Genomic DNA, 144,179 nt, shown 5'->3' on the forward strand with positions numbered 1-144,179 from the left:
TTTCTGCCGCCATTGGTGTATGAATGTGTGTGTGAATGGGTGAATTGATGCACAATCTATGTAAAGCGCCTTGGATAAAGGTTCTATATAAATGCACCGATTTGTGTGATATTGTATTATATGGGTAGTTTGTCTTATACTAAAGACAAACTAGCCATTGTAAATGTGAAATAAATCAATACTGATTAACTGTATTCAGAAACTATTTTCTGATAACACAGACAAGAAGGCTCGGGTCAACTATCACTCTGTCTTTGACTTTCATGGGCGACGCTATCCAATGAAATCACTGTCTTAGCTGGGCGTGGCGATTGCAGAAGGTGGCCTTTAATGCCTTTTGACACCTCGACTCAGAATCTTTTACCCTCAGTTCCAAGTCTCTCTCTCTCTCCTCTCTACAGAAGCTCATTCCTCCCTCCCTCCCTCTCTCTCTCTCCTCTCTACAGAAGCTCATTCCTCTCTCTCTCTCTCTCTCTCTCTCTCTCTCTCAACCTCTCTACAGAAGCCCATTCCTCTCTTCACTCCCAGTGTTCAACTCACAAAGCTCCTGTCCTTTCTCCCTCTTTATTCCATTCATACTTCTTTATGCACCCCCTCTCCCTCTCTGCCCCCTCCCTCCCAGCTCTCTCTATGCCCCCCTCCCTCCCAGCACTCTCTCTGCCCTCTCCCTCCCAGCTCCCTCTCTGCCCCCTCCCTCCCAGCACTCTCTATGCCCCCCTCCCTCCCAGCTCCCTCTCTGCCCCCTCCCTCCCAGCACTCTCTCTGCCCTCCCTCCCAGCTCCCTCTCTGCCCCCTCCCTCCCAGCTCTCTCTATGCCCCCTCCCAGCTCTCTCTATGCCCCCTCCCTCCCAGCTCTCTCTATGCCCCCCTCCCTCCCAGCACTCTCTCTGCCCCCTCCCTCCCAGCTCTCTCTATGCCCCCCTCCCTCCCAGCACTCTCTGCCCCCTCCCTCCCAGCACTCTCTGCCCACTCCCTCCCAGCTCTCTCTATGCCCCCTCCCAGCTCTCTCTATGCCCCCTCCCTCCCAGCTCTCTCTATGCCCCCCTCCCTCCCAGCACTCTCTCTGCCCCCTCCCTCCCAGCTCTCTCTCTGCCCCCTCCCTCCCAGCTCTCTCTATGCCCCCCCTCCCTCCCAGCACTCTCTCTGCCCCCTCCCTCCCAGCACTCTCTCTGCCCCCTCCCTCCCAGCACTCTCTGCCCCCTCCCTCCCAGCTCTCTCTATGCCCCCTCCCTCCCAGCTCTCTCTATGCCCCCTCCCTCCCAGCTCTCTCTATGCCCCCCTCCCTCCCAGCTCCCTCTCTGCCCCCTCCCTCCCAGCTCTCTCTATGCCCCTCCCTCCCAGCACTCTCTCTGCCCCCTCCCTCCCAGCACTCTCTGCCCCCTCCCTCCCAGCACTCTCTGCCCCCTCCCTCCCAGCACTCTCTGCCCCCTCCCTCCCAGCTCTCTCTATGCCCCCCTCCCTCCCAGCTCCCTCTCTGCCCCCTCCCTCCCAGCACTCTCTCTGCCCTCTCCCTCCCAGCACTCTCTGCCCCCTCCCTCCCAGCTCTCTCTATGCCCCCCTCCCTCCCAGCACTCTCTGCCCCCTCCCTCCCAGCACTCTCTGCTCCCTCCCAGCTCTCTCTATGCCCCCCTCCCTCCCAGCACTCTCTGCCCCCTCCCTCCCAGCTCTCTCTATGCCCCCCTCCCTCCCAGCACTCTCTGCCCCCTCCCTCCCAGCTCTCTCTATGCCCCCCTCCCTCCCAGCACTCTCTGCCCCCTCCCTCCCAGCTCTCTCTATGCCCCCCTCCCTCCCAGCACTCTCTGCCCCCTCCCTCCCAGCACTCTCTGCCCCCTCCCTCCCAGCTCTCTCTATGCCCCCTCCCTCCCAGCTCTCTCTATGCCCCCCCTCCCTCCCAGCTCTCTCTATGCCCCCTCCCTCCCAGCTCTCTCTATGCCCCCCCTCCCTCCCAGCACTCTCTGCCCTCTCCCTCCCAGCACTCTCTGCCCCCTCCCTCTATGCCCCCCTCCCTCCCAGCACTCTCTGCCCCCTCCCTCTATGCCCCCCTCCCTCCCAGCACTCTCTGCCCCCTCCCTCCCAGCACTCTCTGCCCCCTCCCTCCCAGCTCTCTCTATGCCCCTCCCTCCCAGCTCTCTCTATGCCCCCTGCATGCTACATGTGCTCTCAGGGTCTCTTGGTATTCTTTCCTATCTTTTCTCCTAGTTGCTAGATGAGGAGGTAATCTTTTCTCCTAGTTGCTGGATGAGGAGGTAATCTTGTCTCCTAGTTGCTGGATGAGGAGGTAATCTTGTCTCCTAGTTGCTGGATGAGGAGGGCCAGCTCTCCAGTGGCCTGGGACTTCTCCTCCAGGAGCTCATAGCGGAGGCTTGAAATGTCCTGCTTGATCTCCTTTAGCTCACCTGTGATGTGCACGCACACACGCACACGCACACACGCACACACACACACACACACACACACACACACACACACACACACACACACACACACACACACACACACACACACACACACACACACACACACACACACACACACACACACACACACACACACACACACACACACACACACACACGTTTGTGCATATATATATACAGATATATACACCATCTAAAAAAACCTTGTAAGTGTCCACACACACACACACACACACACACACACACACGGCTAACATAAACATCGACGGAAAGGATATTTGTACCTTCATTAACTTCGTCGTTGTCTCTGTCCATCTGGGCCTTTAGCACATATCGCTTAATGAGACGCTTCATGATCTTCTGCAAGAGAGGAGAGCAGAGGAGGAGAGGAGGAGAGCAGAGGAGAGGAGGAGAGCAGAGGGGAGAAGAGGAGGGGAGTAGAGGAGAGGAGAGCAGAGGGGAGCAGAGGAGAGGAGGAGAGCAGAGGGGAGAAGAGGAGGAGAGCAGAGGAAAGGAGGAGGAGAGCAGAGGAGAGGAGGAGGAGAGCAGAGGAGAGGAGGAGAGCAGAGGAGAGGAGGAGAGCAGAGGAGAGGAGGAGAGCAGAGGAGAGGAGGAGAGCAGAGGAAAGGAGGAGAGCAGAGCAGAGGAGGAGAGCAGAGGAGAGGAGGAGGAGAGCAGAGGAGAGGAGGAGAGCAGAGGAAAGGAGGAGGAGAGCAGAGGAGAAGAGCAGAGGAGAGGAGGAGGAGAGCAGAGGAAAGGAGGAGGAGAGCAGAGGAGAAGAGCAGAGGAGAGGAGGAGGAGAGCAGAGGAAAGGAGGAGGAGAGCAGAGGAGAAGAGCAGAGGAGAGGAGGAGGAGAGCAGAGGAAAGGAGGAGGAGAGCAGAGGAGAAGAGCAGAGGAGAGGAGGAGGAGAGCAGAGGAGAGGAGGAGAGCAGAGGAGAGGAGGAGAGCAGAGGAAAGGAGGAGGAGAGCAGAGGAGAAGAGCAGAGGAGAGGAAAGGAGGAGGAGAGCAGAGGAGAGGAGGAGAGCAGAGGAGAGGAGGAGAGCAGAGGAGAGGAAAGGAGGAGGAGAGCAGAGGAGAGGAGGAGAGCAGAGGAGAGGAAAGGAGGAGGAGAGCAGAGGAGAGGAAAGGAGGAGGAGAGCAGAGGAGGGGAGGAGAGCAGAGGAGGGGAGGAGAGCAGAGGAGGGGAGGAGAGCAGAGGAGAGGAAAGGAGGAGGAGAGCAGAGGAGAGGAGGAGAAGATTCAAGGTTCAAGTTTATTTAGTGTCCCCGAAGGGCAAATTGGGTTGCAGCATAGACAGTACATTAAACAATGAATGAAACAGTACAAACAAACAAACAGTTCACATAGCGGTACAAGTACAAAGTTGCACACAACCATTAAAGTGCTATGCGATAGGTCATAAAAGTGCATGTGCATAGACATAGGCACGAGATAATACAGTAAAAAGTTAAAGTGCTCATCATAAGGTTATATCCTAGATCTACCCACAGCAGCATTCAGTGTGCGAATAGAGACCGGGACAAAGGAATGTTTGTGCCTGTTTTTTGTGGCACAGGGGGCTCGCAAGCGAAGGCCGGATGGGAGAAGGATGTACTCTCCGTATAGTGGGTGAGCAGCATCAGATCGGATACACAGGGCTTTGTTAAGTACCTGTTTCTTAAAGATCTGGTCAAGGCCGTTCATTTGTGAGACAAAGATTTTAGAGGCCACTTTTACAATTTTCCCTAGGGAATGTTTGTCTCTGATGCAGAGATTACCATACCAACAGATAATGGAGAAAGAAATGACGGACTCGATGTAGGCACTGTAAAACAGTTTCATCAGAGTCTTGTCGACATTGAACTTAGCCAATTTCCTTAGGCAGTACAGGCGTTGTTGACCTTTTTTATGCATCACATCAGTATTTACGTCGAATTTCAGTTTGTCATCAATAGTTGTGCCTAGATACTTGTAGCTGGGTACAATATCTACAGTCTGTCCGTTGACAACACTCTTCTGGGGGGATTGTGGGGAACGTCTAAAATCTATGCTCTTTTGTTTTTGAAACATTAAGCTGCAAGAAGGCGTTGTCACACCAGGATAGAAAGTCGTCTACCACTTGCCCGTGACAGTTCTCATCATTGTCAAGCAGGCTGACGATGACCGAGTCGTCAGCGTATTTAATGATGAATCTATTTTGGAAATGGCTAACACAATCGTTGGTATAAAGAATGTAAAGAAAGGCAGATAAAACACAATCCTGGGGCGAGCCAGTAGAAGATGTCAGGAAGCTAGACAATATTTCATTAACCCTTACACGTTGAGATCTGTTGGTTAAGAAGTCAAGAATCCAGCCCACCAGACAAGGATCTACACCAAAGGAGTTAACCAGTTTATCAACCAAGACATGGGGCTGTATGGTATTAAATGCTGAGGAAAAATCAATAAAGAGCAGCCTAGCATGGGTTTTACTACCTTCAAGGTGTTTGTGCAGGAGATTAAGTAAGGTGGCAAGTGCATCTTGAACACCCCTTCCAGCCCTATACGCAGACTGGAGGGGCCCAGTAAGCGCTCAGTTTTTGCCACGAGCTCGGACTTGATTAGTTTTTCAAAATGTTTCATGATCAGGGAAGTTAGAGCAACAGGCCTGAAATCATTGAGCGTTTGGGGCTTATTGCTCTTGGCCACCGGAACTATAGTGGACTGTTTCCAGAGGGATGGCACCTTCTGCTGGAAAAGAGATAGATTAAATATATAATAAAAGATAGGGCCTAGTTGTTCAGCGCAAATCTTTATCAGGTGACACCCAATATTGTCTGGGCCGGGACTTTTTCCAGGCTTACAGCCTTTAAAGGACTTGATGACACTCTGTTCATCAAAAAAGGGTTTTAAAGGGGGGGCTGACTGCAGACTGTTCCTTAACACGCAGTGGTTATTGCTGAAGTCATGGACATCGAGCATAGGAGAGGAAAGGAGGAGGAGAGCAGGAGAGGAGGAGGAGAGCAGAGGAGATGAGAGGAGGAGAGCAGAGGAGAGGAGAGGAGGCGAGCAGAGGAGAGGAGAGGAGGCGAGCAGAGGAGAGGAGGAGAGCAGAGGAGAGGAGGAGAGCAGAGGAGAGGAGGAGAGCAGAGGAGAGGAGGAGAGCAGAGGAGAGGAAAGGAGGAGGAGAGCAGGAGAGGAGGAGGAGAGCAGAGGAGAGGAGGAGAGCAGATGAGAGGAGGAGAGCAGAGGAGAGGAGGAGAGCAGAGGAGAGGAGGAGAGCAGAGGAGAGGAGGAGAGCAGAGGAGAGCAGAGGAGAGGAGGAGAGCAGAGGAGAGGAAAGGAGGAGGAGAGCAGGAGAGGAGGAGGAGGAGAGCAGAGGAGAGGAGAGGAGAGGAGAGGAGGAGGCGAGCAGAGGAGAGGAGAGCAGAGGAGAGGAGGAGGCGAGCAGAGGAGGAGAGGAGAGCAGAGGAAATGAGGAAAAGAGCAGAGGAGAGGAGAGGAGGAGGAGAGCAGAGGAGGAGAGCAGAGGAGAGTGATGGGAAAACATGAGAAAAGGAGCAATGGTGAGGAGAATAGGAGAGGCTACTGTCTGTTTGACAAATGAGACGGGTCATTATATGACCATCTTCAGATTTGCTTTCATACCATTCTCTCTCCAGTCGCGCGCGCACACACACACACACACACACACACACACACACACATACACCCCCGACCGTTTGGTCTAACACCATGAACCGCGAGTCATGCCGGTGGTGTGTGTGTGATTGCGGAGTATCGATTGGCGGCCAATGGGGATGGTCCCGTCGCTCTCTTTAAGGGTCTCTCAGTCATTCCCGCCCTGTATACAGTATAGGCGCACACACACTGCGCTCGTTCGATACTTCTGACAGCACACGTGTCCAATCAACAGGTCAGATGAGAGAGAGAGATTGAGAGAGAGAGAGAGAGAGAGAGAGAGGGAGAGACAGTGCGTGTGTGCGTGTGTGTGTAGATTCAGATACAACACGTGTGCCATAATAAGCTCCCGGGCAGATGCCTCATAGTGAGAGAGGCACAGTACTTCTCCCACCGGGGCAAAGGTGAAGACGTGGGCGAGCGAGCCCCCCCCTCCCTCCATCCGCCTCCTTCCATTAGTGAGCTCGTCTGTCTTTTAGAATTCACTCATGGAGCTCATTAGAAACACTTTCTGTACAGGCTGTCTGTAACCTGCCTCCCCCCCGCTCTCTCTTTCTCTCTCTCACCTTCTGCCCTCTCCTGCTTCTTACTTCCCCCCTGTCCGTTATTGCGATCCCCCACCTCTCCACGTTCTCGTCTTATCTCCCTCCCTGTCTTCCATTTCTTCACCCCAATGTTCCGCCACTCATCAATCTCTCTCTGTCTCTCGCTCAGCCCAGTATCATTTGCCTCTCTCTCCTGCACATCCACCCATTTGATTCTGGTCTTTGTGTGCCTATTCTGTGCTTTGACCACCAGTCAGTCACCCCATCTTTCTTCGTCTCTCTTTGTCAGCCTTGGTCTCTCCCTCACTCTCTGCAGACGGGGTGACAGGGCAGCCTAGCTCTTTCCAGCTCACCCTTCTCTTTTACCTGATAGCGTGTGGGGTGTTTGATGGGTTTTCTGGGTGAAAACTCCTCCCCCGGTCGAGGGTGTGACTTGAAGTGTTCACCCTGTAACAATAGGAAGCAAAATGCAGTTATTAATATTAACCACTTAAACCCTATGTACTTCATTGACTGGGGTCCCGCAGGGTCTGTAATTGACCCCTCTCTTTCAATGAAATGTTCAGCCAGTGTCGCTGAATGTTTGCTATGACATGCCCAGAAAAAGTAGGACTGATGTGGCTAATGCAAAGTGTTTAGTTCCGTAATTATCGTTATTGGGGCTCACACGAAACGATGGAAAAAAACAAAAAAAAAACATCTTTAATATCGCTGTGAAATGTGAAATAGCCTTTTTATTTATTCATTTTTATTTAGTCATTTAATTTGGATATATTTCAGTTCTTCATGGTACATAATACATATCCTAAAGCATGTTATACATGAAGTTGTCAAAGGTCTCTAAATTGTATAAGACGATGTTACTCTTGGGTTCTGGATCAGTGACCTGCTTTTCCTCTGCTGTCTCTGTCTATTTACAGTGAGATGCTGGAAAATCCCATTTGTCGGCATTTTGGCAAAGGCAGAGTCGCCTACGCACATATGGTATACATATCCATATTTATATGTTGCCTACACTCCACACAGACATGCTCAACACACTGTATAAGAATTAACTATACTCCACCAACGCTAATATGTATGAATAACGTTGCTGTCCGGAGGAAACCACGTAACGTTTCTTTTTTTTTCATAAATAAATGCTATTGAACACCCTTTATACACCTCTGTATATTGAACCAATGAAAAGTAGTAAAAATTAATTGGAATATATTCACACGTGTGCGCACACACACACACACACACACACACACACACACACACACACACACACACACACACACACACACACACACACACACACACACACACACACACACACACACACACACACACACACACACACACACACACACACACACACACACACAAAATGTGGCACCAAACTGTGATGATTCGTCAAACCCCTGAAAGGCAGTGACTATCCTCTGCTGACAGAAATAAATGGGAGAAAGGGCCTTTCTGTGTGGAGTTTGCATGTTCTCCCCGTGTCCCCTAGGGTAGGTACCCTCACAAAAACATGCAGTAATCCTGGTCTCTAAACTGCCTCCCCCTGGCCAGCCGGGGCGCCTGATGGAGGGGAAAGGAACTGGTTGGAATAACGTGTTCCTTCCACGCGCTACGTCCAACCAGGGAAACTCCCCCCTGTCAGGTGTAAAGGAGCAACTTGGACACTCAAGCATGAAGGAAGCATGAGTTAAGTCCGTTGCTCTCCCCAGGTTGGCGGAGGGTGTGTAGAGCCCAGGATCACATTAGATGATTGACACAGGGGTGAAAAATGGGTTACAAAATCGTGGGATAAAAAATATATTAAAAAAAAAAGAAATAAATGGGAGAGCGAGAGGGGTGAATGAGAGAAAGATTTACGCTCTTCTACGGTCAGCCTCCACACCTGCTTGGCTCTACGGTCAGCCTCCACACCTGCCTGGCTCTACAGTCAGCCTCCACACCTGCCTGGCTCTATGGTCAGCCCTCACACCTGCCTGGCTCTACGGTCAGCCTCCACACATGCCTGGCTCTATGGTCAGCTCTCACACCTGCCTGGCTGTACGGTCAGCCGGTCAGTGCCAGACATGACTTGTGCACACTGGTGTGAAGCAACTACAGTAAGTACATTTACTGAAGTACTGTACTTAAGTACAGTTTTGAGGTATTTGTACTTGTACTTGAGTATTTCCAACTTCCAATATTTCTCTGCTACATCTCAGAGGCAAATGTTGCACTTTTACTCCACTATATTTATTTGAAAACGTTAGTTACTAGTTACTTTGTAGATTTTGATCATTATTACAAAACCAACCAGTAACCACCTCAGCTCTACAGTATATTAATTTCAGCCATTTGTAAATAGCCGTTCTATAAGCTGAGCCTGTACTGTAGATCTGCCATTTTCAAAGATTTTTATACATTTTAAAACTTGTGAAATGGGACATTCTGCATAATGAGTACTTTCTACTTTTGGTACTTTTTTCCCACCACTGGGTATTTGCCCAGAAACAGTCATGTCCAATGGCCTGGCTAATAGCTTACCCAAAGCACTGAAGCAAACCATTAGAGCGGAGGTCTCAAAGTGACAGGGCACTCTGTGATTGGTTCCGTGTTAAATGGCCTGTGCTATTTTACAAAACAAGAAACCTTGAGACGATGGAGACAAAGTCGTCTGGAGATGGGAGTGGATTGGATGGAGTGTGGTGGATTTTTGCAAAACAAAACAACAAAACACATTTTTGGAACAAAATGCCTCAAATCATGAACGCAGCGTGCAATTTATGTGAAATGTTTCACAGACTTTCCTTTTTTTTATCCAACGATTTTGTAACCCATTTTTTCACCCAGTGACAATTATCTAATCCTGGGCGCTGGCCTGGGCCGTGGCCAGGCACCTTGACCAAGGTGCCGCAGGTTCGACTCCCGATCCCGACAGCCTTTACTGCATGTCACTCCCCCATCACTCTCCCCTATTTCCTGTCAGCCTATTGTCTGTCCCTCCATAAAATAAATATATAAAATAAAGGCGAAAGCCACAAAAAAACATTAAAAAAATCCTGGGTGCTACATTTCCTCTGCCAACCTGGGGGGGGGGCAGCGGACTGACCTCATGCTTCCTTCTATGCATGAGGAGTCCAAGCTGCTTCTTTTCAACTGACAGGGGAGAGTTTCCCCTGCCGGACGTAGCACGTGGAAGGAACACGTTATTCCGACCAGTTCCTTTCCCCTCCATCAGGACTGTTTTTAAATGACATTGAAGAATTTGGCCTCATCGCTAGCCATTACTTGTGGCCTGCTGAAATGCTTCTACCTAATCTACGCTGGTTGTTAGTATACACTGACCATGTGCCTTGAGTTGAGCATCCCCATCTCTACCTCGTTGTCATGGCGACGGCCATTCGCCTTGCAGAGGCGTACCAGGCAGGACTTGATGCGCAGGACCAGGTAGAAGAAGGACTTGGGGCTGGGCACCAAGTTAAAGGGGGCTGGTAGGGTACGGCCCTCATCAAAGTAGGACAGCCACAACTTGGCCCGGGCAAACTTCCATTCCACATCAGCATCTTCCTGCATACACGGGGGGAAAGGAGAGGAGGTCTCTCTGTATTACTAGCACAGGCAAATCTGCTTCGTGGAATATTTCGTTGTGTTCGTTTTAAGAATACTTATTCATGCGTGATGTGGATCTGCTCCCTCTTCCATGCCTGGACTAGCAGTGAGTGTAAGTGTTATTTAGCACCAACATTAGGACAAATCAAAGTTACCTAACGTAGCCGATCTGCATGAAGGAACACGACGCTCGCGTCGGGGCGGGAAAACACAAACATATCATGTGTGAGGCAACCAAATAGTCAGCGGCGCCTCTGCTGTTGATCATAAATGTACAGCAGTGGTTCCCAAAGTGGGGTCCAGGGACCCCCAGGGGTACCTGAGGGAGTTCCAGGGGGTCCCCAGCTAAAAGATAGTTTGGAACCAAATGGACCATTATGGATCTGTAACTCAGAGAGTGTACAAATTTGTACACTCTCAGAGTTAAAATAACATTGATTTTACAATATAAATTGGGGGTCCCAGAGATAGAAATGCCATTAAATGGGGGTCCGTAGACTAATGCATGTCAAACTGGGGGTCCTTGAAATTTGTAGGAGCTGTTGATCATACAGACATACAGTACAGTACCTCTATCTCCTGGTAGGAGCTGTTGATCATGGCGATCAGCATGTTCAGCAGCACCACCACCATGGTGACATTGTAGACCCCGTACAGCACGTAGCCGATGTTCTCGATGAACTTGTGGTCATACTTCAGCACCACCGAGATCACCTCAGACAACCCGAAGATGGACCAGAAAAGGGTCTTGAAACTCTCCTCCACCCTGCGCAGGATCAAGAGAAAGAGAGAGAGAGATGTACAGTAGGTGAATATGCGGAGAGAGAGAGGCCAATACTCAGTGTACCTTACAGTGCCTATATACATAAACACACAGTTTTAAACAAACACCATGCACTGTTTGCAGGCGCACGCACGCGAACGCACACGCACACACACACACACACACACACACACACACACACTCACACGTCCACTAAAGTCCACTGAAACATTCCGATAGCAGGGTTTATGAGGTGGCACTGATTAAATACTTGATGAGTCAATTTAAACACATTATCCTCCCATCATCCATTTCCCTTAGACTATCTCTCTCTCTTTTGAAATGTGCTCCCCCCATATTTAACTCGAATTACTTGCGCAAGCAGAGCGCGCAAGTAATAGTTTGTTTCGCCCGGTCCGTATGCACCGTCCCAGCCAACCCGCCACTTTTGATGCGTATGAAAATAAAACAGAAAATGGTGCCTGATTTGCTGGGACCAGATTACATACATGACCATATTTCTTATGTCATCATTGAGAGCTAGTCATACATATACTATATATATGTAATTTGTAAAATAAAATAGCAAATTGTGCCTGATTTGCTGGGACCAGAGTACATGGTGTGTATATGTATAACTAGCTCTCAATGATGACGTAAGAAATATGTGGATTAAAGGACCCAATGTCAGAGTGTAATTGGTCTTCGATTGTGACGTAATGACGATTAAAGGTAATGTTCCCGTGTATACATGTATGTAACCTGGTCCCAGCAAATCAGGCACAATTTGCTGTTTTATTTGCATACGCATCAAAAGTGGCGGGTTGGCTGGGACTGTTTTTTAACCAAAGTAACCACAGTATACCGCTAATCAACTTACAAATTACATATATATAGTATATGTATGACTAGCTCTCAATGATGACGTAAGAAATATGGTCATGTATGTAATCTGGTCCCAGCAAATCAGGCACAATTTGCTGTTTTATTTGCATACGCATCAAAAGTGGCGAGTTGGCTGGGACGGTTTTTGGCGCAAAGTAACCACAGTATACCGCTAATCAACTTACAAATTATTATACAAGACAGCACCCGGCAGGCCAGCTGGGCACTATATGAACAGATAGCTAGGGTTAGCAGTTAGCACCATAGGACACAATATGAACATAGCTAGGGTTAGCAGTTAGCACCCGGCCATATAATTAGGGCACTATGAACAAACTGTAGCTAGGCTGCTAAAAAGGCGCTGAGCCCCGTCTCACATTCACAGTATTATATATATTAGTCCTTACCCGTTGTGAGATATTTGCCCCCCCCCCCCTTGTGGCCATGAAGGGTACTGCGCCCGGGTGCATTTGTAATTGACTAATAAATTAATTAATAATCATTAATGTGTAAAATCAAAAAAAGGGCTTCGTTACGCCCTCCATATTCATATGGTCAATGCCTGTGTGGGAGTGATTGGTGCAGGCAGTAAGGAGTTACGGCACTGTTTCTGACAGACACACACACACACACACACACACACACACACGGACACACACACACTCAGACATTCGGTTAATTATAGTATGATGATATAGTATATGTATGACTAGCTCTCAATGATGACGTAAGAAATATGGTCATGTATGTAATCTGGTCCCAGCAAATCAGGCACAATTTGCTGTTTTATTTGCATACGCATCAAAAGTGTATGACTAGCTCTCAATGACGTAAGAAAGATGGTCATGTATGTAATCTGGTCCCAGAAAATCAGGCACAATTTGCTGTTTTATTTGCATACGCATCAAAAGTGGCGGGTTGGCTGGGGCGGTTTTGGGCACAAAGTAACCACAGTATACCACTAATCAACTAACAAATTACATATATATAGTATATATACTGGCCGGTTGGCTGGGACGGGTTTTGGCTTTAAACAATTAAATACAAATCCAACTACAGATTACGGAAGTATTTTAGATCATGTATATTATAACAAATGTGAAAGTATTATTACAGAAATTGAAGTTAGAGACACATATTACTCTGATCATGATTTAGTATTAATATCACTATAGTCCAAGATGAAATAAATTTAAAACAATTGGCAATTTACAATAAATAATAAAATAATTATACTGTATACGTGATAACATATTTTAATTCAGTTTATATACCTTTTTTTCATCACATATCAATGATTTATTTTTCTTTGAAAGACTAAAAAGGGATCCAGAATATTTCTAAATTGATAAAACTGTATTTCTTATATAGATAGAAACTTGAACCATACTTAATACTAGGTGTTACATGCATAAAGTAGGTAGGTAGCAAATAGTTACACATAATATTTAGACATTTCAAACGTTCCTTCACAGAGATACTGAGATTTCACAGTTTACAGCGGTCGAAAGTACTTGCACACTCTGCTTGCGCACTAGTTGGCAATTTATGGCCTACTAGTGTGCAACAAGCAAGTATGCACTCGACAGAGTGCAGTTCTAATTACAAATATATTTGGCTTAAAAATTACTTTTGATTACTTAATATGTCAATTTAGTTCTCAAGGTATTCTACTGCAGTCAGAACACAGACTGTGTGGACAGGATATGTGTTGCATCAATCGATAACACAGTTCTTCAACTTAAACCCTGTATTTGCTTGACCAGAGTCGACCAGGGCTCTACTAGGATCCCAGAACAGCAATGCTAGGGTCCATGTGGTTATAAAAGTCTGTGTGGAACTGAGAGAAAACAGTAGGCTCTGTACTTATGGACTTAAGTCAGAATACTGCCCTCAAAACAGGTTAGTTGATTCAAATACATACTAGGCCTTAATATATCAAAACCTATGGTGATCCCACGATTGCATCCAATATGTACATTTTCAACATGAAACTATGTCATTAATACACCTTAGAGCTGAAAAAGCCAACCCCCTTCTGTGTTGCTCTTCGGGGTCATGTGATAAGTGACGTACAACCCTCTAGCCTCATGGACTAGAATGGATAATTTAATCTCCAAGTGAAACAGCACAACTTTGATATGCAATTAAGACTTAATAGAGCATTTTCAGTCATTTGAGTTATATAATCTACAAACCTCTTGAGTGTATCTGCCTGCAGGCTATCGTTTCAATCAGATAACTCGAAATAGATTTTTTATGAAATGCAAAAGCGTGAATATTATATTTGTTGGTGTTAAGGCTCTGCTCAGCACATTAGAAGGAAAGAATTTAAAAGCAGGGAAAAACATGCAACTTTAACCCATTTTGACCTGAGATCAGATTCAAAAAATGTCTTATACATCCTGACAGTTTTCTGAAAAAGCTGTTTCTATGTCAGTCGTTCAAAAATAGCAGACCTACGAGCTCGTAGATCTGCTATTTTTCAATAGCTAAAGCATAACATAATGCCAACACCAAAATGGGTCTCTGCTCAGCACATTAGAAGGAAATAATTTAAAAACAGGGAACTTTAAAACCCTGAACAAGAACGACCTATGGCAAACCCTCACAGATAGATACAAGCTCACATCCCACTCGTCTGCCCCCAAAAGACGCATGGTCACGAATGATGCAAGGACGTTCTATTCTATACAGTAAATATACACAGACATTGGCTGGCACCAGTCAGAGTCACGCAGTGAATTACTGAAAAGGCCTTTTCAGCCGTACTGAACAGGACACACAATCAAAACAACAGAGGAAAGGTTTTATTTTTCTCTTTTGGGCTGACTTGCCATTACAGCCCATCATTCTGATCCTTCCAGGGGTGCCGAATTGTACCATGTAGTTATGGGACATGAAGGGAAAATCAAGTTTACTCTAATACAAGTTACAAAGTAACATACAAAGTTTTGCAAAGTATTATCGTCGTCTGTGGTTTGTGCTGACTCTTTTTTGTTCTGTATCAGGCATGATGATAGGATGTATATACAATTATACATCTGTATACCTTTATACTATACGCCATATAGTCTGAAAACTCACCTCTTCAGACTCCATCTTGGCCCGTAGCACTTGCAGCCTCAACAACATTTTTATTTGTAATTTTAAGCATCTTTACTTATAATTTAGCATTTTATGTAGATGTAGCACATAGCGCTCTATAATGTATACTCATAGCTTCACAGTACAGATAATAATCAACTGTTAGACAGATATTAGGTTCTTAGCTTGCTTATGATTCTTGATGACTCACTCTGTATTAAATTGTCGTAGCAAAGCGTCAAACATCCATGTTTTGCCACCAAACAGGAAGTGCTTTATAACTTGATCTGTGAAGCCCCACGTTACCGTTTCATCTAGATGTACCAAATATGATATGTACATTTATCATGTCCAGACTTTTTATTTTATTTATTGGAGTCATTGATGTGATCTCTAAATTAACCCTTGGTCTGGCTCTGACAGGCAGGTAGTGTGTGTAGGCTGCGTAGTGTGTGACGATCCAGTTGAAGTACCTCTGTTGGTACGGAGGTGGGCCCGGGAGAACCAATGATGAGACACAGACAGTATCACACCATAGATTCACAACGTTTATTAGACAGACAGGGAATATTTATAGTGCCGGATCATAGAAACGAAACAGTAAGATATGAAGATGCGCGACATACAGTAGGAACATGGCATCATGATGCGCAAAGTTGACCTCACGAATCACGATGTACAGGGCTAGCCTTACTGTCAGTATACCAGGTTGACCTCACGATGTACAGGGCTAGCCTTACTGTCAGTATACCAGGTTAACCTCACGATGTACAGGGCTAGCCTTACTGTCAGTATACCAGGTTGACCCCACGATGTACAGGGCTAGCCTTACTGTCAGTATACCAGGTTGACCCCACGATGTACAGGGCTAGCCTTACTGTCAGTATACCAGGTTGACCTCACGATGTACAGGGCTAGCCTTACTGTCAGTATACCAGGTTAACCTCACGATGTACAGGGCTAGCCTTACTGTCAGTATACCAGGTTGACCCCACGATGTACAGGGCTAGCCTTACTGTCGGCATACCAGGCGGACCTTACGGGTGCCACCTAACAGGATGCCTCTCATATAAAGTTCAGTACACAGACTTACTTGGCTGTATATGGCATGAATCATAACAGTCATGACTCATGACCTGTTTTGGATCCAGTTACACGGGTCATACTTTAACTCCTCCTCCTAGAAGAATAATCAGATCCGGCTCCAACTGGCTCAGAATAATATGAAAATATGGGATGAACTCCAATAAAGGAGTGATATAAGACTTCTTCCCTTCCATCCAGAATATAAACAAAGTCAAAGGAAGAGATGGGAAGAGGTAATGCAGCGAGAAGTCAGGCGTCAGCGAGTAACGGAAACGTTACGGAAAAGGGGGGGGGGGGGGGGGGTGGCACTGCGAAAATCCTGCCCTAGGGCACCAAATTGCTCAGTTATATGTTGTTATTTTCTGCAAAGCATGTCATACATTTCACGGCAAATAGTACGAGTAAGTGAACCTCTTTGAATCTCATTCCCTCGCCTCCCTCAAGCTTGTCCATCTTGTCCATTTCAAGATACAACTTTCTCCAGAGACAAACTGAATGAGAACATTATTGCCTCCCTCTGAGTACATTATCACCCCAATTATCGGTTTTACTCGGATCATTGCCTCCGTTCTAGCTCTTAATCCATAATAGGCCTATGCAGTCTATTTTTGAACCTCACCTTCACACAGAGAGGAAATACAATGAGTTGGCTTTGTTCCAGACAACATTAATGTACCATTGACATTCTCTCAGGGACTACTCCATACACTGAATACTGATGCAGTTGCTCGAATGCATTTCACAACAGCTTCTCTAACCAGCTTCTCTAACCAATAAACCAAATCATAATGGTCTCAGTGATATGCAGTTCATTGTGACTGTGTGTGTGTTCTGTGTTAAGAAAAAGGACTCTGTTCCCTTACTTAAATACCCTATAAAGGAAATTTGATGATTTGCTTCCAAACCCATTATACTCGTTAACCCTTTAAGACCTGACTTTTTAATGTCAAAGACCCCCAAAATTATTTGCATTTGGCCGCCGACCCCCATCTGAAAATATTTAGTTCCAGAGGCAAAGATTTGAGCAAAAATGTTCGCTGTAAAAATATATATACTGTATAGGGCAGGCCAATTCAAAGATTTGCACACATTTTCAAGACTTTGGCTATTGAAAAATAACAGATATACAAGCTTATGCAGCGTGCTGCGCTATGATCTGCTATTTTTTGTGTTTGTGCCTGATGCTCTGACGACACATTGAGGTTTAGATAACACACTCCATATTTGGGCTTTGCTGCATTGGGAACTCCTTATTGCAACAGTAAGTAAGTAGCCTTGCCGAGCCATGAGCCATGAGGCCCATAGGGCAGGAGCCTATCTCCTGTTTCTGTAGCGTGAGGCAGCTTGATGTACAAGTACACCCCCTGGACATGACGCTAGTATGTCGCAGGGACTTACCCCCAATCCAACCCTTGATGCTGAGTGTCAAGCAGGGAGGCACTGGGTCCCATTTTTAGAGTCTTTGGTATGACCCGGCCGGGGATTGAACCCCGACCTCCCAGTCTCAGGGCAGACATTCTAACCACAAGGCCACTGAGCTGGTATTGCTACTATTGCTATTGCAACAGTAGGTCGCATTTACTATAAAAACCTGAATCTCCCATCTGTCAGGTAGTTAGTCACCCACGTCACTCCATATATGGTCACGCCTCGTGACATCACACCTCCATATATGGTCATGTCTCGTGACATCACTCCTCCATATATGGTCACACTTCGTGACACCACAACTTGTGACACATCATGCCACCATATGGCCATCTCCATATATGAAGATCACGACACTGATCTCATCTAACACAACCATACATGGAGAAAACTGGATCATCACCTAGATCTGCATATATGGAGCCGGCCAGCAACTACATCTGACCTGAAACCCTTAGATCTCCATATATGGAATTTACCTGTTCCGACATTTCATATGTTGATCTGACCTCATTCATTCCCCCCCTCATTGACCCCCAATGCCAAAGCGCCAGCGCTCGCCATAGAGCTATAATATAATCTAGAGAACGGATTGAGGAGCGATAGCCCCGTCTCCCGCTATTCACTTCAATGGAAGTAGCTCAGTGGCGTTTTGAAGCTACGACGAAACAACAAAGTCTTCCGGGTAGTACCCCTCGAGCGTTGATTGGTTAGCTCCTATCATATTACCCCTTGCACTGTTCTTGTGGTACCTCTATGTCACGTCCTATTGTCACAATTCATTCATAAATGTAACCTGGGCCTGCAGTACCACGTTTGACCAGTAGGTACAGCAGCTTCAACGTTGCCCAGCCATTCCGCAGGCTTGGCGCTTGCCAAGCAGTGTGCCGTCACCCAGGCGGATGAGTATTTTAATGTATATTTTCAGAAATGTAACCACTGAATACTTGTCTTGAACCCCAGCATCCATATTCTGGGGCGAACATTCAAAGATCACACAACTCACTGTGATGTCAGCTTGTATTTTGGGTGAAGACTGTCTAGTGTCCAAGTATAGAGTCAACTCAGGTCCAGTTTACCAAGTCTCGAGGGTTTAAAGGACAACTGTGAACAAGGGTTCAATTATTAGTTTGTAATGCTGATAATTAAAAGATCAATGTTTCTATCGTTAGTGATTTTTACTTGAGGGGCAGGCTTGGCATTCGGGGAATTGGTAAAAAAATATTTTATTTTTACACAATAAACCATAATTAGTTGTCTCAGTGAGCACAAAGGCATAGAGATCAGAAGATCTGAAGAACCTCTGCCCCAAATGTTTATATAGCATCATATACCCCAAGCTGACTCATGCTACTGTAACAGGAGATAGGCTACGTAGGTACGTATTATTTATTTATTATTACTCTGACTGTTGCCAGGCTATCTGTCACCAAAGCACAATTTACACCTAGACGTGCGTGCGGGTGGGCGGGCAGGCGCACATGTGTGTGTCTGATGATGACAGCATAATGACAGTGAGTCAACAGGGACAGTGGGTATCTGGTGAGAGATGGACAGTGTTATTATTATCTTATTAAGACTGGCAGCTCCCAACAGATCGCTCACGGCATACTGGCCACACAGACAGACGCACTGGTACACAGTCTCAAAGAGAAGGAGAGGAGGAAAGGCATGCAGGATAGAGGGATGCATGGACAGAGAGAGAGGAGCCTCCTTCTATTTCTTCCTCCACCCACCCAGTAAGAAACCCCTGCAGGACAGCACATTAACAAGCAGCAGATGCTTGCATGCTGTGTTGTGTGTGTTGATTTATTCTCAAAAAGAGCATTGAGGTTCACGCTCATTTGCAACGCTGCCGAGATTACACACACAAAATCAACAATTAAGACATACCGGTATGCAGAAAAACACAAAAACAATTCTACAATATGGCATATAGAAATAAGCCAGTGAGTAACCACAAAAACAGTGAAATAAAACAACGGAAAGTGAATACGTTAAAAACAATTACATATTGAGGTAGGGAGGTTTAAGAGCAGGTTATTAAAGGTTCCATGAAATAGGGGTGTGACAAATGCACATTATGTTATAATATTTATCTGCTTGGCCAATGCATGTTATTGTATACGAGTGATATAAGAATCCTTGTGAGATGACTTTGAAGTCAATATGAACATTTCCAGTTCATGTGAGAGGTAATGCGTCTGATTAATTGATGTTGAGTGATTGATGCCACACTCTACTTTACAAATAGAGGGTGTGGTGCAGGGGGGAGGGGCAGAACAAACCTGTGTACTAGTATGAACAGGTGAAGAAAGAGGAGCTCTCCCTGGTGCCAGAGTTGCTTTAGTGACAAAGTTAATACTAAAAAGTAAGCTGCAACCAGAAGCAAGAACTATGGAAGAGGACCGCGTCCTCGAAGCAGAAAGCAGATTTTCCCAGTTCAGACTGTACAGATGGGAGGGACCTCTAGTGTAAGCCAGTCACTTGAGTGGGTTTGACGAGTGTTTTTTATGTGTATGGTAGACCTGAGGCCTACCATACCATACCAGGCCTGAGGCCTACCATTGCGTGGCACATCTATGCACGAAATGTCTATGTTCACAGGCTTCTGTGTGCGGCCTATAGGGCATCTGAGCATGTGCAGCACTACAAGTCTTACACCATGTGCGTTTGGGAAACCCAGCCTATGTCTGTCTGACCGTATCTCTAGAGTTTCCCAAAGAATGGGTCGGGACCAATCTTTGAGTCGGGGAGCATTTTTTCATGTAAATATCTCCCCTTGTTTAAGATAAAAATAATCTTACCAAAAACGTATAGTCAATTTAAAGTATTTGATAAATTAATCAAATACATTTGCAACGCGTTGTGAGCCTGTAGATCTGCTATTTTCACTAGTTTGTGTCCCGCAAGCATTTAATTTCCCTTTTGGGTCTTGAGCTAAAAAGTTTGTGAACCGCTGCCCTAGATTTATTTACGTTCGGACACTGAAGTTATGTGATGTGACTGATGTCTACACGATAAGTTATGTGATGTCTACATGATAAGTTATGTGATGTCTACACAATTATTGCATATACAGTAGATAGATATAACGTAAGCCACAAAAACAGTGACAACGGAAAGTGAATAAGTTAAAAAAACGCAATTACATATTGATGTGGGGAGGTTTAAGAGCAGGTTATTAAATTATCCATGGGATATTGGGGTATTATATTTTACCGTTCATTGTAGTGTTCAATGAAATAGGGGCATCGAAGCAGAAAGCAGATTTTCTGCTTTCTCAGTGTGTGTGTGTGTGTGTGTGTGTGTGTCTCCTACCTCCCTCACAGTGTGTGTGTCTCCTACCTCCCTCACAGTGTGTCTATGTCTCCTACCTCCCTCACAGTGTGTCTATGTCTCCTACCTCCCTCACAGTGTGTACCGGTATGTCTCCTAACTCCCTCACAGTGTCTCTGTCTCCTACATCCCTCACAGTGTGTCTATGTCTCCTACCTCCCTCACAGTGTGTCTATGTCTCCTACCTCCCTAACCATGTCTGTCTACTGTGTATGTTTATGTCTCCTACATCTCTTGTGTCTTCATGCCTGTCAATTCAATTCAGTTCTTTATTAAATGTTATAGACTCCATACATTGTGAAAACGAATGGAATCCTGTCTCTTTCTCCGTTTAAAAAGATCCACAATCTTGCTGGCTCTCCCTTTATTTGCTCTGTTTCCTTGCTGATTGTCTCTCTGCCTGTTTTCTTACAGCATGTTCTCTCCCATAATCTCTCCATATATCCTGCCATCTTCTCCCTGGTGTGTGCTTCTCATGGTTCTGCAGTCTAATCAATTTTTATCTGTCCTTTATTCCTTATTTCCTCATATTTCTCTCCCCCCTATCCTCTCTTTTTATTTACCATCGCCAGAGAAATTCTCCCATCAGATCAGATCAAAAATAAATGTTGCAGACATAATGAAAGTTCTCTCTCTCCCTCCCTCCCTCCCTCAGTCCTGGTACAGGTGACAGGTTGGCTCCTCTCCTCTCTCATCCACTCTCCTCTCTCTAATCTTATCTCCTCCCTTCTCTCAGACGCACTCCTCTGCTCTCCATCCACTCTTGTGTGTGTGTGTGTGTGTGTGTGTACTCGCATGCGTGTGATCCGAATGCGACCCCAATCAGCTGTAGGGGTCAATGGGTTGTACTACAAACATACAGACAGACATATACATACACACACACACTCATAGGAGTGGTTTGGCACCGCTCAAAACAAAATAAGATGTTCATTTGTACCGATTTGTGTGGAATTTGGATAAAATGTGGAGAAATATAAAAAAAAATCACATTATGAATAATTTCTGTAATGGTCTGAACTCATGTCATGTCAGACATTATTTTGTAATGGCTTATTCAAAAATGTTGTCAAATGATCAAATGTTTTCCAAATGGGAGAGGTAACTGCACGTGTCTGTGTGTCTGTGACCGACAGCTAACTGTCATCGCCGCCGCTCACATTGTCACGTTTGTTCAGCCTTGTTGTGGTTTGAGATCAGATCCTATCGTCCCAGGGTGTGGGGTGGGGGTTGGTATCTTAGCAAACACAGGCTCAACTCACACACACACACACTGCACAATCACAGCTCCGCTCTCTCGTTGGAAGGAGGACGGGGACAGAGTTGTCAAATAAATCACGCCGTCATTCATATTTATTCCCCGACCTTAAAATACGGAACAACGTGCGTCCTGTATCAGTTAATTCCAGGGCGCGTCTTTTTGTTGCCAAATATAGAAAAGTGGGCACTTACCACTGACACATGCACAGGTTGACAACACAGTCCTACAATACCGTTCACTATTTTGAAAGCAGATGCTGTGAAGAATGCCATCCTACAGACACGAGCAATGCCAGAGAGACATACTGGAGAAAGTTTGAGTGTTGGGACATAGCCAATAGCGCTGCTCCTTCAGTGTCACATACTGTAAAAGTGTCATCACTGTAGAATCCTTGGTATCAGGTTCAGCATCGCTAAACTGTATTTTTTCCACACGCTTATGTGAAACACTAAACAGGCATTCAAGCACAACTATGATGTTACTATGAACTATGAGCTTAGCCAGGTAAAGTAAGTTGAGTGAGTCACTCTGCAAGTTTAAAGTTTTCCACCTGTCCAACGTTCATTTCTGATACAGCCTTGTGAGTCGCTTGTTTACAAAATAAAGACTATTTTGTATTATTGGGCTTAGATGCGAATTCTAAACATATATGGGTGCAGCTGCAGAAGTTGTGTTGCTTAAAGGAATGCATAGTTGCATTCTCCTCAACTGCCACACAGCAAAGAAAAGGTAAAAAAAGGAATGAGGAAAACAATCGATCGACAATCGGCCTCGATTAATCGATTTGCCAAATACTGAGTCGTTCACATCCCTACTACCGCTGGTCCATATATTTCTCCTCTCGTGGAGAAAATCTTTTGTTCACCACCTGGAATCTGCAATAGACTGGTTGTCTGCCTCCTGGTGGTGCTACAAAGCCCAAACCACACCAATGCAACTCTTTGCAACTCAAGGAGTTTCATTGGTGTGGTTGTGGAGGTAAGTGAATCGTCCCACCCCTAACAGATTTGCTGCGATCAAGCCAACGTTGCCGGAGATTAGCTGTTCACAGAAGAGACACACACGCACGCACACACGAACGCACGCACACACGCACGCACGCACACGCACACACACACACACACACACACACACACGCACTGGATTTTCTGTCAGAGATAGTTATACAATATACATCCATATAGGAGACGTTAGCTTTCGACTTTTGATAAACAGTGTACACACAATGGTTTGTATTCCTTAAGGTGCTTGTATTCCATTTGACATTCCATGTCACAGCAGCTCACAAATCTCGCTGCTGTATTTGCACATTGTTGTACTCTCTCTCTCTCTCTCTCTCTGCACCACCCTCCCTCCTTCCCCGTCTGCCTGACTCACTCTCTTATCCATTTGTGTCAAATTAAATGTTCATGTCCTTGGGTTTAATTGGATGTAAGCAGACAGTGGACCTAGTATAGTCTCGCTTAGCTCAGCTTGCCTTGGTGTGTATCAGATTTGTGTCTAAATTGTATTCACGGCATGAGTGTCATGACTAGTGAAGGCCTGGCATGACGAACAAAGAATCTCTGTGCCATCGAGGACTTTAAATCAATGGATGCAAAAAACACATTAGTGTGTCCTGATAATAAGCAATGTTCTGAGAAACAATAAGGCAATATACCCAAACCCAACTGCTAGACCAATCACAGCGGCAGGGTGTGTTGGGGTTGAGCGGTGACTGGCTTATCACCACAGCTCAGTGATGTCATGTTGTCGTTTTCCAACCACTGCGGTGAGAGTGGAGTATGTGTATGTGTCTTTTTTATGCTACCTCTTATCTACTATGCAGCCTCCCCCCTTCTCAATTCAAACCACTAGGCGGCGGGCACCGTACTCTCTCTCTCTTTCCGATGTGCTTGCCGAGTTTGAAGTAGGTCGGTCCCATACAGTATGCACATGACCATACAGTATATGGCCATAGCGGTTGAATCTGTGGCTCTCTGGACAACCGGATCTCCTTATACAGTATGCTTATGGGCATATCAGGTTTGTTTATGGTTATGTCAGAGTGACACATATACCTATGGGCGTATCAGGTTTGTTGCAACTGCAGGTCGCATTTACTATGAAAACGTGCATTTCCCGTCAGTCAGTCCGTCCGTCCGTGAGTCAGAGTGACGTGAGCCAGACTACATAACAGCTACAGTACCAACATCAACATGAAAAAACACAGGGAAGTTCATAGTTTGTGTTAACAGTAAAATTAGACCTACTGCAGTAACTTCACCAGCAAGGGCAGAATCCATTTCTTCCGGCCTACGCTACGGCCGGTAAGCACCGTCGGCCGGTCCGTAGGTGCGTCGGCCGGTCCGTGATTAGGTCGGCCGGTCCGTGATTAGGTCGGCCGGTCCGTGATTAGGTCGGCCGGTCCGTGATTAGGTCGGCCGGTCCGTGATTAGGTCAGCCGGTCCGTGATTAGGTCGGCCGGTCCGTGATTAGGTCGGCCGGTCCGTGATTAGGTCGGCCGGTCCGTGATTAGGTCAGCCGGTCCGTGATTAGGTCGGCCGGTCCGTGATTAGGTCGGCCGGTCCGTGATTAGGTCGGCCGGTCCGTGATTAGGTCGGCCGGTCCGTGATTGGGAGGCGGTCCACCCCAGGAGGTTAGACGGGACAATAGTCCGATACGGGAGGGGAGGTGCGTGCAGGGGTAAATGTGTCAAGTCACGTGACCACTGGCTGTACTACGAATATGAATTATTATTATTATAGCTAACTTAATAGTTCCTGCTGTAAAACACTCAATCATATCGTTATCTTTCTTCACATTTTTTTTTTCCTGCTCTCGTTGCAAAAGACCGCCTCCCAGTGGAACATTTCTTTAAGGTAAGTCATGGCTTTCTAATAGTCTAGGGGTCTGTGCAAATGCCTCTCGATTTATTGCTCCGTGTGGCACCTGGTTCGGATCCCGCTCATGGCAAACTTAAGAACTTTTATTTTATAATGTTCTTTCGTAGCCTTTATTGTGTATGGACACAATAGCTACATTTTAGACTGTATCATTATTGTATATTATATTTAAAAAAATAGCCGTATTGAATTAATACATATTTAATTATTTGATAGGCAGGCAGGCAGGCAGACAGACAGGAAGGCAGACAGGCAGGCAGGCAGTCTGTCTGTCTGTCTGTCTGTCTGCCTGTCTTCCTGCCTGTCTGTCTGTCTGTCTGTCTGCCTGCCTGTCTGTCTGCGTGTCTGTCTGTCTGTCTGCCTTCCTGCCTGTCTGTCTGTCTGCCTGCGTGTCTGTCTGCCTGCCTGCCTGCCTATCAAATAATTAAATATGTATTAATTCAATACAACTATTTTTTTTAATATAATATACAATAATGATACAGTCTAAAATGTAGCTATTGTGTCCATACACAATAAAGGCTACGAAATAACATTATAAAATAAAAGTTTTTAAGTTTGCCATGAGCGGGATCCGAACCAGGTGCCACACAGAGCAATAAATCGAGAGGCATTTGCACAGACCCCTAGACTATTAGAAAGCCATGACTTACCTTAAAGAAACGTTCCACTGGGAGGCGGTCTTTTGCAACGAGAGCAGAAAAAAAAATATATGAAGAAAGATAACGATATGATTGGGTGTTTTACAGCAGGAACTATTAAGTTAGCTATAATAATAATAATTCATATTCGTAGCACAGCCAGTGGTCACGTGACTTGACACATTTACCCCCGCACGCACGCACGCACCTCCCCTCCCGTATCGGACTATTGTCCCGTCTAACCTCCTGGGGTGGACCGCCTCCCAATCACGGACCGGCCGACCTAATCACGGACCGGCTGACGTAATCACGGACCGGCCGACCTAATCACGGACCGGCCGACGTAATCACGGACCGGCCGACGTAATCACGGACCGGCCGACCTAATCACGGACCGGCCGACCTAATCACGGACCGGCCGACATATCAAACGACCGGCCGACGCACCTACGGACCGGCCGACCCATCGCACCGGCCGGCCGACGTATTTCACGTCGGCCGCTAAAAATGCATTCGGACCGACCGGCAGACCTATAAAAAGACCGGCCGACGGTGCTTACCGGCCGGAAGAAATTGATTCTGCCCTCCCTCAACTTCACTGTGGAATGAATCACTATCTGCAACTGACAAATGCCAGGATATACTGCATTGTCAGCTCCCTTTTGGCTACTTCTGTCTATTTCCTCCAAGTCTAGACTGTGTTCAAAGTTTCCACCTTTCCTTTTTTGTTTCAGTTCAACAGGCAGTCTGACACACGCAGTGTCACATGAACTTAAACTATGGCCAAAGCCCCTCTTTCCGCTATTCTTGCGCTCTCTCTCTCTCTCTCTCTCTCTCTCTCTCTCCCTCTCTCCCCCCTCTCTCTCTCCTCCTCCACCTCTCCCCATCGGGGTCTTGTCATGCATGGCTGAGTATAACAGAGACAGGTCCAATCCCTCACCCACCCAACACATAATCCTGTGTGTGTGTGTGTCGCGCGAGCGTGTGTGTGTGTGCCGCGCGTACATGAATGTGGCACTGAGAACAAACACAGAAAACATGTGCTTTCGAGTGATTGGAAAATGTAAAAATGAGAGAAGGGTGTATGTGTTTGTGTGCAGACTGTGTACACAAACAGTACCGTATCATTTTTTTGTGAGAAAGCAGAAGAACGAGTGGATGATGTTGATGTGTGTGTGTGTGTGTGTGTGTGTGTGTGTGTGTGTGTGTGTGTGTGTGTGTGTGTGTGTGTGTGTGTGTGTGTGTGTGTGTGTGTGAGAGAGTGTGTGTGTGTGCGTGCGTGTTCAAGGTTTCTTTATTTTTGTCTCCCGAAGGAGACAAAATACTTGTGTGAGTGAGGAGGAAATAACTGCGTAGGCACTCAACAATAAAAAAGTGGTGTGGTTATTATTATAGTAGTGCATGAGTCAGAGCGACAGTGTTTTTGTCTTTGAAAGTATCTCTGCCTCTGGGTATTGAGAATGTGGCTATTAGGCTACAGCCTGGTTTTCATTAAGCCGTCTCCATCCATGCGCATGAACACACACGCTTACTGTATGTGTGTGTGTGTGTGTGTGTGTGTGTGTGTGTGTGTGTGTGTGTGTGTGTGTGTGTGTCAGAGAGAGAGAGACACCTGCAGTGCAGTGTACTGTACCTCTCCTCCTGGGATATCATTAGGCCGACTACAGTAGCTCCACCTGGCTCCCACCATGCATGTTCACCACAGCAGCAGAGTTGTCAAGCTGTCAACTTTCTCCTGTCGAGTTTCTCTGTCTAGAGTCTAGACTCTAGTACCAAATTCGGAAAGTCAAAAGTACAGCACACCCCCTGGTGTTTGAATCCACCTTTGTTGAGAGGCTCTCTCCAGCCGGGCGGGGAGGGTGATATTTGTCACTGCACGTACTCCTACTGGCTGGGGCGGAGAGTGCTGGGCGGGAGGAGTAGGCCGGAGGCTCTACGTCCTCTCGGTGGGGGCTCCTCACTGGCAGGTGAGCCAGTAGGATAAAAACAGCAGTGACTGACAACACACAGAAATGTGTGTCCAATCCAAACCTATCCTCTTCATTTATAGAGCACATTTAAAACAACAGTGTTGAATCAAAGTGCTGTACACTCAGTAACCAATGGGAAAAGATTATACAAAAATACCAAGAGCAAAACAAACAATACACAACTAACAGGGCAACATATAGACACATTGCCTAGTGGAAACTCTCAGTCAGAATTTCCGAACGCCTAGAAGTACAAGCGAGTTTTCAAACGTATTTAAACACACGCAAGGAATCAATTGGCATAACGACTAAAGGCCTCTACATAGTCCGTTTTGTTCCTTGTGTGGGGGAGTCAAACGGACACAAAACACGCAAGGTTATTTTAGACATGCAGAGTCCTTGCATTTCTCTTGCGTCGGATTTAATCACTGTAATGTGCAAGCATCTACTCGTCCACAAGATGGCAGCTGTGACACTATGAAGCTGTCCCAGATTGATTGATTGATTGATTATTTATTGCAGACTCAGGAGAATCCATATCACAGTAGCCTACAAAACATTAAACAACAACACAATAGATAAAAAAATAGAAAGAAAAATACAATAAAAAGAGTTCCATCATATTCAGTTTCGAACATACAGACAAGTTCGCCAATGGTTCCATAGTCTGGAGGAGAACCTGACAGAACTACGTATCGTGTTAGTGATGACATTAATGATGTCATTTACTGACTCATATACCCTACACATGAATTTATACATAAGATTGCGTAGCACAGCAGAGCAGGTGGGAACCCCAACAATGACAAACATTTGGCTTGCACTGGAGCTTCTTGGAGCTCTCAGAAGCAGCTTCATACAGTCATTGTATGCCACTGTCAATCGTCTGATACTGGCCTGCTTGTAGCGGCACCACAGGTGGGCGGTGTACAGGGGTGTACAAAAGGATTTAAAAAGTGAGGTCTTCACCAGTACTGAGCACATGCTAAATTTTCTACACAGCATGTTTCCTTGTGCATACAGCATCCGACGCTGTCTAAATATATCCTTGTCATCAGAGAGGTCATCCGAGATGATGTGGCCCAAATATTTTATCTCACTGCAGACACTAAGGATAGAGCCAGAGAGATAGAAGTCAGGAAAGGTTAATGTCTGTCTTCCCTGCTACGGACAATCATAATCTTGCTCTTTTTTGCATTATATTTAATGTCAAAGTCAGCACTGTACTGTGAGCATGCACTCAGCAGCTGTTGAAGGCCAGCACTATATGGACTAAAGATAACCAAATCATCAGCGTACATAAGGTGATTAATTAGCAGGTTTCCACCCCTACACCCTGTACCACAAGCATTTAATTCCGTAGATAAATCATCCATATAAGCTAGATAATTACGTATAGTATCCGCATCCAGAAGAGGGGAGAATCGAGTAGCAAACACACTCACCAGTTTGGTTGTCACCACTGCGATGTTGCTTTCCGTGCCCGTGCCAACTATGCCAGGGTTCTTCTGCTCACGTTTCAAGTTTGCTTGCTTGTTGTGACTGGGTCGCGCTGCTGCTTTCAATGACACCGGCTTCTTGCGCCCATCCTTCACGACAACGCTCCACTGTTGGGACTGTAGTTGCGAACGTGGCGATGCAGTTGTAATGACACCCGTCTCATCCACCACTTCCTCATGTTGATCGCCATCCGCGATCCCTGCATGAATGACCCCCACTCGTGAAGTACTGGGGGTTCCACCAGAGCCCAAACCCGCCGGGACAACGAGCCGTAGCTCCCCGGCGGTAGACGTTAGCTCCTGTTGGCGAGTAGTAGTACCAGAGCCCAAACCCGCCGGGACAACGAGCCGTAGCTCCCCGGCGGTAGACGTTAGCTCCTGTTGGTGAGTAGGGGCTGTTAGCGGGCACACCCCCTCCTGTGCAGTGACAGCCCTGCTGTCAGTGACAGCTGTCACCCAGCGATCTAGGGCCGCAACAATAGCACCGAGGTTCACGCTCACATCTGTCTGTGTTTCGAGTGACCTCCTCAGACCAGAAACATCATGGCTCAGCTTCTCCATTCTGCTTAGCAGCGCCGAGACGTCCATATTGCCGAACCCCACAGGTGGTAGCTCATCCAGGTAGTGTGAGACAAACCGGGGAATATTTTCTCCGAGCTCATTGAAAGCTTTCAAACAGGCCTTGACGTTTTTTACGTCCTTCTGTGGTCCTTTGTGCATAACATTACGTGAGGTGGTATTTGGGCAGAGCTCAAACAGCAACTGCTTGGATTCCTCAATCCACTGGGATGAAAAGTTGTTTGTTGTCAGCATCACAATTTCATCATGACTCAGTGTCTTCATTCTTACCACAATAAAATGTAAAAGTTTGTCTTCCACAATCACCTTTCCATCCTCCGTTTTGTATATATCGGGTTTTGAGCGAGGGCAAGTAGAGCCTCTACCATCAGCACGCACACCCGCCATTGTCTGTCACTCTGGACTGAGTGCCTCTCTATGAGATGGCCATCTTGGTCTACCAGACTGTCTCCAGAAAGCAACAACACTGCATTTTCAGGAAGTGAATAGATCTGGTCCCCCCCACCCCCCTTGTTGTTGTTGCAACTTGCAAGGGATGATGGCATGGTTCGTTGTCAAAACTACACCAGTATTTATGCCATCATAAACTGTGATGAGAACTCCAGAGGAAGAAGATCAAGCAGAAAGACCAACAACAATCATTAAGACAGGTGACAACCTTTAGAGTATATTATTTATAACTATGCTCTTGGTGACAGTAGCCCTGGTCCAGTGCTTACAGCGAGTCTCTCACTGACGCCCACAGCCCGCTAGCATTTTTCTCACTTCCGTGCGAGGGTTTACAATTCCCAGCAAATAAACAAAATGATGTAACTACTCTACCGAAACAAAGCCTGCTAGACCTTGGTAAAAGTATATTCTCGAAGCTGGGAAGCGTCTCAGGTCCCCAGCTTCTCTCTAAAATGCACTATTTTAGTCACTAAATAAAATGAATCCAACCAGATTGGCGCAGGCAAAACCCGGAAATGCCGTAGTAGAAATTACTCTTGATGTTGGCGGTCCGGTACATTGCTGTATTAAAATGGCTCAAAGTGCATGTACTGTATTTGTACTGTTATAATAATAATAATGTAGTGTAAACATTATGTATTTAACAAAAGCCAGTGCTCTTCATCATGTCTTATGACTGGATATGACAATCATGACATCCTCTGACGGCGTCCTGAATTCTGATTCAACAGGTGGTAGGTCATTAATGGTGCAAGATGACATGCTTTTTATTTCCTTGATTAGGATGAAACGTATACATGATATATTGACAGCGCTTGTTTGCAGTGTTGCCAGTTCTGCTTAATATAAGCAACTTTGGGCTAGTTTTCCTGTACATATAGCTTAATATCTATAGTTGCCTGTTGCTTTAGTTTGGGATTATTTCTGAAGTGTAGTTGCTTATTTGGACTTGCTTTCATGATTCTTTTTGAAAATAGCTGATGTAATCGGGCTCAAGTGGTGAAACCATGGTTACTTCTTTTAGGTTTGTTTTCATAGACCTGGTCGCTTGTTTCACTCACAGAATCTGGCAAGCTAGCTTGTCAACAAACCAAACAGCATTTGTAATAGTACATGTTGGTCGTGTCTGTAAACATCACATTGTCACCAAATGGAAGTATGTAGGAGACTATAAATTATACACAACTGTAGAGTTGAGTGTTATATATTTAATCCTGTAGATTTTATATCAGTGTAATTCATAATTATGAATTAATTATTCAAAAATCTGAATTATAAGTTTAAAAATTAAGAGTCAAAATCAATCTGAATTTTAGAAGGGGCACCAGTGAAATGAGCTTAGGAATAAGCACAAGGTTAATTTGTATTTAACCCTTAAGTTAAACCACTAATAAAATAATTAAAAATTATTTTATCTCAATAAATCTATGGAATCTGAAGGTAAGAGGTCTTTTGCATTACATAGCCTTTCTTACTTTGCATGTGTCAAAAACCAGTAAGTTCAACTCTTGAGCAAATAATAGACTGTGGTGCTTGCAACGCATCTGCCTGGGTGACGGCAGACTGCTGGGCGGACAGTTCCCAGTAAGAGTGTGTACATTTGTGCACACAATTCTGCCACCATGGGCAGGATTTGATATACTCTTGATATTCTTGAGGGTCAATAAGTCAGAAGACTCCTCTGCAGGCTATAACTGTCTGGCTCCTCCACTTACATGCACTGGGTGCACGTGACGTCAGTATGGGAGAGAGAGATCACTTCAACATGTTCATTAGATCATCCAATGCTGTATGTGCTATAGCTGGATGCAATAGCTTAATTGTGCCTTTATACCCCTCGTCTACTACACAACTATCATAGCTTGTACAACGTTGTCCTGTTTAACTGTCATGTTGGCGTCCAGTGAAATAATGTGAGATAGCCATGCCATTTTTACAACAGAGTGGCTTCCCTTTTGCTTCGGTGGTAGGAGCAGAGAAGGAAAACAAAATATTGCTCTCTGCTGCCTCCAGGTGGGCAGTGTGTCCTCGACGCAAGGTACGCAACGCAAGCAATTTGGTTGCGTTGGCTTTGGATCAGATCTCAACCTGACGGAGCGAGACAGATCACGTAACCGACGCAACGCAAGGGAGGAATTTCTCTCACCCTCCGTTCCTTTTGTATTCTTGCGTCGATTACGTTCGACTCTGTCAAGCACTTAAATTGTGGAGAAAAATTATCCCAGAATTTCTGGGATCATTAAAAATAATTGAGTCTTCTGCCGTGCTGTGTAGTGTGTACACTGTACACACTGGCAGATACAAAGCTAACCATTCATTTTCAAAGAAATCTGCCACAAAATCTACAAAATCCAAGTTGAGCCGGCTTTAACTGCAGCTACAAAACGGCCACGTGTTTAACCATTTCCATTCACCTTCTCTCTTCACGCTTCTAATGGGGGAAAAACTCATTATTTCAGTCTGTTAGTTCCATGTTCTTTTTAAAGGACAACTTTGGGTTTTTTCAACCAAGGTTCATGTTTTAGGTTGCTATTAGTGAAAGTAAAAGATGAGTACTGTATATATTTTATTTTGCTGCTTTCTTTTGTTTTAGCAATTTTTGCTATTTTTGACAGGGGAGCATTCGAACATGGGGCTAAATAAGTCCTTTTTTACAAACTTTTACGGCGATTTCTTTATTTATATTTACTACTAGTCCTACTAGACCCCAGGAAATTACATCTGGCCACAAAAGATCACAGGATCTACTGAATGTGAAGGTAGAGGTACAGTACTAGGGGGATGCCATACTGTGTGTCGTAGGCTCAATGTGTCAGTTTCTCACCTCCCCCTTCACATTCAATAGAACCTGTGATCATTTGTGGCCAGATGCAATTTATTGGAGTCTAGTAGGACTATACACCTCCTCAGTATGTGACTGTAATCCCACAAAGCTCAAGGACTGTCATTCATCCAACATTCAGTTTACACATACTGTACGCCTGACTGAGTAGCTGCAGATCATTGATAGGCTCTTTGAATGTATTTTTCCCATAGCCTGTATCTGCTCAAGCTTAATAAAAAATAATAATAATAAAAAGAAGAAATCACCATATTATTTTGTAAAAAAAATACATATTTGCCCCTGCCCCCCTGTTGTCCTACAGGCAGAAAGAAGAAGCCAGCGTGAACACAGCATCAGGGGTTATGGTTTTGTATCATGTATGATATTTAGTTATATCCGATACAGTCTAGGTTGGAGAACATTTTAGTCATTCTCTAATTCATATTTCGTTATTTGATACAGTCTGTGATTGGAGATAATTTAATTCATTATGTGGCGGTACCCGGAAGTAGCGCTAGATACCCGGTAGAAAATCATAGTCCCCAATTTAAGCATGTCAAGCTCTGTCAAAACCAAAAATTGGTGCTGTTTTTGTATAGTGTATAGATTTGTTGCAGTTTTTGTATAGTGTAGATTAAGAGTAGTATTTGTATAGTGTATGTAGTTTGTTGAAACAGCTCAGAACTGACAGTGGCTAACGCATGTGTAGTGGGATATGTGCTCGTTCTGTCACTTCTAAGCCTGATAATTGTAGTCAATTTGTAGGCAGGCTTTTATTTTCTGCCTCTTTGGGTAAATTAGAACATTTCCAGCATCTGTTGATGCTTTGTAACTAACTATGGGGGGGGGAGGTCGTCTTCATGATGGTTTTGACATCAGGACTACACATTCACACACTGAGGGCAGAGTGTGCGTGCTGCAAGGTACACATTACACATTCACACACTGAGGGCAGAGTGTGCGTGCTGCAAGATACACTACAGCTCACTGAGGGCAGAGTGTGCGTGCTGAAAGGTACACTACAGCTCATCATTGGTAGAGGTCAGGGGTTAGATGTTTTGCTCAAGGACACTTGGACATGAAGCCAGACGCCAATGAAGAGAAGCCAAGGATCAGCTCACAGATGGCCGCTCTGCCTCCTGAGGCACTGCGCAGACGCAGACACACACACACACACACACACACACACACACACACACACACGCACACACGCACTCGCACACGCACACGCCTCGACGACCTTACAGGCGTATGCAAACTGCAAAGGCTCAACTTATGTAACCTACAGTAGATAGCATTTTATGTAGACATAGCACAATGTATACGCATAGTTTCATTATATAGATATTCCACTATAGATTCTTATTTTTTATGTATTTGATGTATTACCATGTTTTATTCTTGCTCACTGTAAATCGCTCTAGATTAAGAGCGTCTGCTAAAATGCCTAAATTGTAAATTGTACTGCATAAGAGAGAATCACACACATGCAAGGACATACACAGAAAAGGATACACACCACAGAATAACACACATGACCTACAAGTCATTAGTGTAGCCAGGCAGAACCAAAACAAATGCTTGAATAATCGAATTGACTGTTACCACGCTGACCCCTAGTGTCAATAGTGGGAACAGCAGCAGGATTCACATCCAAATGCACCACTGTGCAGTTCCCTCCAGCAGATAATAAGCCTTAACGTTGATCCATCAAGCTGAGAGTAAGAGTTATGATGAAGGGCGTATTGTTGTATGGAGCTGATGATGAAATGATGATGTAAAGTGATGATAGCGTCCTTTCTCCTCCACAGGTCCCCGGGGGGGTCTTTCTCTGTACGTCCCAGTCTGTCACCTGTTGCCCACCAGAAGCAACAACTCCTTTGTCCAAATGTTCTGCTACTGTATGTGTGTCATTTTCTGTCCAGCAGTCTCATTAATCAGTCTCCGTCTATATCGGCATGTACTGTATACCGGTCTTTCTGCTTGTCTTTCTGCATGCCTACCTGCTCATCTCGCCTGCCTGTCTACTTTCAGCTCTGTTTATTTGTCAATCAGTCTGTCTGCACTGACGCTTGTTCCAGTCAGTTCAACGTCTGTCTGTCTGTCTGTCTGCACGCACTGACATTTGTTCCAGTCAGTTCAACGTCTGTCTGTCTCTAAGCCAGCTGTCAAGTACAACCCTTCTAAATCCCATCTATGTAGGTGTATGTTCTACCATGTGAGTCAGGGAGAACAGAGAGTGCTTCTTACAAGACAGGCAGGGGAGACGGCAACACAGCCAGCCAGACAAACAGAGGGAATGACAGACAAACAGACATTGGCAGAATAGATACTGGAGTGGAGGAGGATCACCACCTCAACACTGCTCTGGCAAACATGCACTGAGTTGAGTTCAGAACAACTGAACTGCATCAGACAGACCAGAACAAAGTGGGTAATCAGTTTAAAGCTGAGGAATGCCTCTATAAAGGAGATGGACATTGTTTTGTGTGTGTGTGTGTGTGTGTGTGTGTGTGTGTGTGTGTGTAAGGGAGAGAGAGAAAGAGAGAGAGAGAGAGAGAGAGAGAGAGAGAGAGTGGTCGGGTTTTCATCAGGATTTGAAGGATGACAAATAAAGACATACGGACTACCTATAACTAAAAAATATACATCGCATGGATGCACCTGGGACGTATTCTCAGTGATTTCCTGAGGTCAACGGGGTTTCGGGTCTACAAACCTCACGCCCCCTCAGGCGACCCAGCCGGGGTTGATCAAATCCCGACTTACGTCCCAGTAGCGACCGTTGCTCCGGAACTACTCTGCCGGGACTGGGAGAACCAAATTCTGGCGCGTGGAAGTCTAGTCCTTCCAAGCGCCAGACTCTGTGGGTTGACTCCTGTCCGGGCCCACTACTATGTCACAGGCTAAAAATTCCTTTCCTGAAAACAAGGAGAGTGACAATGAGCAACTCCCCTTATTGTAATGAGTGACATCAAATGACACAGAGACAAAGCGAGATGCAGAGATATAATAAAATAAACAGCAGCAGAGAATAGCATTATAGATAATAGAGGTGAGACTTGGACCCCTGTTACACCTTGTATTAAAATGCTATATCCGAATTGATGATCCTATTTTACGCTTGCATTTCCACCTTGCTTACTCTGACTGTACTGTAGCCAAGGCTGAGCGAAACATCAAGGACACTCAACACAACACCCCAGATACAATCTGTTCACACCACTACTGCGGCTCGAGCTAGGCACGACATGCCATCAGAATTCTGAACAGTTTCCACCTGGCAACAATCAGACTGTTGAACAGGCGCTGAGCCCACCTGGGACCAGGCTCTGATTATGTGACTGTATACTCTAGTCTAGAGTACAGACGCAACAAACCCAACCATATAGGTCATGCCAATTTCAGCCTGACAAGATTTATTTTGAGTTTGCATCAAAACACACTGTTCCTACCGATTTTGTCCAAATCTCACACAAATCAGTTCACATTATCTCTGTAGTGCACGTGATCAAGATGTATTTGCCAGATGTTTCAGATCCCATTAAGAATGGCTATGACTGACATTAAAAATTTGAATTCAAAAGGGACAGTTTTAAGTGAACGTGCACGCACACACGCGCACGCACGCACACACACACACACACACACACACACAGCAAAAATTATTAACTAAGGAATAAATCAACTGGATCGTAGGGTTGTTCTCTGAATTCTTTATGTAGAGATGCTCAAATAAAATTGACAAAATCAAAGGCGAACAGTACACTTGTGAAATCTCTCCCTGTCTCTTTCCCTACTAAAGCAAATAAACAGGCAAACAAACTTAACTTTAGTATCGATCAATTTCATAGTCTACTACTTGATATTCCAAAGCCCCAAACAAAGCAGTTCTCTACTTTTAATTTAAACATCCGTAGTCTCTCTAAAAATCATCAGGCACTTTTTCATCTGTAATCCATCCCCAATTAATATACAGTAGCAAATTATAAGAAATATCGTAACAATTACAATCATCTTGTTAGAACTGCTAAGAAAACGTACTTTTCAGACAAATTCAACAAGGCTTCAAATAACATCAAAACCACCTGGAGTCATCAACCAGCTTCTAAATAGGAAAAAGGCTACATCCACTCTTCCATGTCAATTTGTTCATGAAAATAGAATTTACTCTGACCCATCTGACATTGCATATGCTTTTAACAATTATTTTGTTAATATTGGTACAGTTCGATCAGAGAAGATAAATCCTACAGCCGGGTCTCCATCTGAGTTTCTGACAGGTCACCATCCTTCTATTCAGAGCTTCAAACCTCCTACAGAGAAGGAAATCATGGACATAATTATGTGCATGAAAGACTCAGCTGCTGGTCAGATCTAACTTAATCATAAAAACTAGAAATTCAATTGTTAAGCCCTTGACCCACATTTTCACCAAATCTTTAGAAACTGGAATAATACCCAATGATATTAAAATTGCCAAAGTAGTTCCAATCTACAAATCTGGAGACCATAGTGTATTTAGTAACTACCGCCCTATTTCTGTTCTCCCATGTTTCTCAAAGATTCTGGAGAAATTAGTCTTTAACAGAATGATGGAACATCTGCAGGACCATAACATACTGTGCGAATACCAATATGGATTTAGGAAAAATCATTCTACAGAAATGGCTATACTTCAATTGGTTGATAAAATGCATACTGCATTCAATAATAATGAATATGCTTTGGGAACTTTTCTCGACTTATCTAAAGCATTTGATACTGTTAATTATGATATTCTTCTTCAAAAGTTACTACACTATGGATTTGCTGGAATCACTCATACATGGTTTTTAAATTATATTCATAATCATCAAATCATCAATAGTAAATCATCAGAGAGTGCCACCTTAAAATGCGGGGTCCCCCAGGGGTCTATACTAGGCCCACTCTTATTTCTGATTTATATTAATGATTTGGCCGCAGCTTTGTCCTCCTTGTTTCCTGTACTTTTTACAGATGATACAAATGTATTTATTTCACATACTGATTTAACAGCTCTAATGGCAAAGGCTAATCACGATCTTGAAAATATTTCAAAATCATACTATAATTCAGTCAATGTCTGTCTGTCTGTCTGTGTGTGTGTCTGTCTGTCTGTCTGTGTGTCAGAAACACGGTCATAGCTCCACACTGCCTGCACCAAATCACTCCCACTTTTCACACATAACTTACCTTAATAATATGGAGGTTTTCACAAAGCCCCTTTTTCGATTTGACACATTAATGATTAATATTGAATTTATTAGTGAATAAGAAATGCGAAAACGCACCCAGGGCGCAGTACCCCCGCGGCCACAAGGGGGGCAAATAGCTCACAACGGGTAAGGGCTAGTGGTTTAAATTAAACAAATTATCACTGTAAATTAAAAATATATAATTTTATTATATTTACATAAAAAAATATAAAGTATTGTAACACCTGTCTGTCTATAGGAGATGCTCCAATCACTCAGGTTACATCAACAACCTTCCTTGGTGTAATAATCCATGAAAGACTAAGCTGGACAAACCACATTAGCCATGTCTGTAAGAAAATATCAAAATCTATTGGCATTATTGGCAAATTCCGTAGTCTGGTTAATCAAAATTGTCTTTATTATAGCTTAATTTATCCATATCTTATATATTGCAATATCATTTGGCGAGCTACTTATAATACTAATACTACTTATAATACCCACATACAGTGATTGGTCTGCTCATTCTGCCTCTATTTTCAAACAACTTAATATTTGACCAATCTTTAATTTAAATACATACCAAAGTATTGTTCTAGCCAATTTCATTTCCGTTGCCATGTAAAGACTTTTTCCAGTTCAACAGTGATGTGCACCACTTCAATACGAGACAGGCAAATCATCTCCCAAAGTTCCGTACTGGTCTGTGTCAGTTCTCCATCAGATACAGGGGGGCCCAGCTATGGAACACCTACTGTATACAGCAATCTCATCAAATTCTACTTCATTAAATAATTTCAAACATAAGTTTAGGACCCACTTAATTGACCAGATCACTTAATTATATTTCTTTGTATCATCTCTTCTTTTCTCTAATCATGTACTGTAGATAACCAAGTATTCTAATCATGTTGTTTTTTGTTTTGTTCTTGTTTTAAATACTGCAATCATGTATTCTGGATACACTATATTTCTTGTACAATGTTTCATTGTGCTTTACATAGAGGTACGTAGAGGCCTCGTATAAGCCCCTTGGGCTTTTTTCCCTTCTTATATTCATATGTTCACTGTATTGTTACTTGCGCAAGCAGAGCGCGCAAGTAATAATTTCGCCCGGTCTGTGTGCACCGTGCCAGCCAACCCGCCACTTGATGCGTATGCAAATAAAACAGCAAATTTGTGCCTGGTTTGCTGGGACCAGATTACATAAATGACCATATGTCTTATGTCATCATTTAGAGCTAGTCATACGTATACTATATACATAATCAGTCAAATAAAATAGCAAATTGTGCCTGATTTGCTGGGACCAGAGTACATGGTGTGTATATGTATGACTAGCTCTCAATGATGACATAAGAAATATGGTCATTTATGTAATCTGGTCCCAGCAAACCAGGCACAAATCTGCTGTTTTATTTGCATACGCATCAAGTGGCGGGTTGGCTGGCACGGTTTTTGGCGCAAAGTAACCACAGTATACCGCTAATCAACTTACAACTACATACTCTATATAGTATATGTATAACTGCTCTCAATGATGACGTAAGTAATACAACATTATGTTTCTGGGGTTATGATACTGAGAAAGATAGAAGTATAAAGACCTTCATGTCAAGATTAGGCTTTAAACAATTAAATACAAATCCAACTACAGATTACGGAAGTATTTTAGATCATGTATATTTAAACAAATGTGAAAGTATTATTACAGAAATTGAAGTTAGAGACACATATTACTCTGATCATGATTTAGTATTAATATCACTATAGTCCAAGATGAAATACATTTAAAACAATTGACAATTTACAATAAATAATAAAATAATTATACTGTATAACATATTTTAATTCAGTTTATATACCTTTTTTTTCATCACATATCAATGATTTATTTTTCTTTGAAAAACTAAAAAGGGATCTAGAATATTTCTAAATTGATAAAAGTGTATTTCTTATATAGATAGAATTGAACCATACTTAATAATACTAGGTGTTTACATGCATAAAGTAGATAGGTAGCAAATAGTTACACCTAATAATTAGACATTTCAAACGTTCCTTCACAGAGATACTGAGATTCCACAGTTTACAGCAGTCGAAAGTACTTGCGCGCTCTGCTTGCGCACTAGTTGGCCATTTATGGCCTACTAGTGTGCAACAAGCAAGTATGCACTCGACAGAGTGCAGTTCTAGTTTTATACTGTGCTGAATAAATAAATACAAATACAAATAATACCAACAACCAATCAATATTCTCCAAGCCCCCCCAAAGTCAGCGGAATGAAACCACGCTCAGATTTAAGCAAAGAATACAGTCAACGTCCATCCTCTTCTTCAAACGAGGCGCACGCACACGAGAGTCTATAACTGTTTAATCCGGCGCAATGAAAGGTTTCTCTGCTCAAACAACGGTCCAACGGAAACACGAAAACGTTCGGGGTACCCCTTAGTATTTATAATCCTCCAAGAACCACTTTGGAATAGTCTCACCGGTAGCAGCAGCTCCGTTAGCCGCCAAACACCGGCAGCCGGCAGGTAACCCTCGATTCCAACGCAGATCCCCGACAGCAGCAGCATGCGTGATGCTCTAACCGACGGGCCCGACTGTTCTTTAATTATTATGGCGCGTTTAAACTTTAATAGCAGTTCAAACATAAAACACTCTCTGGCGCCTGGAGCTCCTCTTCTCCTCCGTGCAGGCCTACACTCTGTTTGTTTTGAGATTCCCCCTTCACCGTGTGTCACTTCCTCTACTAGTAAACTTGGGTGGCGACATCAACCAGTCACCGACACCTGTCATTCACCCCTGTACCAGACCCATTACCTTCCATACATGAATAGGAAAGAATAATAATATTCTCACAACCAGTTCCTACATTTCTCTTTTCTACAATCCCAAAAGACATACAATGTCCATGCACATAATGTAGCCCCACATGATGCATCCTCGAACACACTCCACCTACATGACGCGCATGCATGCACGCACGCACGCACGCACTCACTCAAGCACACACAGCGTTTTAATTGGATTGATGTCAAGTGGTGGATCAGATACGAAGGTAGTAAGGTGTATATCATACTTCATTTCACCTTCAGTGGATTTGGTGTTGGAACATAAATTACAAACGTAAAGTGCCTGCCAGTGCTTAACTGATCACTCACTTTACACTGAAGATAACTTATCGACGGAAGGATAATTCACAATATTCACTTCTTCATTTCACCTAGTTAACAATGGCTTTTAGCTGACATGGTAGAAATGCTGCCGTGCCTGCCTTAGCACTTACACCAGAGCAACCACATTAACAGGTCCCGTCCCACAAGTGTAACACTCTCTGTACGGAGAGATCACAGGGGAGTCCTCTTCTATAGGGGGAATGCATTCTGCAGTATATTGTGGTAGCAATAACACACAGAGAGAGAGAGAGAGAGAGAGAGAGAGAGAGAGAGAGAGAGAGAGAGAGAGAGAGAGAGAGCATGGAAGGAGAATTACACATTCACAGCAGACAGCATGGCATAGATGATCACACGCACAGCAACCAGCCCAATTACATCTGCAAACACACCAAGGCCCTGCAAGGACCAACGACTCACGTGGTGAAGGCAGGGTTGTACTTGGCCCCCAGGTAGTAGGAGTAGAGGTTGAACATGCCGATCATGAAGGCCACAAACACCATGATGAAGATGACCATGAACTTGAATATGTCCTTGACGGTGCGTCCGAGGGAGATCTGCAGCGGGCCGAAGCTCTCGTTGGCCGGCAGGATGTAGGCAATACGGGAGAAACTCAACACCACGGCGACGGAGTAAAGGCCTTCCGAGATGATCTGTGGGTCAGACGGACGCCACTTGATCCTGGCTGAAGGAGAAGGATGGTAGAGTTGATCAAATTAACTATGTGTGTGTGTCTATGCATGTACAGTATGTATGTATGTATGTATACTGTGTGTGTGCATGTGCGTGTGCATCCGTGTGTGTGCATCCGTGTGTGTGTGTGTGCGCGTGCGTGCATGTGTAGTGACTGGATAACTCACCCCTTTTCCAACTCACCCTCAAAAGTGTAAAGTATTTTCAAATGGCCAAAGTTTCTAACTCCCCTAATGAGGGGAGTTGGTCATGTTTAGTTTGTAAGATGATTAATCATTAAAATAGCATTATATAGCTTTGTCCCCCAGTCACGCTCAACCCCATTACAGTTATTCTCAACAATAAACATACAATTTATATAGCGCTTTTTAAGGTACTCAAAGTCGCTTTACAGACCAAAATAATAAAAACCGTTTTATTAGAAAAATAAACTAGGTAAAAACATTTAAAAAAAAAAATTAGAGAGAGACTAAGATAGACACACAAGAAGTGGGGGGTAGGGAATTAATAATTATGTGGGGAAAGCAAGTCTGAAAAGGTGGGTTTTGAGTATGCTTTTGAAATAATGAACTGGCCCTTTAGTGACATCACCAATGTGAATTATGTTCGTTATTTCAACAATATATCTGATTTCTTAATCTCATGCATGCCATGTGGTCTCCTATTAATCGCAACAGGTAGAGTAGTGGCCATCTTGAGTAAAATAAAATCACAATCATGTTATTATTATTCTATATAAAATATATATTGTGTGTGTGTGTGTGTGTGTGTGTGTGTGTGTGTGTGTGTGTGTGTGTGTGCGCATGTGCGTGTGTGTAGCATGGTTTCTGACAACACTACAAATTGCCATCTGTTGTTCAGACATATTAAAATGTCCATAATCCAGGCAGGTTTTGTGCCTGGCAGCATCTTCTTGTTGGGAGTCTGCATATGAATGCTTGCAAATTTCTCAATTCTTTCATCAAATCTAACACTTTCTGGACACGACCCAAAGTTCTGCACCAATTTGGCTGGTGTTTGGGCTTGAAAAGTGTGTATAATCCTTCATCAGCAGTGACATCTGCATATATTAAACTTTCATAAAGATTGTGTCAAGACTTTTATCATATTATGCATCCTCCATACGACAGGATAATAATTACTATGTGACCCTTCCTCTATTTTATTCCTACATATTTATAATATTTATGTATTGTCTGTATAAAATGTGAACCCATCAAGTAACTGTGAAAATTGTGATTTGTAATGAACACATAAAGATGCTCCTGTCATGACAGCTTCACGCCACCAGATGACAGCACTGATAAAGGCTTCACGTAGAAGGGCACAAGAAAGGTTGCAGACACTATACACAATATAGCAGACAGCACACCTGTGATTTTATAATGCACATTAACAAGGCCCAAATGTATTACATTGAGCCCATAAAATACTTTTGCGAGCACAATATAGATTTTTGTTTTAGTAAAAATGTGGTGCATACTAGAAGCATTCATTTGAGCCCTATCAACCTTAAATAGGACCTTTTAGAGAGGGAGCCTGATTAAGTGGCCAACTGAGGTGGGAGAGCACAGAGATGGCGGGAGGTGTGTGTCTGGATGGGTGTTTAGGGGGTATTCACAGAGGTGTAGTGGCTGAATGAGAGGCAGGCAGAAAGAGAAAGGGAAGGTGTAGCCTACAGTATTGTGCAATAAAATTAACAAACCATTCTGCACACGTTGAGAGTGCTTGGCTTAACTAGATGGGAGTGGTTAGGCACGAATTATAAGTGTGCGTGCTTGCGTGCATGTGTGTGTGGTTATGTGTGTGTGCTTATGTATATGTAGTTTGTATAAATGTTTGTGCATTATGCACATCTTCAAGTGTGTACAACTCAGAGCCATCTAATAGAAGAGTTGCGATATTGAGGGGGCAGAAAACAGCGTGGTCACGTGGTTCATGTACTCACGCGAGCCCATAGACTCCAATGCATTCCGTAAACTTCCGGTTGTCCCGATTTGAAGCCTTCAAATAGGGACATACCAATAGAAGTATATGTAGAAGAGCCGCCATTGGACTGGCCCCATGAAGTGAACAGAGTTTGCGTCTATACTCTATGGCACTACTGTACACCTAAAAAATGTAGCATTCTGCTGTGAGGCCAGTCATACAAAGCGGATCACTCACCATAAGTGAAGTATGCTACTTCTTCTGGCAGCGATGCACTGCTGATGTCCTCATCAGGTACATGCATGTCCACATACAGCTGTGCTTTGGAGGCCTTCAGGAAGGCCATGAAGCGAGCTGTGTAGGACGCCGTGAAGATGGACAGCATGCCAAAGTCTAGAATGTTCCACATGTGCATAATATACTCCCTGGGCCCTTCAGTCCAGATCTCCTTACACTCTCCCCAGATCATACCTGAAGAATGATGAAATGCATGCGCGCGCACACACACACACACACACACACACACACACACACACACACACACACACAGCTTTGTATCTTGTACAAATGTTGGATTCGCTTCGTAGCTTCGCGTTGCTGGCTTCCATTGACAATGAATGGTAGACTGTATATTTGCATCTGCCTGTCAGAACGCAGCATTAGAGGTTGCTCGCTGTGTGTGAAAGGAGCTGCGAGAAGATCCAGCGGCGATAAAAGCGCTCGCCGACGCCTCCCCGACCATTTCTGAATATCTAGCACGTTTGAAATTTGACTCTGTCGCCGACTGGATTTCATACAGTATGAACTGGGTTACAACTGCACCCCGATAAAGCCTCTATTACAGCCAATGAGAGCACACTGCTCACAGCACTGCTGTCTGTCTGTCTGTCGACTGTATCGATAGATGATTAAATGTTAAGATATATAACCTTCATTCCGTCTGTAAATCCCTGTGTCGTAGGCTACATATTGGTATATTAGACCAATATTTCCGTTACGCATTTCACTTGAATAATGTTGATAAAACCGCATCGCAATCAACAGTGCAGAGCAAACTTTTGGACCTTGTGCGCTGTGCGTGTGTGCGTGTGTGTGTGTGCGTGTGTGTGTGTGTGTGTGTGTGTGTGTGTGTGTGTGTGCGTGTGTGCACGCGCGCGCAGAGAGAGACAGAGTTATTGAATGAAACTCAAGATTATAACGTCCTGTCTCACTATAGCGCTATCACAAACATGTCACCCTGTGTAGCCTGGCTATTCCTGTGTGTGGTGTGCACTCAGAGAGAGAGAGAGAGAGAGAGAGATGCGCCCTGTGTGGGTCTCACGCTAACACGGCATCCTGCACGTGCGTGAGAAGTCAAAATGACAACAATGATGTAGCCTATATGTATCGGGTATTCGGGTCTGGATCGCATCTTGGTGAACTTTTGCAGTGTGTGATCCCTAGTCGCCGATCAATCAATTTTTACACATTACACTGGCCTCACAATCCTGCCTATAGTAATGGGAGGGAATGTGTCAATAAGCATCTTCATATTCACATAATTCTGTACAGTCTCTCTCCATTTCTCTATTCTACTCTATCATTTCTGTCGCATGGAAGAAACCTTATATGTCCAAAACTTTTACTTTTCAGGATTCAAATTCAAGTAGCCCATATATGGGGACTAGGTTGGTGGAGGGTGTGTAGAGCCCAGGATCACATTAGATGATTGACACAGGGGTGAAAAATGGGTTACAAAATCGTGGGATAAAAAATATATTTTAAAACAAATTCAAGTAGCAGATCTACAAGCTCAAAACGAGCTTCTGGCTCTGCCACTTTTGATTTGGAGGATAGAGAGAGGAGTAAGCACATGGAACACCAAAATGGGGATGCACCTGGGTGATGCATCTGGTCACTCACCGAGCACCCACTTCATGATGAGCATCTCAGTCCAGGAAAACTGCGTGGTCTTGACCCTGAACACCTGCCGGGGGTGGTCCGTGATGGTCTCGTTGGGCAGGTTCTTGACGCCCTCAAAGCGGTCTGAGGCATTGATGACCAACAGGCCCAGGAAGATGGTGAAGGAGACGGCGTGAGCCACAAACTTCATGAACGGGCTTCGAAGGATCTGACCAAGCTTGGGGGAGGGAGTGGGACAGAAAGTATGCATACTGTTATTACATCATGTCAGTGCTATAGCCATAGGCTAGCTGACCCATTGATCAAAGATTGTAGTACTGCAATGTCAGTGTAATCAGAGGATAGTCGTCAGAGTTTATAGAAATAATGCAATGATAGCCTTAGGGGATGATTACACCTGCATGTTAGTGAGATTGCTCTGAATACATTTTGATGCTACACGTGCAGTACCTGCCTGCCACGTACAGTACTTGCATATGCACAAGAACACTCCACACATGCATACACATTTCCACATCAAAACACACATTTGAGATCTCTCTCTAAACCTGCTGTGTACAATATTAACAATCCACAGGGAACCCACGCTCCTCCCCGTGAACAGCAGCACACAGAATTTAATAACTGTCCCCCATGTCTCACACATGCTACCACAAAACTAATGGGAGGTTTCAGGTGGATTCCAAACGAGCAACAACCTGTGCCTCTGCCATTGACCGGGCCGTAATTCAATCCAGTAAGAAGCATTACTGACATAGTACCTGATCAATAATTCTGTCTTTCAGTTAACAGCTAATGAGACGGTCATGCTTGATGGCTTGGCTCCTGAACTCTTTGAAGCCTGTGAACAGAATGTCTCAGTGGGTTCTGTTCCCGTCCCCTCGGTAATGGCAGTGGCCACGTGCGGTGCAGGAAGAGTATAGGAGAGGTTAGGTGTGAAATAGGAATCTCACCAGAGCCCGAAATAGGGGGTTGTCTGTTCCATTATTCCCATCAATTTTATTCATTATTCTGTTCTAGCCAGTGTATAAAGGGGCAGGCAGCCGGAGCTGTGCATATATGAACACACAAGCACATTGGAATGCATACAGCCATACACATACAGAAACACACACACACACACACACACACACACACACACACACACACACACACACACACACACACAAGTTCAGAATTACACAATACATACAGGTTGTAGAGTAGAGTAGAGTAGAGTTTTATTTGTTTTGGTCATTATAACAAATCAATCAAATCAATACATTTTTTTGCAAAAGAAACAGACCAAAAAGGTGTAGGCTGAAGCCAAAGCTTATAGTGCCTACCCTTCTAAGAAATACATGGCTTTCATAAGTAAAATAGTACAACAAAGCAAACAGAAGGGAGAAAAAAACAACAAAAACAATACAAACAAACAAACAATACAAACATAACATAAAACAAAAACAAAGACAGACAGGACAATACAGTTAACAGGAACAAGACAAAAAAGAACAAAAAAACAACAAAACAAAAACAAAACACAAAACGAGAAAACAAAACATCATATCAATGTTCTATATGTTTCTACTATTTTTGATCTATACAATTTTTTTAATTTATTTATTGTACTACAGTTTTTTAGTTCATCATCTAATCCATTCCACAGCTTGACCCCTCTGACCGATATGCACCTCTCTCTGATGTTTGTTCTAGTATTTATTTGTTTGAAAATGGAAGTGCCTCTTAGACTGTAGCCGTAGCGGCTCTCTCTAGGCCAGAACAGCTCTTGGATACAGCTCGGGAGCAGGTGATTTTGTGCCTTATACATTGTTATTGCGGTGTTTAGATCTACTATATCTTTGAGTTTTAGGGTGTTTAATTGAATGAATAATAGGTTGGTTGGTGCGTAATAATCAGATTGGGTGACAATTCTTATGGCTTTTTTTTAAAAGTAGGAATATTGGCTGGATAGTTGTTTTGTAGTTGTTCCCCCATACCTCCACACAGTAATTGATGTATGGGAGTACGAGGGAGCAATACAGCATATATAATGAGTTCTGGTTTAGAATAGGTTTAGATTTATACATTATAGCAATGGTTTTAGATAATTTTGTCCTTAGATTATTTATATGCGGTTTCCAATTAAGTTTACTGTCAATAATTATACCTAAGAATTTATTCTCAAACACACGTTCAATTTCTACTTTGTTTATCATGATTTTAGCCTCTCTGTTAATTGATCTATTACTGAAAATCATGAATTTAGTTTTATTTAAATTTAGTGATAGTTTATTAATGTCGAACCATTTCTTTAATATTGTAAGCTCATTTTGAACTGTATCCAAGAGCTGATCTAGGTGTTTTCCTGAGCAGCACAGACTAGTGTCGTCAGTAAACAAGACACAGCTCATTTGTTCCAATACATCGCAGACGTCATTTATGTACATAATAAATAGCTTTGGACCCAATACAGAGCCCTGTGGGACTCCATATGTGATTCCTTGCTCTTCAGAATCTACACCATTCATGTGTACAAATTGTGTTCTGTCTCCAAGGTAGCTCCTTAACAGAGTTGGGGTCCGTTACTAATAAAAGTAAGGCACTACATATTACATATTACTTTTGAAAAAAGTAATGCCTTACATTACTTTATTACTCCCTGGAGAAAGTAACTAGTTACATTACTCGTTACATTACTTTTGCGTTACTCCATAAAATCGCATGTCGCATTGTCACATAATTTACCACTTAACAAATCTTTATAATCCTAATAAGGAGGACATACACAACATCTTTCTTTATGCTCTTTACCAGGTTGTGGAGGAATAAAACAAAATGGGCCTTTCCAAAACGGTCTAGTGCAGTGGTTCTCTTGACCTTGTAAAACCTTTTCTATGCAAACTTCTAATCAATTCTTCAATGAATCAAATCAAATATATTCAAATAAAAATAATGAGACTGAGAGAAATCAGTAGCCTATATGTTCACAGTGCTTTAGGATCCCTTTCTTTATGATGTGGAGTTCCCTGCTCCATGCTCATTAAATGTAGTTTATCATGTCGGCATATTTGGTTTATTCATCTCTGCATTAACTAACTAGTGATTGTGACTCTGAGAGCACATACATTCTACAACAAACAAGACCCTCCCAGCTGGCAGTGTTGCCAGGTTTTGGAAGAGAAACAAGCAGCCATGTCTATGAAAACAAGCCCAAAAGAAGCCTGACTACGCTATTATAAAACAAGCCCAAAGTCGCTTATAATAAGCGGACATGGCAACACCCCAACTGCTCCGTCTCTGCGACAGTGGGAGACTGGCTCGCTGTGAGCAGTGCTGCTGCGGAGATTTTAATACCGAAACGACGTAAATTTGACATGTTCTAGTCCGCGACTCCAGCGCACCATTACTGTTCATGTTCAACTCATCTCCGTTGTGTGCATTAGTCCAAAGCAACACTGCTGAAAGCAGCCACATGACGCAATTAAGTAACGAGTAACTGCAGCACTAAAGCGACCAGTAACTGTAGTGTGATTATCAATTTTGGAGGAGTAGTGTCGTTATATTACTCGCTAACGACCAAAGTAGTGTCGTTACAGTAACGAGATTTTCCGTTACTCGTTACACCCAACTATGCTCCTTAACCATGAGTTTGCAGTTCCTCTTACACCGTATCTTACTATGGTGTTTATAATATCCTTGACAAGCATCATATCAATATCTGTTGATTTTTTATTTTGGATTTTTTTCACTATTTCTATGATTTCCTTTTCATGTACACACCTTATGAATATATAGTATGGATTTTGTTTAATATTTCTTTCATTTAAATTAGTAGTATCTCTCGGCTCCACAATCTCTTTTGCTAAGTTAGGTCCTACGTTTACAAAGAAGTTCTTAAATTAATTGGCTATTTCATTTGTTTTATTTAGTATTACATTATCTTTAATTAATTGGTTTGGGTATTCTGCTTTTGCTTTACCTTTTTTAAGTATACGATTTAATATTTTCCAAGTCCCTTGTATATTGTTTCTGTGATATTCTAATTGTTTATGATAATACTCCTTCTTTTGTATCCTTATAATACTTAGTAATTTATTTTTGTATGTTTTATCTATTTTCTGCATCCTTTGTTCTGTTTTTCATGAATAGTCTATATAGTACGTTTTTCTTTTTGCATGCATTCTCTAGGCCTTTTGTGATCCATGGTTTATCCTGTCTGTTCTTATTTTTGTTTGTAAATGTTTTTAGTGGACAGTGTTTATCATATAGTTTAAGTAGGATGGACAAAAAGGCCTCATAGGCTTGGTCTGGGTCCTCAGTGGCATATACCTCATTCCAAGACTGTGTGCTTAGGTCCACTTCAAGGGCAGCCACCGCTCTAGGTGTTCTACATCTGGTCAGTTTGTGATTTTGTACATTTATATTTGTTTCCTTTTTAAGAATTTGGTGGAAGATACCAAAGACGGGTAGATGGTCTGAAATGTCATTTATGAGTAATCCTGCTGTGGTTTGGCATTCTATTGCATTTATAAATATATTGTCTATCAGTGTGGCTGTTTCTGCTGTGATTCGACTTGGTTTGGTGATTACAGGGAATAAACTGTTGCTATACATTGTATTGATAAACTCTGTTATTTTTTTATTCCCATGGGGGTTCAAAAGGTCAGCATTGAAGTCACCACACACGATATGGAGTTTGTTATTAGTACGTAATAGGCTATCTAGTTTTTTGTTGAATGTATCTATACAGGATCCAGGTGTTCTGTATACACAGCTGATAATTATGTTTTTTGATTCTTCAACAGCAATCTCTATAGTTAGATATTCCATAATTCCATCAATGGTATTTGACATTGCTGGAACTATATTACATCTCAAATCTGAATCTACATATAATGCAACTCCACCTGCCTTTTTATTTGTCCTATCAATTGTGAACAACTCATATCCCTCAATGTCCACATCATAGCCCTTGTCCTTATCTAGCCAGGTTTCGGATGCCGCAATGACTTTAAATTTATTGAATTGTCTCAAATAATTCTCAATTTTATCATAGTTTTTATATAGACTCCTTGTATTGAAATGTATGATTGAAAAGGCACCTTCCATACTGAAACCTTTGAATTGATCATCAGTGTAATACTCACAGTTATTATTTACATTATTAAAGAAGTTATTATCAGGGTCTATATCATTTTCAAAATCATGCATCTTGTATTCCATGGGGTTGAAGTTTTTCAGATTTAACTTTTCATAGTTAGTGTTCGTTGTATGTTTGTAGTCAACCCCACAATATTCGTTAACAGTTGATTTAAATGTGTGGTCATCGATATCCCAGAAGGGGAACAGGTAATCTTCCTTATTTTGTGTCATTATTATGGGCAAGTCCTTTGCAGTCATTTTCTAAAGTAGGCACGCAAACGCACACACATAATCTCCCATGAAGCCAACAGTCCACTGGGTCCAGTACGAAAGGCATCTGCACGTACATGCGCACGCACGCACACACACAAGCAGCCATAGTGTTATTGTTATGGGCAAGGCAGTCCTTATTTAAAGTATGCACGCGAGCGCACACACCAGCATGGTCCAGCATGAAAGGCATCTGCACGTACATGCGCACGCACGCATGCACACACGCAGCCATAGTGTCATTGTTATGGGCATTGGGCAAGGCAGTCCTTATTTAAAGTAGGCACGCAAATACCAGCACGGTCCAGCACGAAAGGCATATGCACGTACATGCGCACACACACACACACGCAGCCATAGTGTCATTGTTATGGGCAAGGCAGTACTTATTTAACGTAGTGTGGAGTGTGTCAGGTCTCGCCACAGTGGGAGGGGCACGTCTCTATGGCAACCAGACAAGCGCCGTCGCGGCACGCCCACGGCCGTGTCATAGACGCCGTATACTATCCTAGAGCAATCCTAAATCAGCTGCGCCTAATCCAGCCACCGCCCGTGTTAGCAATTAACGACAGACGCAACCTGTCAGCCGCACCCTTTATAAACGACCCTCACGTCTAGCAGTATCACTCGCTGCTACACACCAAGACGCGCAGGCAGCATATGCCGACCACTTGGCGTTGGATGGTAAGTCCTCACCGCTCAAAGCGGTGCATACCTGGAGACCCTCCTGACTCGGATCGGGGACGAGTAGCAGAAGACGGGACCCTCGTATCCACCGGCAGACCACCGCACGTTAAGGTCGCAGTAAGACAAACGTTCTTTCACTATCACACGTTGACTAAGAAGAGGCACTTACCGACGCTTGAGAAGCTAAGGATAATAAGAAGAACTGTGAATGAAGAGCACCTTGTTGATGTTAACTGAAGAGCACCTTGTTGAGGTTAACTGAAGAAAAGGCGTATAGTTACCTGTGTCACACTAGCGCTGAAGAATGTGAACGAAGAGGATCTTGTTGATGTTTATCAAAGGCTGTACATTCTAGTTAAAGTGTCACCCTAGCCCTGTGAACGAAGACAGGCCGTTTCTGTTCAGTTAAACCTGTAAAAGACTTTAAGTTGGCGAGAGCCGCCCTTACCCTGGTGAAAGAAGACCAAGGCTGTGATTAGAAAGAAAAGTCACTGGTTCTGTCTAACACATTGGCTGCTGCAGTATACTGCTACGGCAGCCCACATGTTTAGAGAGAAATCAGAATATAAGCACTTGTGTACCTACCTGTTGGCCGAGCCTAAGGGGTCCTAGCTACCATACTCACCCGGTCCCCTTACCAAGTACTTTTACTCTGATTACTCACCGATATGTATTCGAGTACTTCTACTCAAAAGTACTCTTCTGTGCCCTATGGATAGAGAGAGTTACCTACCGTGATACCTACCTCCGGGGGAGCCTCCTGGCCCCTCTGGAACCTGGAAAGGAAGAAGAAAGAAAGTTACAGAAAAGACTAGTTGGTAGAATTGCCCAGACCGGAGTCTCAGGCCCCAACTAGACACTTACCTTGTACTCTGACTGCATGCTAACCACCCCTCTCATCCTCTGCAGTGATAACTCCCGCCTCGGACCCGGGACTTCTTGGAAAAGAATATTGTCTGTATGAGTTCTGATGTGAAACTGACTTTGTTTGAGCTTCTTTGAGAAATAAAGCAAGGGGCGCCATCGTGTGTCTAACCCCTGATACTGCATTCCGAGTACTGTTTCCCACCCGACCTCCCACAGTAGGCACGCAAACGCACACACCAGCACAGTCCAGCACGAAAGGCATCTGCACGTACATGCACACGCTATGGATCACAATAGCGTTAGACAGCCCCCAACAATATTTTTGTTCAAAACACAACTCTACACAGCTTCTGTGTGTGTGTGTGCGTGTGCGCGCGCGCGTGTGTGTGTGTTACACCCCCTTTATTTATTACACCCCCGTCAGACCCCATTACTCGATGCACGAGCCACTTCTCTATTGAACAAGGCTACTTCGTCGATACAGTTTATTTAATCAGTTATCCAATCGACGTCTTCCAATGTTCCTTATTGAACTGTATACCACTTAAACCCTGTATACCGTACTTCAGGGTCCCCCAGGCCTATTTTCATAGAATTGTCTCCTATAATGACATATGCAGAATTGAGAGGCTAGGTTCATGTGGTTAACCTCATCGTTGCTTTCTTTACCTGCTCACATGGAACATTTACTGTGCACGTCACACAGTGTTACAAAGATGAATCGTGTGTGACGCATGGGCCAATGGGCCATGGTACTGTACTTCATCACATAGCCAGGCGTTACTTGCCATGAGTGAGGGGAGTGATACAAAAACAAGAAAAGATGTAGGCATAAAATGTAATATAAATGGTGGTGCAATAACAGGCCGTTTTGGAACATTTGGGGCAGAGGTTCAGAATTGACATCCAGGGAGTGTGTGTGCACAGTTTGGCAGCGACCACGACCGGGCCAATGGTGCCGGACGGATGGGGTGCAAAACATATTCTCTCCCCATGCCTTCGGCCTGGTGGAGACAATTATACAGAGTTATAATTAGATTATATTGCACGTATGCGACTATGCGTATAATGCATTATAATGACTAGCTCCTCAGACACCCAATAGCAAGTGTTAAACTATCTACAAAAAAATTATCATTAGTTGTCCGTAAAACATTGAATGGATGGTGGTAACACTGGTAAGCGACTGGACTGTATGTTATATGGGTTATTTGGGAACAGCACAGCTCAGCTGTGTTGTTGTGTTGCAGTGACTCACATTTGAAGAAGGGAGAAGAGAAGGGAAAGGAAAGCTCCCAGGAGAAAGGGAAGAGCAGGACTTGAGGAGGAAAGGAAATATGGGAAGGTAGGTGTGAAAGCAACCAGTGGGGAACATAAATAATTTATGACTTGATCATAAAGCCAAGTCTCTATTTCTCTCCATTTTGCACCATCTCCTCTCTCGTGTCATATGAATCCATCAAGCCATTTGCAAGCTTAAAACCGTTTAAATACATACGAAGGGTTTTGTCAACTAACAAGGGGATCTTTGAGGCATTCTCACTAGCACTGTACCTGTCAATTTGCGTGTTGTGTATAATTGCATTTGTCAACATATTTCCCCTCAAAAATAAGGATTGTGATCAATAGTCAGACAAGTGTATCACCTGTCAAAGCAAGGCATCTCTAAAAGCATATTCCCAATAGAGAGCCAATTACCTACTGTATGTTTCCCAGTCTCCCACTACTCATTATTTCTAGTACCAGGGAAAGTGGACAAACACAAATATCAATATGATGTCTCTTTTGACTGACATAGTAAGCCACTGGCATAGTAACTTACTATGCCGGTGGCTTAATATGCCAGTGGCTTACTATTAGTAAGCCACTGGCATATTAAGCCACCGGCATAGTAAGCCACTGGCATAGTAAGCCACTGGCATATTAAGCCACCGGCATAGTAAGCCACCACACACAATCACACGTTGACGCCATACAAGCTCTCTATGTAACATACCTTAAAGTACACACATCTGAGGACTCTATTTTGAGGGTGAAATGCACATGGCCATATCCAGCCAGCTTACCGTACACTACTTTATGTTTATTTATTTATTTATTCATACTGTAAGTGAACTGCAATAGAACATAAACTCCCAAAAAATGTTCGGAACTTTGGTCAATTAGTTACGTATATCTTCCCTTTAATAAAACTAAATGGTATTGTAATTTATAACATTCTTATCGTTGATTAGTCACCTTTACAATGAGGTATAGCTTGTAAGGATCAGGCATTCGTGAATTGAGCAACACAGCTAAACGTGTGGGTAGTGCCCCCCAAAATATGCCAAAATGGCAAATGGATTATGATATTCACCCTTGCTTTGAGTTGCTTAGTGGAATGGATGATTGTACTTCAGAAGCAACCACAAGAAATGGACAAATGCACAGACCATACATCAGCCCTCCTCTCCCAGGGGGGACCTGGAGAGAACCCAATAACATGTCACTACTATAATGACTAGCCTCGGTCCCAGCCTTACTGCGAAGAGAAAAGCCTCGTCACAACCTAAGGCAGAGACGGTATCGGTGGAACTTCGGACCGTCAGACGTATTTCCTTCGGATACGATATTTTTTTTCAACCAATCACAACACGTGTTTCATTCACGGAGAATGTAAACTGATTTGTAAAGCTTCAATGTAATTTCTTGAGTGGTACTTTCGCCAAAATCCTGCATCTTCCGCCCCCCCAAAAATGATACCGTCTACAGCTTAGGTCTTGCCCAGCGTGATAATGACATATTGATGACATCAGGGATCTCCATATATGGGTATTAAAGCGACAGAGACAGACTTGACAGAGGCCCCCCTCGCATCATGTGAGTCTTTACTGTGTCCCCTACACTACTCACAGAATAGCTTTCTTTCTTTCCTAACCCAGTTTCTTAGTGTCTGATTGGATAGTAATCCCCTCTGTGGAAACAGCCGCCCAGCATTTCTGGGTGAGTGTTCACTATCTGTCTCTCATGCGCGTGCGCTCAAACACACTTGACATGCCATCTATCTTTTAAAATCACTAGCTCATCACAACTTAGAGACACTCGATAAGCCCCTCAGGCACCCAATAAGCCCCTCAGACAAAACATACTGCACACACACAAATGCATATGCGCGCACTGCACGCGCGCACGCATGCATGCACGTGTATCTATGTATGCAAATGCCCACAACTCCAGAGCTGGGCTTAAAACAGGATAGGTACAGTAAATCTCCTTTTCCAGCTGGAAAATCCAGCCAGGCTTCAACATCAAAGTTATGTGGTGTGTGTGTGTGTGTGTGTGTGTGTGTGGGGGGGGGATAGGGTGGGAATAGATTATGATCTGTCACCATCAGCAACGTGTGTGGAAATGGACTTCCTCTGCATCAGCATGGGATAAAAACGGTACCTGACCAAGCATTATAATCGAATTAGGAGTGATGAGAATGCATTGTCAATCCACATAATTATAATTTGGTTGATGAAAGATTGTGCAAGCATGAAAATAACACAGGTTTAATTATATACGTTTGCCTGTGGATGATTGCACAATGCCTGAAATATGGATAATCCTATTTAAATGTCACTTTTCTTTACATTAACTCCAAACCCTTCAGTGTATCGTATGTCTGATGAAGATCAGTTGTCGGGTGCAGTACTTAGTTTAGACATTTTTTGGTTTAGACTAGTCATAGGGTAGACCAGTCATTAGTCCTACAACTACAACCCATCTCAAACCCTCACCCTAAACTTAACCTCCCAAAGGGCAGCACACCTAAACCTAACCTTAACCCATGTCTAACCAATGACTATAGTCTAAACTAAGTATGCACCCCCAGTTGTCACAAGCTATGTGCATGTCCTCATCTTCTGGCATCACCAGAATGTCACCACAAAGTGAGGAGATGGGAGAAATAAAAGCTTGTCGCACACTGAAAACATCTAAATAGAAATGGGACAGGGACCAACTTCTGCTGGCATAGTTTAGGCATAAATAGAATCACATGCATGTGAGTGCATCTATGTGTTGATTTATCATCAATGTGTTGATTGATTTATCAACACATAGACACTAACATGCATGCATGTTATGGACATGCATATATGCATGTCAGTGGGGGTGCATAGTTACAGTAAGTTTGTTAGACATACTGGATGAAAATTTGACCGTACAAAAAACATTTACAGGTATTACAGAATTTACTCAAACCGTGGACTCGCTCTGCGCCCTTTCATATTATGGAAGCCGTGCTGAACGCACACACATATGGCCTACCACGTTCCTGCATATTTTAGCATTGGGGAAGTGTCCATATGTTTTTTTTGCAATTTGCTATTAAAACAGTTTAAGTGCCATAACGTTAAGACGAGCTGAATCCAATTATGCACTGATTGCCACGGTCGTTAAGACGAGTTTTTTCTCTCTTTTTTTTATATATATTTTTTTTATTATTTTTAATCCATATTTAGAAAATTCCTCTAATCTGGTGTACAGGTGATGACATGCACATTAGATGCATAATAGAATTACATTTTCTTTCTTTTTTTATAATGGGCGAATTGGCAACCAAAGCCTAAACTGGTGACCACCAGGTGGCGCTGAAAGAGTTAAGCCCCTTGACCTCAGCAGTGTTGCCATGTATGTTTATTATACGCGACTTTGGGCTTCTTTTTCTGTAAAGTTGCTTGTAAATATTGGTAGTTGTGGATGCTTTTCTTGTTTCTAAAGTGCTTATTTGGGCTTTTCTCCTACTGTTGTTTAAACCAGTGATCCTCACACAGTGACATGTCAAGGACCCCGAAATGAATGCATTTGCCCAACTAAGGACCCTAATCCCAAAATATTTTGGGCCAGTGACCCAAATGTTTCAATAAAATGTTTCAAAGATTATTCCACAATTGTGTCACTTTTTTCCAAGATTCCTTTTGAAAATAGCAGATCCACAAGCTCACAATGCATCACATCACGACGCGTTGTGAGCTTGTAAATGGGCATCAGTGCCACATTGGCACAAAGGAGGGTGACCACTGAGTATTGTCGGTTTAAACATCTATAAATGAGATCCCCCACATTTGTATGGAAATTATATTCTGCACAGCACATTCTATATTCATTAAAACTATGAACTCTGACTGCATGGGGATATATATATATATATTTATTATTTATAATGATCATTATAACAATGTGCAAGAATTTTTTTTAAAAGAAGGAAGAACTTTATATTTGTGGACAATCAAAATATGTCGGAAATTTGTGTCATTAAAATTAATCTTGATATGGCACACTTAAAAAAGTTTGCAGACCCCTGTTATACAGGGGCTTATTTTGGGATTATTTTTATAGACCCATTTACTTGTTTCTATGAGACATGGCAACAGCACTCGTCTGCGCCTGCTGCCGCAGCACGGAGGGACGGCTTTCTGTGTTAAAAAGTTGAGATTTGAAAAAGTTGAGTCATAGTTCTCTCATTTCTCAACCTTTAATTATTTTTAAAACATCTCCATAATCTTTGAGAAGTTTGCTTTCATTCGCTGTATTGTACACGTTTCTATTGTTATCCAGTCAAATGATAGAAAGCAAAATCGTAGAGTCGAGTCAGATGATTTTGGCAATTACGCATGGATTGACATGCTATATATTATGCTTGCAGTTCCAGTCCGGTCTGAAAGGCAGGTGCCATTTCAAAGGCTTAGTTATTCATTTATTAATCAAATGAACTATTACAGCGGTAATATCTTACCGTGCTCATAATTGCAAAATGACATTGGCCACGCCTCCACCTCTTAAAATCTGTCAATATGAAGTTCAAAATGGGGCCCACTAAGTCCGACAGGCATTAGTCCGACAACACTGTCGCTCCCGACATGAGCTGCCGGTTACAACTAACACGTGGCTTCCTGTGAGGTTAGGTTTAGGGTTGGGTATGGTGTCGGACTGTTAGTACGTCGGACCAAACACATGCACCCATGCCAGTGCATGTGTGTGTGCGTGTATATATGTGTATCTGTTCACTACATACCTTACTGCAGGGCACGATCCAGTAGGCTATAGCAAGGAAGGGCAGACCCACGGTGACCCCGAGGACGGTCCAGCACTTCACCCCAATGGACTGCTGCCTCAGACCAGACAGGTTCTCATACCAGATTGTCAGCAGCTGCTGCTGGCAGTTAGGATGGGCGACGAACTAAAACGAGAGAGAGATATAAAGAGGTGGGGGTTGGATGGAAGGAAGGAAGGCATGACATGAAGGGGGCGAGGTGCAGTGAGCATGGGTGGTAGAGGAGGAAAGAGTGAAGAGGGGAGGAAGGAGAAGAGGAGGAAAGGGCAGATGAGGTGAAAGATAAGGCCTATTCATAGTCTGGATTTTCAGTGGTGAGCTGACCACCGTGACCACCAAGAAATAACGTTGAGCGGTGTTGAATAAAAACAGAGAGAAGGGCTGGAGCGGTGGCGGTGGTTTGCTCTTCACCGCGGCTCGTGACGTCATGTTGTAGTTCGGTGGTCACCTAACCACCGAAATTCCAGACTAATTCCAGGCCAAACCATCACCAAAGCCAGCCTCAGACTTGTTGGAACAAAGAATATTCAGACTATAAAGTCTCAAGACAGGTGTAGTCAATCAGGTGAAATTATACTAATTGATGAATCTGTGCCTTTATGTGGCAAAGTCTACCATGCATATATCAGTATCACATATACAGACCAAATTATGCAGATGTACAGTAAATATACACTGAACTCACAATACCCAGATAAAATTAGGACAGAAAGACTAGACTAGTTTTGTAGACTAGGTCAAAGCGGTCTTTATGGTAGACAAAATAAATTGACAGGTCAAGTTCTTCATTCAACCCATTTTGTTTAAATGGTAAATCAATTTAGACTCTATACCATTTACTTTCTATGTCAATGCTGACCTGTCTGATCAATTTATTTCCTGCCTCAGCAGATATACAAGCACATAGTGCATCACTTCATGCCACGCTATGAGCTTGTAGATCTGTTATTTGGGGGGGGGGGGGGGGGGGGACATTTTTCTTTGAATATAATGTATTTTTTAAAGTGAACATTTAATAACTAAAATTTGCTTCTGGGGGTCCCTGGGATAAAACATTTTGAGATTGGGGGTCTGAGGCCAAATACAATCTTGGGGGTCCTTTGAGTTTGAGCACCATATAATAGCAACAAACATTTTTCAGAAAACGGTTAGGATTTAAATGTCTTGATTCTGGATGATTCTACAAATGTTGTAGAATCTGGTCTCAGGTGGTTAAAGGTAATTGAAAGCGATCATCCGGCTGCAACACAACTAATGATAATATAGTCCTCCTAATAACGCCCAGCTAGCCACTTCACTGTGATGCAGGATATAGCATGAATGGATGTTCATGAGTCTGAAGTATGTTAGTATTGCAGATTGTGTTCCCATTACAGTATTAATGAATATTGTTATTTCTAAATTGGAATGTCACTTTTTAATTGTTCAAATTACATGAATTCACTTTGACTATGGCCCAATTAGGACCTGCCACTTCCTGGTGTATATACAGTATATTTTGGTATCCGCTGGTCCTGAGTGTTAGAGGGTGTTAGAGGGATTGCCATGATAAATGTTGTCTATAGACAAAATTACTTGTACTTAACAAGTACAAGGAAGGGACACCTTTGAACATAAAGGAGCATTTTTTTTTAAATTAGATACAGCTGAACAGTTTCATCTTGCACCAGTGGATTAATAATCTATCTAACAATTCACACATTTTGGGTGGATGGCTGCATGCGTAATGGTTTCTCAGAAAAAAAAATCACTTCAAGGGAAAAGGCCCGCTCTACTCAGACAGTTATATAGTTTCAGGTGTGTGCAGATTCCAAAAGAACATAATAGAAACTGAATTAAATCCGCACTTCAAGTATGAGTCTTTATTAATAAAGATATAGTGCTCCGCAGCAGCAGTCATACCAGACAAACGCGTTTCGGCGCGCAGGCCTTCGTCAGTGTCAAAATTGGCAGTAGTAACGGAAATGACATAGTTATATAGAATTTTTTGTTCAATTAAAAAGGGACTATACAGCCGTGTCTCATTATTAAAGACATGTCATACATAGTAGTGAGTTCACATACATAATTTATTATAAGAAAGCATTGTCTGGTATGACTGCTGCTGCGGAGCACTATCTTTATTAATAAAGACTCGACTCGAAGTGCGGATTTAATTCATTTTCTCAGAAAGATATTGCATCAGTTTATTAGGACACATTTTAATCAGAGTAACGAGCAATCAAATGGTACTGCACACAAATAGTGAAAGTCATTTCAGAATAATCCTTCATAGGTTATGAAGCACGTTGATAATGTTGATTGGTTCAGCTGGCCGGCAACAAATCTAAATATAGTCTACTCACAGATACTATGTATAGGGGAGGCAATGAGGCACATCTGTGCATTCCAGCTCTAGAGTGGCACAGGTAGGAACGTCAAACATTTAAGAGAGGATTCCCTATCTATCGATTGTTTCACCTGGGAACGGCCCGCCGCTCCAGTGTTGATTTTGTTGACTAAATCTATGACAAAAAAAGTTCATCGACTACCGTTCGTTTTCCACTGATGAAAAGTACATAAAAAGTAAATAAAAACAAAGCTATGATGACTAAAACTAAGACTCAATATTAACAATGTTGTCAACAAATAAAAACTAGACTAAAATGTTAGGGAGAGACTAGTGGAGAAGAGATCCAGTAGATTACATCTATGTAACAATAATGAAATTTGAGAGTCTCAAGAGTTAAAGATCTATAAGGGTCCATTTGGTTACCAACTCTCCATTTAGCTGGGGACCACCTGGATCCCCCTCAAGGACCACTGGGTGGTCCCAGAACCGCTGGTTGAGAACCACTGCCTTAGAACATGTGCTTGACCCAGATAAGGTCCTCCAGACCCTGAGGACAGGACCTCACGGAAAGCTGTAGGTCCTGACAAGACACCAGGATGTGTGCCTAATGGGTGTGCAGACCAACTGCCAATGCCCATACAGATAATTTAACATCTTTCTGAGTCAAGCCAAACGCTCCACTGAGGATGGTACAGTATATCTGCTGAACTCCATCTGTCATATCGTCGCTGTCAGGCAGAAACCAGCTAAATGCATAATTATTTTTATATATAATATAATTCACATCTAATTCACGCCTGTGTGTTGGTTAAAAGAATATTGAACCAATGAAAAGTATAAAAAAGCGCTTCTGACAAAACCAGCTAACTCCATTGGATCCTAAAACTGTCTGCTAAAGCAGCTAACTCCACCAGAGGGAGGTGCAGCTTAGAGCAGCTTGAGCCAGATAGGGGTAAAGTGGTGATAATATAATGACACAAACACTGCTTTGACCAGGGTTGACCATTTCGTGAATGTGAGAGAGAAACAAGCAACCAGGCCTATAAAAATGTTAATAGGTCAGAAAATAACTCTAAAATAAGCAACTATAGGGCTGACTGTCAAACTTTCGTTGTCCAATGTTGTTTTAGAGGAGTGGAACTCAAACATTTTCATGTCAAGGACTACCATTATCGTAAAGGTCACAGAATTCCATATCGGTCAGTCTCTAAAATAAAGTCACAATATCAACTTTGATGAGGCAGTATTGCTTTGTTTAAAAAAAATCGACGTTTTTCTTCATTTCTTGAAAAAACTAAATTTTGTTCAGTCAGACAACCAATATTTAACCAATATTTATGATAGAATGAGAATACTAAGTGTGCATATGATATTTATCTTGGCGTTCGGATCTGCTGCATTTTCTCCCTGCTCGGTGCGATTAAACACCATCATAAAACATTAAGAGCAGGGAGATAGATATACAATAAAACCCCCATGGGGAACATAAATAACAGAGCCCACCGGTGGTGCTGGGGTGGTGGTGGGAGCAAGCATCACATGGCAACCAGGAACCATATGCAGAGGAAGGCAGGAAGAGCATGCAGACTAGTGAGCTGCGCGGGTGGAGCCCCACCTCCATCCACCAGCCGTCCAAAAACCCGGAAGGCAGACAGCCCGCCCTGTCCGCACATGGAATCTTAGGTCTGCTTACACCCACAGTAATGCAGAATATTAACCCCTTGAGTATAGTGTGCACCCTTGAACACGGCATGAACCCCCTCGAGTATATTTGACTGAACTAACTCTAACTACGTATAATCTTTTTCATTTCCTGACAAAAAAGTTGCCCGACAGCAGAGATATGCTGTTTGTTGACTTTATCTTAGCATTCACCTTAATCTCCCAGCATCTGGTCAACAAACTGGGCACACTGGACTTGAGCACTAATGCTGGATTTCCTCATAGACAGGCCATTGTGTGTAGTTAGTCAACAACTCATGAGTCATGACTTCTGTACTAAGTCCAATACAAACTACTTCGTAAAGTACATGGACAATACCACATTGATGGGTCTTACATAGAACAACGAGGACATTGATTTCAGACAAACGGTGAAACTTTGCAGACTGGTGCAGTGATAACAAACAACCTGATCCTGAATGTCGAAGACCAAGAACATGGGAGGTTCGTGTTTGTTTCTAACAACCTGTCCTGGTATCTGCACAGTGCACAGTGCACACCTCCTCACCGGGCAAAAAGGCTAACCAGCGTCTACACTTCCTGCAGTGACTGAAGAGAGCTCACCTCAGTACCTCAACCGTCACCACTTAACACCTTGAGGGCCCGGGCCTATTTAATCCATTAATAAAATGTGCCCATCGTCAGCAAGCGCCTCTAGGCTGTAGAGCGATGCGATCAGTTTTCATGCCACTAATTTGACGGAAATTATCAATCTCCGTCTCAGGCACATGACCGTGCACTTGAACTTGACGGTGATTTACGTCATGGGCCCCGATGGTGTTTTAACCAGCAGCATCTCTCTCCGGTATGCAGTTAACACCTCAGACAGAAAGGTTGTGAGGAGAATGGCGAGAGCAGCGGGAAGGAATATTGGGTCCTAGTCATTACCTACTGAGGACTAGTGATCGACCGATAATCGGCCACGGCCGATTATCGGCTTCGATATTCATGATTTTAATTAATATCGGTATCGGTGCTAAAAACAAATAATCGAAAAAAAAACGGCCGATTATTATATTTCTCATAAATGCGCAAACATGGTGAAACAACCACTTTCATTGAAAATCCGGTAGAGTACGGTTGTAAGGAAATGTATAGCTGCGTGTCTGACTCTCCCAGTGCTCCACCCCCGGAGGAGTAGACACGGCTTAGCTCCGCTCTACAGACTGACGTCTCCTCTCTCTCTCTCTCTCTCTCTCACACACACACACACACACACGGAGTCAGAGAGAGGGCCACTGCAGGGAGGAGGCTACTAACCTTGTAACGATAAAAAGCTTTGCTGTTTTCATCTTCAATTAACCAAAATAAAATCCGAACGTGAGAGGGACAGAGTCACAGAGAGCAGTGGTAGAACTACGTTAGCCAAGCTAGCTGCTGCCTGCTAACGCTGCAAACAACAGCTGTAACACGTTGTATCGATTGCCTGTTGTGTCCGTGTGTCCGTGTGTGTGTGTGTGTGTGTGTGTGTCCGTGTGTGTGTGTGTGTGTGTGTGTGTGTGTGTGTGTGTGTGTGTGTGTGTGTGTGTGTGTGTGTGTGTGCGCGCGCGCGTCAGCCAACTGAAGGACAACGTTTTTTCCCCCCATCCTGACCAGCCTAATATGATTATTGCATGTTGGCTATAATTAGTTGCCAATAACTTTATTGTTGGCCAGTGTTTTGAGACATATTGTCTTTTATTGCTATAAAATGAATGGTAAAAACAAATTTTACATGCATTAAAAAAGTGGCCAGTGATCTTGAAAGTGGCAAACAAGGTCACATGGCTTTGGAGAGTTTGGGCAGCAGATCTACAAGCTCTCAACATGTCATGCTGCAATGTGCTGTGGGCTTGTAGATCACCAATTTTGATAAACTAGTAGTGCCTCTACAGCCCATTGGGCACTGACCTACTTGGAACGATGCAAGTTGGAAATGAATGCCCCACCCAGTAATTATGTCTGTCTCCCTTTTATGCCCATATATGGAGTTCTTTGTAAGGCATGCCCAAATAGGGAGTATAGGCAGCCAGCTTGTGGAGTTCTGTCTTCTGTGTCAGGCATGCCCAAATATGGAGCCAGCTCCATATATGGATGCTGGGCAGTGGGCATGGGCCCGGTCCAGATCCCGGGCAGAGGCCTTTTTGGGGCGGTTCTGGACAATTACACACACACACACACACACACACACACACACACACACACACACACACACACTTGGTGCATTCATAGATAAATATATAGATAGATACATATATATGCTGCTACAGTACATGCAATTAAAAAAAAAGCTGCATTTGATGGAGGGGGGGAAGTGTTACTGAAACGATGTTGGTGCTTCTTATAAGCGATAAATATCAATAATGCATTTCAAGGAATTCTTGTGTTGGAATTTATGTTACTGTAAAAACTTTTTTTTTAACTTAAATAATCGGCTCATAATCGGCTATCGGCTTTTTGATTTGTCCACTAATCGGTGATCGGAAATATCGGCCAAAAACCATATCGGTCGATCACTACTGAGGACCTTGCCCAAAAGCTGTCAAAAACCTCCAGTATCATCAGTGACCCCAGGCACTCACCCCTGTTATCCGTTCTAGCCTCTGGCACGAAATACAGGAGTCTGAAGAGTTGCACCGTCAGTCAGGTTAAAAAAACGTCTTTTACTTGACGGCCATTAGACTGTTGAACAAACGGCAAAACAAAAACATGGATTTACGACTAGATACACATCAGAAATACATACTGTATACACTTTAATTTAGCACAATGCAATATCACAATATGTGAAATCGTATAGGTCTAAGGTTTAATGTGTAATATTTTTAAATATTTTCTTTTCAAAATGTTTAGTGTTCGTTAAACCCACACTATGTAGTTTGGGGTATCAGTGGCCATTTTGTACACAAATAACATGGCAGCCAGCGTCTTTGATTTCATGGACCAAAAGTCCCTGCTCAGTCGACACGACACTCATGTTTGCATCTTTTGTCTTAATGGGCATGGCTTTCCTGGAAATAGCAGTGAATGACACTTTGGTCTGTCTGCTCGTGCACTGCGCGCACTGCACGTTCATGAGTTTTATTCACGTGGCTCATGTTTATACATGATAGAAGGTGTTACGATTGTTTGCTTGTTTCAAGATGTGTGTGTGTGTGTGGTGGAAAACACCTGCATGGTGTGGGACTGGCAATCAAAAACACCCTTCTACCAAGCCTGACTGAAGCACCTGTCGGAATCAGTGAACGGCTGATGTCCCTCCGTATCCCCCTTGCAAAGAAGCGCTTTGCCACCCTTCTCAGTGCGTATGCACCAACCATGCCATCAGAGAACGAGGTGAAGGACAGTTTATATCAGTCTTTGGATGAGGCACTCCGCCAGATCCCCAAGACTGATAAGATCCTACTGCTTGGCGACTTCAATGCTCGTGTAGGCCAAAACAACAGCATATGGAGTGGAGTACTTGGTGGACATGGTGTTGGTCAAGTCAATGCAAATGGCATGAGACTGCTCACTCTTTGTGCTGAGCATGACCTGACTATAACAAATACACTCTTCCAGCAGAAAAAAAACAAATACAAAACATCTTGGATGCATCCCCGCTCCAAACATTGGCACCTGATCGATTACATCATTGTGAGACATAGTGACACCAGAGATGTTCATATAACCCGGGCCATGAGAGGAGCAGAATGCTGGACGGACCACCGTATGATTGTTGCCAAACTCCACATCTCGGTGCGCCCCCCCCTGCGGCTGCAACGATCCAGTAAGAAACGCCTACACTGCACTCGGCTAAGGAAGGTTGAGGTGCGAAATGATTTCCACTGCTCCCTAGCTGAGAAGCTAAGGGAGACTGAACCAGGTCTGAGCTCGGAGCCCATGGACCAGAAGTGGGCCTCGATCAGCTCCTCACTACATGAGGCAGCAGCTCAAACCATTGGCTACAAAGTCAGAAAACATCAAGACTGGTTTGATGAGAACTCAGACTCCATCAGGAACTTACTGGACAAGATGCATAAAGCACATAAGGCGACCTTAACCCATTCTGACCGGGCACCCATTTTGGTGTCAGCATCATGTTATGCTTTAGCTATTGAAAAATAGCAGATCTACAAGCTCGTATCGCGCCACCGAGTGGCGCGATACGAGCTTGTAGGTCTGCTATTTTTGAAAAATCGAAGAGCGACTGACATTTCTAGAATCTGATCTCAGGTCAGAATGGGTTCATCAGACCAGTGTGTGTCCGGTGGAAACCTCGTTATGAATCTGATCTCAGGTCAGAATGGGTTAAACAACCCCTAATCCATAACACTCAAGCAACAGTGGCAGGCAGCTCGCAGGGAAACTCAAAAAACCTTGCGGGCACTGCAAAATGAATGGTGGACAAATAAGGCCCATGAAATACAACTATTTGCAGATAAAAATGACATGCACAATTTCTACAACTCTATAAAAAACATATACGGCCCAAAAAACTGCTCAGTTACCCCATTGAAAACAGCAGATGGCCTCACACTCTTGAAGGACCAAAACCGGATCCTGCTGAGGTGGGCTGAACACTTCAATGCCCTACTCAATCAACACTCTTCTACAGACCAAACCATACTGGAAGAACTACCTGAACACCCACCCATCAATGACCTCAGTCAGCCACCGACCTTCATGGAGGTTCGAGCAGCTGTTCGTGCTTTAAAGAACAACAAGTCTCCTGGCGCTGACAACATCCCGGCTGAACTCCTGAAGTAGGGAGGGTACCTCTGCACCAGGGCTCTTCATCAGTGTATACTGAGGGCCTGGGAAGAGGAGAGTATCCCCCAACAGTGGAGGGACGCAAACATTGTCGTCATCTACAAGAACAAGGGTGACAAGTCTAGCTGTGGCAACAGCAGGGGGATATCACTCCTTTCTGTTGCTGGCAAGGTACTGGCCAAGGTGATGCTGCAGAGGCTCATTAATACCATCACAGAGGAAATTCTACCTGAGTCACAGTGTGGGTTTTGGAAGAATAGGAGTACGGTTGACATGATTTTTACAACACGGCAACTCCAGGAGAAGTGTCGGGAACAACACCAGGACCTATTTATGGCCTTTATCGATCTCTCCAAGGCCTTCGATACAGTCAACAGGGAGCTCCTCTGGAGCGTGCTTAGCAAGTTTGGCTGCCCAGCCAAGTTTGTCAGCATCCTCCGCCAGTTCCACGACGGGATGATGGCCCGTGTGACCATCGGAGGACTAGAGTCTGAATCCTTCCCTGTACGCACAGGGGTAAGACAGGGGTGTGTGCTGGCAGCCTGGCACCTGTGCTCTTCAATGTCTTCCTCCTGTGCGTTACCCATCTTCTCCATAAGGAGCTTGAGTCCAGCAGTGGTGTTTTAGTGGATTTCAGACTGGATGGAAACCTTTTTAATATCAGGAGGCTACAGGCAAAGACCAAACAGTCCACAGAGCAGGTCATTGAGTTGCAGTATGCGGATGACTGTGCTCTTGTGGCACACTCTCCACAGGACCTCCAGTCCATCCTTGCTGTGGTTGTCAAGGCCTACAGCAGGATGGGGCTGTCTGTCAACACCACCAAGACAGAAGTGGTCTGCCAATGGAGCTCCAGTACCCCACACACCCTGCCTGCCTTCACCATTGACCACAAGCCACTGACAATAACTCCATCATTTAAATACCTGGGCAGTATCCTCTCTGAAGACTGCAGCATCGACAGTGAAATCCAAAACCGGATCAAGCAGGCATCAGCTGCCTTTGGGAGACTACGGCGACGAGTCTTCCAAAACAACAACCTTCACCTGCACACCAAAGTTTCTGTTTACCAGGCTGTCTGTATCACCACCTTCCTCTACAGCTGTGAAGCATGGACCCCATATAGCCGTCACATCAAGGCCCTGGAGCGTTTCCATGTTGGATGCCTGCAGCGCATCCTTGGCCTCACCTGGCGTGATCATGTACCTCAGACTGAAATACTTGCCAAGACCAACTGCAGGAGTATCAAGGCCATGATCACCCAGCACCAACTGCGCTGGCTCGGACACGTCATACGGATGCCCCAAGATCGGCTGCCCCGTAGAGTGCTGTATGGCCAGCTCCATCATGGCCAGCGCCTGGCAGGAGGGCCAAAGAAGCGCTACAAAGACCAGCTGAAGACCTCACTGAGGAAGTGTAAGATCAGGCCTGAGGACCTGGAGGCTGCTGCTGCTGACCGTGACTCATGGCGGCAGCGCTGTCACGAAGGAACCCAGAGGCTGGAGGAGGACAGGACTGTCAGAAGACAGCAACAGAGACACAGGAGGAACACACCCATGACTGCCAGTACCACTACCACCACTACAACCTACCCATGCCCCACCTGCAATAAAACATGCAACTCCAGGATTGGACTCTTTAGCCATCAAATAACTCATCGTTAAGGACATAAGTGGACGTCATCATCGGATTCGATGGACAACCATAAGTAAGTGTGCGCACGTGGGGGAGGGGGCACGACTCAGTCCAGCGACCACTCTCGCATCTCAGTGCGATGCGTTGTGTGAGCTTGTAGGTCTGCTATTTTCTGCAAGTGGCCCTGCTTAACTCTCCAATGTGCCCATTGTCTAAATGAGAACGGGCATCATGCAGGCAGGCGGGAGTGTGACGCAGTATGTGAGTGTAGTGTTGATTTTGACAGCAATTTAGTTTTAGTCAGTATTTTGAGTAAAATAATTTAATTTTTTTGTCATATTTTAGTCATCTGAAAAGTTTTAGTCTAGTTTTAGTCGACTAAATGTCGTAAGATTTTAGTCAACTAAATGTACAGTTTATTTTGTTGACAAAAATGTATTTTGACGGAGCAACCAAACATAGAATGACTTGTCTTTAGGTTCTACTGTACACAATTAGAGAATGTAGAGAATGTATAGGAATCATTGTTGTAATCGTTTGCCTGTTATCTCTCCTATGGTAGCATGGAAATGTGGACATTATTCTTCAGTTTGGGGTCTGAGAGGCTAAATCATCAAATGGTGTTCCGTGGCTCAAATGCAGAATAAATAATGGGCCTTGATATGAAAAGGGGTTCTCAATGTTTTTGGCTGGGGACTCCCGGAAATGCTTTGGACATGTCACATGTCTCGCGACCCCCGCCCCACTTATCCGTAGTCGGATCGCCGGGGAAACAGTTCCACCAGAGAGCTCCAGACTTCTCTCTCCAGAGCAACATTTGTAACTTCCTCCTGGGGGATCCCAAGGCATTCCAAGGCCAGTGTGGATATGTAATCCCTTCACCTGGTCCTTAGTCTGCTTCCAGTGGGACGTGCATTGAGGACCTCCCTAGGGAGATGCTCGAGAGGCATCCCAACCAGATGCCCAAACTAGAGATGCAACCGATCCGATATTATATCGGGATCGGCCTCCGATCCAGCTTAATTAATGTATCGGAGATCGGATTTGACGCCACCGATACACGCTCCGATACAGGAGGGGGAAACGTGTTTAATGTTTACTACAGTCCGTCCTGCACAGACAGTGCAGTGAGCGAATCCAACCTCCAGTATGTACAGAATGCAAAGATATTATAGAAAAAGCCCCACTAAGGTGCAATATGCAAGAGAATGGAATCACTTACAGACTTAACAGTATTAAAAGTATAAAGTTTACCCGTCGTCGCACGGATCAGTCAAGTCACTGCATGCGCAGTCAGTTCAGTTGTGTGGTGGAGCCTGATCATCTCCACACCACAGCTGCGTTCTGACATTGCTCTTGTAATCCATTCTTCTGCTATATATTAACTGCACATACGTGCTGTTTAGCGCTATGTGATTACATCTTTGTAACTTTATTATTGCCATTGAAAAAAATGCTGCTGTGAAGATGATGATGATGATGAAGAATAATAAGCATGCGTCGTTGCGGTTAAATCCGTCTTTATATAATTGGCTCAGTTATCAAACCATGACATTGTTGTCAGAAGCTCAAATATTGATTCAGATTGTAAGTGTAGTGCAATTCTTAAGACAAAGACAAAGTTTGCAAACTAAAGTAGCATAAACACACCAGCGCCATAACAAACGTCCTGAGGTATTTATTTTCTGTCGGTAAGGCTCAAGGCTTTTGTCACATGATAGCGCAGCTGATTCCAGGCATCACATTAGGGGTAAAAAGGTACCACTGTACATAGCAATAATAATAATTACTATTATTATTATTATTAAACCATAGTATTAATTAACAGGTTACATGCAGGCATCATTTTAGGGGTAAAAAGGTACCTTTGCACATAATAATAATAATAATAAACCATAGTATTAACAGGTTGCTATTTCCTTAAGGTTTGCAGGTTAAACACTTCTTATTCTTATTTTTACAGGTTTAACACTTTGCATAAACATCCCCTCTTTGAATTTAAATGTAAGGCCTTGTGTATTTTATTTTTTTGCTATGTAAAATACCGGATATCGGATCGGATATATCGGATATCGGGAAATTTCAAAAATGAATATATCGGATCGGAATTGTAAAATTAATATCGTTGCATCTCTAGCCCAAACCACCTAATCTGGCTTCTTCTCAAGCAAAGAAGCAGTGTCTCTTCTCTGAGTCTCTCTCGCGTGATTGAACTTCTCACCCTATCTCTAGGGAGATGCCAGACACCTGTCTGAGAAAACTCATTTCTGTCGATTGTATCTGCGACCTTATTCTATTGGTCATGACCCACACAGCAGGAACGAAGATTGCTCGGTAGACGGAGAGCTTTGCCTTCTGGCTCAACTCTCTTTTCGTCACTGTGTGGTCCACTCCACGTCATATATTCTGTTAAAACTATTCTCAACTTTTGGTCAGGGGGCCCGGGGTCAAACTGTCTACTTTCCAATATAATGGTAAAATATGTGACTCTACTGGCTCGCAGACTGATACTGTTGAATTGGAAACAAGCACAGGTTCCCACTCACACTACACTTATGAAAGATGTTATGCACTACTTGCAATTGGAAAAGATAAAGTTTGAATTGAGAGGGAGTGAAGATAGATTTTACCAGACATGGCAACCCTTCATTGACCATTTCAATAGGTGCACGCAATAGATAACATATTAGAAAATTGGAAAAGAAAAAAAAGGAACCGAGTATTTTTTCTTTATTTTATTTTTCTCATTTAAAAATAAATGTCTGTAATTCAGTTAATTTACAACAACGTGTTGGGAAAGTTTGAGAGCAAGAGTGTCTGGGCCCAGGCCGTAGCGTAACGGTCTGGGCACCGGACTGGTAATCCAGTCGCAGTGTGCCGCGGGTTCGACTCCCGGACCCGACACGGCCTTTACTGCATGTCATCCCCCCATCTCTCTCCCGTTTCCTGTCAGCCTACTGTCTGTCCCTTCAAAAATCAATAAAAGGCGTAAGCCGCAAAAAAATATCTTAAAAAAAAAAAAAAAAAAAAAAACAGTGTCTGTCCTGTTGTCTTTGTTTTGTTTGTCTGTTCACATTTGTCATTGTTTAACTGTTTTTTGTTTTTCGTGTTTATCACATTTATATATCTTTTTTATTATGTATTGTATGTGGAATTTACATTACCTGTCATTATCTTTCATTTTATATAACTGAATAACTCATTATCATTGTCAAGGATATTCTGAAGTTGTCATATACATAAAATGCCTAATAAAAACAGTATTAAAAAAAAAGAAAAAAACTATTCTCAACTTTTGATAGTGCTCTACTCTGCTCCAAAAATACAAACTGACCAGTTCCTTTGGGTCATTTCACTTTATAATGTAAAAAACATCAGAACAGTATAGCATAAACATAACAGTACCTTTATACACAGTTATACAGAATGTGTGAGCTGAATGTCTTGAATTGTAAAACATAATTTCCATATAGCTGATCCCGTTTTTTGGATCAATACATTATCCAGTTTGATTATTCAACCCACTTTTAAATTCATAGCACCAACCATAATTTAGAGAGCAAAACTTGGTAACAATCTGGAATGCAGAGCATTTTTCAAACATATGGGACGGAGCATACCCATTTACACGCACCTCAACAGTGGGTGCAGGGCCAATAAGGCAATTATGGAAGGAGGTAGGGCGGACCACGTGTGGTATGGGACCATCAAGACATTCTGGCATGCATGTTTCCTTCATTAAATAAGCTTTATGGTGGCATTTCAGCGTCTCGCAAATGAGTAAGCCATGCGGGAGGCATTGATAAATGGAGCCCAGTGGCTGTGAATGTGCACATGGAGGCGAGGAACAAGCAATAAGCACATGGATTTTTCCTCACAGCTGCAGGGAGGCTGAAAATGTGCGCAGAGCAATCAATGTTCAATAGGGTCTCAGAAAATGGAAGAATCAAATTGTGTTTGTGTGCTTCTATGCACGTGTTCGTATGTGTGCGTGTTAGCGACTGTGTGTGCGCGTGCACTTGTCTGTGCACGCGAGCGCTCGCTTGCTTGTCTGTCTACGTGTTGTTTTCTTCTCTTCTTATAATCTATGATCTTATCACATTGGAACATGTCTTTTCCATCTCTATCTCTCTCTGTGGTCATTGTTCTGCCTCTGTGTCTCCATCCATCCATCCTATGTTTCCACCACCTCACAGAGGCCAGTGACAATCAGTGAAGGTCATCAACTGACATTCAGGCACCATTTATCTTGGTAACTGTACGGCACTTACGGGTCAAATGCAACTCAGGTTTTTGCTGTGGGGTGACTGGTGACCTTTATCCAACCAACCACCCTCCACCATCACCAAACGCTGATCTCTCACATTCTTTGGTTCTATTCAGTACTTGTCTACAGTACCTTTTGTACACAAACAATACTCAATATGCGGTAATATCATACAATATATAATATAATGCGCACGCACACACACACACACACACACACACACACACACACACACACACACACACACACACACACACACACACACACACACACACACACACACACACACACACACACACACACACACACACACACACACACACACACACACACACTAATTAATTAGCGGTATCGTTGTTGGTCATGCTCAGCCAGCTTTAACAACAGCTTCACTGTCAAACATCTCCATTGACTGTGTGTACTAGCCAGTATACAGGCACCATGGACTAGGGTTTCAAGAAACAATCACAGTTAGGTGGTCAGATTTGAAAGCATGTTAACTGTGTATGAGTGTGCGAATGAATGTGTATATACATTATGTGTATATGTATATGTATATACATTAACTTCTAGCCCTAAAAATGAGCCAAATTCGACAGGGGGATTTGATAATGAGTTATTCGTGAATTGTGGAGCTCAAGCACGTGGCGTTGAAGGGTAGCAGGTCAACAAGCTCTCAAAATGTCATGCCACAATGCGTTGTGCGCTTGTAAAACATATTTTTTTATTTTTTCATGTTTGAATTTCATGCCATCGAACGAAGCTTCGAATATATATATATATATTTTTGGGTCAGCCCTAATATACAGTACATACAATATGTGTTGGGAGAAAGAGGGGGATTTCGTTTCACATTTACGGTACAGTAATAAGAACACCTGTGTGGCATGGGATTAGCTCTCTGACAGATTTTTACAAAGCCACTCACTGTAAAAACAGAGTTGAGTTTAATATTTTCAAATCTCTGTGACGTTGAACTGACACATGCACACTTAAATGTTTATTCAGATTGTGTTATCCAGTTCTGCATTGGTTTAAATACTTATCTACTGAGCTCAATTTAGCATTTCTCATCGACTGTAAACAAACAAGTCAAGACTAGTTTGTTCACACTTTTGCATAATGAAGGATTCCTTGCTTCCGCGAAAAAACACAACACAACTTAAAATCATCAATTTAAAATTAAAACAAATGCCAAGGCCCAATCTATGTCAAATATGTGTCTGTGCTCTTCATTACATCCGTCCTTCTTTCTTTGCATTCTTAATTTTCTATCCCACGATTTTGCAACCCATTTTTTCACCCGGTGTCATTTATCTAATGTAACCCTGGGCGCTACACTCCCTCTGCCAACCTGGGGAGAGCAACGGACTGAGCCCAATCAGCCCATGCTTCAATCTATACATGAGGAGTCCAAGCTGCTTCTTTTCACCTGACGGGGGAGTTTCCCCGGTTGGACGTAGCGCGTGGAAGGAACACGTTATTCCAACCAGGTCCATTACAGGTACAAAAGAGATGAAGGAGAGAGACAAGCAGACAACATGTCATTTCATATTTCATAGCCAGAGAGATAGCATTATCAATAGGCTACCATTTTCATCTCAGTGCATTATTATGTATTCAGTGTTGTGTGTAGAACTGCAATAAACAAGACAATCTAATGATGAAGAAGCCTCCCTGTGCAATCTTTAGCCATCTACAGTATATAAAATTATAAGCAACTGAATGCAACTTGTGAATGAAGAAGCTCTGTATTAGAACATTAATACACCATTCAAATTGCATTTTCAATGCCCTTTTCTTTCAAAATATTATTTTTACTATTGTTATTATTAGTATTAGTAGTAGTAGTAGTAGTAGTAGTAGTAGTAGACGTAGTAGTAGTAATTGATAGAAGGATCATAAGGGATACATGAACCATGGCAGGATTTCCGATCAATGTACATTTTCACACTACATGAATTAAGTTTTGTCAGTGTTGTGATTGCCATAAGGGACTCATTAGGGATCTCACTTTAGTCACTTAGCAAATGAGTGCTTATGGGGCAAGGGGACACCATGGCCCTCATTTATCAATCGAGTGTAAAATCTGCCACAGATTCGAGTGCAGGTTTCGTAGTACACCCACGTCTCCACGGCATTTATAAAGTGATCGCAAACAGCTGATCCTTCCTTAATTTCGTTCTCACGTTAATAAATGTCACGGCTGAATTTGATCTGGCACGCCCTAAGAAATCAAGCCTCGCCCTCGTTTTTGCGACCTGAACCACTGCTATACGATCTGGAAACCATGGTTACCGTGCCTTTCTGCCCGCCTCACCCCCCTCTCTCATACACACACACACACAGACGCACACAAGCTGCACGCACACGCAACTTGCAAGCCCAACTAACTGGTGTGTTGTTAAATAAATAAACAACGAACACCTGCATGAATTAAATAAAGTTGTAGGCCTACCCTGACTGTTCCCTCTCACCTCGCTTGCCTTGCTGTCATGTCCACGCACGCACGCACCTACATGACACATTAAATAAAGCTGTCTGTTTCTCCTCTCGCTTCGTTTCCCTTGCTGCCCGCCTCACCCCCCGCACACATATCGCAATTCTTCACTGTGTGTTGTTAGTTGTATATTAAATCATTAAAGTATTTTTAATTTAATATACAACAAGATATATTAGTGAACGAAAACCTGAACCTGTGAATGAACCATAATTAAATAACAAATAGGCACACACACGCTGCTGTTTTGCAGGTGCTCCTCCTGTCCAGTGTGTCTGTCTGTCTGTCTGTCTGTCTCTCTCTATCACAGTGGTCCGTCCGTGACCAACTGACCATGCACGTTCCGACGTTCGACAGTCTATTTAGATTGCCTCGCAGACGTTAGTCACTGCAGTGGCCGCCGGCCGGGCTGTCAACTGTCATATGAATGTGCAGCAAAAACCGTATATAGCCTCATGTGGCTGGTGGTTGCTTGGCTGGGTAATATACCTATATATCTCCGATGCAGTTCCCACTTGCGCTGGGAGCCTGGCACGGTACATTTGGCATTGAGCGACGCGTCGGGTTTATTATATTGCACATACCGTAAGAAAGACATCGGCCTTCATGCTGTAGATTAGGCTACAGTAGGCTATACCACGTTGGGACTGCTGCACTATACTCTCCAACGTCCCGTCATGGAAATATTTCAGCACAGACAGCCCAAATCCTCGCATGTATGCGCTCATGCAAAACACTGTTTAAATGGCTTAAGCATCTCTTGCAACATTGTTTTTAATTGCGCGATTTTATCTCCTACTAATTTAATATGACACATGTATTCCTTAACATTTTTATTTATTTATTTTTTACATGTAGCCCATATACATTATACATACCTTTTATATAAACATTTTAGGAGTGAATACATATATGTTTAGATGCCTGTGACAGCCTCTCAGCAGTTCAGACAAGGCTGCTCCGCTTGTGTAAAACAGAAAAACAGCGTACGCCAGCTGAAGAGTAGACGTGACTATTTGTCCTACTCAAGTTCAATTTCAAGCTTTGCCGGAAATGTTAAATGCCGAAAATGTCGGTAATTTCGGCGTGCGCCCATATTTTGGCGTACGCACGGTTGATAAATGAGGGCCCTAATGTCTAAGGCAAGGTTTTTCAACCATGGAAGTTAAGAGTTTACATAGTACACACATAAACTTTCCTTATTGATTATATCTGGTTTCATGGAATTACTGTATTTATGATGTATTTTCTCTATTATTAAGGTTATTGTAGTGGTCAATTTGTATTGGAGGGCGGCGGAGCTGGGGTCACGAGACATGGCCAAAGCATTTCTTGGGGTCCCCAGCCAAAAACGTTGAGAACCCCTGGTCTAAGGAACAGATAAAGAGAGAAAATGACTGCGGTGTAGTGCTGGAGAACTGTAAAGGCAGCTCCAGACAGCACAGACGGTCGGCGGCGGAACCAGTTTCAAAGTGTCTGAAAGAGTCTCCTGCCGACAAGCTCCCGTGGCTTGCCGTCGATATCAACCTCCTGACGCGGCGGAACCCGTTGATAAAGAACCGACCATATCCGATCGGTTGCAGACCTCGAAAGCCACGATTTTAGTGTACTCGGAAAACGGATCGCTGCAATGTGAAAGCATTGAATACAGCTGAATGAAGTGTACTCGGGGGCGGAAGAATCAAGGCCAATGTGAATCATGGTCAGCGAGGACTAGGCAATTGTTTTCGGGAACAGACTGTGTGAATCTGCCCCTATACAGTAGATACCATATTCTCAAACTCAACTCTCAAGCCACTTTTAGACGGAAACGGGCTCCAGAGTTAACGGCAAAGTCCCTTTGCGTTCTCATTTTTTATTCTGCTTTTACACGCCAATGCAACGATGAACACACTGTAGTGTGCATTCGAGGGCGCTAGGTGGCGGTGACAGACTGCCAGATAGACCAGGCACGAACCACTTCGTTCTACTTCCTATCACGAGGCTCTTAATTTGAAAGGGCCATGCACTCCAGTGAATAGCATTTATCCATTTAGATATGTTTTTATGTAATTATTTATGATGTTGATGTTGGTGTATAATTCCTTGCAATTGGTACGGATAGCAGTACCAGGAGTATGTTTAAAGACGGACACATCTGGGTCGGTTTCTTTCCTTCCTTACCTTCTTGACTTCATACTTGATGGCCAGTTTGACACGGCTTAAGCATGGGCGGTTGTAATCGGTGGGGGGGCACTGGTCCACATCACCGTTCAGTATGGCCTCCACCTCCTCTGTGTTCCGACACAGGTCCAACACCCCCACCACAAAATCCTTGCACTGCATAGACAGCTTCCGGTAGTCATTCTGGAAGATGGGGACAAAGAGGATGGATTCATAGGAGTGTGGGTGGGGGTCAGGATGGAAGGCAAAGAAGGAGAGAGCGCAGGGCCATAGCGGAGTTGGGAGGTAAAGAGGGGAGAGGTAGAATGTGGTAGGGGCAAAGACAGGGGTGAGAGATAATGGTGAGAAGGAGAGGAATATGAATTTAGGGGGGGAAGAGAGAAAGGTAAACCATCAATACAAATAAAAACATTGCCAAAGCCTGGCAACAGAATGAATACGAAATATAGAGCAACAGATAGAGATAAGAGCCATAGAAACAGCGAGGAAGGCACATTCACTAATTTGTAAACATATGAGGATAACTGTATTGGAAGGAAGGAAATTCGATGGGCCACAAGAAGAAGGGACAGTGTGAGTGAAGATGACAGAGCGATAACGATAAAAAACATAGAAGAGAATAGAAGAGGAGAGGAATTCACTGGGACTCTGCTGCTCTGCATTTTGCTGACCCAAGGCATATTCTTCCATATTTCAGCAGCACAATTATTCATTTTGATTGATGTGGCCTGAAAGGATGCAGAGCACTTTTGAACACATTCTTTGGCCATCATCCAATCACAAATTTTAAATTGAGCACAATCCTGCCCTATAGGCAGTTCCATTCATCTCATGTGTTTGATGACTCATGACCCTATTCTATCTACAGTGTATATATAAAAACTCTGGTTTGTGATTGCCTGAATAAAACCGGGTGCATATATCTTTGGTCCGATGTACTAACAGTCCGACATGAAATAGTCTGACACCCTAACCGCACGCGGAAGACACATGTCAGTCTTAACCATCCATGCATGTGTCTTAACCAGCCATGCATGTCGGGAGCCACGGGTGAGTCTTAAAATGCCACGCATGTGTCCTAACCGGCCACGCATGTGTCCTAACCGGCCACGCATGTGTCCTAACCGGCCACTGTATATATCTTCTGTTATCGGGCGGCGGTGGCTCAGGGGTAGAGTGCCTGGATGGTAACCGTAAGGTTGCCAGTTCGAACCCGGGCTCCCCCAGAGTTACTGTCGAAGTGTCCTTGAGCAAGACACTGAACCCCTAATTGCTCCCGATGTGCTAGTTGGTGCCTTGCATGGTTTCCGCTGCCATCGGTGTATGAAAGTGTGTGTGAATGGGTGAATGTAATGCACAATCTCTGTAAAGCGCTTTGGATAAAGGCGCTATATAAATGCACCATTTACCATTTATCTGGATTATCTGCATTATTTCTATCAGGGATAATTCAACATGTCCAATTCAGATAAATGGCATGGGCATTTCTGCTGTTCCGCTTGGATTGGTTCTTTTGACAGGTGCGATCTATTTGATTTATTCCGGGTTTATAAAACGTTGCTGATGTGTGCACACATCCCAGTGTGATCAATGTGTGATCTCTTTTATAAACTGAATTTCACTTTTATCACTTTCTATCCTCAAGGATGTGCCTCTAGCAAATAAAAAACCACAAGCTCAGTGTAATTATTTGTTTATGTGTAATTATTTGTAGGATAATTATCTGTAGAAATGAGTTTCATTTACATGCACCAATTTAACCCAGAATGAAATTGGATTCCATGATGATTTGTGGAAGCTTAACATAAAGTAGACAAGCATATCAACAAATTAGAAGGAACTGAGTCTCCGCCAGGCAGAAGGCGTGGCCAGAATATGAATTTGCCCCCGTCTATCCATAAGCGCCCTTGTGTGTGTGTGTGTGTGTGTGTGTGTGTGTGTGTGTGTGTGTGTGTGTGTGTGAACCCTCTCCGTCTGTGGACAGCTAATCTCCTGGACCGTTGGACAGATCGCTGTGAAACTGTGTACTCACTGGATGCCAGAGCAGAAACATTTTTTCAGTCTGTTATAGTTATGTGATCAATCATCAGTTCCAAGATGGAACTGACATCTGCTGATGCGTTCGGCTGTCCACAAAACCCTCGCAACCCTCGCAATGCAATGCTTTGCCGTGAACCACTAGGCCAAGGTTGAAATGATACTATATTTTGAAATCGTCCTCATGGTGGTGCTATAACAGGCCGTTTTACGTTTTTAGTTTTACCTAGAACTGGACTGATCACAATATAACTTTGCACCCACACTCCCTAGAGGCCAAGAAAGAATCTCATTCTCTGCCCTGTATTTTTCTCATATTATATCGGCCCTTTTATAGCGCCGCCAAGTTTAAATTGTGGGGAAGAATCTATAAAACAAAAGATTTCAATGTAGTAAGTTACACAATGTTTTAAATACCCGTACTAATGCAGTGTGGATTTCATTTTAATTAACACTCACACACTCACACCCACATGCCATCATCATTCTGTAAACCATTATCTTCAACACAATTTAAATCATCTCCTCTCAGAAGATTTCACATTCGTCTAGGTCTCTTTCAATTCCAATCTAATCCTTTTCCATTTCCACCTCTTACCAACCCCACCTTCCTCTCCCCTCTGCGCCTTCCCACAGCACTCCCTCTTCCTCTGCTCCTTCATCATGGTTTAAAAAAGGAGAAGGCAAGCCGAAATGTTGCCTTTCGGTCTGCAGAGAAACTAGTTCATTATCCATTCATAGCTATGCTGTGTTGTTCAAATATACCATTACGGCGCCTTGAAAACTTTTTTGGAAACTTTTTCCCGGCCTCTTGTTCTATCATTATCCCAAGACACACGACTACAAATTAGCATATATCCTTTATGCCTCTTTTCCCCCTTTCATTCATTGACATTTTTCTTCTGCTTGCTTCCTTTATTAATTAATATATTGTATTCCTCTATTCTGTTACACAGTAGTTTTTACAATCAGGCATGCAAGCCACTAACTCTACCTTCATCCATCCATCCATCCATCCATCCATCTTCAACCGCTTATCCGTAGTCGTGTCGCGTCACAACAAGTGCGGTACAGCGACTGCAATACTGCCCCTGTCGCTCCCTTCAGGCAATCCAATGTATACCAAACTGATCAGAATGCCAAGGCGCTAATAAAATGAAAACTAGGCCATGGACTGAAAATATAGGAAAACTGTTGAACATTTTTAAATAAAGGAGAAAGGCCATGGAGAGTAGACAGCAAGTTGATCAAATGACACACAATGGGGGATGCGGCATAAAACATAGCCATTTGTTTGCTTGTCTAGGAGGCGGAAGAGCATGAGCCATCAATTATAATCACATGACTCTTTTGAATGTGCTGGGTAGACAGCAGCTGGGGGGCTATAAGGGGAAATACGAGACGATTTTCTCAATCGATGACATATATGTCACAACAACACAGGAGTGTGTAATGTGTAAAGTCACAAGTCCCCATAGAGGGCAAGCATACCATATGGCATGTGCTTGAGGGCTGGGGGAAGACAGGCAGGTATAGAAAAATGGAATATGGAGTGAGAGTGAAAATAGAGAGGGTATAAAGTTATGTATGAAGGATATGTAAACGTAATAATGATGCTGAGCAAAAATCTACACAAAGATTGGTATGCATTAACAAACTCAGATTTGTGTTCTGGCTAAAGTGTGTTCTGGCTAAAGAGTTGCGAGGAGGCATTATTGAGGACAATTAAAAGTCATTAACTGCCAATACAGATTCATTCAAGTACACAGTTCTTCTTTTAACTTAGTTAACTTTGTTTTAAAATATGATGCTTTGCATTGTCCCATTAATATTAACCTTTTTTAAAAGATGCATCATTAGTACCACATTTTCTTCTTCTCCAAGGCCCACACCGCCAATGTGGCTTCAAAACAGCATTTAAAGTGTTTACGATAGATAGCGCTCTTTGCTAACCTATGAGTCATCATTTCACTCTCAGTCAAACAGAGAAACATGAATCACGTGAAAAATCTCTGTCCCCGTTCACTTCCCCGTTCACAAAACCCCTTTTTCTCCACTTCCTGGCATATAAGGAGCATGTCTTGAGTGTACAGGGTTTGATGAGGTCAGATCAACATATCAGAACAAGTCAGCTCCATACAGTATTAGATCTAAGGGTGGTAGCGGGGACATTCTCTTGAGTGTACAGGGTTTGATGAGAGCCCAGGCAGGGCCGGGCCTTAATTTACGGGCCTGTTGAGAACTACACTAATAACTTTGAGGCAGGCCCAAAGGATCAACATATGGAATGTAAGAACAGGTTCTGACATATAACACATCCATCACCTGAAGTCCTTCACACATCAATAAACACAGCTGCTCATCACCAGTCAATTTCACACCTCTCAGCAGCACCAACATAAACAACACAGAGTTAAAAAGCAATACATTAATTTATTTTTAGGATATTATAAACAATGGTCTCGTTAGTATGTGACAAAGACCATCAAACATGGTTTTGATACTCCATACCCTCTGTCTGCAAATGCCTTCACACATTTGTGCTACAGCATTTCGTTTCTACTCTCACACTAATGCTATAATCATGTTGTTAATTGAAATACAATGAATAGTCAAAGTTAACAGTTCAACACATCTGCTGATGCGTTCGGCTGTCCGCACGGCACAACCCTCTGCAATGCTTTGCGGTTTAGGTCGGTGCAGTTGCCAATGCCATACCAAGCCGTGAAGCATCCAGTCAGGATGTTCTCCGTGGTGCTGTATAATGCTTAGAACTTTTGAACCCCTTTTGAACAGATTACAATTACTATACTATACTATCTCGTTATAATTTAGTTAACTACAAGTTAGACGTTAGCATTCCATCAATGGTAACGATCATTCCTATGGTTTGAATTATGGTTTCACTTACACTCAAGGAGAATGGAGCTGAGCATCCATCAGATCTTACAGCTCTCATATCTCATGACATGTCAGTGTTATTATGACTCTATTCATTTGGAAAGTTTCATCAATCTGTCTTTATTCACCAAATGGCTTTAACATGATTTGATATTCTCAAACGGTTATGTGATAAATGGAAGACAGAATAAAACAAAAATAAAGGAAAATTGAAAATAAATGGAGGGAGAGAAGGGGGGGGGGGGGGGGAAGGTGATAATAAGATATTAATGAGACAGGAAAAGAGCTCTGTTCCCTCAGGTGAACTTTCACATTAAGCTGCCCCACACACACACACACACACACACACAGGTGGGCAGTGAGGTGGATCTGATGTGTGAGAGAGATTAACTGTAGCCCTGTGCCCAAAGCGTGCGTGTGTGTGTGTGTGTGTGTGTGTGTGTGTGTGTGTGTGTGTGTGTGTGTGTGTGTGTGTGTGTGTGTGTGTGTGTGTGTGTGTGTGTGTGTGTGTGTGTGTGTGTGTGTGTGTGTGTGTGCGTGTGCGTGTGTGTGTGGGTATCAGACAGACAGACAGACAGATTGAGCAAGCGCAATAACTCAATTGGCAGGAGAAGGAAGGCAAGGTACATGAAGTGGGAGAGAAAGGGAGGAACAAGGACATAGACAGTCTTACCTTAAACTCTGTCTCGATGTTCGCCAGCCTGGCTAGTTCGTTGCTGAGCTCCAAGGCGGTCAGCACGGCATCCTCGCTGCTGAGGGAAAGGTACGCAGCACTGGCCAGGCCCTTGTAGGCGTTCATCCTGGAGCGTGAGTGGCTGAAGGAGTCCCTAATCTGGTTCTCCACGCACTCGTTACACTTGCAGAAGTAGTCGTGGGGCCGCTCGATGCGCGCGCCCTTGGTGAGCAGGATGTGGACGATCTCGTACTCCTGGCAGTGGGCGGCGAGGATGACGGGCGTGACGTCATTCGAGAATCGCGTCCCGTCCTCGTCGTATGCATAGAATGCATCGTCGTCCTCCTGCTCCAGGGGGCTCAGGGCCAGCCGCAGCCCACCGCGGAACGCAGAGTGTGCCAGGATGGCCTCCACAATGCGCACGTATCCCTTGGAGATGGCCAGCAGGAGTCCGTCGCCAATCCGGGCCAGGCCTTCCTTCTTCAGCAACAACTCGGTCACCTCCAGGTGCTCGTTGCCCACCGCCAGCTGCAAGGCATTCTGGCCCATGTAGTCCACGCAGTTAACGTTGAGGGTCTTGGATTCCTCCAACATCTTGCGAACCACTGGGATGTTGCCGTACTCCGCGGCGTCCAAAAAGCGCTCCTCCTCCGCGGTGAGGGCAGATCCGCGCTCGTTGAACATGTAGGCGGGACCTCGCACCGCCTGCCGACGTCCCTTCTCTCTCAGTGTGGTATGGCGCCGTTGCATGGCCTCGTCCCTGGGGGAGGAGAGTAGAGAAACAAGAACGATGGAGAGAAAAATATTAACTTTGATGGGAATGTGTGTGGATGGAGGGCAAGGAAAAAAACTCAATAGAAATGGAAAGGTCAGACAGACAGATGGAGGACATGAAAAGAAGGAAGAATATGTAAAACCACACTTTGTCACACTTTGAGTTAGGCTTAGCGCAAGGGCACGCACGCACGTCGCACACACACCCACACCCACACACTCGCCAAGTTTTGTCAAACTTACTTAGCTAGCAGTGCCTGGAATCCCTAACTCATTGACATTCGTTTGGCCTATTTTCGATTCCAAACACAAATGCAGCTGGAATTGTCTCCCTACCACTGAATGGACAAACACATCCATCCCCATATGGGAAACAAACAAACAAAATGATCAGATGAATGGCTGTGGTATAAGAAAGTTCAAAGTAATCACAGACTCTCTGAAACTCACCAAACAAATACAGTATTTATTTGTCTCTCACACATACAGGTACAAGTACAAAAGTATGTTGCAGCACGTCTGCGACAAATGCAAAAAATATAACCCCTACAGGGTTTCAAAAAACCAAACAAGAAAAAAACCGACAAGATAACTGGCTAGAAAGCACAGTGAATACCCCAATACACACACACACACACACACACACACACAACGGAACTCAAGCAGCAAAACAAACTTAGCAGCACTTAGGATTTGTAAAAGGTAAAACCAGTATTTTACATCTACAGTATAGCGCCCCGTCTAAAGCGGACTTGAACCACGAGGGGCACCGCCGAGAGTCGCCGTGCCGGCCCGCACGTGCACTTGTGCTGACTCAGCACTAGGGTTCGATACGAATATATCGGCAATCGTGATTTATTGCGGCAATTTTTTCTTTTGCAAAATAATATTAACCTACAGCGAAATAATGTAAGTGTGTGCAAAATGCGAATCAATTTGGGCCAGCAAAGTCATAACAGTGGCCGGGTGGAAAGTGGAAACCTCGTGATAATGGTATGATCCCGTAGAAACAGTACGTCGTCTTCGCCTACAGGAAATGTGTTCGCCGCGAGCAGGGGACCCGTTTCTCTAGACTCAAATGTTACATATGTGACCAGTGCCAACAAAACATGCCTCATGTCGCCTTTTCCATTTTTCAGATTTTTACAGATTATTAAAGTACAGAATGTAAGCTTTCATATGATGTATCATTCAATGAAATTGGACAATAATTGAAGGAGATATAACCATTTTAAAATGACTGGGGCCTTTCACCCAAAGCTGAGAAAAGCCCTTTTCAATATTCACAACATTTTATCACCTTAGAGCTGGACAGAAGTGGGTGTGACAATGGGAGGGACAAGAGACAATAGGACGTTTTAGCTGTCAACAGTGCAACACTAGAAACACTGGCATGTTTAAGCCAGTAGAACAAACAATGCAATTTGTAAGGTGCCCCAATAAACCCTTTTGAAAGTACTAAGTATTAAATACTAAGTATAAGTATTCAAGTATTAAATATTAAGTTAAGTGTTCAATTTAACTTATACACTACCTGGTTGTAAATAGCTGCAGTAGCCTACACCATTTTATGCAGGTCTACTTTAAGCAATCAAAGTCAGACAATTGACCCAGTATTTTAAATAAATAAAATCGACGCATCAGGCTATGATGTTGTGCGCTTGTAGATTTGCTATTTTAATAAACAGATCTGTCCACATGCAGTCACAATGCCTGGTTTCATTTATAGTAATTCCTGTGCATTCGATGGGTGGATTCATACTACATCGGGTGTCTATTTAGTGTGCAAGGCTTACATCCGTTCTAAAGCCCACCCACTGTTTGCGCTGATTTATATACACAATACATACACGATCCGTATCCTCCCCTCACCGGATGTTGAATTAACAGTACTAACGGCCGCATTTGAAAAGACGTATCTTTTACACAATAAACCGATTTCCGACATTTCCTTTTCACTTGATACCGTTTCATAGAGAGGGCCTACACAAACGTTCTATATACCAAATGAAAGCCTGCATTTCATAGTTTACATAGTATATAACCTTTTTTAAAATGAGCAAGAAATGAGCGAGTTGTGATTAAAAGAAAAGACGTGTGATCTTGGCTCTTTGCTGGGTGCGCGAGGAAAAAAATTAAGCTAAAAAAAGGCTAGCTTCTAGCCTGTTGTTTGTTGGTGAAAGACTCCAAGCTGGGAAGTGTATTTCAGCGAGTAGCTATACGTGGTTTTGTTTATTTTCTGTAAAGTCTAAGCCAAATGCTCCTCCATACTACTATAGTTTACAAACACAAGCACGCTAATGGGCGGTGATCAGAGCGTGAAACCTGAGGACAAAGAGATTTCAGGACCAATCGTACACAACATGCAAATCTCGGAACTGCGCTCTTCTGCCCCCAAAAACTTGTTAAAAAACAAGCCCACTTTGACGTATAAATGTATACATTTCATTTGCCCAAATGAACAATCTGTTTGAATGAAAACCTTCTTCAACATTCAAACTGTATAAATATGAAAAAAAAAGAAAATCACATAATAAAAAAAAACGAGTTTATTTATTGATTTAAGGCATGTTCATTCTGGCGACATGAGGCATATTCTGCTGGCACTGGTCACATATTCTACATAAATTACAGTATTTCTGGCAGATTTTCTTGAAACATGCACACTGACTGGCTATCCTCTCTTTTCCCCTCTGATACATTTCAACCTCTTAACTTCACTCGCCAAGTCGAGAAATGGATGCAACTCAATTGAGAATGGTGGTGGGGTAAAGTAGACCCTTCAAGCAGTTACCATTACTTTCAGAGTGTGCCGCCTGAGCTGTGTGTATGCAAGGTCACTTCAGTGAGATTGCGACTGTACTGTATATATTGTCAGGGCAGAGAGGGACACGTCAGAATTCTCCGGGATAGACCAGCTCTCTGTCCTGTGCTTCGCGGGGCCCCCAAATCTGTGGACTGATAATGATCGAATCCGAATTCGTGACGTAACAGGTCGTATTTGCTTTCATATATGTCTTTGCTGTTCACATGTATATATCACATGACCATTCAATTTGGGATAATTGTGGGCAATCAATAAATGCCAGATCTTGTGAATCCATAATTTTAAGTGTACAGCCTGTTTATTGGACTATTAGATAACCCTCTCAACAGGATGGCGCATCAGCGTGGTGACCCCGACGTGATTGAAAGCGGTTATCTTGTCCAGCAGGTTGGGTCATTTTGACCAGTATTGTAGTCTAGACATGGCCCCATAGCTGGCTAGAAAGGGCCTTTAAAAAATGCATTTGGATGCAGATTTCTACCAGCTTGGGGCTGTGTGTAGGTCGGCTTATTAGTTTTATCTAAATGGGGAATCAATTTTAAGTGATAATGTTTGGATGTGATACCATTGTGAACACGCTATGCTCTGTTTGTTGCCAACTGTGTTGTGTTTGCATAAGTGAAATATCCTATACCCGCTGGTATAGCTCTGTTGATTTTGATGTTTTGCTGAAAAAAAAGAATGGAAAATGGAGGCGCTCGCTGTAAAAGTATGTGTGTGTGCGGGCGTGTGCGCGCGTGTGCGTGCGTGTGACTCGGTGTGTAAGGGGAAGCGGAAGGTGCGTGCAATGTGTGTGTATGTGCGCCTAGCAGTGGGGATGACAGTGCAGTGTCTGTGCATGCGCCTTTGTGTGTGTGTGCATGCGTAGTTGGATGTGTGTGCGTGCGGGCAGTGTGTGTGGGCATGCGTATTTGAATGTGTGTGTGTGCTAGTGCAGTGTCGTGCCCCACACACCCTGCCACAGCGAGGCGCTTTTCTTATCAGTGTGTGTGCAATGTGTGTGTGCGTCTGGGCCCGGAATGTGATGGGAACTGGTTTTGTTGTGTCTCAGCCTGGCGCCTGTCTAAAAAATATTGATAAATTGAAAAGTACACCAAGTCCTGCCACTCAGAGGAGGGATTTGCGACATTGAGTGGGTCAAAAAAAATGCCAACCTGGGACATGCACAGTGGTGGAATAGGTACTCAGTTATTTTGCTTAAGTGGAGGTACCAATACTGCAATTTAGAACTACTCCTTCACAAGTAAAAGTACGGAATTGAAAAAGTACTTGAGTAAAAGTGAAAAAGTATCGGCATCAAGGTTGTACTTAGGTACAGTACTTAAGTAGAGGTACTTGGTTACTTTCCACCACTGGACATGCACAAGTTATCCCGTTATGTCAAATCATAAAATACAACCTCCCCAGTTTTTGGGGGACACAAATTACCCAGAGAGAGAGCAAATGGAGTCAGATAAGTGTCAGTGAGGTGGGTAATGGTGTGTAAACAAAGGTTGTGTGAAAAGAAAGCCCTAAAAACCCGGCTGGGAAAAAATTGTAGATTTCACCATTTAACACATTGACAGCTCCAGACGAGACCGTTTTCAAAGGGGAGCAAACATTTTTCCTTGGGAAACTGTAAGCGCCATGGTTACAAAAATATAATAGGAGTGTCATAATAATTATGAAAATTAATTGGAAAATAAGTACACAAGTTGGCCACATGGTGGCACTATAAAAGCCCATAATTTTGGTTTGATTTGATTTAATATTTATTGGTTTTATTTTGACTGACAAACATAGACCATGTTCCTCTTCTGACGACCAGTAGACAGATATGATGACCGGCTATTCCCTCTGCATTGGACAGTAGGAAACTGATAGTTACCTGACATGGACTGATTGCTCGCTTATCTTGACGTATAGACAGGTGACATTTGACTTAATTGACTTTTATTTTTACTTTTAATAAAAAGGTTATAACCATTCCATTTCATCATAACATTGGAGAGGAGAAGAATAATAATTCCGAAAAGTTAATTGAAAAATTGCACAAGGTGGCCACACGGTGGCCTGGTAACAGCCTATTTCATGTGTTTGTTTAATAATTATTGAACCGGGAGGCATAAATCATAATTTCCTTTTCTCAAGTGTTCCCTGGGCGCTTCCCCAGATAAGCCACGCCCACATGCATATTATATACTTTTTGCTGCTTGGAATTTTCTTTAAAAAAGACGCCTTTGTGCACTGTTGTGCGCTTCTAAAAAGGGGTTATAGGTGATTTAATAAATATATAAATATAAAAAAACCAATCAATCAATCAAGTGGTGCTGTGAAAATAATAATAATATCCACAATATTTTCAGTTTCTCACCTGGCCAGTGGGAAACTAGATAGAAAATAATAGTCATGATAATAGAATAAATAATAATAATATTATTAATAATTGCCGACCACCTATATAAGGGGTCTGGTGAATAGAATTACTAGGTGGAGTTCACTGGGGAAACTGTGGTTCAGGGATGGAAACTTAGGGCTCCATGGTTGAACCTCAAGGTCCTGAGTGTCTAATGAAGGGAGATATCCGGATTAATGTATATTATGTAAATAAGTTTTAATCTGTTGCTGCAGACACAGATATGCCAGGGAAGGCAAAGCCAGGGGGCTAAAATAATCTGTTGCAAGGGCACAGATATGCCAGGGAAGGCAAAGCCAGGGGGCTAAGAGATCTGTTGCTTTATAAGCACAGAAGGGGTGAATTCAATAGGTCCTGATCAGACATTATTGTAGCACCGAGATGCCAGGGAAGGCAAAAGCCAGGGGGCTAAGAGATCTGTTGCTTTATAAGCACAGAGATGGTGAATTCAATATGTCCTAATCAGACATTATTGTAGCACGAGGCTTGGGTGATATTGATTTTTTGATATCGGTATTATCAATTACCTTTTTTAGGTTGGCTGGAAATTCGGCGTCGGTGCCAGTCAATGCATGGGCACTGAGTTATTAGGCAAATTATAGTTGTTTATAGATATTGATTTCAAATATCGCGGTAAATGGTAATATCGATACATCAACCAAGCCTAAGGGAAGGAAAAAGCCAGGGGGCTAAGAGATCTGTTGCTTAGGGCACAGATATGCCAGGGAGGGCAAAAGCCAGGGAAGGCTAGTCATGACAAAAGAGAAAATTAAGGATCCAGAAAAAGACAAAAAAATAATAAAATAACTGTACATTTTTGATTATGTTCTTCTGTAAACTTATTTGTATGTATATTAAAATGGTTGCAGGTGAATGAAGTGTAAAATATTCGCCACGCATATGCACGTGTGTGCACGCTCGTGCATGTGTGATGGTTTGTGTGATGGTTTGTGTGATAGAGAATGTGTGAAGTTGACGTCACGTGATACCCAGTAGCGCTCAAGATACTAAAATTTGTAATTAAGTAAAAAATACTCCGGGGAGTAGAAATTCACTCTTCACAAAACAAAGATAGCCTTTCTGTCAATACTTTTTGCCATCTGGACTGTGCGCGTTTGTGCGCTTCTAAAAGAAGGGGGGAATAATGTTCTAATATTTGAGCGGTAGACAGGCCTTAAGCTTGATATCTGGGAAGAAATCAATTTACAAAACCATAAGCCCCAATAATATTCAATTTCACATGCAGTGGGTGGGGGGGGAGAGAAGGGTATCATAATAATCGAATAAATAAAGTCAAGTATAAAACATAATAGTACGTGAACTATGGGAGGGTTGGGTAGGGTCTGATTAAAATAATAATGACTGAATAAATTGCAAAGTGTGAATTCAGTTCAGGGGAAAACCCCAGTGTATTCAATACATGTAAACCAGACTAAAATAAAATAAAACGGTAAGAGGGGTGGGGTTCACATTAAAGGGGATATTGTAAGTGTACACCATCTAGGAGGGGTGGGGGGGGGCTGACTCGGACTAAATATTGGGGTATTTGAATGGGGGGACAAAAAGTATGTTGTTTTCAAAGTGTAATTAGTGCAAGTGACCAGAGTGAGTAAATAATAAAGTCCAGAATTCAAAAATATACTTAATAAAAGTACACCAGTAAGCGAATCAAAGGGCCCCATGTAGAAGGGCCTTGCCCTGTTCAGTAATCAAACATACTCAAAGTAAAAGTAAGACTCATTGTGTAGAATGCCGAAGTGCAGAGGGAGAGTGTACATTTAAAAATGAGTGTAGGGACAAATAGCCAATCCACAAGCTTGAACGCCCAGTATAATATATATATAAGTCTAGGTATATTTGCAAAATAAGTAAAATAGTTCAAATTATGTAGTGGTGAAGTAATTGTGAAAAAAGTGAATACTCAAACTATATAAAAACATCCCAAGATTGTACTTAATTGAGCTAAGGAAGTACGTGTTTACTTCCCACAAGTGAAATATAGTTTAGGGTCAAATTAGGGGAAAGACAAATTGTGATTTTGTACAAACGCCGCATAGTAAAGTTGCAATCCAGCAACACCATAACTTAGAAGGGGACCAGGAAGGAGGGGGCATAGTCTAAAAATCAACAACACAGGTGGGAGGATATTTGATTTCATATGCATCAGCCTACTGTCGTATCTCCAGAGACAGTTGTACCCTCTGTTCCACCAAAGAGACATTGTCGACTGCAGCAACCAGCCAGCACAAGACCACCACCGCTGCTCCAGAGTTGGGGGGGGGCACTTGCTGAGAGACATTGAATTGACCGTGCTGCACTGGGTTAAGCACATGGGCCAGACACACACAGCCACCAGACTGCTATGCCACCTGCTATGGAGAAAAAGAACTGTTCCGAGTGCTGGGGAGTCACTCACAGAGACACTGACCACACTGCTCAAGGTCATGGGCCAGGGGTGCGTTGCCTGCACCACTCTGCCCAAGTAGAGGCCCAAAGCCATTTAAAATCAAATATTGGACCTGCCACAGTTGTACACATGGGCCGAGCATGAGTGTGGATTTACACACTCTCATGACAAATTATAAATGCGCGATTGCGTAGGGTTGGGCGCCGTTGGTACAAAAACACAATACTAAAGACAACTAAATTAGGGTGATTAAATGTAGTTACACGCAATTGAAGTACCACTATCAAACTATATATTTTTTCAAAAGTAAGGGAAGGCAATTGGGCAAAACCATAGTGTAAAGTAATTGAGTGAACAGAGAATCATCCCCCTATCCCTCGCCCCTTTGTAGGCCTCCATAGTATATACTAGGGGATATACACGTACACATTTAGGGAACTGAGTGGGGGCACGTTCAGCAAAATAAATAGTACAAGTGTGGGTGTCAATATACTAAATGGAGTGAGTAAATTTGAAATAAGCAAATCATTTGGAAAAACTAAAGCTTTGTCGGGTTTGTGCCTTCAAGGGGCCGACCATTTGTTTTGGATTAGATAAGAGAGAGGTTCAGGAATTTTGGAACAGGGCCACAATTCGGGTAACAATATAGGGCGCTGTATAGCACGCAATAAACAGATGTTTACCCCCACTTCGACTAGTTTTGAGCGGTGTCACGCTTCAATGATTGACCAGGGGGGGGCAAGTATTTTTCCTAAAAGGGCCAAATGAGATATAGAACTAAAAAAAAAAAAGGGGGCAGGGCCAAAAGGTTTAACTTAAATATAAATCTTAGTGGTCGTTGAAAAATAGCTCAAATTGACCAAGTAAGTACAGTACTTCAAATTTAAGTAAGTTTACCTTAATGTAAGTAAGATTTAAAGTAAAATGTGTCATTATTCAGTGTCTATGGGGAACTTTGTGGAGTTCCAGGCAAAATACAAACAGTGAGCAGATCTATAGAAGATGCACCAAATAACGATCCCAAAGCAGTGTCCCAAAAGTGTCCACGGACACCTTAAGCAGGGTCCCCATGATATTAATGTATGAGTAAGGGAAGGGGATTGGGCTCCCCAAAACCTTTGCTCATAACAGGGGACAGTGGGACCGCAAGGCTCCGAGGGCACGTTAAATCACATTTATAGTGCAGGGGAGACGGAACTGAAGGCCCCCGTGTCTAATGAAGGGTGAGCACACCCTACTGTGGTTTCCCCTAGTCGGCGCCTTTGCCGCATTGTATACATCGGACAAACGCGTGTATGACAAGAGGTCAAAGGAAATCGCCTTTGTCACATGTATATGATGTTGGGGGTAAACGCGTGGTACGTGGATGACAGTCCACACCTAGCAGAGATGCCGTTAGGAAGTGACGGACTCTGTGAACAGGCAAGGCTGGTGAAAACGGTCAAAGTTTGGGTATCCCATAGCTAAGTGGGGCCCGGATCAGACCGTCGGGTTCCTCCTGGGTGGCCAACCACCACTACGGGGTCAGGAGCTCGCTATCGACTGCGTCACCGGTCGGTGGAGTCGCAATGACAGTAAGTCCATTCAGACGGAACTGTTGGCCGTCGCGCTCCGCTCAATGTTCAGTCAGGCCGCTGTAAGCCAAAAGCGAATGAGTTAGTAGGCGAGCAGTGCTCTTTGTGATCGGTGGGCTCTGAAAAGGAGCCGCCGGGAAGCAAAGACTTGAAGTCTTCTCTCCAGGGTAGCCTGGGTGGTAGACTTCAAGAGGAAAGGGGTCTAGCCCGGGACTGCGCCCTCAAAGGAGAGCTGGAGGGAGGTCCGAAAGACTTAAGTGGAATCATGCAAAATTTCAAAATTGAGACCTCTTTAATATGGTGTTTTAGTATGGTGTTATGATAGTGATAAAGGGGGGAATCGCGTCGCGTGTGTTTTCAACATTAATTAATAGGCCTCATGTTGGTATGGTTGTCGTGTAATTAGATAAATGGAGTCATAAGTAGCCTAAAGTAGGAGTCAATGAGATATTATATCAAGAGATATGTGTTATTATAGTTAAACTCTGGCAGATCAATGTTATGTCTTTTTTATCTTTTATTGACCATCTTTCTCCTGGGTCTTCTGCGGTGCGCTCTAAACTGTGTAAATGCGTGCAGGGGGGAACATCTGTTCCTCTAGGTACCCTCCCTCCATAAAAAGTGCATTTTTGCGGAACGCTCAGGAGAAATATAAATATCTTTAATTATTCTTAGTTTCTCCTTCGTCGATCTCCCTAGGCCCTCCCTCCATCTTGGTTATGTGTAAATGCGCCATGGGGAGAACGCTCAGGAGAAAAATGAATATATATATATTTTGTTTATTTAGATACTTTTCTCTGCCTTTCATCTGCCCTCCCTCCATCTTGGTAATGTGTAAATGCGCAGGTTTGTTTTAGAGAGCTCATTTCTCTATGGTTTAATTAGATTAGGTGAAATATACGACACCTGTGAACCATACATTTGTGCACAAAGCCGCAGGAGTTACAAGGGAGAGAGCAGCACCATAGACTTCCATACTAGTAGCAACTGTTGGAGTGTTTGTGTATGGTATGAATGCACGTCGGGCCACTATAATGCCATGTCAACGCGGCAGCATGTAGAGCGGCTATTTTCGGGGGAAAAAGTTCCCTCTGGGAGTCCAAATTACAAATATGATTCATTTTAAGTGACCTTTCCCAAAGGTTCAATATCAAATCAAGTTGAAATTATAATGAAAACACAGAGAAAAAACACGGGGTCAATATAAATTGGTACAATTACAAAAATGAGGAATAAAATGTAAGGGGAAGACCAACTACAAAAATTAATATAGAGTATGTAACACAATAAAAATAGTGAACAAAAATCAAATACTGAAAATAAGCGTTCTTTCAATATTATCTCCCCAAGAGAGGTGGTTAAACATGAGTGAGTTCTAGGAGGGTCATTCTGGCCTGGTATGTGTCAAGGAGGGACTGAGAGCATGCGAGAGGCTCATGTCTTTGAATAATTGGTTTGCAATGTCTGGGTTAAATAACCAAGCCCCCCCAACAGATGGATTAATTGCCAAAATGTATAATCAAAAGTAACTAACAATTTGTCCCACAGGAGGTGTCCAGGAGGGAGTTCTGAAAGACTTAAATGTCAATAATATGTTTTAATGTGTCAATAATATGTCACATGAAGGAGGGGAGAGAATAACCCTGAGAGTAACCCTAATCCTATAAATTCCTGAATAAATTCTCTACAGGATCAGGGGGACGTCAATGTCCGAAGGTGTGTGTGAAGTGTAAGCATAACAGCAGGGGGGACACTCACATACAAGGTCAGGATGCAACACAGACCCAGACTTTCCAGACTTTCCAAATTTTACTTAAGTGGACTACAGACCAAAATTAAGACCCTCATGGACAACAAGGTGTCAAGTTCATATCCAGGAGGGACACTTGGGTGGATTCAACAAATCATTGGGTAGGATGACCGAACCGTGACCGAGCCGTGATCTATTCCGTTTTATTGTCACTGAATACATTTATCTGTGATTCTGTGTATGTCAATCAAACCGAAGGCGACCTAAATAACTAACTTACTAACATATGCAAAAAACCCGATCACATAACCTCCTTGAATGATTATACGTGCCGGCAAAAAGAATGTTGTGTGCTTCTGTTATCTTGCTGTTGTCCTTGTTGTGGTTCCTCTACAGTTGTCAACAAAACGGTAAGTATGAAAACAAAAACACAGCTACACCCAGTGTTGAACTTCAAATATGTAAATATGAGACACACCAGGAGTTCTAGAACCTTATGTTTAAAAAAATATATATATATACTTGTCGATGAAGGGGGGAGGGGAACTGTTTTGCGAGTTTTTTGCTTCCATAACAGGTCAGTCAGAGAGTACCCAGGCGGGGTTCATATACCCAAGCACCAAGGAGTCCATCACAACTTCCACCTGGACAGGCTTGCAGGCTTGCAGACGCTGCGGGACGCTGCGGGACAAGGAGCAGTGCACCATCAGCTCGTGCCACCGCCCCTGGAGCAGAGACGGCCCTGTCTCTGGTTCGAATGGGGGATACGAGTTTGGTCCTAAAATCACCTGATGGGAAGTGCGAACTGCCCTGTCACCTTGTGCCTTGCATACCGGAGCCTAAGCAGTTCAAGGCCTATACGTCGGGTTGCGACTCGCGATAACAATTACCCACTGGACAACAGGATGGATGGGCAAATAAACAATTGCCCATCCCTCCCCCGCGCGAGAACTCTGCCCCCCAAGGGCATCCCGGAGTACAATTTTTGTCAACATGTTTTCAGTGTGCAGGACATGGAACAATGCCGAATGGTAGGAACAAAATGAACGTTCCTAGTGGTTGGTTTCCCCAAAAAAAGGAGTGGTTTTACTATTTTACAGGTTTCCACCCGCATACTAACTTGGTTTTCCACACCACCAGTGTCCACCTGCACGATGCCTCAAAATGATGTCTGACAATAAGTAAAATACTACAAGAAGTTTGATATGTACAATGTGATTTATGGTTGATTTGATTTCCGCATCAGTGACGCAATGTACTTCTATTCATATGATTGACCTGACTATTAATTGTCATTCTTTTTTATTTTTTATCTTTTGGAATTCAATGTCTGTGTACCACTAACCCCTGAATGCAGTGTTCTACCGTCCCTGAATTGGTGTGCCCCTCGAACGTCTGTATGATATCTGGTAATTGATTACTCATTACCAAGGAGGGCTGGTGGGGTAAAGTAGACCCTTCAAGCAGTTACCATTACTTTCAGAGTGTGCCGCCTGAGCTGTGTGTATGCAAGGTCACTTCAGTGAGATTGCGACTGTACTGTATATATTGTCAGGGCAGAGAGGGACACGTCAGAATTCTCCGGGATAGACCAGCTCTCTGTCCTGTGCTTCGCGGGGCCCCCAAATCTGTGGACTGATAATGATCGAATCCGAATTCGTGACGTAACAGGTCGTATTTGCTTTCATATATGTCTTTGCTGTTCACATGTATATATCACATGACCATTCAATTTGGGATAATTGTGGGCAATCAATAAATGCCAGATCTTGTGAATCCATAATTTTAAGTGTACAGCCTGTTTATTGGACTATTAGATAACCCTCTCAACAGGATGGCGCATCAATGGCAACCCCCTTATCACGCAAAAAAAAAAAAGAACCGAAAGACTTAAAAGGCCACGATTCTTTTTTCCTTGTATGCATTGATAATTTGATATGTTGTATGATGAAAACTTTCAATACAGTATCTTTAAGTTAACCTGCAATCTGCCTCGTGTCTGTCATTAATTGGTATTCATACACACATCCGACACACATACTCCCAACTGATCCATTACTTTCTACATTTTACTGTGTAACGAGTCACTATGAGAACAGCTAGTGCACTGCAAAGAGGAACTCTTTAATTACAGCATGAGACCTGGAGAACATTGTGATGTATTAATACCTGTGGTTGAGGTGGAAGAATATGATTAATGATTAGCTAAATGAAAATGGTTAAACACAGAAAAGTTATAGTCCTTATTTCTTTCATTTTATCGCATTATTATCGCTATTACACAGCTAAGTAGACTGAACTGACTTACAGTAGAAAGAATTTAAGTCTGCCATTTTGTTAATTACAGGTGCAAAGAATGGCAACTCGACAAGAGTTGTTCTGTGCTGCTTTTTTTTTTTTTTTAAGATATTTTTTGCGGCTTACGCCTTTTATTGATTTTTGAAGGGACAGACAGTAGGCTGACAGGAAACGGGAGAGAGATGGGGGGATGACAGTAAAGGCCGTGTCGGGTCCGGGAGTCGAACCCGCGGCACACTGCGACTGGATTACCAGTCCGGTGCCCAGACCGTTACGCTACGGCCTGGGCCTGTTCTGTGCTGCTTTATCTGATACAATACAACTGCATGGCCAGTTGGGGGGGGGGGTATATAGACTTTGAGAGTGTTACTGTCTCAGATGACTGGTCTACTCTACTCTATGTTTGTTAAAATAAAATAAAAACAGAGCATGCAGACAGTAACCAAATGGTACGCAAATACAGTATTGCATGTTACTTTCAAAGACAACGAGCATAGAAAAAGGATGCAAGGCAATTAAACCCATGTGAAATATGCAAGAAAGGCTAAATGGTGTGTGTGTGCGTGCGTGCGTGCGTGCAGTGCTATGGTGAAGATAGGGAGAGTAATGAAAAAGTGTATAACCGCACACTCGTAGCTTCAGGGTATATCCTGAGGAAGGCAGTATATCTGTCCGAAACATTGGGTTCTTCTCTGTGTCAACAATAAACGTTTGGCATTGGCAGCTACGAGTGTGCGGCTATACATCTTTTTCATTACTAGTATTTTTCCCATTGGCTGGAACCTCACGAGGACCGGTGCTTTTGCTCAAGAGGACATACTATAGAGTGGAGAAAGGATGAATGAAAATTGAAATTCAGTTCACACTGGAAATATTCCCCAGGGTTGTCAAAGGATATGGAATTGAAAGGCTGTGTGTGTGTGTGTGTGTGTGTGTGTGTGTGTGTGTGTGTGGTAGTCTGCCAAACAATGGAACTGTGTAATCTTTCACCTGTATCAGAATTGGGAGGTAACTACTAGGGATGTGTAAATGTGTCCAAAATGAAAATCGATTTGTATAATTAAATATTAACGATCAATCGATTAATCGTTTTTATTTGTATGTGGTCCCTGGACCAGTGTTGAGCCAATTGATCACCATAGCAACCCCAGCCTAGGCTAGCCTGGATCCAGCCCAAAGACCCCGCCCACTCTCTGAGTGGAAGCTTCAAGAAAGCTACAGTCTGATAATCAGGCTAAGCCTAGGCCTGATTAGGTAAATTCCCAACACCTGCTAAATCCTCCAAACCTGTATCTTGATTGGAATCAATCTCCACTCACACTCAGTTCAGTCACTCACACTCCTCTCAGTCATGCAGCTACACAGACACATCCCAGGCACACTTTGGTAGGCCTATAGCCCTGTCCTGTTTTTTTTTTTCATTAAAGAAAAACGAAGATTTTTTTTTAATCGATTATCGATTATTAATTTTCATAATCGATTTCGGTTCCTATTAACGATAATCGATTAATCAGACCCATCCCTAGTAACTACACACAACAGTAAGTGTAATCCGTTTATGTTGTGCAACCATAAAGGCAATGGCTGGGTTTCCCAAACGCATATGCTGTAAGACTTGTAGTGCCGCACATGCTCAATGCCCTCATAGGCCGCACACAGAAGCCTGTGAACATAGACATACAGTATACATAAATATATATATTATATTTATGTATATATATATTATTATTTTTAGGCTTGAGGCCTACCATTGCGTGGCACATCTATGCACGAAATGTCTATGTTCACAGGAGCATGTGCGGCACTACAAGTCTTACACCATATGCGTTTGGGAAACCCAGCCATTGACTGGCTTACTTTATTCAACAGAAATGCATTTTCCTGCATTTTATTTTTGACTATTTCACAGTCAAAAATGCCTATTTTGCTTGACTAAATTAAACTTCAACTAGAAAAGATGCTCCTTTGGAGCACAGCTAATTGGAATGTGCGTGTACAGTTTCACTGTACTGTATAACAGACAATGTGTTCATTATTTGAGGCATTTTCGAGATGGAACATGAAAATTGGACAGAGATATCACATGACTATAGAGGAGGAGGAGGAGGAGGAGGCCCATTTACATGGATTTGAAAAATGTTTTGATTAATGTGCATTGTCCCTTTTAAATAAATAAATTGGAAAACATCATAGGAAATCTCCTAAATAACATGAATTTGACCGACAGATAATGTGGTAATATGAAGACAAAACTATTAAGATATTGAAAACATGTCTATTATCTCGCCCCAAATCCCCCAAAAGCAGGTAAAATAAGTCTGTGATCAGATACACACTCCTTGCCCCTTAAACACACTGTAACATTCTCTATTTTTATTTATCACAACCAAAGACATACCCATTACAAACGCAAACTTCATTAGCATTTGTGCATGTACGTGCATGCATGCCTGTTTGCATCTCAACGTCAGTACAGGAATATGTGTTTGTGTGTATAAAGGGCATTTCCACATACATTGAAGGCAAGATTGGCTGCCTGTCTGTTGAGATAAGCTTATACTAAACTAATAAACCGGCCCTCAATCTACATGTAGCCTTCCTTCATCGCCTCTCTCCAATCTCCTCGCTCATTCTGTCTGTGAAACTAATACCAAATAGAATTCATCTACATCATTACTGTGAGCTGAACTCTGGAATTACAATCAGAGGGGCAGACAGAGAGAGAAATAAGAGGGAAAGCAAGCAATGCATAATCACGAGACAAAGAACAGTGATTTGCATGTGTGTGTATGTTTCTGCTTTGTGGTGTGAGCAAAGGAGAGAGAGAGAGAGAGAGAGAGACAGACACAGGGATATCATCACTAAGCATGTTTCCATAAAGCACTGGTTTTTCGCAATAAAGCTTTTGCGAATAAAATCCTGAATGGAAACACCTCAAAATGCGAATAAGTCTAACTTTTGATTTATTTTTTCGAATTACTTACTTACTCGCTTCCTATTTTCGAAAATACTTGATGGGAAAGCACCTACTGTTGGGTGGGAAGAGTAGCAAAAATAGCTTGCATCACGATGCGATGTGAGCTTGTAGATCTTCTATTTTTGCTACCTTTAGGTGAGACAGTCATAGCACAAAGTAATATAAACGAGGGCATTCCTTTATGAAAAAGATGACAGTGATGTTATTAGGGGTGGAGAGGAGGTGAAGAGGGGTTGTGGAGAGGTGAATATGAGCTGCCACCACTCCTGACCTTGTCCAACCTGTCAGCTCTTTGGCTAACTCGTTCCCGATCAGTATGCTAATGAGTGCCACCATTCCATGCCCTATAGCTGTGTAACGGTGAGCCGTTTATTATTATTATTTCTGGTATTATTTCATGGTTATGGTTGGTTAAATGTATATACAGAATGTACTCGCTATTTCCATATATATATTTATATTAACAAACTATTGGTCATGTACAGTTCTGGAGCTATGGTTATATATCAAGTCTCGTTTACGCTGCGCCACTACGGCCAGTGTTGCTGTTGTGTTACTGTGCTTCTCCCAAGTTGCAGACTAAAGATGTCCCTTCTCGCTTGCCATCTCTCACGAGAACTGGTAGAAGCTGCATGAGATCCTGATCACCCTCAATGGCCAAGCCGGTCATGTGACGCTCCGGAGGCCTCGGAGTGTCTGCTATAAAGGACAATCTTTGCCTGGCTTCCGACGAGACGACATTGCTTATTTAACTCCAGCTGTTAGTTAACTTTTGCTTATCCTTTTGGTTTATGTTTAACTCCCTTCGGGAAGGAGTGTTAGGTTTAAAGTTGTAGTTCCTCCTTTGTTATCGGTTAGGTTTTGGTTAGGCGAAGAAAACCACCACTCTAAGTTATACCTCTCTGCTTTAATACGTTACCCTATATATAATACTGCCTACTAGTCATCGCTATAATAAATGATTGCCAATATACTTGAAAGTCGATTAACTTCCATCATGTATTTATTGAGCCATTTGTATTGAGAACACTTTTTTACCTCTGTAAACGTTATGCTTGAAGTACAAGTAAAAGCATTTTCAACTTTGCAGTGAGGTTTCCTGTCCATTTTATACGTTATGCGTACCTTTTACCCCTAGACTAATTGGTGCGTAACAAGCTGCACAACTGTGACAGTAAAAGTTTGACAAGGCCAGCAGTGTGTTTTTTTTTTTTTTTTTTGCGGCTTACGCCTTTTATTGATTTTTGAAGGGACAGACAGTAGGCTGACAGGAAACGGGAGAGAGATGGGGGGATGACATGCAGTAAAGGCCGTGTCGGGTCCGGGAGTCGAACCCGCGGCACACTGCGACTGGATTACCAGTCCGGTGCCCAGACCGTTACACTACGGCCTGGGCCAGCAGTGTGTTCTTTTGTCTGTGAGTTTAGACGGTACTTGGTTTAGACTAGTCATTGGTTAGACCAGTCATTAGTCCTACAACTACAACCTATCTCAAACCCTCACCTCCCATGGGGCAGAACACCTAAACCTAACCTTAACCCATGTCTAACCAATGACTAGTCTAAACCCCCTCCAGTTCACCATCGATTGTGTTGCCTTTTAGGCATCTAGCCATGATGACTCTTAGCCACTCAGATAAAGATCCTCAGTTTATGTAACTCTGAGAATGTAAAAATTGACCCATTTATTCTAACACACTCTAGGGTCTTTTTGAGCATCAAGCCACCAAGACAAGTTTTGATTAGGTGGCAAGGAATATGGGCGTGGCAGTATCTGAAATTACAGGGGAGAGAAGACATTAGCTGCTAGCACACAGTCGCATCCAGTGGCGTCAAGTTCCATCTACTCCCATAAAACCGGAAAGGTCCCCACGCTACAAATTGACGCAGTTGATGCGCGTGCCGCACTGCCGCGGCATGCACTAGAGTGAAGAATAACATCCTGTGTTCACTCCACTGGGCAGGTTTTACACTCCAAACACTCCAAATGCAAGGTAGAATAAATTACTATCAAAAATAAATTATAAGCTTTATATTAACTCGTCAGTTCCACATACAAATGTGGGTTACAAAAAAAAGAAATAAACAGTAAAAGAACTACATGTCCGGCAAACTTTGATGACACACACTGCCCACCAGCTGCAAAGCCCCCGAAAGATATCAAAGGAACGTCCGGAATTGGCCAGAAGTGCTGCCTGGGCTCGCGTCTTGCTTGCTCAAAATGAATCCACTGTGTGCCTGCAACTAATAGGCTCTTTGCGCACAGGATAACTCTTCTACCTCCGGCCCCTTCCCTACTTCCTTCACAGGTTACCAATGATACTAATTAAGGCCCTCAAACGTTTTAATTTCAAGGACCCCCCATAGCTCTGAAAGTGTACAAATGGAACCAAATGGACCTGTAAAGGTGCATTTGGTTCCATTTGTACACTCTCAGAGTTACACACGCGTACAGGGCCATTTGGATCCCACTCAAGGACACTTTGAGACCCACTGGTATAGCAGAGTGTTTCTGTGAGCAAGAAAAATAATAAAGAAATGTACTGTAAAGCAAGTTATGCTGTGCAAACTGCATGCAGCCTTTAAAATCTACTAAGTTGGCGTTGGAACGCCGGCCTTATGCTGTCAGTAATGGTTCGAGACGGATCTCTTACTGCAGCATGCACAGATAAAAACCTTTAGTGAGCATGCCTTCGTGTTAGAAAAAGCATAGTCTATATGAAAAAGTAACTTCGCTTCTTTGTACACTCGGTACAATATCGCTTGATAAATCCTGAAACTTACTCCAAGAATTAAAGACAAATTATACATGCACAATAGCAGCACCCTAACTCTGTTTGACAAGAATGGAACAGAGCCTTAATTAGTATCATCATCGGTAACATCTGTGAAGGAAGTAGTGAAGGAGCCCGGAATTAGCAAGAGTTATTTGATGTGCATAGAGCCTATTGGTGAAATGGCATGAAAACTAAAAGAGTATCTGAGTCTTTACAATGTGTGTTCCTACATAAACGTGGTTGCTGCCCACACCCAGTACAAAACACTGGTGTTGGCATACAAGACTATTTAATTAACATAACTTCAAGACATGATCCAATATCCAACCCTTTCCCGCCCAAACCTCCTGCCTTCCACTTTGGACATCCACTCCCAGTAGACCAAGGAAGAACCTCTGCCCCAAATGTTTCTCATGGTGACACTACAACAGAGCCTCCACATTTCAGCCTATAACTCTTCAAAGCATAGATTGTACAGTTAAAATCTTTAACGCAACTCTTCATAATAATGCTCAATGGCCTAGTGGTCAAAATCTGGGGCAAAATCAGACTTTCAATGAAATAAAATAAAAAGTATTGCTCTTGAAGTTGAAAGCAACGTTCAATGTCCCTACCCGTGTGGTGCCACGTGTGGAGGCAGTTGTACACGAACGCACAAACAACATGTTATTGATTCTAAGATAAGATTCCTAAAAATTGTAACTTGTAAACACACACAAATGGTGGAGGAACCACACAAGTCACACACACACACACACACACACAAAAGGTGCATTGCTTATTAGAACATTGCATTAGTAATGAGAAACAGACATGTTCACCTTACTCTCACACCACACGCAAGCATGCGTACGCGATGGCTATGAGAGTGTACATGCTTCTCCAGTCCTCAGTGCAAGCCCTTTCAAGCTGAATCCTTTATCAACATGAGAGGATGTCCAGAGAAGATCAAAGGCAGGACACGTGGATCTGCCATTGTATCTCTGTCTGTCTTCATGTAATGGTCAAATGTAGGATGACAGTACCATCCATAGCCTCCCCCCATTCCACCTGAGCACTTTCATGTAGGCCTACTGTATAATGATATAAGGTCACTGATTATGTCCTTGTGAAGTCTCTGAAAACTAGGGCACTGTTATTGGATCCAGAAATACTGTATTTCACTACCAATTCTTTAAAGATATAGCCAAGAGCTGTGGGAAAAAATGGCTTCAAATTCAATATCATTGTCACGCCTGGAAATTAAGAAATCTGGCACCCATATGCCAATATGGGTGTGTGTGTGTGTGTGTGTGTGTGCGCGTGCGTGCAAGAGAGATACTAATTTCCATAAATCTGCTCTAATTGTGATAGTTCATCACCACCACCACCCCCCCCCCCCCCCACCACCACCACCACACACCCGCACGGCGCACACACACACACAACTCCACAGAACCAGTCAATATGTTCACTCTCAAGGACAGCCAGGAGCCAAGCATCTGTTGACAGGGAGGCCCCTGACAAGCCCCCCAAAAAAACCTCTCCCTCCCTCCCCCTCTCTCTCCCCCCCTCTCTCTCTCTCCCTCCCTCCCTCCCTCCCTCCCTCCCTCCCCCCCCCCCCGGGTTACAGTCAGAATGTTACTGTGTAGAGATATAAGTACAGTATTAGGCCCATATGCAGCTGTACACATACTGTCAATTATGATGTGGGTTGGTGGTGGGTAGGGATAAGGAATCTGACATACGGGGCCAGAAGCCAAAGCAAGAATGTATAGTTTACCATATAACGTTACGTTAACTCTAGCTGGGCAGGTTGGGAAGGGAACTGAAGGGAACTACAGATATGTTCACTGTTTGATTGATTTATTGAAAATTGTATTAACAGTTTGTACTGTAGAATGGGTAGGCTATAACTAAAGTACAGGTGAATACAAAAACTGGATAAAAGGTTTACATTAGGGTCCTCCATTTTCAATTAATTAGAACATTTAAAGACATACAAATAAGCTTTAAGCACGCACCATCTATTGTCAGCTAAAGCAAGTGAACACACCTCAAGACCTACATAGATGTTGTAGATCTGATCTGGGACCAGAGGCCACATAGTGATTATCCAAATGTGATGTACCAAAATACTACTAGTCCATGTTCCTCAACTGCAGGTGGACCCTACAGTGTATGCTCCTAAACACATTGTGAATGTCATACATACACAGAGAGAGAGGGAGGAGGGGGGGGAGAGAAGTTGCACCACTCAGTTCACACAGGTGTGATTTTTACATTTCTGTAGATGAAAATATGCAATGTAGTGAAATGTGTAGGCATATATAGGCTAGCTCATGGTGTGGTATAGCCTACTAGACTACCTCCGCTCTGAAACTCCATATTTCATGCATTAGCATAAAATATGAGATTATGCCTAAACACATTTGCATAAACAATTGAACCACTGCCAAATCAACGACAGGCACAGCACAGCCAACTGCATCTGCGTGCGATAACTTATGATAAATTACATATCGTCTGTAACCAGTGGATAAAAGTTGTGGGTGTACAAAAACGATGAACTCACGTTTGGTGATGCCGGAGCTCGAAGTTGAGCTCTTCTGTGTCTAAAACCTTGACCGGTGAGTCATTACAATAATAATCCGCAAACTCCAGTGCGCCAGAGAACCGCTGTCCACGGTGTTGGACGGAGCCCGTGGTGTGGGCATCATCTCTGCGCATCAGTACCGGGGCAGCCGCATCACCGTAGCGGCCGTCCGCCACAACCACGCGCTCATCCTGGCGTTGGCGGAGCAGCGAGTCGCTCTCTCTGGACCTCCGGTGGTGGAACTTTAATGGCGAGTCCGCCGGGTTGCTGCGCGTCGGGGACGGGCGAATAGACGACTCCGGTGAGCCAGAGTACGGCGGGTCTGGATCCCCGAGCAGTGGCGAGGCGGAGGAGCAGAGTTCCAGGGGCCGCGGAGAACAGGGGCCGAGAAGAGGAGACGGGGAGGGAGACGCTCTCTCGGCATTGTCGCTTTCCTCTCCTTCGTCAGACATCGGGATTCGGGGGAGTTCGTTAACAGCGTATAATTTAAATGTAATTGCAATGTACTTATGTGAGAAACATTTCAATGTTTGTTAAAGTTTGAACACGAGCAGCCGTGCCCGTGCGACACCGGTCCATATACAACAACGAACTCATCAACACCTTGCTTGATCTTGCGCGCAAGTTAGGTAGACTCGACTGTGGTGCGCGCGCAAGCAAGCCCCGTACAAAAAAAGGGAGGGGGTTCCTATATGGGGTCCTCTCGTGAGTGAAGAAAGGTTCCTACGAGGTGGAAAGCCTGGTGAGGTTAGTGTTAGGCTAATATATAATAGCTGATTGCCTGATTGACAGGTGCATGGTTGTTGGAGCACTTCTGGACGTTAAATATTGCCCTTTGTCATAATGATTAAACAATATTGTAATACATATTGCAAATTTCATTGGCAACTTTAACATACTCACTTTTATACTTTTACCTACATTTACCTATATAAATGCGCCATTTACCATTTACATGTACATAACATTGCCCAACCTTAGACAGCTGGAAAGACATGGTCACATGATCTTTTATTGCCAGATTATTCCAGGGGAGACAGACAATTCAATGCATGCAATATAAGAGAGAATATAGAGTAAACATCCAAGTTTTTGCTTGGATTTGCATGCACATGATGTTGTCTGACATGTTGAAAAGAATATAATCATATTAAATAAATGACTCAAAGACCTCACTGGCCGGTGTAGCCTGATGTAGGATATGGGAGATGTTCTGCCTTTAAGTTGATTCAATTTACAAACATGAAGGGGATTCTTATTAGGTCTTTGCCCTTGAAGAGTGCATGCGTACATTCATAATGCATCTCATTGCGTCCGTCTGAGATGAGACTGAGTTGTATATGAACCCTGACTGAACCTGTGTGTGTGTGTGTGTGTGTGTGTGTGTGTGTGTGTGTGTGTGTGTGTGTGTGTGTGTGTGTGTGTGTGAGAGAGAGAGAGAGAGAGAAATTAGAGGCTGAGCCCCATTAGTCACGGTGGTGGCGTCGGTGGACACTGGACAGACCACTTCCTGACCCCTATACAAAGACAGTGGACAATAACCAGTCCTTTCTGTGATCTTACATGCACACATGTTTGAAGAAACGTAAGCAAGCATGTGCACATTGCCCACACACAGAAAAAAACTGGCTGCTTACATATTCACAACTCATTGTGAGAACATTATTGTGACTGTAGGTCGCAGTTTACTATGAAAACCTGTCAGTCCGTACGTCAGTCACCCCTTGTGACAATACAGAATTAATTCCATATGTTGATCTGAGCTCATCAAACCCTGTACACTCAAGACACTGCTGCTAACCACCCTTAGATCTCCATATATGGTGCTGACCTGTTCTGACATTCCATATGTTGATCTGACCTCATCAAACCCTGTACACTCAAGACACACTAAATATATGGCCAGTACAGAATTCATTCCATATGCTGATCTGACCCCCATGCAAGCAGAGTGTGTGTGTGTGTGTGTGTGTGTGTGTGTGTGTGTGTGTGTGTGTGTGTGTGTGTGTGTGTGTGTGTGTGTGTGTGTGTGTGTGTGTGTGTGTGTGTGCGCGTGTGCGTGTGTGTGTGTGTGTGTGTGTGTGTGTGCGTGTGTGTGGGGGGGGGGGGTCTGGCTTATTAGCCAGTACAGGCTAGGACAGAGTGCCACACACAGAGGTGCTGGAAGGTGCAGGCAGCTGCAGCATGGCGTCTATCCTGAACCAACATCAACTCAGGTGGCTGGGGCATGTCATCCGTATGCCCAGCCATAGACTCCCACTTAAAGTCCATACGGCCAGTTACACCTTGGTCAACGCAGTGCCGGTGGGCAGAAGAAGCGGTTCAAAGACCAAATGAAGACCACACTGAAGAGAGGCCGGATCAACCCCTCTTCACTGGAGGAACTCGCTTCCTGTCACGACCTATGGCGTTCTCGGAACTTCTCACTCCACACAGGGAGTGTAGTATATGGAAAGCCAGCACACACAACACCGTGCAGCAAAGCGTGCAAAGAGGCATGCCCACCCCTGCTCCCCTCAGTACCACTTTTACATGCCTGGTCTGCAACCACAACTGTGGATCCAATTTTCGGTGAAGAGGTGACCCCCAAAACGGTGGTTAGTAAAAACAGAGAGATGTGTTGTGTGAGCGGTGACCACCGCGGCGTGATGTCATGTTGTAGTTTCCGGTGGTCACCTCTTCAACTGAAAATTGGACTATGATGAACTCTTTTTTTGATCACATGGTCCTTCATGTGATCAACTATTCACTTATGATTTTGTAAGATAGTTTTATATAGATAGAAGTTGCAATGTAACACAGCTCTGTTTACAAATGTCCTTATTGCCTTTTAATTGTACATACAGGGGTAGGCACACACACACACACACACACACACAGCTGAAAATGTGATCACATCCTCACCTCCAGTCTGATAGATTTGCTGAAAACACACACCTCTCCAGTCCACTGGGTGTTGGTACCCGTCTCACACTGACACGCACGCACACCACCAACAGAATGTGGGTTTCTTTACTACTATGTAATTCTCCACTTCTTTGCAAAACACAACTTTTCCACTGGTACAATATACTGTACCAGTGGAAAAGTTGTGTTTTATACCTATACCCTATAGTATGGGTATAGGTATAGAGATAGGGTGAGAAGATCACACGAGAGTGACTCGGATTAGAGTCGCTGCTTCTTCGCCATGGAAAGGAGCCAGCTTAGGCGGTTCGGGCATCTGATTAGGATGCCTCTCGAGCATCTCCCTAGGGAGGTCCTCGAGGCACGTCCCACTGGGAGAAGACAATGGGGCAGACCAAGGCACAGCTGGATACCAGGAGGAAGTTACTAATGTTGCTCTGGAGAGGGAAGTCTAGAGCTCTCTGGTGGAGCTATTGCCCCCACGACCCAACTATGGATAAGTGGTTGAAGATGGATGGATGGATGGTACAGTATAAGAATGGCAATGGCAGTTTAGGCTACTGTATGTACTATGATATGCTGAAAGGCTAAGCAAGTCAGTTAAACTGAAAAGGATTTTAATGTTGCATGGGGTGGTATAGGTATTTGACAGACACAAGAATTCCCCTAAAATGCAGGTCTCATACCTGGCCTGTCAATCAGGTATTATGTATCATAGAAGATCCACTTTCATCCAAACTCCAGACACCAAAACTCATCAGCTAACTAAACAATGACATGGACTTTTCCCACCCGATTTCTTTAAATGTTTCTTTAAATGTCGCTTCAACCTGCGGCTTGTTAACTAATAGTGACAAAGTGCTGTTGAAAGGCGTTTCCTGGTGCAAACACTTTAATGACATCACTAATCAGCGTTGATGTGTCTGAGGAGGAGGTCAAGACAGCCAATCACTTAGTCCTCATGCCACTTCCCCCTGATGCTTAATAATGACTGACAGTTTGATGTTTGTGTCGATGTTTGTGGCTCTCACCTCAGGGTGATCATTACTATTGCCTTTGTTCCTTTGTTCACTATGCTGCCGCTCATTTGCTCTCACTCTAAAGTAGGGCTGGGTGATAAAAGGATCATAACTGTGGATCGCAATAAAATGTATGTTGATAATGATAACTTTGGACATTTATATGGACAGATAAATGGATACATGTAAAGACCTAAAAAACAAACAAAGAAAATTTCAAATGGGATGAAAAACAATGTGCCGGAAGGGCTAAAAAAAAAACAGAGGGGCTTATCGAGTGGCCTTCCTAAAAGCTGCCAAGTGAGCTTAAACTAATTATAATAAAATTAAAACACATAATGAAAATAATACATAATAATAATAACAAGAAATGATACTAGTAGTAACATTAATAATGATAATAAAGAGCAGGGTGACTAGGGCGTGTTGCCCAAGCTTGATAATAAGAACTGCAGTAATTGTCACTTGAAGTTACTAAGGCTAGTACAGTCTCTGATATGAGGCGGTAATTTATTCCAAAAATGAGGTCCTCTGTACTTGTTTTTAACCTAGCTCCTTTCCTTTTTGTTTTTATTTTTGTTTCTCGAATTAAAGTTGTTCTTATGTTCTTATGTAAAGCGCTTTGGGTACTTAGAAAAGCACTATATAAATCTGAGCTATTATTATTATTATGGAGAATTGGGCAGGTGTTGTCCTGAAGAAGACGGAATGAAGATAATTTCCTGATCTGGTGTAATGATTGTGGATTTCATTGTTAAACTGGAAAACATTTTGAAAACTGGCGAGCCTGCTAGAAAAAGTATAATAATTTTGATAAAACGTTTTTGTAACAGAAAAATACCATTAAGATTAGATTTGAAATTACTAGCTCATACAATATTGCAATATGAGATTATATAAATCATAGTATAATACAAATTAATAAGGATTTATCTTGTCACAAGTTGGTGTATTCTTCGAATGACTCCAATATTCATACTTACTTTATTACAGATGAGTGCTATATGATTTTTCGTATTTAGTTTTTCCATCAATGAGGACTCCAATAAATTTAGTAACAGTAACCCTTTCTAGTAGTATGTTATTATCAGTCTGGATATTGGAGAGGGTACTTATAACTGGGTGATTATGGGGCAAAAACATCATGTAAGAGCTTTTCTTTACATTCAGAGATAACTTATTTGCCTTGAACCAGGTGTCAATATTGCTCAACTCCTGGTTAATTTCCAGTATTATGAAATAAGGGTGAAAGTGAACTCATATTATCCTCCAAATAGACAAACTATAAAAAGTTCTCCTTGGAGTACATGTCTTCGCCAGGTCAGGTAGGTTATTGTGGCCTCGTGGTGGCGCTGTAACAGGCCAATGTGGAAATGTGCGTGCAAAACTTCACGTAAATTGGATGCTGCGTTTATGATTTCATTTGAGGCATTCAAAACGGACCTTGGAAGAGAATGTTAGCCAATTAGGATGGAATATGAAATATCGAACGATGTCGATCAACATGCAAAACAATATTGTGATCGTAATTTTTAGGAATAACAAATCAAGAGGGTTTATTTGTCTGTCAGGCACTCATACACGTACTGTACAAGCAGCAAAATGTTGGTGTGACATGTTCTGCAAGGCTGTGCTATAGTAACAGCAATACAATCGCTATTAGTTCAGGCAAGCACAGCAGTCAACCAGTTCCCCATGCTGAGCCACACTCAATCTCCCTTAATTCTCATTCGTTAACACCCTCATTCCTAATGGTTCATTCTAGGTGGTCTTTTTGAGTAGAACACAGTTCACATACACGGTCACAGCACCGTTCCTGCAGCCTGACAGTGATCAAAAGACCAGCCTCCTCCTCGTGGCATTTAGGCCTTCTCTATGTTAAATGCATGATTCTGTTGGATTGTGTATCTGTGTATCTTTAACTATAACCTTGAAGGGTTCAATGTCATGTCTATGCAATAACTCTGTATCTTAGACTCTGCTTCAGGGGGCTTAGTGACATTCTGTGTCATATATCACAGGAGCAGAATCACACCACCAAAGAAAGTATAAAGAACTAGTGCTCCTCGGAGCAGGTCTGCACCTGGTTTGTGGCCTCCTGATGGAGCTATAAACCAATGTGAAAAGCATAGACATAAAGGCTAGATGGCTCAAGGCGGAGTCTCTGACGTACTGTAGTTCACCCGGCGGCCATCATCATCATAACTCGCTCAAATCTTGACGGATTTACAAACGGGTTGGTTTATTACAAACGTTGTCAACGTGGCTATGATTCAGTATGCTTATCTGCTTTTGGTGACCACGCTTATCTGCTTTTGTTCCAAAATGTGGCGCTATAAAATAAAGTGAAAAGGGGGGCATTTCTTCCTCGGCCTAGTGGGAATGTGCGTGCAAGATTTCACTGAAAACGCCAAATTAGCCAATCAGGATGGAATATGGAAAATTGGACAGATCCGTGTTGATCATATGACTAGTAAAGTCAAGTCACCTTTATTTACATAGCACATTTAAAGTGTGTGCGCAGTTTTGCAACGACGATTAGCTGGTCACACTCACAGACACACGGACAGACGACAGGGATGGAGAAGACAATAAACTAACTAAATAATTAAAGAGAAGTCTAAGCAGACCAACCACAAAGTCGACTGAAATGGGCTGCACAATCTTATTACCATATACCCCAGCCCTCCTTCAGGCACAATTCAATATCTCTTTCATTCCGTTTCTGCTGAGATGTTATATCTCCACTGTAAGAGCGTCAGACTTTAGTCAATGCATATAGCCTACTTTATGCACATTTAATACAGTGCCATGTGGGAGGGGTGAGAAATGTTTAAAACACACACACGCACACACACACACACACACACACACACACACACACACACACACACACAATATATATCCTATATTAAAATGTGCTTAAAGGACATCTCAGGATGACTAATAACATATATGCTCATTTTCCTACTTATATTGATATCAATATCATATCATGTAGTATACTGTATATACACCTGTGTGTGGACCTGGCCTAAGAACCTTTCTATGTAAGTCAGAGATTAAATAATGAAAATGCAATTTGAAATAGTGTGCAAAATAATATCCAAGTGCTTGAATCAATAATTAGTAATTGGTTGCTAGATCATACCACCGTCCTCCAAAACTAGCAAGGAGGAGAAGCCTGAGCTCAGTGTCTGAGAGGAGTGACGGTTCACCAGTCAACCATTATTAAGACCATATTCCACTGGATGAAACTGCCATGTTGGAGAGGGTGACAAGACTGCTAATAAAAAATGCAAATGCATGCAAAAACAATTGGGAAAATAGTATTGCACACCTAACAAGAACGGCATAGATCTACATTATTAATAAGTAACGTATGGGGTTTGACTATTATGCAAGCAGCAGTGCTGCCAAATACTGTAACACATTTTTGCTTTAAATATTTTCTGTTAGACCATATGACTTGTAATACAAAATTATGATAGTAAAATATGTGTAAGTATAATTTATAATCTAGAAAATAAAAATACTTAAGGGGCCTGCCTGTGAATACTGCAAATGAGCACTCTCTCTCTCTCTTTATCACAAACATTATTCTCATATTTATAACCACTTGCGATATATAAATGTATTGAATGGTGAAATTGCTCCAATCATCCAGTGAATAGAGTACATATCCTTTGTGCGCGCGCACACGCACACACACACACACACACACACACACACACACACACACACACACACACACACACACACACACACACACACACACACACACACACACACACACACACACACACACACACACACAATTAAGCACATTGAACACATGAAACTCCTTTTCAGTAGATAGCAGTAATAACTTGAAATTGAAAATGTCCTTAAAATACGGAAGGAAGCCCATCTCGTTTTCGTTTTCCTCTCCAAATTTCTTCATTAATAGTAGGCTACCACTTCATCCTATAGGCCTATTTTATCACACAACAAAGAGAAAATAATATATCTACAATTGCATCGTGTCACATCACAATGCAACACACACAATGATCTTCTGAACCAACATTTCCTATGTACCTATACGTTACTAACTTACTATAGTGAGAGAGTTAGCCTACTATAAATGAAACCTTCTTGATTCACTATACCATACTTCCAGTAAAGCAGAGTAGAGCAAAGAGGGGGGGGGGGGCTTGTCAGGGGCCTCCCTGTCAACAGATGCTTGGCTCTTGGCACCTGCTAACAGCTGCAGGTGCCAGACGACTCATGGATCTACACCAACACCACTGGAAACTCGCATGTCTTCCCTATGCTGATCACTCTGTCTCACACTCCTTCCTGAAGAACACTGCACTCAATGAGGACATTATCACATTCACTGTAAAAGCCAGACCAAAAGTCCTTCCCACCAGACACAATCTTTCTATCCGTTTCCCCAGCACTCAGGTCCACTCATTGCTTGCACGGCACCACACCACAGAACAGCTCACTGAAACACTGTCCCACATCTTGAATGGCTGTTATGCATACAAAGGGATGTACATAGCAGAATATAGTGGAACTCATAGCAAAAGACATCATGCATCGTCAGTGAGAATGTACTAACATTCCTGCGCCATTCCATCCATGTTTCAATTCTGTGATAACCGAGACATATTTACATCTAACATCTTTGACAGCTAATACACCAGATGTCGTTGTGGTTGATGAAGAGTCCAGAGAAGTGAAGATGAAGAGTACACACAGACTGGTTGTGAGAGGGTTCCAACGGCTTGGGATTCCCAAAAAGGAGGCAAAAAGGCTAGCAAAGTAGTGGCTCTTCCCACATTTGGCGGAGACGCTGCTACTTATACCCCTAGATAAAGTACTGAGTGACATGCCTATTGTACCATGAAAACACATGCCATGATTTTGTAAATGTAACCTTATTGCACCTATAATATTTGTGCCCCTGTATGCATCTCCTTTGTGTGGACGTATAAGACATTACCTCCGCCCGCACGCGTGTGAGTGCGTGTATCAAGAAATTCTAATTCCAATACCAAAATCGGAAATCCAAAGCAAATGCATGCGTGTGTGTACCACTCGCTAAGCATCAAAGAATATTCTAGCTGAGTAACATGAATCCAATTAACTGTGCTGCTGGGATGAAAGACTCTCTGACCGGCATGAGAGCCCAGGCATATAATGAGGCGCTCGTGCGCTTCCTTCGTCTTAAATGCTAAATATTAAGGAAGGACATGCACCTGGCAGCCAGCAAGTGCATTGCTATTAGATAATACCCTCTGTCATCATTATCATCACAAATGGCCCGTGTTGAGAGAACATGTTGTCCACGTGGTGAAACATGAGGGTACCCACAGCATGTTTGTCAAGTTCAAGGTCTCTGTCTGTGGCCGGCTAATGCAGGCGGGTGGATTGCGCCCAAATGTGGACATGCCTGAGAGCGGTGCAAATCTGCAGTACGACGCAATGGTTTCTGTAGTGTCTGACCATATCATGCCCATATAAGGAGATCCTCAGGAAAGAGAGAGAGGGAGGGGGAGGAATCGAGAGAGGGGTGGGAGGGATAATGGGGGAGTGTAACTGAATAACTGGCCGATGCTGCATGGGTACCGAAACCTGAACACTATGCAAATCACTGTGTTCTGCTCCTTTGAATTGATTACACCTGTGGAGTACTGCACTGGAGGACATTGATTTTGCTTGTGATTTTTCAGAATGGTGCTCTCGAAAACATGCCTTTCATTTTCCATCTCATGCCCACATTGGTGTGTCTGTTCAACAATGGCATGATGAGTGCATAATGTGCACAGCGGTCCCAAATGGGTTCCTATACCTGCCAACAGACACACATGGGAACAAAATGGATCAGGTGATGGCATTTAAATCACACAGGGAGCCCAGACATATAGCATGCCGCGTGCACACACACACACACACACACACACACACACACACACACACACACACACACACACACACACACACACACACACACACACACACACACACACACACACACACACACACACACACACACACACAGACACCTCGTCTGACATTCAGTCTAGGAGTTAACCTTGTCTTAGGAGGATAATTTCAGGAAGGGCAGCCAAACAATACACGCCACTTTGCAGCTACATTGGATACATTGCATCTATTTTTCTTTTTTTGTCAAAGACTAACAGTTTTGGACATAAGGTTTTCCCTAGTTGTCTGGAAAACCTGCCGCCATACGGCCACTCTGTGAGGACACAAATCACAGAGTGCACTGAGCGTGTATTCATTTCAAGTTTGCTAATGCTCTGCTCTTGTGTTCAGGGGTGTCAATCACAACAGTGTACAATCCTGAGTGTTCTTTTAACTCGGAGAGTGTAAAAAATGGACCCGCTGGTCAGTTTACTTTTTACAGTGTACTACTCGTTATAAGCACATCACTGCGAGGCTATTGCTGCGAGGCAGTAAAACAAACTCAATTTGATAGGCCGCATGAATAACATCTGCATGCATGAATACTTGTGTTCTCTTGTGTTTTTTTTTTTTTTTAAGATATTTTTTTTGCGGCTTACGCCTTTTATTGATTTTTGAAGGGACAGACAGTAGGCTGACAGGAAACGGGAGAGAGATGGGGGGATGACATGCAGTAAAGGCCGTGTCGGGTCCGGGAGTCGAACCCGCGGCACACTGCGACTGGATTACCAGTCCGGTGCCCAGACCGTTACGCTACGGCCTGGGCCTTCTCTTGTGTTATTGAGCTCCTTTTAAGTCCTGGTTATTTGAGCACTTGAGCACTTCATCTTGCCCGTCTAATCTATTGTCTGTGTTGTTTGCAAAATGTGCCTCAAGATTAATTCACTTAGGATGGAAGATTCACCCAAGATGCAAAACAGTTCTACACACTATGGGTAAATTAACATGAACATCTTCCACATGTTCAGCTATGCTGCCCCAGGAGGATAAGGCAATTTAAGGGGTTTACATGATCTATTCAGCAAATTCTCCTTGCATTGGTCTGCCATGTGTTAAAATTAATGAGCTGTGGCGGATGAACTTCAAACTCGACGTGCATATTGCTGAGGAGTCAGGACCCAAGGGAGTGATGGGCTAAGTGGGAAGTCAGTTAACATATATAATCCCACTCGTGTGAAGTGGGGCGCTCTTATCGTCTAACATCATACATCATCATACATCACATTCCATGCTCAGCCAATCAAATCATCATTATTTGGTACACACAAACACACAAAGCTGGGCATAGGAGGGGCTACATATCTCTGCAAATCCCCATGGAGTCATAGACTGGCCTGGACTACATATTTGGCTATGGTTGCTACAGAACTCTATACACTGAATGAGCAAAACAAAAGGGACACATCAGTCAGACAGATTCATCCTCTTCAAGGAGGTGGAGGAGCTGAAGGTCACCCCCGGCCCCCCAAAGAGAGCCGGGGAACAGATTATGGAAGCTCCACCTACTGTACACAGATCGAGGAGAGGAAGACACACCACAGTTTCCAGTCTCCTGCTCCTCCCCTGCCCACCCTGCCATCCCATGATGGAATGCGATTCCCATAACCAGGCTCCTCCACCCTCCCTCGGGCCCGCCCGGAGGGAGCAGGGCCCCTCATGAACGATGGCGTCGTTCATGATGCCATCGTTCATGAGAAGACCCGCAAGGCGGCGGAGCTGCAGGCGTGCAGTCCCAGCTGGCCATGAAGCCCTGGGCAACACCGGACTGCACAACCTGTGAGCCCTCGCCAATCTGTACTCCATGGGCATGGCCCCGCCTAAAGTGGAGATAAAGGAGGTGAATAAACCAGCCAGAACAGCATAAGGAGAAGAAGGTGAAGAAGCTAAAGGAAGACCTGGCTCATGGTGATCACATCGCTGTCTACAGGATTTGTAAGTAAACTTCATAATCCAGCTAAGAAGTTCATGGTGGAGGCCAACGCCAACCAGTTGTACCTGACAGAAACCGTGGTTTTACACAAAGACATCAACATCGTGGTGGTGGAAGGAGGTCCCAAATCACAGAAGAAGTTTAAGAGGTTGATGTTACATACATCATTACATACATCATACATCTACATTGATGTAGAATCAAATGGCCGGAACACACATCAAAAAGAGATGATCCAGACGCCTACAATGAAACCAAAAGAAACAAGTGCTGGTTGATCTGGGAAAAGCCAAGGAGCGCAACTACGGGGAGATGAAGTTAAAGCATTTTAAGACACACGCAACGGAACACTACTGGGAGCTGGCCTGACGTGGACCCTGATGTTAAAAAAAATACAAAAACACCACGCTCTGCTGTTTGTTTGGTTATTTTTGTTGTTTTGTTTGTGCAATCCAGCTGTTTATTATGTAGTATAATAGTAGTGCTTCAAAACTGTGTATGGGTCGGGCCATGCCAGTTAGCAGGTGGTCCAGATTTTGGTTCGACATGTGGGTTGGTCACGCATGGTAGACAGTATAGGCTGTGTTTGGGGTTTGTGTTTTAGTGTAGTGCATGATCTAAGTGCCTAAGTCCCTGGTCACATATACTGTAGGCATAAAAGGGACACAGACAGGTACAATGGGCATCATTCACGACTTGTGTTGTTTCCGAGTAGGCCGGTGGCCATCTAAATGTACAATAATTAGAACAATACAATTAAACATGTTTAACACAAGATGAAAAGGCAATGCAAATGGTGAGGTTTTTAACCATGATTTAAAAACATCCACAGATTATTTTTTGATTTTACAGAGTTGACTATAGGGGAGGCTATATTAAGGGGAGGATGTCCATATGCAATAGGTCATCTTTATTTATCCATGCATCAATAAACCAAAAATAAAATTTGTCAGGTCCACGGTGACAATATTCTTGACCAGTGCTGTCAAAGATACAAAGCTCTCTGCCGTCCATAGTTTTGTTGACATTTGACTTTTCCTGTAGAATATATATTTATTTCATATACCCACCATTCTCAATTAAGCGCTTACAAAGTAGGTTATGGTCCGTTTCTCCAATTGGTGATTTCAAGTGGTACTCACAGTCTGTGAGTCACTCACTTTCAGTCTGGTGCAATTTAATTTTGTGAAAATTAATGGATAATTGCTAAATCCATGTGGAAATGTGTAAACAAACCTGAAATCTGAGAGGAACAGATGGATTTCCTGAGGCATGGAGAAAGAAGGCAAGTTAAAGAAGAAGGCCGTTTTGCTACAGGCAAACAGCCTGTCAACAGGAATGACATTTAAGACAAAGGGCACAAACTGTGCAGGCTTTCATATGTTGCAGTTTTATTTGTGTTTGTGTGCATGCGTGCGTGTTTGGTGGTGTTCATTCAACCTATCGTACTCTGAGCTGTTAAGGTGTGTGCGTGCACAACTGTGCATGCAGTGTGTGCGTGTCCGGGGTGGTGACTTGTGACTGAGAATAATTGGGCTCAGCTGCTCATCAATGAACAGCAGCATGGCTTTGATTTGATTTTCACCCTGCACACTTGCACAGACACGCACACCAATAATTAACAAAAACTTTCATTGAGATGTCTCTCTTGACACTATTTTTTAAATTCTTATGACAACACAAAATTAAGTGAAACTACAAAAAGTGCCCCTCGGGATAGGATCGTTTGTAACGTAACAGTATATTCATAATGCTTAATAATGTTATGATGAAGATGAATGCATGTTGTGTCTTCAATAAATGGCTGGCCTATATATTATACATCTGGCTTGATTACATGACTATAAAGATCATGTGTACCGACTTGCGTGATATTTAGATAGGGCTCTGAAGGACTAATATAAAAACTGTTGCACATAAGTCGTCCTCCTGGTAGCGCTCTAAAAGGCAGAGCTGAAAAATGCAGGCCAGACATTTTCCTTGGCCTGTAGGGAGTCAATATGGTTTTAAGACACCAGTGTCATCAGTCAGGCTGTTGATGAGCTCCAGTCCAGACTACTTTTGAACAGCTGCATGCCCCATTGTTGCGACTGTAGGTCACAGATTACTATGAAACCTGCAAAATCTGTCAGTCAATCACGCCACCATATATGGCCGTCAGTCTGTCACACCTCGTGACATGTCACGCTCTATATATGGCCGTCTCCATATATGAAGACCAGGACACTGACCTCATCAAACCCTGGATACATGGAGAAGACTGGATCATCATCTAGATCTGCATATATGGAGCCGGCCAGCAACTCTACATCTGACCTCAAACCTCAAACCCTTAGATCTCCATATGGAGATGACCTCTTCTGACATTCCATGTTGATCCCTCCCCACCCGTCCTTCCTCTTCGATGTCTCCCTTTTGACTGATACCTGTCAATTAAGACGGGCCCGCCCCAAAGTTATTATCGCAGCCGTGCCCGGCAGCCGGCAAAAACTAGAGTTCTCAACAGGCCCGAAAATTACCAGCCCTACCTGGGCCTCAACTGGCCCTTGTACCTGTCAGTCCGTCCGTCCATCACACCTTGTGTCGCACAGCGTGACACAAGGCGTGATGGACAGACTCACAGACTCACGCTCCATGTATGGCCAATACATAATTAATTCCATATATTCATCTGACCTCATCAAACCCTGTACACTGCCCCAGTACAGAATTCATTCCATAAGCCAGAGTGCCAGCGCTCGCCCAGCAGTCTGCCGTCACCCAGGCGGATGTGCGCAGTCTGCGCATGCTTCTTGCCCTCAGGGCATCTTACTGGTATAGTGAAATGTATTAACTTCCCCAGAAATCACTCCCAACTCTCACATATTGTAACGTGTAACTGAAGGGAGCAATTGCTATTCCTAAACTCCATTTTGTAGACTAACATATACTGTAGCATTTTCCTTATTGTATCTAAATTGTCTGTTTTTGATAGGCTTTACTCTGTCATTTCTGCAACTTTAAATAAAAATAAAGTACTATGTTTTTCCCCTCTCCAGTTAGTCCCCCACCCGAATTTTCTGGCCATCTACGTGTCTTATACAACCATAATATTTCACCTCTTCCTAATGGACTGAGCTGGACACAAGGGAGATGAAGGACACAAGGAAGGGAGTGATTTTACTGATGGTCTGGACTCTGGATACACTGTGCATGTTCTGTCACATCTGAGAAGAGCCTAGGTGTAGCGCTGAGGGGTTGAATACCAAGACTAGAGGATAAACAAAATGTATGACGTCAGCTGGAGAAGCAGGGAGGGAGAAAGACAACTACAGCAAAGAAGAGGAAGAAGTACAGTATGACTGGTGTGTAGCTGGTAAGGAAAGAAAACAGCAAGCAGGAAACAAGCAAAACAAACAAATTTGTTATACGATACCACTAATGGACACTCGTCTCTGGTAGATAACATTTCACTCAAGGCCTAATGGCATGCAGCAGAATGACATTGTAAATTGTAACCACTATTCCCACTTAATCTGCTCCCTTCACTCAATCTTATTTTGCTCTATAAGGCAACAGGGGAGGAAACGGTGCCAGGCAAGCAATGGGAGATTACCGTACACACCAATGAATTACAAAGCTCAGCTCATCTCCTCATTTCTAATCAAATGTCTCTATTTGTCTATATCACTGTAAGTCAGTGATATAGTTTAATATTTGGCTTGATGTTCTTCTAATGCATTCAATACAACAACACAACAAAAACAATCAATAATAGAAAAAACCTAAATGAAAATCTAATAATGATTATTCTCCAAGTCAGCTGAAAGATATCATTGGAAATCGGTGTGGTTAATTACTGTTCTATGAATAAAAGGGGGAGTTAATCAAAACTTTGTATGAAAGGTTTCACCGTCCCCAACAATGCATTTTGCATATGGAGATACGCAGGGAGCCGACTGTGAATCAAACTGCTTATCTGACATTTCTCAGCCCAAGAAGTCACTCATCTGCATCAGACTAGCTGCTTGTCTTTGTCTTTGTTTTGCTGAGTCTCTCTGTTTCTGTTTATACACTTCATGCCTCACATTATTCTCTTATCACTGACTCACAGGCTACATCCACACAAATACTTTTCCGTTGCATACATTTTGTATTTTTTATAAAGCCTATAATATAGCATCTACAATACTTAGACATACTTAGGCATATTCAAACCCCTAAAACAGAAACTTTGTTTGGACTGCTGACCAACAATGCCAGATTATGCCACATATTGGTGGGACCTATAGTTTCCAAAGTACTGGGTTCACCTGTCAAGGAGTGCTGAGTAGGCGCTGGCCTACTCGGGAAATGATGCAAGTTGGGAACGCAAAGAGCAGTCGATCAGGAGAACATAATAGGGCATAGCAGTGGGCTTGGGTTTCTGGTTCCACTGAAAAATCGTCCATTCATTTTTCCCAGAGAGATTTACAAAAATATATTTTTTAAGCCTATAATTATGTCATCCAGGATCCTGGTGAATCATGACCATAAAACCTTTGATTCTGTGAAAAAGGGAAATGAAAACCGCTAAATAAAGGGTATTTATTAAGTGTAGTATATCATAATTAAATTAATATTCAATTATTATTTTTCCACAGAATCAAAGATTTTATGGCCACAAATCACCAGGATCCTGGATGGCTTGATTATAGGCTTTTGTAAATCTCTATGAGAAAAATCAATGGTCGATTTTCCAGTGGAACCAGAAAACCACGGCCACTGCTATGCCCTATGGGAGGCGAGCTCCCCGCACCCCAGAAACTGTACAAAAAGGGGTGCTCTCACACTCTACCTCTCTCTTATCACAGAACATATATATTTTTTTGTATTGAGAACCACTTGGGTATAGGACGCTGGCGCTGCTGCCAAACATTTGTTCTCACCTGAAGTGTGCAACCTGATCAATCAGTAGTGGAGCGGGTGAAAAAAAAGGGTGCCATGCTGTCCTGTACTGTGTTGTGGAGAAGCGCTATTTGAGACTCTGGGGAAATCAATTAAAGTCAACTCTGCTCTGCAGGAAATAAAGACTGACTATATGAGCCTATGTGTCCCCTTGAGATGATAAATCCATAATAGCTCAGATTCATATTTACTCAAAGTCACTATACTTAAAGTATAGAATCATCATTATTAAGGAAAACTAGAAAAAGTGCCACTCGGGGGCCGGGGCACAGGTCTCCAACAGGGCAGGTCAGGTTGTGGCCTCCTGGTGGCGCTATAATAGGCCAATGTGAAAAGGGTGGGATATATTCCTCAACCTAGTAGGAAAGTCTGTGAAAAATTTCACGTAAATTGCACGCTCCGTTCATGATTTGAGGCTTTTTGTTCAAAACGGGCCAATCCTGCAAACTTTGAAAGCCAATGTTAGCCAATTAAGATGGAATCTAAAATATCGGACAGATCCGTCTTGAACACATGACTATAGAGATACTGTGTACATCATAGGATAGCACAGGTTATAATGAGACGATGATTAGACTCAATGTTAACGGACTACAGAACCCAATTAAGATAAGTAAATTGATAGTTGATAGAGAGAACCAATAATTAAAAATCATACAAATACTGGTAGAAACAGATACTATACACAGTAATGGATATTTGATGAATGACCTTTGGATGTATACGTGTGAGAAAGGAAATTATGTGAGACTAAACCTGTGTGAACTATGAAGACGTACTAATAAGGGCATACTACGTAGGTGTTTTATTAATTTTATGTATGTATGTACTGTATGTGTGTGTGTGTGTGTGTGTGTGTGTATGTAGGTATGTATGTATGTATGTGTATGTATATATATGTATATTATTTATTTATTTTATCCCTTGATTTTCTTTTGTGTTGCTATTACATATGAAGGTCTGATTATATTCATGAAAATATTAATGGTAATGAATCAACAGAATATAAATATGCGAAAAACAGACTTTGCCAAAACGAATGATCGGTTTGAGGACCATCTTAGCATAGAACCTCAATCTATTTGGACTGGATGACTCGTTGCATTCTGAATGTTAACAATTGAAATGTAACAATTATATTGTACTGTGATGCCCGAGAGAACCTGAAAATAATAAAAAATAAAGTTTCAAAAAAAAGAAAGCCCTCGATAAACTCCAATATGTTCAAAACTCTGCTGTCTGCCTGCTTATCAGTACCCGCTCCAGAGACCACATCACACGAGTCCTCCACAACCTCCACTGGCTGCCTGTCAAATTAAAAACCACTTAAAAATGCTCACCACCTAAGGCACTCCACAACCTGGCTCCCCCCTACCTCTCTGACCTCCTCGAGACACATCCCGTCCCATCCCCTCAGGTCCAGTGATGCTGGAGGTCGACAAAACCAGGTTCCGAACCTGGGGCGACAGGGCCTTCTCTGTGGCGCCCCCTCTCTCTGGAAAGCACTGGCCAAACACAGTGAGTGAGTTAATGGATGAATGGCGCATGAGCCTGTATCTTCCAGTGATAAGCTACATAGATGAGCAAACCAAACTTCCTGAACTGGTCAAATGTGGTCAGTTTTATACCAAGTGACTGCAAAGACCTGAAATAACTGCTGCTATTTGATTCAAAAACCTTTATACTGTACCAAGCTACCCTTGCCAGCATACATAGAACTATTCTTAACAGCAAATGAACATTAGTAATTTTGAAAGCCAGTATTTCCAGGTTGCGATGTGAGAGAGCTCCATTTACACAATGCAGTATTCCCTCCAATTGTACACACTTTAATTGATTTTATTATGTTTTTGACATTTGCCTTGGCATATGTAAATATGTTTTATCATGCCAATAAAGCTCATTTTTATTGCATGGAATTTAATTGAGCTTGCATCACAAGGAAAGAGAGGTGGATGGACAGGATAGGAAATCAGACAAGCACAATGTAGATGTTTTGAAATCCAGGCTGCTGTTGATTGGCAGAATAGGCAGAATAGTCCGGGAATAATAACTAAAGGTTGGCTCAGCAGGGGGTGTAAGTACTGACATTTTAAGAAACACAAAATAATCCCCAGGTTCTCTGATGTCAAGATAAACACACAAACACAGATGATTTATAAGGGTATTGCTGTTGCCACCAAATACAAAGCAAGACAACCCTGGGATTATCCACTCTGGGATTATCCACACAACCCTGGAAACATCCACAGGATCAAGGACTGTTTATGGCTTATTTAGGCAAATAGAAAGCAAATAATGTATAGCATAGCAGGGTGCAAACTCCAGTGAGTGTTTTCTTATAAACAGTACTGTATGTCAAAATGAAAAGCAAGATATGTCCAGTCACAATATCAATTACTCAGTGTTTGCACATGAATGTTTAATTCACAATTATACGTATATAGTGGCCTGATGTTGGCAGGAGCGAAATTTATCAAACTGAATTCTGTTTGATCTGCTTGTAGATCAGTCTTTTTTTAGTCATCATCATTCATTTGAGTTTCCCAGGCGTTGATGTTGACTAAAGAAAGAGAGAAAACTGGATTATTTTCATATGCCAAATGAACCAAATAACCAAAGAAAAGTGTTTTAGCTCCATGTGTAGGATAGTACTTTATTGTTGCACTGACATTTGTCTTGCGACCCATAGTATGCTTCTATTGTTTTCCAGGTTATATTAATAATTACTGTAACCAAATTACAAATTTGGAATGACTGACTGGAATATCTGGCCAGCACTCCTGCGTCGTTCTTGAGTACATCCACATGTGTTAATGTGGGATGTCCTCGTCACCGGTGCCCGTGTGTTGGTTCCCACAGCACTACCGGTAGTTTGCTAGCCTGGGTAACATGGCCATGGACAAAATTATTATATATTCTTAATACAGAATTAGATCATATCAACATTGGTAATATTGGTTATCGGCCATAAGAGCAATTAATCTCATCGGCACATCCCTAATCGGTACTGGTGGTTTGGTTCCTACACCCCACAACAAGACCCTTGCTTGATTATGATCGAATTACAATAGAAAAATGCCACTTGCACACTAGCACCATAGTGAATATGGTCATGGTGACATTTTGAGCATCATCAGTCGATCTTCCTCAGAAGAAGGTTTTACTTGTACATGAAGAATATTTGATGAACCACACTGACCATGTGTTCTGCCATTTCACATTTATGGGACAGTCTAAATTAAGTATAGATGGTTTCAGTTGCAGACCATCTGCTATTCTGCTTAAACATTATGTCATGACACCTAGGCTAGGGTCTCAGCAGGGTTTAATATATCATAAAGACAGCATAGGGGCTACATGTATTTCCAACAAAAGCTGCAGGTTAAGGTGTCAATCATGTGGGTGTCCTTGCAAGGGGTTGCCCTAAATAACGGCCTGTCCCTCAGCTCTGTGCATGTTCAACCAGAAACATCTTTAATACAGAGCAGTGTGACTTATCAAAACAAACTGAGAAAGTACTGTACTGTATCTTAAGTTGTACCTTGTACCTTGCACATACAGTAGCTCATTCAATTACCCATGCCAGGCTGTCTCTGTGGGTCCTGATAAACATAACAATGCATTCAGAAGTACTGGGATGAACTCATCACTTAAATGTCCTTCACTTCCTCCAAAAACAACAAACTTGCCAATGGAGCCCAGCTGTCGCTCTGCCCAGTTTTTCTGTGTATGGCACCTCAAAGCCTCCTTTCCTTATTTTCCTCGAATCCCCTCCTCTCCTCTCCCTTCCCATTTTTGAGTGGTGCAACCACTCCTACAACCAGCAATGTCCGTGTACCTGTTTGTGTACCTGTATGTCCGTGTACCCGTTTGTGTACCTGTATAAGTGAGCACGAGTATGTGACTTATTTATACCAGTAGGGGGCACCAGAAACAGAGAGAGGGGTATTGCTGTGCCTGCTAATGAGAGAGAGCGAGAGAGAGCGAGAGAGAGCAAGCGAGAGCGAGAGCGAGAGAGAGAGAGCGAGAGAGAGAGAGAGCGAGAGAGAGAGGGTATTGCACCACTCAGTTCACACAGGTGGGATTTTTATTTTATAGCTGTAACACGCAGCCCACCAGAACCATAGTAAAAGTAAGAGCCATATATCTAGTAGTAGTATTTCAGTACTCCTTTGATGACGTCACCACAACTAGACCCAGGTTGCTTGGATATTTTATGGGCCCCAATCAAGCTCAGGTGTTGCTGATTGGCAGAGGTACAATGTTTTTCAACTGTGTTTCTTTGAGCTGTAGTACTTGCCTCAAGTTCTGGGTGCCTGACGCAGTGCCCTGCCAGCCTCATCCTTCTCTCTCTGACTTTGTCCGTGACCCGTGATAGGTCCCTATAGAGGTCCACATTTCTGATGTGGTCCATCCATGTGACACCTAGTGCCATTCGTAGCATTCTTGTGTAGACTCCATTCAGGGCTTTTTCCTGTTGTACCGTGAGCTGGTCCATGTCTCGGCCCCATACAGCAGTACTGACTCCGCAGTAGCCGCCTCTTAAGGTCTTCTCCCATATCTGATTTCCACACTCTCCTCATCCCGTGCAAGGCTTTGATGAAAAATCACACTTGTGTGAAGTGAGGGCCGCTCTTATCATCATACGTGCTCAGCCAATGAAATTATCACAAATGTGGTACAAACAGACACACAAAGCTGGGCAACTAGCTTCGTGTGCAACCAGTCTACATAATAATAATAATAATCAAAATCACATTGAGAACATACAAACAGAATGTCGATGAAAGTTATGATTGTGGAGAAAATAAACACATGTTTTGACCATGGGTGAACGTCACTGCAGAGACACCACATTGTGATAGATCAGAAACTAAGGGTGCATTCTTGATTTATGATGTTTTATTTCGACAATCTGCTGGCAACGTATCATGGACAACGAAATGTTGGCTGAGAAGGTTAGGATGTATAATCCTGTAGTTCCTCTGTGAGGGACTACAAACACAACCAGATGGTGATTAAATAATGGAGACCGTTGCCAGAAATCATGAAATCGCAGAGATAAAGTCGAAGCAAATTGGAGCGTGATGAAAATAAACAATGGCGATCACCATTCCAGCACGTATTGTACAGTGGGCAGGGTGATATTCAGCATGCACTCAAAGCAGAGCTGCATAGACCATAAAACTCAGAGAACTTTTGGTAAGCTGACCTTACTTGACCTCAATTACACACACACAACCTGACCTTTGAACATTCAGTGGATTTTCTGTGGTCTGGGGTTTTATCTGTGTTCTGAAGCCTTTTGAGCTTCAATGAAAATCTGCTGGCAAAGTATTATGTCATTTTGTGGACTCACAGTCTATCTCACAGTCCACAGGCAAATCAGAGCACATGTTTGAGCCAGAAAACCCCAGACCACAGAAAATCTACTGAATGTTAAAGGTTCAGGTTTTTTGGGTGCAATTGAGCTCAGAAAACCTAAAAAAGAAAAGAAAGAAATTTTACTTCTTTTTAAATGTCACAATCAAAGTACAGCATGCTGTAAGCTTCGCTGCCGTCTTCCTCACCCCTTTCATATGACCTCGGCACTGCTCAAGCGCTCTGCCTCTCCCTCCTTCTCTTCTTTAACGCATGCTGTAGACAATTTTAATCAACATATTACAAACTACAAATGCTTATATCTTTTTCTTTAACCTTTATTTATTCAGGGAAGTCAGTTGAGAGCAAGCTCTCTTTTCCAATAACGCCCTGATTACAGTACACATAACATACAATATAAACACAGATACATTACAGGATAAGAAACAATTCAGAGTGAACAAGTACAGCTACATCTCAAATGGAAGTCTTTTAAAAAATGAAATCATGTTCAGTTTTAGGATTGATTGTAGACAGTTCCACATGTGAGGTGCATAGTAATGAAAGGCTGTTTTACCCAATTAGGACGTCACAATGGGGTAGTTTTGGGAGCGGGTGTGATGTTGGCCAGTTTTGGGATGTAATAGGCTGCTAAGATATGTAGGCATTTTTTTTAAACAGTGCAGTGCTGTTCTCGTCTCTTAGCCAATGAAGGCCAACCAACCTTTTCATACAACCTACAGTGATGGGTGAGGAACCCATCTCCAGTAATAAAGCGGAGGGCAGAGTGGTAGATTGTGTGGAGTGGTTTTAGTGACGATGGAGCTGTGTGCATATAGATAATATCACCATAGTCCATAACTGATAAAATTGTGCTTTGAATCAGCTGCTTCCTGTTTGAATTAAAGCAAGCTTTGTTTCGATAGAGGAATGCTAGTTTTGGTTTCAGTTTAGTGATGAGTTGTGAAATGTGGGTTTTAAATGAAATTAACCATCCATATAACCAGATATTTATAGTTTGAGACCCTTTCTCTAGTTAAGAAATGGTAAAAATGGTAAATGGTGCATTTATATAGCGCCTTTATCCAAGGCACTTTACAGAGATTGTGCATTACATTCACCCATTCACACACACATTCACACACCGATTGCGGCGGAAACCATGCAAGGCACCAACCAGCACATCAGGAGCAATTAGGGGTTCAGTGTCTTGCTCAAGGACACTTCGACAGCAACTCTGCGGGAGCCCGGGTTCGAACTGGCAACCTTGCGGTTATCCAGCCACTCTACCCCTGAGCCACCGCCGCCCCAAGTTGTTAAGTTAAAGATTGTTTGGGTGGCATTTGGTTTTCTATAGAGAAGACCATGAATTTAGTTTTTCCAGGATTTAATAGCAGTTTGAGATTAGTGAGGGCCTGTTGAATTTTGTGAAAATCTGATATGACACACAGACCTTTACTTTTCCACAAAGTGGATGTCCAGAAATAGTTTGTCAGTATATATTAGTGTGTGTGTGTGTGTGTGTGTGTGTGTGTGTGTGTGTGTGTGTGTGTGGGGGGAGGTCCCTCTGTTCAGGATATACAGTGCAATAGGCCCAACAGCCAACAGAGAGAGAGAGACATTTAAAAACAAAGTGCTTGGAAGTAAATTAAATTAAAGTATGACAAAATGACAAGCCAAGGACACAAACAAAGCCACATGTTGCCATCTGTTATTACACTGTGATGCAATAAACATAATGTACAACAACAAAGACAGAACAGATCAGCCATCTCATTGGTGCCACCGTGCCAGAAACAAGCGCACTGCTGGAGGGAATTATTAAAATATTTAGGGTATAAATACCACGAGTACCAAAGTATATTTACCAATCAAATTATTATTAAAGTATTTACCTTATATAAAAGGAATAAAACAGGTAATCATAAGGGGAAAAAGGATATGTAATCATATAATGTGCGACTAAATAGTAACAGGCCTCACTAAAGCTAAAATCATGGAATTAGTCAATAGTTATTGAAGTAGAGAGTATAAAGTACACAGAGGCATCTTTCTCCCGACGCGTGCACGCTCGTGCATGCACACACACTCTCTCTCAGGTCCCCCAAAGCAGGTCAGCTCGACTCGACTGTGCAAACAATGAGATAGATGGCAGGATGGTTACATACACACACATAAGGGGGGGTGGTACTCAGGGTACAGGGTTCACACACCACACACACACACACACACACACACACACACACACACACACACTGGTTGATTTAAGTAAGAGTACAATGACTGACTGGCACATTTAAGAAAGCTCAAATACACACACATAAAGATGATCTCATAATGATTGGCACATTTAATTGAACACATCGACACATACACCCACACACCCAGGGGGCAGAGTCCGGAAGAGAGGACCAACGCGACACTTCAAAGAAGGGGGACGGCCAAGAGCACCCCCTGAAGAAATGAACTCTCTATTATGATTGGACGATATTCACAAACTTGGAAATATTAAAAATCTCTGGATCACATGGAATCTTCACTCGCTCAGACCGTAGAGAGGGAGTCCAGAGGTCTACTGGTGGTTTAATCAGTGACTTCTGTCGGTAACATTGATTGTATAACCAGATTTGATTCATTATGATTGTAATAGGCTCAATTTATATTGTTGTAGACATAGGGACCAAACATAAATGTACATTAGTTAATAGGGCTTTGATTATTAAAACTTATAGATAATTATAACTATTTGTTGTGTATTCATTCCAGAGGTATATGGCACAGGTTTATGGACATAATCATGCAAAACGAACGCGGATTGGTATTGATATCTGGTTTTCTGTCTGTACCTCCTTGGAGGTTAAAGGTGAAAGGCCAGAGGTTAAAATCTTCTCCACTGCGCACCTGAGAGGTACCTATGAGGACTTTCCTGAACTTGCTCTGCTTCATGAGTGATGCTAATTGTCTCCACACCTCATAGTGATATGAAATCTAGGGTACCTGTTGTGCTTTTACTTATTTTCTTCCCAAAAAATATTTTATCCCACGAGTTTCGTAACGCATTTCTTCACCTGTTGCCAGTGCCTAAGCACTGGGCGCTACTCTCCCTCTGCCAACCTGGGGGGAGCCACAAATTTAGCGCATGCTTCCTTCAATGCATGAGGAATGAGCAGGCCACTTCTTATCACCTGACAGGGGGGAGTGTCCCCGGTAGGACGTAGCGCGCGGAACAAACACGTTCTGCTATATCTTCTTGTTCTCCACCTACGTTTTTTGGTTTTAAAACATATCTGTATTCAGAAAAAATGTGTTCAAGCGGGTCTTTGTACACACATATTTTCTGAATACATTGAGCCCTGCCTACGCACCCGTCTCAGAGCATATCAGGTGTGCATAAGACTGTGTTAACATCCAGAGACAGATTGTTGTTCTTTGATCAGTCTGACAGCTGTTGCACCTCCTATCTGTAGGATGTTTCATTGTTTGCACTGATTAGGCTGAGTATTGGTGGTGTGGTGTCATCATCCGGAAATGATCTGAAATGCTTGACGACCCATAAGCTAATGGAAAATAACTGCGTGGCAGTTTGGGGAAATACATTTTAGCTCATGTCTAAATTGCTAATAGATGTTTTGTATAAGTATAGCAGCACTTTGGGGACTGTCTCAATTACCGTTATCATTTAAGCATGAAGGGCCTCAATCAATATGGATGTAATATTCAGCCTGGGTTGTACAAACACAGCAAGGGCTCATAAAACCTAGATTGATCAGCATGTTAGGTTCAGTATGTGTATATGTGTGGACAGTAGCCTAAGCAAGTATACCAGTCCATGTCCAGTCCAAGGAAATACTGTATCACTGTGAGTACAGTGCTAACGTAAACATACACTATAAAAGTATTTATTCTAAGACATGGATCTTCCAGCCATTATGTCAAAAACTATAGCCTACTCACTCCTTCATTAAAATGCATTAAAACAGCAAAACACAGGACCTGGTGTCAATAGGTGCTATAATGCAGGAAACTATACCAATATCTAAATACAAATAAATAAAATCACACCCATGGGAACTGGGAAGTGAGGGGTACTCTTATCATCATACATATTCATGATGTCCGATATTGTCAATGGGAATTTTTTGTGTTTGGACAAAATAGACGATTTGCTCGTCTACATATGACGTAAATTCTCCATCCATTGTCAATGGCATTTAAGTTTTGTGGTAACACAAAATTAGCCGATTTGCTCAGACACATATGACGTAAATTCTCCATAACTCCATTCACTGACAATGGCATTTAATGTTTGTGTTAGGACAATAATCTACACTATAGCTGAATATAGGAGGGGCTAATGACCCTCAAAAATGCATGGAGAAGTAATTTGTGTTCTGCACTAAAATAACAGAAAACAATATAGGGTTATTAGTGTGGTTGCAGTAGGCAACAATTTCATGTACTACTCATCCTGTACTTAGCGAGCTAATGTGGTCGGTGCAACCACACTTGCAATTTTCCCAGAATATCTCACACACACACACACACACACACACACACACACACACACACACACACACACACACACACACACACACACACACACACACACACACACACACACACACACACACACACACACACACACACACACACACACACACACACTTTTGTAATGTTAATATACTTTACGGTTGTGCATCATGCAACATGCAACATATTTATGCATACAGTAGATGTGTTACGTGTGTCCTTGAGGTGTCTGTACTGTGAATATTAAAACAGGCAGCGACCTTTCCTCCTATAATAAGCTGGCGCATTGACACAACATTAGCCCTAAGGGAGAAACATGGGAGCAACATAATATCGGTAAACTATCAGACAACTGGCAGGGCACACAGAACTAAATGTCAGTCTGGCTGACGAGCCTATAGTTCTAATGGCAGCTACCAGGAGCAGCAGCTCATTAGTTCACTGCACATGTAGTGTAGACATACTGGTGAAAAGTACCTCCGAGGTTATTACTTGTCAGGAAATGGAAAAAAGGAATCTGTGTTCCAATAGATCCAAGTTATTACAGTATGTAGTCACAAGCTCCTGTTAATAGTTTTCATTGTTTAAATATTTAGTAAACCCGGTGTCCCTATTTTTGGCCCGTTACTATACAGGTATACCGGTACCACAAATAGCCTATAACACATATTTCAGCGTTACTGTCGAGTACAGTATAAAATAGGAAATTAATTTCTAAATAAAATAAATGCAACATAAGGAGAAATTGATATCCAAATCTCTCCCTCTCTCTCTCCCTCCCTTGGTGTGTTGCTAATCAGTGTTGCCGTCTTGTTTACTTTAACAGTAACAGAGGGTCTTGGGATTTATCTATTTTTTGCCGTTACACTACGCTGCTTCCAATCTGTTTGCTCTAGTGGGGGATTCTTCTACACTATAGAAGAATCCTCATGTGAAACCCTCACTAGAGCAACGGTGAGAGAAGGAAAGGGCAAGAGAGAGGGAAAGAGGAAGGGAGTGATGCATAACCTTCTGGGAGGCTGCTTGCTCAAGCATAAACAAAGAAATTCATAGAAAGAAAAAAAGACTATATCTACTAGACTGGTGCCAAACTTGGGAACGATGCAAGTTGGGAATGCTCAGAATCCCTGTTGTACCCTCTGTCTCTGTCTGTCTTCCTTTTTTGCCCATATATGGAGATCCCTGATGTCATCAGTTCACACACACACACACACACACACACACACACACACACACACACACACACACACACACACACACACACACACACACACACACACACACACACACACACACACACACACACACACACACACACACACACACACACACACACACACACACAAAGCCATCCAGCAGTAATTGGTACATTTACATGCTCTGCATGGCTACACAGAAATAAATAACATTCTTAACATAACGCAGACCATCAGCGGAGGAGAGAGATGGGGTCCGTTTCTATTACGTCTTCACTTACTTATATGGAGTGAGGGAAAGTACTAAAAGAACACAACTAGAAATTAATCAGGTGTGTGAAATAATTTGAATCATTGTAAATTGTCTAAATTGGGTTGCCTGGCGGCTCAGCCAGGCACGTGCTCCTCATGAGTCATTATGAAGACCCGAATTAGAATACAAATCCATCATGACTGGCATGTCCACGTCTCATCGCTCTCTGCCCTAGGATTCCTTATTTCTCTAGTCTAGAGTCTACACTCTCCTACAGTATCTCACACATTCTTAAATGTTTAATTTTCAAATGGCCGAAATGTATACAGGGCTGAGCTTGTAGATTAAATACTCCATTAAAGTAAAAAAATCACACCCGTGTGAAGTAAGTGGTGCAACTCCGTGTGGGGGTCCCCGGGGGGGTTCCAGACCCACATGAACACACCCAGGGTGCCGTCCCGATTCCGGCGAGCCGCCCGTGTCCGAAACGGTTGAGAAATGACAGAGTTACAGTGTGGGGGTCCCTCTACTGTACCCTTCACTGTACTGTACTGTACTGGCACACCCAAAATCACCATATATACTGTTAATATGGGTGTTTGTGTGTGTGTTAGGTTGCGCACAGGTGGTGAAAAACAACCACCCAGCCACCCACACACAGTCAGTTAAGGAAGTGGTTGCACCACTTAAAAATAACTCCAAATTTTACTTAAGTACGATACTTGAGTAAATGTACTAATAGTTTACACCACTAAGCACAGAGTATATAAACAGGCATACAGTATAAAGCTCATGAACAGACACACATGAGAGCATGCATGCACACGCTCACCTGAAATCAGCTAATTTACCTCATAAACCCCTAACGGAGTAATAAACCACCAGGTAATAAACCACCAGGCCCTATAAAGTCACTCAGCTACTTTATGACGGCAGCTATCACAACCAATACTAATTTAATGGAGAGCTGAAAATAAGACTGTGTATAGTGAGGATTATACCACCAAGGCAGTAAAGTTAGTCAAGAGGCTCTCTGCAATAACTGAGCTAAAGAAAAAAACAACACAATCTTCCAACAGTGGATGTATAACATTTTGGACGCTATCCCATATGCATTAAAAGTCTGAATTGAAAATGGAAATTTGAATTGAAACGGCAGACATCAAACCTAAACTCAAAAGGTGCCAGCACTCATGCACATTGCACAACATTGAAACAAAATTCACTACTTCAGGTCAGGTGTATATGGGATTTGATGACGACACTGATGATGCCCTTTCACGTACAATGTTGACATAAAAGGGAATAATCATAATCGATTCCTACCTATCTGTATGCAACTTAGACGATGCTGATTCAGCGGAAGCAGGCTTTGCACCGCTGGGGACAAGCACTCGCACGACCTCAGTATATACGAAACATGGGAGGAATCCCCATGACCATAATGTTCCATCTCGTGACATGACTCTGTAAATGTATAGGGGAAGATGCATGGATGCATATTGATGAACTGCCATGGAAGTACATGTGAAAGTGTGGTTCTATTTTCTTAACATAGTGTGCTTGTCCCACACACTGGGTGTATGTGCTATTCACCCACTGAGGCAGAACATAAGCACAGACAGACTTACACTTGCACTGAATGCACAGAGAGACACATACTCAGTCTCAGGCACATAGATATGAACGCCAACCCACAAGGATATACAATGCAGTACACACTTGCACAACCACATACTCTCAGCAATCAAGACTTAGTCAACCCCCAGGTCCCTTAGGGTATGCTAAATCGTGTCCTTGGCATAAGAGGGTATTGTGGAGATAAATTAGATTTTAAGGTAGCAGAATTAATGAATAATAATAAAATAAAAAAAGTAGCAGAATTGTGTCCTCCTTTGTCCCATCCCTCCCGAGTCCCCGTCTGAATGAAACGCCTGCACTGTTGTCTCCGAGGCTAGCTGTTGACAGCCCCATAGCAGCCTGGCAGCCAGAAAAATGGAAAGAATACACTATTGTGTATTACATACATGGATTATGACTGACAAGCCTTTTTCACCTGCAGGCTTAAATCCAGATACGCGCATGCACGCAAGCGTGCGTGCACACACACACTTTCTTTATTATTATTATTTTAATCGTTTTTAAAGTGAAGACGACAGGAAAGAGGGAGGGAGAGATGGGGAGAGACAGGCAGCAAAGGTCGTCATGAACGGGACTCGAACATGCAACACGCTGTCAGGCCAGGCAAAGCCTACAGTAGGCCGATATGTGGCATGTGTCATTCTGACTGTTGTGTACATAAGTGCACATAAACACTGTAGTGTTTTATATTTTGTGATATTGAATCTGTCTATTTTTTATGTTATGATTTATGAATTGAACACATAGGATCAGAATGGAAACAAGACTGCAAGGACATTTTAGATTAGACCAAGTGCTTGACTGTACTCTGTTGCTGTTTGCATTTCTGTGTAATAAATATTTAATCAGTCAATCAATCCCCACTTGCTAGTCAGGGCTGTATAAGTTTTGATTGGTGGGCTGGCTAGAATTTCTACAGCATACAGTGCAACTACCGACATACCCATTTGTGGTTATGGGCAGAAGCTCCTCAACATGTGATTCCAATTTAGGGTTGACTGAATGTTGCTTTCATAATGTATAGCATTTTTCTGTGTAAGAAACACAATTTTTTAAACCAATTACAGGCAAACACCTGTAATGATTTATGAGATACATGTGTACCTTTGGTGAAAACAATCATGTTTCTGCAACAGTTACATTTGTAGCATTTGCGGCGCTCCCTATGGGTGTCAGTGAAATCGCTTTTGGCTCTGTGTTGTTTGGAGGCCCCTCTTAACACCACCATGAGGCAGAGGTAGTGTTTTACTTGGCCTACTGGGAAAGTGCCTACAAAGTTTGATGCGTATGATTTGATTTTATGATCCTTAGGGTCATCCAAATTACATATTAAAATGTGTCAATTAAATAATTAGTGCATAATGGTAAATTCAGGGGTTGAAAGTTGGCGTGCCATTAACAGCCTACTGTATGGCAACATTTTACATTTTTCATTATGCTTTAAGTAGCATGTGACGTGTCAAACTAGGGGTAAGATTATTATTTAAGGGGAGTAGAGAGGCATGAGCAGTGGTTGAAGTTGTACAGCAATAGCTATGGTATTAACTCCTCTGACACTTTACCATCTCTGCATCATTATATGGTATTACCTCTGACAGTTTACCATCTCTGTATCATTACTAGGCAATTGCATTTTTTTTATTTGAAGTTTTATATTGTATATATTTATATTGTAATCAGCACAATAATTCAGTTCTTTTGAGAGCTGCTAGCCCCTAGTATGGCCAACCTTGTCTGTTTGTGGCTGATCACCCCATAGCGATGATTTGATTGGCTGAGCAAAGTACATTATTGAGGATAAAAAGTGAGGGCAGAAAAATGAAGACGCCAAAAGTGATTGGCCGGAATTACATTTGTGATGATTTGATTGGCTGAGCACGGAATGTGATGATGAATGATGATGTACACTACAGTATGATGATAAGAGCGCCCCTCACTTTACACGTGTGCAATTTATTTTAATGGCACCTGTCTTTTTAAGCATGTGATCATGCTGAAAGCTGAATAAACATAGACATACTAACCTACAAATACAAAAGGCAGTGTAGAACCAAGCTGTGTCTTAATAATTCCTGTCACGATGCGTAGGTGGTGCCAACGGAGGCAGGAGATGGTGAGACCACAGGCTGCAGTTGTGTAGCTGCACGGACAAGCCTGAGGATATATGCACCTTCTATTTTGTGCAATCGTTGACGATTTTGTCCAGGGAAGGTTAGGTTAGACATGCTGTGTCCATTCTGCATTATTGTTATTGCACTATACCAGTTATCCATGCATGCATATGACAAAAAACGAGTAATAAACAATGGTGAGCTGATGGCTCTATGTGGTGTGATTACAAGTTGGCACACTGCTAAGAGAGAGAGAGAGACATACAGTAGTAAATATCTGTACAATAATTCAGTTACAGTTCAGAATCTATAGGCCTTTTCTTTAATCACTATTGTTTTGTCCTTTTCTGCATCACCAGGCTCTCTTTCCTCCATCTTTGGCTGTCTCTTTCAGTTCATCTCTCTCTCCTGCATTCTCAATGTTTCCTGATAATGTCATTCTCCTGAGAGCAGATAAGTGTGGTCGTCATGATAAGGAGCTTAGAAAGGGACTGATATGATCTCTCTCCTTCTCCTCCCCCCGTCACTGTTAGCTTGGCTGTACCAGTGCCAGTGGATATGAAGGTCAGGTCTGCTCATGATACAGCCTGGGTGTCTCTGGTCTGTGTAAGATACTGCAGAGCAAAATCAAAAGTGAAGTGTAATTTAACTAAAGTGTGACAAGACTTAATGGTGTGGCCTCCATTTCCATTTTGAATATGTGACTACTGCAGTGGAAGCACAGATCGCAATTATAGTAGTGGGTTGTGACAGGTTGTGAACTTGTAGATCTAACATTTATGTATACAATTAAAATCTCAAATGATGCTAAATTGTGATCACATTTTTGGTCAGGGAAATTACAAAGTGTGGGTCGGATTGTGGATCTCTGTATTTCTTAAACACTGGGTATGCCCATGCTTGCAAAAAGAACCATATTCATAACACCTCATAATCTTTCTTGTAAAATGGCAATTCAGTCAGGAGAACTCATGAATGGAAGGAATATATTTATTGAATATAAAATGAGCAATATAGTTATTATGGTTTGACGATGAATTGGATCTGCTTTTTAGGTACTCAGATCAAGCGCATCAGTCCCAACCATAGGGACTCCGAATCCCCCGCAGATCCAAAACGACAGGTGGTAGCTGGGGTGGAGGAGGGTGAGCAGCAAAAGTGTAATGCAGACAGCAGCGCAGCAGTATCAGTGTGCAGCAGCAAGCAAGCAGATTGAGCAGTGCAAACTTCCAGTTTAAATAGCCTGTATGAAGATGGATGAAGTGAATCATGTGAATGATAACGTGATGCTGAGTCAGCCCAATTAACGGCCGGCAGAAACTGCACTGAGTTTCCTGACTGAACTTGCTCTGCGCATGTCTGTGACAGGCGCACCGCTCAATTGTTAAAAATGTTAATTGCCTGTATAAAGAGCTGTAAAACAATCTGTAATATAGTGTATTATAACGTATAATTAGTGTGGTTGGCAACAGGGCAACCAGACTATTGTTATTGTCAGTTTATTGTATGTTTTTAGTGTAACTTCTGATAACATGTGTGGGTTTATGGGATATTCCATTATTATGTCATCATGCTGATGCCATGAAAATCTATGGGGTTTTACATTATTGCATTAATTTATTACATGTATGACATACCATACCATACCATCTTTATTTATATAGCACATTTTAAAACAACAACGTTGTACCAAAGTGCTTTACAGTAAAACATTAAAAAACAACTTCAACATTAAAAAACAACTTCATTTAAAAACCACAAAACAACCACAAACAACATGCACAGTGTCACGTTAAACATCGAACATCTCATACTGTGCTTGGAAAAGCCAAGGAATAAAGGTAAGTCTTGAGGCGTGACTTAAACACCTGGAGGGTGGGGGCTTGTCTTGTGTGCAGAGGCAGCTCATTCCAGAGCTTGGGAGCTGCCACTGCAAAAGCTCGATAACCTCTGAGCTTCAGCCTGGTTTTAGGCACCACCAGGAGAAGCTGGTCAGAGGACCTGAGCGTCCGTGTCGGAGCATAGGGTTTCAGCAGTTCAGATAAATAAATGGGTGCCAAACCATTTAGACACTTAAAGACAAAGAGCAATACTTTGAAGTCAATCCTGTATCGCACAGGAAGCTAGTGGAGGGAGGCTAATACAGGGCTGATGTGGTCTCGCTTACGTGTGCCTGTAAGTAACCTAGCAGCTGCATTCTGGACTAGCTGTAATCGAGATATGGAAACCTGGTTTACTCCAATATACAGGGCATTACAGTAGTCAAGGAGGGAAGTCATGAAAGCATGAATTACAGTTTCAAACACAGAGCGGGATAGACAAGACTTAACCTTAGATAGCCTCCAAAGCTGGAAGAAGCTCTTTCTTACTACTTCATTTATTTGTTTGTCCATCTTTAGGTCAGAGTCGATTTTGAAACCTAGATTGGTGGCAGTAGGCTTCAAGAAGGGCTCAAGGGGGCCTAAAACACCAGGAGGGGACACATGTGCTTGTGTGGGCCCAAACACCATAACTTCAGTTTTGCTGTCATTGAAGTTTAGGAAGTTTAAAGCCAGCCATGCTTTTACATCCTCGAGGCAAGCAAGGAGTGGTTTCAAAGAGTCAGGATTGTTACGCTTTAGAGGCAAATAAATTTGGCTGTCATCAGCGTAACAATGGAAAGAAACACCGTGTTTTCGAAATAGATCCTAGGGGGAGCAGATACAACATAAACAGAATTGGTCCAAGAATAGAGCCCTGTGGCACTCCACAATGGAGGGATGCTGTGGTGGATGTGGCATCCCCTAGGGTGACACGGAAACTTCTCCCTGACAAGTAAGATCTAAAAAATTCTAGTGCTGGCCCTTTAATGCCAACCCATTGCTCCAAGCGAGAGAGCAAGATACTGTAATCTACAGTGTCAAATGCCGCGGTAAGATCCAAGAGCACCAGAATGAGAGAGTCACCAGAGTCTGTAGCCAAAAATATGTCATTAAAGATTCTTAACAGTGCAGTCTCGGTGCTGTGGAGAGCTTTGTACCCGGACTGGAACACTTCCAGAATGCCATGTGTGTTCAGATGGGGCATCAGTTGGGCCAGGGCACATTTTTCCAAAACTTTGGAATTAAATGGGAGCTTGGAAATAGGCCGAAAGTTGGATAGGACAGAAGGATCAAGGTTGTGCTTTTTAAGCAGCGGCTGTACCACAGCATGTTTAAAAATTGCTGGTACATCACCTGCCAGGCACTGGTTTATGATCAATAGGAGATCTGGCCCGGTAGCCTCACTGCTTTCTTTAGCCAGACGAGGGGGAAGGACGTCTAAGGGGGAGCCAGTTGGTTTTATTTGGGAAATTATTTCCTGTAGCTGAAAAAGGGATACAGGCTCAAAATGGCTCAAAATGTTGGGGCAGGTGACAGCAGTAGAAGGGTCATGTGTCGGAGTAGGGATGCTAGCCCTGATGTTGGCCACTTTGTCAATAAAGAACTGTAAAAAGAGCTCACATTTTTCAGGGGAAGCATCAAGACAGATAGGCTGGGGGACGTCAAGTATTTTTAAATAAAAAAGTTTTAAATAAAACCTGAGGTTTGTGACAGTTAGTTACAATGATATCTGAAAAGTATTTAATCTTTTCAGTTTTGACACTTTGCTGGTATTTTCGCCAGCTGTCACGCAAAATGTCAAATGACACCGTTAGCCTATCCTTTTTCCACTGACGTTCAGCTCGCCTGCATTCTTTTCGGACCTTCCGTGTGCTGTCATTCAACCAGGGCTCAGTTTTAGGTTTAGGGCGCCTAGTTTTAAAAGGAGCAGCAGTATCAAGGGCTTTAAGACAGATGCAATCAAAGCGAGTGGTTAGCTCATCTGTGGTCATACACACAGGGCTGGCTGGGCTTGGTAGGCCTACTGTTGCACTGGTGAAGGCAGACGAGAAACGGGCGGCGGTGGAAGAGTTAAGTATACGGCATCTAATAGCTGGTGCAGCTTGTTTAACAGTGTGACATGGGAGTGACATATCAAACAAAACAGGCATATGGTCAGAGAAGAAAGCACCACATATTTCAACACATATGAGAGGACCAAGTCCAATGTGTGCCTGTGCTCTTGTGTGGGACCAGACACAGACTGCACAAGATCAAAGGAACTTATGAGACTTAAGAATTCACTAGCCATTGGCTTAGAGGGACAGCACACGTGTATATTTACATCACCCAGAATGAAAGCATGATTATACTTCGGCATTATTTCAGCAAACATGTTCAGCTCGAAACTGGAGAATGAGCGGTGACAGCTGTTTACAGTCAAAGTTTTGTTTGAAAACTGTCGCAATTCCACCTCCCTTGCCAGTCGTTCGTGGAGCGCTGAAATACGCACAGCCAGGCGGCAAAAGTTCGGAAAAAGTGGTTGACTCACCGGCTCTCTCCCAAGTCTCGGTGATTGACATAAAGTCAAGCTGACGTGTGACGAAGAAATCATTCAGGATAAACGTTTTGTTTGTCAGCGACCTAGCGTTCACCAGGGCGATCCTTGCTGGAGGCGGGGCAGCGCTTCGTTCAGTCCCGGCCGCGGGAGCCCGGGCGAGGGGTCGAAGGCAGCAGTGGTTCACTCCTCGTCTGCGGAGGTGGGGAGAGCAGAGACGGTTCGGGAAATCCTTATCCACGTCAGTGTCAGTGAAAGGCACCAGCCAGGTGCCGATAGGCTCGAGAGAGCGACGGGAGACAGAGTAGAGACAGGACGATCCATTTCCAACCAGGGTAGATGCAGAGAAATGCACCAGGGCGGCTTTCAGCCTCACCAGTTGGCCGCTGCGTTTACCACGGGAGCGGGTCTTGTGCCTTCTCCGACGGGGGAGAGGAGCGTACAAGTGAGCAGGTATACTCGCGAGCAGCGGTGGTAGAGGAAAAGTTTTCTGTCTCGGAAACTGAGTCAAACTTTCGCTAGCAAGGTGAATATCCAGCAGGGCTTGGCGATCATAAGCCAGTAGAGTTGACATTTTCTGTGATAACTGATAAAACAAGCACAACCAGAACAGACAGCGGGAGACGGACGACCACAAACACAGGCGCCATCACTTCCGCGACATGACATGAGTGAATATTACCATCATTCTATTATGCCTGTTGATACAGACACACCTGTCATACATTATGCAAGCATAATGTGGTATGAATGCATTCATATACTGTACAGATACTGAGGCCTTCATTGAGTAACTGTACAAAAAGTTCAACCTTTACTTCCTCTTCCATTCCATTCCATTTCCTTTGAGATACAAGCTCAAACATCGATGGTGAGCAGCTTTCCAGACTAGCACTAGCAGCAACCCATCATCCACACCTGACAAACCAAACAAATCAAAACCCTGCCTCAGTTAAACTGCCCAATAATAAATACAGTCCCACGTTTATAGGTAAGTTCAACATCATAAATCTGGGGAGTTGTATGGCAGCATAAAAAGCCAAGCTCCGGTGGCTTGATAAAATGCTTTTGTACAAAAGTTTTGTACAAACTTTACTTTAAAAAGAAGGCTTTACCCTGAACCCCTCTCCATTTCAAATGTATTCTATAAATCCTGCACGGTCACAAATCCCTGTCAACCTCTGCAGGAGTTCATTTTATCATTCAGCATGGGATCATCCATCTGTGGTTCTGTGTTGACTGTTTGCAGCTCAAGGGCCACCACTCCACCTGCTCTTACAGCGCCTGCCACAGGCTTTATTCATGCATTTGTGCTGATATCATCACGAATTCAAGGGGTGCGCGGTTGCCACGGGGGGTAACGTACCTGTGTGCTGGCACCGGCTCAAGAGGTAGAGTGGCCACCTTGGAATTGGAAGGTCTGTGTTTTGTGTCACTCTTGTCCCAATTGCTCACTGCCCGTCTGTCCCCCCTAAAGCAGAAATGAGCCTCAAATGACCCTTCCACTCTCTCTCTCTCCCCCCTGTATCAAATATGCACATATTATGCAGGTGGTGGCATTGTGCCTCTTCAACAAAACAGTGGCAGATGTGTTATGACGGCGCTCTTTCATCTAGATCATTTTCCATGACCTCCCTTTTCCTCCCCCTTCCCTCTCTGCTCAGTGACAAAGCAGTGCTGTACTGGCCATGTACCATACCACGACAAATGAGAGTGGGCCACATCATTGGGTGGGCCATAAACCAGTCATGTTAGTTTACCTGCCA

General features: G+C 43.2%; 1 protein-coding gene across 1 annotated transcript; it reads right to left on the reverse strand.

Annotated features, from left to right (window-relative positions):
- Nucleotides 1–2,259: 2,259 nt before the first annotated feature.
- Nucleotides 2,260–106,614, reverse strand: trpc7b (transient receptor potential cation channel, subfamily C, member 7b; the record flags this gene model as incomplete). Its single annotated transcript, XM_083786307.1, has 12 exons — nucleotides 2,260–2,396; nucleotides 2,702–2,777; nucleotides 6,971–7,051; nucleotides 9,935–10,156; nucleotides 10,769–10,964; nucleotides 41,718–41,982; nucleotides 44,157–44,390; nucleotides 45,822–46,038; nucleotides 58,810–58,974; nucleotides 78,199–78,381; nucleotides 83,810–84,569; nucleotides 106,142–106,614. 12 exons carry the CDS (start codon nucleotides 106,612–106,614, stop codon nucleotides 2,260–2,262), a joined length of 3,009 nt encoding a protein of 1,002 aa, XP_083642433.1.
- Between the last annotated feature and the right edge of the window lie 37,565 nt (nucleotides 106,615–144,179).

This window comes from Protomyctophum parallelum (assembly GCF_964188405.1).
Source record: "Protomyctophum parallelum genome assembly, chromosome: 16".
NCBI classification, from domain to species: Eukaryota; Metazoa; Chordata; class Actinopteri; order Myctophiformes; family Myctophidae; genus Protomyctophum; species Protomyctophum parallelum.